This window comes from Carcharodon carcharias (assembly GCF_017639515.1).
Source record: "Carcharodon carcharias isolate sCarCar2 chromosome 27 unlocalized genomic scaffold, sCarCar2.pri SUPER_27_unloc_1, whole genome shotgun sequence".
NCBI lineage: Eukaryota > Metazoa > Chordata > Chondrichthyes > Lamniformes > Lamnidae > Carcharodon > Carcharodon carcharias.
Window position 1 is genome coordinate 9438396 of NW_024470624.1, and position 141294 is coordinate 9579689.

The following is a 141294-nucleotide window of genomic DNA, read 5'->3' on the forward strand; positions in this document are numbered from 1 at the left end:
CCCCCCACCCCCGCTCCCCACCCCCACCCCCACGTCTCAACCCAATTACCCCACCCGCCCTCCGGACTGCTCCACCCCCAATACCCCACCCCCCCAACTCCCCCACTAGCCCGCCCCACCACTCCCCCATTACCCCACTCCTCCATTACCCCACTCCCCCATTACCCCACTCCTCCATTACCTCACACCTCCATTACCCCACTCCCCCATTATCCCACTCCCCCATTACCCCACTCCCCCATTACCCCACACCCCCATTACCCCACTCCCCCAATACCCCACTCCCCCATTACTCCACTCCCCCATTACCCCACTCCCCCAATACCCCACTCCCCCATTACCCCACTCCCCCATTACCCCACTCCCCAATCCCCCTTTACCCCACTCCCCAATCCCCCATTACCCCACTCCCCCATTACCGCACTCTCCCACTCCCCCATTACCCCACTCCCCCATTACCCCACTCCCCAATCCCCCATTACCCCACTCCCCAATCCCCCATTACCCCACTCCCCCATTACCCCACTCCACACACCCCCATTACCTCACACCCCGATTACCCCACTCCCCCATTACCTCACACCCCACACCCATTACCCCACTCCCCAATTACACCACTCCCCCATTATCTCACACCCCACACCCCCATTACCCCACTCCCCACACCCCCGTTACCCCACGCCCACACCCCCATTAACCCATTCCCCACACCCCCATTACACCACTCCCCACACCCCCATTATCCCACTCTCCACACCCCCATTTCCACACTCCCCCATTACCCCACACCCTCACTACACCTCCCCACTCCCCCATTACCCCACTCCCTACTACCCCATTCCCCTCTCCCCATTACCCAATCCCCTCTCCATTACCCCACTGTCCCAAAACCCCACTACCCACTCCCACATTACCCCACACCCCCATTACCCAACTCTGCCATTACCCAACCCCATTACCCCACCCTACTATCCCTTTACCCGACTAACCACTCCCCCATTGCCCCACTCCCCACACCCCCATTAACCCACTTTCCCTTACCCCACTTCCCCTTCTGCCATTACCTAACCCCATTACCTCTCTCCCCCATTACCCAACTCCCCACTCCGCCATTACCCCACTCCTCACACCCCCATGGCCTCAATCCATTACCCCACTCCCCATTATCCCATTACCTCACTCCCCATATCTCCATTACCCTAGTCACCCATTACCCCACCCCATCACTCCCCAATTACCCCAATCCCCACCCTGCCATTACCCCACTCCACTACCCCTTTACCCGACTCCCTGCTACCCCATTACCTCATTCCCCACACCCGCATTACCCCACACCCCCACCCCAACACTCTATTACCCCACCATACCACTCCCCGTTACCCCAATCTCCATATCCCCATTACCCCACTTCTCACGCCCCCATTACCCCGCTCTCCACTCCCCCAATTACCCAATTCCCCACAACCCCATTATCCTACTCCCCCAATTCCCCACTCCACAATCCCCATTACCCCACATCCCACAACCCCACACCCTGCTACCCTCTTACCCCACCCCACTAACCCATTACCCAATGCCCACTTCCCCCATTACCCTGCACACATATTACTTCACTCCCCACTACTCTATTACTCCCCTTCCCGCTCCCCCATTACCCCAACCCTACTACCTCAACCCACCACACCCCCGATTTCCCCACACCCCACTACATGGACCCCATTGCCTCATACACGTGCCACCCCATCCTACGGACACAGTCTGCCAATATTTTGTGCTCTCCCAAGTAATGGAGTGGGAATATCCTGGCCATCTTGAGTTGTGCCCCTCACCAACTCGCACCACACCCCACCATCGAATTCCTGGTCTCCTTCACATCAGGAGTGTGAGTATTCCCCCCCACTTGCCTGGATGAGTGCAGCTCCCACAACACTCGAGAAGCTCGACACCACCCAGGACAAAGCAGCCCCCGCTCGATCGGCACCCCATCCACAAACATTCACTCCCCCCATCACCGACGCACAGTAGCAGCAGTGTGTGTACCATCTACAAGATGCACCGCAGCAACTCACCGAGGCTCCTTCGACAACACCTTCCAAACCCACGACCGCTACCGTCTAGAAGGACGAGGGCAGCAGACACATGGGGAACACCCCCACCTGGAAGTTCCCCTCCGAGACGCACTCACCATCCCGACTTGGGAACATATCGGCCGTTCCTTCACTGTCGCCGGCTCAAAATCCTGGGAACTCCCTCCCTAACAGCGCGGTGGGTGTACGTACAGGACTGCAGCGGCTCGAGAAGACGGAACACCGCCACCTTTTTAAGGGGCAACTAGGGATGGGCAATAAGCGCTGGGCCTCGCTCTTTTTACAGGAAGGATATATTTAGACGTCTAACCGAGACGGTGGGGGAAGGGTGCGAATGTCGTGGTTAAACATGGTGCCTGCCGGTTCTCTAACTCTCTCCTTTTCTTTACCCCCCAGTCCCCCCACCACCCTCCAACAGGCAGTGCGGCCATTCCACCGTCTGTCACCGTCTTCCCCCCCATCGCAGGACGAAATGTCCCGGTCCGGCGCGGCCACCCTGAGCTGCCTGGTGAGCGGTTTTAAGCCAGGCTTCGTGGACGTGCAGTGGAGCGCCGACGGAGCGACCGTCACCTAGGGGCCCAGTGGAGCTGGAGGCTGGCGGCACCCACCGCGTGGCCAGCTACCTGCAGCTGCCCGCCGGCGACTGGTGGGGGGGTTGGCAGTACGCCTGCCGGGTCCGGCAACCAGGCCTGGGCCCAGCCCATCGAGAGGAGCCTGAGCAGCGCAGCCTGCGACCCTTGACCCCCCTCCACTGCCCTCCACCGCCGAGGAACGCCTTCTAGAACATTCGCCGATCGACGCCGACAATCCCGGCCGACCCGGGAGGATTTGGGGGAGGGGAGGGGTGTGGCTGCCGATTTGACCTCCGACCCTTCTGGCCGGAGCGTGATGACCGACGGGCGATGGGTGTCCGAGGTTCCGCCTGCTTCGCTTCCCGCTTTGCCCCAGGAGCCGGTGACCCAGCTGCCCCACCACCCCCCCCCACCCCCATCGACCCCAGTTAATCTACCCAGGCACCCCCCTTCCCCTCCCCCAGGCCACGAGGCGAGGGACGAATCTCCACGGGAACTGGAGGGGAGGTTGGGGGGAGGCCATTCAGCCCCTCCGGATTGCTCTACACCCTCCCCCCCACAACGCTCAGCGAGATGACCACCGACCTGTTCATTCACCCCCCCCCCCCTTCTACCCGGGACCCGTCCATCTCGACTTGAACTTTAACAGTCGATCGAGCAGGTACTACCCTCTGCAGGAGAGATCCAACCTCCCTCCTGCCCTGTGTGTGTGATGGTTGGGGGGGGGGGGGAGTGTTTCTTAACTTCACCCCCTGAAGGGTCTCTGCTCTCATCAGGCCCCTCGGCCTGGCTTTCCCCTCACCCCCCACCCCCTGAGGAGAGGAAACGGTTTCCCTCACTCTCTCTCTCCGCTCCCCACCCCGAGGGTCCGGGTGTTACGGAAACGCCCCTGCGTATGAATATACTTAGCTTCTTAGCAAGCGTAATTGAGCCATGCTGTGAGCCCAACTGATAATTTTAAACTAATTGTTAATGCAATTCTTATCACACTCAGGATTGTTCAGCAAGTGCTGTCCAATCGCAGAATCACATCTAACGTTAGTCATTATGTTCTGAGTTTTGCAAGCATGGGCTGATTGAGTATAGTCAGTACTTTACCTGTTGTGAACAGCCGAAGGGACATGCTGTTTGATATTCATACACAGGGACTGCTCGCCCCCTCCAGGGCTGTCGACAGGTCATGTCCCGTTCTCTCTTCATTTGGCAGGGCTGCGTCTCGAGATCTCATTCCCCCTCCCCCACCCCCGCTGCTGAACGATATCTCGACGAGCTAACGCGTGCCGTCCTCGAAATCTCCGCAACCAACTCCCCCCTCGTTCCCCACCCCCCCCCACCCCCGCCACATCTTGGCTTCATCGCCTCACACAAGCCAATGATTTCCTCCTGAACCATGGTCCCTATTGTCGGCGAGCGTTTTGGAGTCAAAAAGTTCCTTGGGTGCGTGTCCTGCAATTACTGTCCTTGCGCGTGGGCCCTTTGTCTGCGTCGTTAATAAAGGCCGAGACTCCCAGCCTCTGACTCGACTCGTCTTTTTCTGGTGAACAACAGGAGCGGAACCTTCCGGAGCGCCGCGGCTAACTTGGGGGTTGTCAGGGGGCAGGGGGACAGATATAAGGTGGGGACAAGGCCTTGGACTTAGCGTCTCCACCATAGTCTTCCCCCGCTTGCAGCAGCTCAGCTTCAACGCCTGTTGGGGCAAGGAACCCTTTTGGGGCATTAGTGTGTACAGACCCGGTTCTGGGGCATTGCTGGCAATGTTGCCCCTTGAGAACGGGTGATGGTGGCGGTGGTGGCCAAGCCACCTTCATGCGTTGGGAACCGTTGGGAGAAGGTTCGCTCAGCCGATTCCCGGGATGAAGTGGGGGGGGGTTTGTCTCATGGGGAAAGGTTGAGCAGGTCGGGGCCGGTACTCATTGGGGTTTAGAAGAACGAGAGGGGATCTTATTGAGACAGATAAGATCCTGGGGGGGGCGGTGGGGGGCCACAGTTTAAAAATAAGGCGGGGAGGGGGTCTCCCATCGAAGAGGGAGACGAGGAGGAATTTCTTCTCTCGGTGGGGGGAGGGGGGGGGGGTCAGTCTGTGGGATTCTCTCCCCTCCCCAGACAGCGGCGGAGGCCGGGTCACTGAATATATCCGAGGCCGAGTTAGACAGAGATTCGATCGATGAGGGGAGTTGAGGGTTATGGGGGAGGGATGGAGGGGAAATGGGAGGGGAGGGTGATGGGGGAGGGAGGGGGGAGAGGGAAAGGGAGGGGAGGGTGATGGGGGAGGGAGGGAGGGTGATGGGGAGGGGAGGAGGGAATGGGAGGGGAGGGCGATGGGGCGGGAGGAGGGGGAGAGGGAGGGTGATGGGGGGAGGGGTGATGGGGGAGGGAGGAGGGGGAGAGGGAGGGTGATGGGCAGGGGAGGGGGAGGGTGATGGGGGAGGGAGGGGGAGAGGGAGGGTGATGGGGAGGGTGAGGGGAGGGTGATGGGAGGAAGGGGAGAGGGAGGATGATGGGGAGAGGAGGGGGAGGGTGATGGGGGAGGGAGGAGGAGAGGGAGGGTGATGGGGGGAGGGAGGGGGAGGGTGATGGGGGAGGGAGGGGGAGAGGGAGGGTGATGGGGAGGGTGAGGGGAGGGTGATGGGAGGAAGGGGAGAGGGAGGGTGATGGGCAGGGGAGGGGGAGGGTGATGGGGAGGGAGGGTGATGGGGGGAAGGGAGGAGGAGAGGGAGGGTGATGGGGGGAGGGAGGGGGAGGGTGATGGGGGAGGGAGGGGTAGATGGAGGGTGATGGGGTAGGGAGGGGGAGAGGGAGGGTGATGGGGGAGGGAGGGGGAGAGGGAGGGTGATGGGGAGGGTGATGGGGAGGGTGATGTTGGGAGGGAGGGGGAGAGGGAGGGTGATGGGGGAGGGAGGGGGAGAGGGAGGGTGATGGGGGAGGGAGGGGGAGAGGGAGGGTGATGTTGGGAGGGAGGGGGAGAGGGAGGGTGATGGGGAGGTAGGAGGGGGAGAGGGAGGGTGATGGGGGAGGAGGGAGGGTGATGAGAGTGGGAGGGTGATGGGGAGGGAGGAGGGGGAGAGGGAGGGTGATGGGGGAGGAGGGAGGGTGATGAGAGTGGGAGGGTGATGGGGAGGGAGGAGGGGGAGAGGGAGGGTGATGGGGGAGGGAGGAGGGGGAGAGGGAGGGTGATGGGGAGGGTGATGGGGAGGGAGGAGGGGGAGAGGGAGGGTGATGGGGAGGGAGGGTGATGGGGAGGGAGGAGGGGGAGAGGGAGGGTGATGGGGGAGGGAGGAGGGGGAGAGGGAGGGTGATGGGGAGGGTGATGGGGAGGGAGGAGGGGGAGAGGGAGGGTGATGGGGAGGGAGGGTGATGGGGGAGGGAGGGTGATGGGGGAGGGAGGGTGATGGGGAGGGAGGGGGAGAGGGAGGGTGATGGGGAGGGGGAGAGGGAGGGTGATGGGGAGGGAGGGGGAGAGGGAGGGTGATGGGGAGGGGGAGAGGGAGGGTAATGGGGAGGGGAGGGGGAGGGGGAGGGTGATGGGGGGAAGGGAGAGGGAGGGTGATGGGGAGGGAGGAGGGGGAGAGGGAGGGTGATGGGGGGAGGGAGGGTGATGGGGAGGGAGGAGGGGGAGAGGGAGGGTGATGGGGGGAGGGAGGGGGAGGGTGATGGGGGAGGGAGGGGGAGGGTGATGGGGGAGGGAGGAGGAGAGGGAGGGTGATGGGGAGGGAGGGTGATGGGGGAAGGGAGGGGGAGGGTGATGGGGAGGAAGGAGGGGGAGAGGGAGGGTGATGGGGAGGGGGAGATGGAGGGTGATGGGGGAGTGAGAGGGAGGGTGATGGGGGGAGGGAGGGGGAGATGGAGGGTGATGGGGTAGGGAGGGGGAGAGGGAGGGTGATGGGGTAGGGAGGGGGAGAGGGAGGGTGATGGGGTAGGGAGGGGGAGAGGGAGGGTGATGGGGGAGGGAGGGGGAGAGGGAGGGTGATAGGGGAGGGAGGGGGAGAGGGAGGGTGATGGGGTAGGGAGGGGGAGAGGGAGGGTGATGGGGAGGGAGGGGGAGGCTGATGGGGTGGAAGGAGGGGAGAGGGAGGGTGATGGGGGAGGGGGAGAGGGAGGGTGATGGGGAGGGGAGGGTGAGGGTGATGGGGGAGGGGGAGGGTGATGGGGAGGGGGAGAGGGAGGGTGATGGGGAGGGAGGAGGGGGAGAGGGAGGGTGATGGGGAGGGTAGGGGGAGGGTGATGGGGGAGGGGGAGGGTGATGGGGAGGGTGATGGGGAGGGAGAGGGAGAGGGAGGGTGATGGGGAGGGGGAGAGGGAGGGTGATGGGGAGGGAGGGGGAGGGTGATGTTGGGAGGGAGGGGGAGAGGGAGGGTGATGGGGAGGAGGGAGGGTGATGAGAGTGGGAGGGTGATGGGGAGGGAGGAGGGGGAGAGGGAGGGAGGAGGGGGAGAGGGAGGGTGATGGGGGAGGGTGACGGGGAGGAGGGAGGGTGATGGGGATGGAGGAGGGGGAGAGGGAGGGTGATGGGGAGGGAGGGTGATGGGGGAGGGAGGAGGGGGAGAGGGAGGGTGATGGGGAGGGAGGAGGGGTAGAGGGAGGGTGATGGGGGAGGGTGATGGGGAGGGAGGAGGGGGAGAGGGAGGGTGATGGGGAGGGAGGGTGATGGGGAGGGAGGAGGGGGAGAGGGAGGGTGATGGGGGAGGGTGATGGGGAGGGAGGAGGGGGAGAGGGAGGGTGATGGGGAGGGAGGGTGATGGGGAGGGAGGAGGGGGAGAGGGAGGGTGATGGGGAGGGAGGAGGGGGAGAGGGAGGGTGATGGGGAGGGAGGGTGATGGGGAGGGAGGAGGGAGGGTGATGGGGAGGGAGGAGGGGGAGAGGGAGGGTGATGGGGAGGGAGGAGGGGGAGAGGGAGGGTGATGGGGAGGGAGGGTGATGGGGAGGGAGGAGGGAGGGTGATGGGGAGGGAGGAGGGGGAGAGGGAGGGTGATGGGGAGGGAGGGTGATGGGGAGGGAGGAGGGAGGGTGATGGGGAGGGAGGAGGGGGAGAGGGAGGGTGATGGGGAGGGAGGAGGGGGAGAGGGAGGGTGATGGGGAGGGAGGAGGGGGAGAGGGTGGGTGATGGGGAGGGAGGGTGATGGGGAGGGAGGAGGGGGAGAGGGAGGGTGATGGGGGAGGGAGGAGGGGGAGAGGGAGGGTGATGGGGAGGGAGGAGGGGGAGAGGGTGGGTGATGGGGAGGGAGGGTGATGGGGAGGGAGGAGGGGGAGAGGGAGGGTGATGGGGAGGGAGGAGGGGGAGAAGGAGGGTGATGGGGAGGGAGGTGGGGGAGAGGGAGGGTGATGGGGAGGGAGGAGGGGGAGAGGGAGGGTGATGGGGAGGGAGGAGGGGGAGAAGGAGGGTGATGGGGAGGGAGGGTGATGGGGAGGGAGGAGGGAGGGTGATGGGGAGGGAGGAGGGGGAGAGGGAGGGTGATGGGGAGGGAGGAGGGGGAGAGGGAGGGTGATGGGGAGGGAGGAGGGGGAGAGGGAGGGTGATGGGGGAGGGACAGGCAGGAATGTGGAGATGAGGTCACAATCGGATCAGGCGGCGTCTTATCGAATGGGCGAGCAGGGCAGGCGCGAGGGGCCGAATGTCCCGCTCTCCTGCTCCTGATCTTATATGAGCGGCGCGCGGTGAGCGAGCAGGCAGGTCATTTCATTTCGGCGGTCGGCGTGCACGTGCGGCGAGGCGAAGTCATGCGCACGCACACACAGCGGCGCGCGGTGAGCGAGCAGGTCATTTCATTTCGGAGTGGTGAAGGGGAAGAGGTCGAGTGGGAGCAAGGAGGGGAGGAGCGATGTGGGGGAGGGGGCAGAAAGAGCGGAAGGGGAAGGGGACGGAGAGAGAGGAGGAAGAGGAATTGAGTGTGTGTATTCGGGGGTGTTAAAAATAAGGTATACCTTTACGTTAATATGTATTTCTGCATTTGTGGGTTGAAAGGATGAAGCTTTAAGTTTCCGCTAAGAGATGCCTGCATTTTAATGAGTTGTATTATCCTCGAAGCGGGGAGCTGTGTTCCCAAGGGGGGAGGTGGGGTTTGTGGTTTAGGGAAATTAAGACAAAAGTAGGAAAAACTGTGCTGCTGCCTAGCAACAGGAGTCCAGAGAGGAAAGCCGCACCCACACAGACCCATATGCAGAGAAACCGAAAGCAGTTTTAAGGTCAGTTGGTCAGTGGGTCCTAAAGTCCGAAAGGAGTTGCCAGCAGAAGCAGCCTAGGAGAGGGACAGAGAGCAAGTCCTGAACTAAAGTAGAAACCTTTCAAAGGATCATCTTCCGCCATTTCCGCCGATCCAGCATGATGCCTCCACCAAACACATCTTCCCTTAACCGTCCCCCCACCACCCCCCCCCCCCCCCCCCCCCCCCCCCCCCCCCCGCGGCATTCCACAGGGAACGTTCCCTCCGGGATACCCTGGTCCACTCCTCCGTCGCCCCATTACCTCAGCCCCCTCCCACGGCACCTTCCCATGCAACTGCAGAAGGTGCAACGCCTGCCCCTTCACTTCCCCCCTCCTCACCGTCCAAGGGCCCAAACACTCCTTTCAAGTGAAACAGCATTTCACTTGTACTTCCCTCAATTTAGTCTACTGCATTTGCTGCTCCCAATGCAGTTTCCTCTACATTGGAGAGACCAAACGCAGACCGGGTGACTGCTTTGCGGAACACCTTCGGTCTGTCCGCAAGCATGACCCAGACCTCCCTGTCGCTTGCCATTTCAACACCCCACGCTGCTCTCATGCCCACATGTCCATCCTTGGCTTGCTGCATTGTTCCAGTGAAGCTCAATGCAAAGTGGAAGAACAGCACCTCATCTTCCGACTAGGTACTTTACAGCCTTCCGGACTGAATATTGAGCTCAACAATTTTAGATCATGATCTCTCTCCTCCATCCCCACCCCCTTTTCCCAATAATTTATATAGATTTTTCTTTTCCCACCTATTTCCATTATTTTTAAATGTATTTCCATCCATTGTTTTATCTCTACCTTTTAGCCTATTTCGATTCCTTCACCCCACCCCCACTAGGACTATTTGTACCTTGCTCGTCCTGCTTTCTACCCTTAATTAGCACATTCCTTAGATAATATCATCACCTTCAACACCTCTTTGTCCTTTTGTCTGTGACCTCTTTTGGCTATCTCCACCTATCACTGACCCTCTATCCAGCTCTACCTGTCCCACCGCCCCCATATAAACCAGCTTATATTTCACCTCGCTTCTATTTTTACTTAGTTCTGTTGAAGAGTCATACGGACTCGAAACGTTAACTGTTCCTCTCCGCAGACGCTGCCGGACCTGCTGAGTTTTTCCAGGTATTTTTATTTTTGTTTTAAAGTAGAAACCAGCTGGACGAGAAGGGGTCCTGAGAGGGCCTTCCGGTCAAAGGGTACGAACAGGAATCGGCAAAAGGTCCCTGTTACGCCAAGCTAAGAGCAGGGAGCAGAGAAAGGCTCCCGACACAGCTCAATGGGAGAAAACTGCAGGGAGCAGGCTGAAAGCAAAACGGGCTTGCGAGAAGCCAGAAGATCCAAGGAGACAGCTGAAGGTCTGTAACTCTTTCCTGCGGGGCACGTGAAGCAGCGATGTCCTGTTGGCAAAACCGAGTCGGTGACAAGAGTGTGCGTGGAAAGATGCTTGAAGGCACGTGGCCATCCGGAAGAGTTCGAAACACTGGAGGTGGAACCTCGCGGGAAGTGTCCCGAGAGAAAGCATCGGGTTTGGGAGAAGATTCCAAATCGAGTTCTTGGAGAGTGGAGATTGGAAACCCTCATGTGAAAGATGGAGTTCAGTGAGACCGGTTAGCTCACGGTGTGACAAGCATCTGGGTGAAGTTGAGGAAAGATCCACGGTATCTGTCACTTGGTTTCAGAGTGTTGGTGTGTCCAACCACAGGTCGCCTATTGGTTTACATGGACTGTACAGTTACTGTAAACAGAGTATAAGATAGCTTTTGCAACTTGTGTCACCCTTACAAATCTGTATATGTCTGTAAAAGATTAGTTGTGGGTGGAGTGTTGTAATATAGTTCATCTTTTCTTGTTTAATAAATGTTTTACTCTTTTGTTGAAAGTTCATTAGCTGACTCTTGTGACTGTTCAGTAACCCCTCTCCCCATATCTAAACAAAAAATAAAAGTTAGGATCCTGTGATCTGGTTTGTCCAGTAATAACATCAGCTGGGATCACAACAGGGCAGAGAGAGAGAGAGAGAGAAAGGTGGGGAGGCAGGGTGGCAGAGAGAGAGAGAAAGGGGGGCAGAGAGAGAGAGAAGGGGGGGCAGAGAGAGAGAGAGAAGGGGGGCAGAGAGAGAGAGAAAGGGGGGCAGTGAGAGAGAGAAGAGGGCAAAGAGAGAGAAGGGGGGGCAGAGAAAGAGAAGGGGGGGCAGAGAAAGAGAAGGGGGCGCAGAGAAAGAGAAGGGGGCGCAGAGAAAGAGAAGGGGGCGCAGAGAAAGAGAAGGGGGCAGGGGGGCAGAGAGAGAGAGAGAAGGGGGGGCACAGAGAGAGAGAGAGAAGGGGGGGCAGAGAGAGAGAGAAGTGGGGGGCAGAGAGAGACAGAGTCTAAAACTCACTCCAGGGCCCCGAGGGTGAAAGATCAGCGATCTCCCACCTCAGCCAGTCCCCTCAGTAACCCCTCTACGAGCGTGGTAATCTCTCTTCTCTCTCTGTCCCTATCGTGTCAGTGGTCACGTGAGAATCTGGGGCAGGCAAATGGGTCGGCGGATGAAAAGAGCAGAAAGAGAGTCCTTTTTCTTGTTTAATATTCTTCAAATGTTTAATTAACCCAACAGTACTGATACAGTATGAAAGAAGTCTAGAAAACATACAGGCTGCATTCTACTGCCGGTCTAGAACGGCCCAGCACAGCCTCCTCATTAAACCCACGCCCCGCTTTCACAGCACAGGTTTCCCACCACCCCCACCCACCCCAACTACCACCATCACCAACCCCACCCACCCCACCCCCCCCTGCCCACCCCAACTACCACCACCACCACCCCCACCCCCCTCCTCCTCGCCTTCAAACAGGCCCAGGGGGTGAGGGGGAGGGGGGGGGGGCATTTTTGTGTTTCTCTTTTACTGGATAAAAAAAAACAATTCATTTTCGCGACAAAGCTTTCCTTTCTTAAACTTCTTTCGGGTGGCGTGGCAGCGATGGTGGGAAAGGTTGGGCCGGTGGGGGAGCGCGATGAGGCGCGGAGGAGGGGGGGAGGGGGACGGAGATCGGAAGGAGAGGGTCAGCGGAGGAGGGGGACCGGAAGGAGAGGGCTGGGGAGGAGGGAGAGGGCGGGGGGAGGAGGGGGATCAGAGGGAGAGGGTCAGGGGAGAAGGGGGACCGGAGGGAGAGGGCCGGGGTAGGAGGGAGAGGGCGGGGGGAGGAGGGGGACCAGAGGGAGGGGGACCGGAGGGAGGAGGGGGATCGGAGGCAGAGGGCCGGGGGAGGAGGGAGAGCGCCGGGGGAGGAGGGAGAGGCGGGGGAGGAGGGAGAGGGCAGGGGAGGAGGGGGATCGGAGGGAGAGGGTCAGGGGAGAAGGGGGACCGGAGGGAGAGGGCCGGGGTAGGAGGGAGAGGGCGGGGGGAGGAGGGGGACCAGAGGGAGGGGGACCGGAGGGAGGAGGGGGATCGGAGGCAGAGGGCCGGGGGAGGAGGGAGAGGGCCGGGGGAGGAGGGAGAGGCAGGGGGAGGAGGGAGAGGGCCGGGGGAAGAGGGAGAGGCAGGGGGAGGAGGGAGAGGGCCGGGGGAGGAGGGAGAGGCAGGGGGAGGAGGGAGAGGGCCGGAGGAGGAGGGAGAGGCAGGGGGAGGAGGGAGAGGGCAGGGGAGGAGGGGGATCGGAGGGAGAGGGTGGGGGAGGAGGGGAATCGGAGGGAGGGGGCAGGGGGAGGAGGGGGATCAGAAGGAGAGGGTGGGGGAGGAGGAGAATCGGAGGGAGGAGGGGGATCGGAGGGAGAGTGTGGGGGAGGAGGGGGATCGGAGGGTCGGGGGAGGAGGGAGAGTGTGAGGGAGGAGGGGGATCGGAGGGTCGGGGGAGGAGGGAGAGTGTGGGGGAGGAGGGGGATCGGAGGGTCGGGGGAGGAGGGAGAGTGTGAGGGAGGAGGGGGATCGGAGAGAGAGGGTGGGGGAGGAGGGGGATCGGAGGGTCGGGGGAGGAGGGAGAGTGTGAGGGAGGAGGGGGATCGGAGAGAGAGGGTGGGGGAGGAGGGGGATCGGAGGGTCGGGGGAGGAGGGAGAGTGTGAGGGAGGAGGGGGATCGGAGAGAGAGGGTGGGGGAGGAGGGGGATCGGAGGGTCGGGGGAGGAGGGAGAGTGTGGGGGAAGAGGGGGATCGGAGGGAGAGGGCGGGGGGAAGAGGGGGATCGGAGGGAGAGGGCGGGGGGAAGAGGGGGATCGGAAGGAGGAGGGGGATCGGAGGGAGGAGGGGGATCGGAGGGAGGAGGGGGATCGGAGGGAGAGGGTGGGGGGAGGCGGTAGCTAGAAGCCTGAGAACCCTAAGCCTAACTAAGCGAACCACAAGGAATAGATAGGACGGTGCCCTCTTCCTACAATCCCGCAAACCCCCCCCTGACCCTACCAACAATATCCCCCTCCCTACCCAGCAGCACCCCCCCCCCCCACCCCACCGGCAATATCCGCCTCCCCACCCAGCACCCCTCGCCCCCTCCACTAACATTAAAAGCCGCAACAACTCGGTCGAGGGCGAGCTGAGCGCGCCAAGCGCACAGGAAGCTGATCAAAACAATAAAAAAAAAAAATTCCACAAGAGCCAAAAGCGAGGCCTGGAGGGGCTTCCAGAGGGGTGGAGGGGAGCGGGGGGGAAGCGGGGGTCACGTCGCTTCGGCCTGGCCTGACCTCCCAGAATTAAAGCTATCCCGCGCGTTCCCGGTTTCTGTTTCCTGGGCGTTGAGGAGCGGGGCGAGGGGGCTGTCGCTGAGCACGGGGTGGGGGGTGGGGGGGGGGGGTGGTGGTGTGCAAAGAGACGAGAACCTTCCTCCTCGAAGATGCCTCACTTTTTTAAATTCAGAATAAAAATCCAGTTTGAAGCGGCCGCCGTTCGGGCCGAGCTCGAAGCGATAAAAACACCGGAACTGCCAGAACGGCGGGAAGGATGGTGGGAGGGGGTGGGGGGGAGAGGGGGGGGGGGGGGGGGGTAAGAGAGGAGGGCAGCGGGGAGAACGGAAAGGGGGGGGGGGGGGGAGGTTGTTAAGTGGCGTCAGCCGGCCCCGGCTCCTCTAATGGTTGTCCTGGCCGTTGGCGTCGTCCCCACCATCGTCCTCGCCCTCCTCTTCGTCCTTACGTCCTTTGCTGTCACGCAGCTGCGGGGCAGAGGGGAGGGAAGGTCAGTCAAAGGGGAGGCTCCCCCCACCTCCCCTCTCCCTCCCTCCCACTCACCTACCCACCGCCACGCCTACCCTCTCCCCCCACCTCCCCTCTCCCTCCCTCCCACCCACCGCCACCCCTATCCGCTCCCCCCACCTCCCCTCTCCTTCCCTCCCACCCACCGCCACCCCTATCCGCTCCCCCCCACCTCCCCTCTGCTTCCCACCCCACCCACCGCCACCCCTATCCGCTCCCCCCACCTCCCCTCTCCTTCCCTCCCACCCACCGCCACCCCTACTCACTCCCCCACCTCCCCTCTCCTTCCCTCCCACCCACCGCCACCCCTATCCGCCCCCCCACCTCCCCTCTCCTTCCCACCCACCCACCGCCACCCCTATCCGCTCCCCCCACCTCCCCTCTCCTTCCCTCCCACCCACCGCCACCCCTACTCACTCCCCCACCTCCCCTCTCCTTCCCTCCCACCCACCGCCACCCCTATCCGCTCCCCCCACCTCCCCTTACCCTCCCTCCCTCCCACCCACCGCCACCCCTACTCACTCCCCCACCTCCCCTCACCCACCCACCCACCGCCACCCCTACTCACTCCCCCACCTCCCCTCTCCTTCCCTCCCACCCACCGCCACCCCTATCCGCTCCCCCCACCTCCCCTCTCCCTCCCTCCCACCCACCGCCACCCCTACTCACTCCCCCACCTCCCCTCACCCACCCACCCACCGCCACCCCTACCCACTCCCCCCACCTCCCCTTACCCTCCCTCCCCCCCCCCTCTCCAAGGCGGCCCACTCACCCCCTTCCCCCACGCACACACCCACACTCCGCGGCCGAGGGCCAGGAATCTCCCCGCTGGGCCGAGAGGTTCAGGGCAGGCTCGCCCCCTCCCCCAAACACACACACACCCACCACTCCCCCCCCCCAAACCCACAGCCGAGGGCCAGGAATCTCCCCTCTGGGCAAGAGGCTCAGGGCAGGCTCGCCCCCCTCCCCCAAACACACACACACATTTCCCCCCCCAACACTCCACGGCCGAGGGCCAGGAATCTCCCCGCTAGGCCGAGAGGCTCAGGGCAGGCTCACCCCCTCCCCTACACCCCCAACCCCGCCACCCTACTCCACACTCCACGGCCGAGGGCCAGGAATCTCCCCACTGGGCGAGAGGCTCAGGGCAGGCTCGCCCCCTCCCCCAAACACACACACACACAACCCCCCACCCCACACTCCATGGCCGAGGGCCAGGAATCTTTCCGCTGGGTGAGAGATTCAGGGAAGGCTCGCACCCCCTTCCCCCAAACGCGCACACACACAATTCCCCCCCCAACATGCCACGTCCGGGGAATCCAGGCTCTGGTTCGTACCTGCTCCTCCTCTTCGTCTTCCAGGGGGTCGCCTTCCTCGCCGGTCCCCTCGCTCTCGGCCTTCTTGGAGTCGCTCCCCGCTTTGCTGCTGCTCCCCTCGTCCGTCTTCTCACTCTTCATCTCTGCCCAGGGGTTTAAAAAAGAAAAGCCATTTGAAATCAGCCCACAGCAGCCCTGGATGGGGGGTGGGGGGGGCGGGGTATGAGGGGTGCAGCAGAGCAGGTGGAGGTTGCGAGGTTGGGGGAGGGGGGGGTGGGGAGGAGGGATGAGGAAAGAGATGGAGGACTTGGGAAAACAGAAGAAGACCTCTGGTATATCGGAGGGGCTCCCCGGGTGGGAGGGAAGTGGGTAACCCGTGAGTCGGCGGGACAGGAGTGAGCGGAGGGGGGAATCCTGCACGCCTGGGATGGGGTGTGGGTCAGTCAATGTCTCACACATCCTGGAAGATAGAGGGATAGGGGGTGGGGTGTGGGGAGGGAATCCTCATATTGGACGAATGTGGGTGAGGGGCAGGGACAGGGGGGTGCTTAAGGGGGCTACGGGAGCGCCCTTGACACGTGTGCTGGAGCAGAGTGTTGTATCTGAGAGAGGCAGGCTCTCACACGGATAGGGATTGGGCGGAGAGTGTGAGCTGCCGGTTTGCTGGGAGAGACAGAGAGGATCGAGAATCTGACCTGCCAGGGTGTGCGGTCTGTGGACCAAGAGATCTGACGGGTGTGGGAGAGATAGAGAGAGACTGGCCTGTCATTGGGCATGCGGTGGAAGGAGAGAGATGATTGACAGTCTGACCTGTCTGGTTTGGCAGGGGAGAGGGGGCTAGTGGGGAGACAGTAAGAGAGAGAGAGAGAAAGAGAGAGCGCGAGGGCGGAGAGAGAGCGAGCGAGGGCGGAGAGAGAGAGAGCGAGGGCGGAGAGCGAGCGAGGGCGGAGAGAGAGAGAGCGAGGGCGGAGAGAGAGAGAGCAAGGGCAGAGAGAGCGAGGGCGGAGAGAGAGAGCGAGGGCGGAGAGAGAGAGCGAGGGCGGAGAGGGAGAGAGAGAGAGGGCGGAGAGAGAGCGAGGGCGGAGAGAGAGACAGCGAACGAGGGTGGAGAGAGACAGCAAGCGAGGGCGGAGAGAGAGAGCAAGTGAGGGCGGAGAGAGAGCGAGGGCAGAGAGAGAGAGTGAGGGCGGAGAGAGAGACAGCGAGCGAGGGTGGAGAGAGCGAGTGAGGGCGGAGAGAGAGCGAGCGAGGGCGGTGAGAGAGAGAGAGCGAGGGCGGAGAGAGAGCGAGGGCAGAGAGAGAGAGACAGCGAACGAGGGTGGAGAGAGAGACAGCAAGCGAGGGCGGAGAGAGAGAGCAAGCGAGGGCGGAGAGAGAGCGAGGGCAGAGAGAGAGAGTGAGGGCGGAGAGAGAGACAGCGAGCGAGGGTGGAGAGAGCGAGTGAGGGCGGAGAGAGAGCGAGCGAGGGCAGAGAGAGAGAGTGAGGGCGGAGAGAGAGACAGCGAGCGAGGGTGGAGAGAGAGAGCGAGGGCGGAGAGAGTGAGCGAGGGCGGAGAGAGAGCGAGCGAGGGCGGAAAGAGAGCGAGCGAGGGCGGAGAGAGAGCGAGCGAGGGCGGAGAGAGAGCGAGCGAGGGCGGAGAGAGAGAGAGCGTGAGCGGAGAGAGAGAGGGCGAGGGCGTAGAGAGAGAGCGAGGGCAGAAAGAGAGAGAGAGCGAGGGCGGAGAGAGAGAGCGAGGGCAGAGAGAGAGAGCGAGGGCGGAAAGAGAGAGAGAGCGAGGGTGGAGAGAGAGAGAGCGAGGGCATAGAGAGCGAGAGCGAGGGCGGAGAGAGAGAGAGCGAGGGCGGAGAGAGAGAGAGCGAGGGCGGAGAGAGAGAGAGCGAGGGCGGAGAGAGAGAGAGCGAGGGCGGAGAGAGAGAGAGCGAGGGCGGAGAGAGAGAGAGCGAGGGCGGAGAGAGAGAGAGCGAGGGCGGAGAGAGAGAGAGCGAGGGCGGAGAGAGAGAGAGCGAGGGCGGAGAGAGAGAGAGCGAGGGCGGAGAGAGAGAGAGAGCGAGGGCGGAGAGAGAGAGAGAGAGCGAGGGCGGAGAGACAGCGAAGGCGGAGAGAGCGAGGGCGGAGAGAGAGAGAGTGAGGGCGGAGAGAGAGAGCGAGGGCAGAGAGAGAGAGCGAGGGCGGAGAGAGAGCGAGGGCGGAGAGAGAGCGAGGGCGGAGAGAGAGAGAGCGAGGGCGGAGAGAGAGAGAGCGAGGGCGGAGAGAGAGAGAGCGAGGGCGGAGAGAGAGAGAGCGAGGGCGGAGAGAGAGAGAGCGAGGGCGGAGAGAGAGAGCGAGGGCGGAGAGAGAGAGTGAGGGCGGAGAGAGAGAGCGAGGGCGGAGAGAGAGAGAGCGAGGGCGGAGAGAGAGAGAGCGAGGGCGGAGAGAGAGAGAGCGAGGGCGGAGAGAGAGACCGAGGGCGGAGAGAGAGAGAGTGAGGGCAGAGAGAGAGAGAGACAGAGGGGCGGAGAGAGAGAGCGAGGGCGGAGAGAGAGCGAGCGAGGGCGGAGAGAGCGAGGGCAGAGAGCGAGCGAGGGCGGAGAGAGAGAGAGAGCAAGGACGGAGAGAGAGAGAGAGAGCAAAGACAGAGAGAGAGAGAGAGAGAGAGCGAGGGCGGAGAGAGAGAGAGCGAGGGCGGAGAGAGAGGGCGGAGAGAGAGCGAGGGCGGAGAGAGGGAGCGAGGGCGGAGAGAGAGAGCGAGGGAGGAGAGAGAGCGAGGGCGGAGAGAGAGAGAGCGAGGGCGGAGAGAGAGAGAGGGCGGAGAGAGAGAGTGAGGGCGGAGAGAGAGAGAGCGAGGGCGGAGAGAGAGAGAGCGAGCGAGGACAGAGGGAGAGAGCGAGGCTGAGAGAGAGCGAAGGTGGAGTGAGAGAGAGCGAGCAAGGGCAGACAAAGAGGGCAGAGAGAGAGAGAGGGCGGAGAGAGAGCGAGGGCAGAGAGAGAGAGCGAGGGCAGAGAGAGAGAGCGAGGGCAGAGAGAGAGAGAGCGAGGGCAGAGAGAGAGAGAGCGAGGGCGGAGAGAGAGAGAGCGAGGGCGGAGAGAGAGAGAGCGAGGGCGGAGAGAGAGAGAGCGAGGGCGGAGAGAGAGAGAGCGAGGGCGGAGAGAGAGAGCGAGGGCGGAGAGAGAGAGCAAGGACGGAGAGAGAGAGCAAGGACGGAGAGAGAGAGCAAGGACGGAGAGAGATCGAGGGCGGAGGGAGAGAGCGAGGGCGGAGAGAGAGAGAGCGAGGGCGGAGAGAGAGAGCGAGGGCGGAGGGAGAGAGCGAGGGCGGAGAGAGAGAGCGAGGGCGGAGAGAGCGAGCGAGGGCGGGGAGAGAGAGAGCGAGGGCAGAGAGAGAGAGAGCGAGGGCAGAGAGAGAGAGAGAGCGAGGGCAGAGAGAGAGAGAGAGCAAGGGCAGAGAGAGAGAGGGAGGGCGGAGAGAGTGACAGCGAGCGAGGGCGGAGAGAGCGAGCAAGGGCGGAGAAAGAGAGAGCGAGGGCGGAGAGAGAGAGAGCGAAGGCGGAGAGAGAGAGAGAGCGAGGGCGGAGAGAGGGAGCGTGAGGGCGCAGAGAGAGAGAGCGAGGGCGGAGAGAGGGAGCGCGAGGGCGCAGAGAGAGAGAGAGAGAGGGCGGAGAGAGAGCGAGGGCGGAGAGAGAGAGCGAGGGCGGAGAGAGAGAGCGAGCGAGGGCGGAGAAAGAGAGCGAGGGCGGAGAGAGAGAGCGAGGGCGGAGAGAGAGAGCGAGGGCGGAGAGAGAGAGCGAGGGCGGAGAGAGAGAGCGAGGGCGGAGAGAGAGAGCGAGGGCGGAGAGAGAGAGCGAGGGCGGAGAGAGAGAGAGAGCGAGCGAGGGCAGAGAGAGAGCGAGCGAGGGCGGAGAGAGAGAGCGAGCGAGGACGGAGAGAGAGCGAGGGCGGAGAGAGAGAGCGAGCGAGGGCGGAGAGAGAGAGCGAGCGAGGGCGGAGAGAGAGAGCGAGCGAGGGCGGAGAGAGAGAGCGAGGGCGGAGAGAGAGAGCAAGGGCGGAGAGAGCAAGGGCGGAGAGAGAGAGCAAGGGCGGAGAGAGAGAGCAAGGGCGGAGAGAGAGAGCAAGGGCGGAGAGAGAGAGCAAGGGCGGAGAGAGAGAGCAAGGGCGGAGAGAGAGAGAGCGAGGGCGAAGAGAGAGAGAGAGCGAGGTCGGAGAGAGAGAGAGATCGAGGGCGGAGAGAGAGCGAGGGCGGAGAGAGAGAGAGAGCAAGGGCGGAGAGTGAGAGCGAGCGAGGGCGGAGAGAGAGCGAGGGTGGCGAGAGAGGGCGGATAAAGAGAGAGAAGGCGCGGGGAGAGACCATGAGTGGACAGCAAGAGGAGAGGAGAGAGAGGAGAGAAACGAGACTATGACCTGTGAGAGAGAAGGAAGTTCAACTGTGCAGATTGGACTAAATTACCTGTCTGGTTTGATTGCTCCTTCTCAATTTTCTCCAGACTGTCCAGGAGGGAGTCCACTTTGCTCTTGATCAAGGTCAACTCCTTCTTTATGGTGGCCAGGTCATTGGCTTTCACTGTGAGCACAAAGAGAAAGGAGGATATTGTGAATAAGACACAGCCACAGATATTCCATTACAGCCAGCAATCAGCTTAATTTTATTTGATGGGGACCGTGTAGAGGGAGCTTTACTCTGTATCTAACCCTGTGCTGTACCTGTCCTGGGAGTGTTTGATGGGGACAGTGTAGAGGGAGCTTTACTCTGCATCTAACCCTGTGCTGTACCTGTCCTGGGAGTGTTTGATGGGGACAGTGTAGAGGGAGCTTTACTCTGTATCTAACCCCGTGCTGTACCTGTCCTGGGAGCGTTTGATGGGGACAGTATAGAGGGAGCTTTACTCTGTATCTAACCCCGTGCTGTACCTGTCCTGGGAGTGTTTGATGGGGACAGTGTAGAGGGAGCTTTACTCTGTATCTAACCCTGTGCTGTACCTGTCCTGGGAGCGTTTGATGGGGACAGTATAGAGGGAGCTTTACTCTGTATCTAACCCCGTGCTGTACCTGTCCTGGGAGTGTTTGATGGGGACAGTGTAGAGGGAGCTTTACTCTGTATCTAACCCGAACTGGAAGCCGTGCGGAGGTCTGGGAACGCTCGGACTCTCCGCGTACCGTCATGATGCGCGTACCTGGTTTCCCCGATGCCGCTGACTTCTGCCCAGACTTGGTGTTGAAGCTCCCTTTGCCTCTCCGTGGCACGGGCACTGTGACACGGGGGCGCTTGGCGATGGTCACAGGCCGGGGCAGAGGGGGCGGCACCCTGCTTGGGTAAGGGTACATCCTGCAACAGAAGAGCGGACGCCAAGTTAGTGCGGTTCTTGGGGGAACCCACTTGTGACACGACCTCCCCTCTCCTCCCCCTGACAACCCCCTCTCCTAGACCGCAATGGGTTTTTGTATTACAAAAAAGCGAAAGGTCAGTCTGCAAGTACAGCAAGTGATCAGGAAGGCAAACGGACTGTCGGCCTTTATTGGAAGAGGAGCTGGGAGAATATAAGTAGGGGAGTCTTGCCACAACAGGACACGGCGTTGGTGAGTCCGCAGCCGGAGTACTGCGTAGAGTTCTGGTCTCCTTACTTAAGGAGGGATGTTATCACGTTGGAAGCCATTGGGAGAAGATTCCCAGGACGAAGTGGCGGGGGGGGTTTGTCACATGGGGAAAGGTTGAGCAGGTTGGGGCCGGTACCCATTGGAGTTTAGAAGAACGAGAGGGGATCTTATTGAGACAGATAAGATCCTGTGGTGGGGGGGGAGAGGGGATTTGACAGGGTGGATGCTCAGAGGATTTTTCCCCCTCGTGGGAGGAAATCTAGAACGAGGGGTGGGGGGGCCACAGTTTAAAAATAAGGTTGGGGGGGGGTCTCTCATTGAAGAGGGAGACGAGGAGGAATTTCTTCTCTCAGAGGGGGGGGCGGTCAGTCTGTGGGACTCTCTCCTCACCCCACCAGAGAGCAGCGGAGGTCGGGTCACTGAATATATCCGAGGTTTGATCGACGAGGGGAGTTGAGGGTTATAGGAGAGAGGGAGTGGGGAGGTAGACAGGAAAGTAGAGTCGAGGCCACAATCAGATCAGCCACGATCTTACAGAATGGGGGGGGGGGGGGGTGGGGCGGAGAGCAGGCTCGAGGTGCCTCCCCCTGGGCTGATTTCTAAGGATCCGGAGGGTGGGATCCTGACACCACCAGTCGCGCCACCATCAGGGCAAGCCGCAAGCTCAGGGGCTGCTTGGCTCAGTCGGGCTCCCCTTCTCGAGTCACAAGGTTGCAGGTTTGAAACCAGAGTCCGGCATCCGTGCCTCAGAATCCAGGCCGGCAGCCGGCCTGTCGGAGGGGGAGGCCAAGCCGAGGTCACCCCCACCCCCCACCGTCTGCCCTCTCGGTCGGACGTGGACGGGCAGGAGGGGGAAGTGGCGAGCGGTTGGTGGGGGGTGGGGGGGGGGCAGGGGGAGAAAGAGGACTCAGGTTAACTGGGGCATCGGTCGGATTGGGGCCCAGCGTGATCCTGCTGTGCGCAGGCTGAACGCGGCCGCACCTGCCCTCACGAGGGGGCAGGCGCTGCCAGGGCGATCCCAGGGCAGTGAATTGGGTGATGCAGATGACCACGTCTCTCCATCCAAGCATCACAGACCCTTCCCAGACAGAGGCAGGGGCACTACCCTTGACCAACACAGGGCCTTTCCTCCCCAGCCACAGCTCGGGATCACAGAAACCCAACACTAGCCGGCCAACTGGAACAAAGACCTTCAACGGAGGCTGGTGCTCGTGGGACAGTTCGTCAAAACTTGGCCCCAATCGCACTCTCTCCATAGCCCTGTATCAATCCCAAACTAATCCCACTGCCCCTCCCTCTCCCCATAGCCCTGTATCAATCCCAAACTAACCCCACTGCCCCTCCCTCTCCCCATAGCCCTGTATCAATCCCAAACTAACCCCACTGCCCCGCTCTCTCCCCATAGCCCTGTATCAATCCCAAACTATTCCCAGTGCCCCGCTCTCTCCCCATAGCCCTGTATCAATCCCAAACTAATCCCACTGCCCCACGCTCTCCCCGTAGCCCTGTATCAATCCCAAACTAGTGGCTCACTCAGCCATTTCTGAGGGGACAGTTAAGAGTCAACCACATCGCTTTGTTGCTGGGGGGGGGTGGTGTCTGGATTCACGTGTAGGCCAGACCGGGTAAGGACGGCAGATTTTCCCTTTCCCTAAAAGGGGACACAAGTGAACCAGATGGGGTTTTTACAACAGTCGATGACGGTTGTCATGGTCACCGTGACCGAGACTCGCTTTGTCATTCCAGGTTTTATTCACTGAATATCAATTGCACCAGCTGCTGCTGGTGGGAGCTGAACCCGTGTCCCCCCCCACCCAGTGCGTTAACCTGGGGACTCTGGATCACCAAAATAAAGGCAAAATGCCGCGGATGCTGGAAACCTGAAACAAAGACAGAAAACGGCTGGAAAAACTCAGCAGGTCTGACAGCACCCGCGGAGGGAGAGAAGAACAAGAGTTCACCTTTCGAGACATAAGGAGCCTCCTTCAGAGCTCTGTGAGACATTACCAGTAAGGGCACCATCTCCCCGCAAAGTTACGATGCAACCAGCAGGCATTAGCAAATGGATGCTGCCCGTCTGGGCGATGACCGAGCTGGGGTACCGGCCAGTCCGGAATCTTACCTGGTTAGCGACGGAATCTCATATCCCTCCGACTGTCTGCTTGGGGGAGCACTGGGTAGAAAAACATAAGATGAAAACACACGTGCTTTATAACAGGCTCACACCCGCAGAGCTCCCGGCACTGACCTGCAGCTCGGTTCCTGTTGGCAGAAACCACGCAGGCCGGGCTCCTCAGCTGCACCCCCCCGCACCCCCCCCGCACACCGAGTATCAGCCTCCACACGGCACCTCACCCACCCCAACGCTGGCAAAGCATCTGGCCCCATACACGGCTCCATACCACCCCTACACCGTTCCTCACCCACCTCAACGCTTGCAGAGCATCTGGCCCCATATACGGCTCCTTACCACCCCTATACTGTTCCTCACCCATCCCAACGCTCGCAGAGCATCTGCCCCCATACACAGCTCCATACCACCCCTATACCCGTTCCTCACCCATCCCAAAGCTCGCAGAGCATCTGGCCCCATACACAGCTCCATACCACCCCTATACCGTTCCTCACCCACCCCAACACACGCAGAGCGTCTGCCCCCACACACGGTTCCATACCACCCCTATACCGTTCCTCACCCACCCCAACACACGCAGAGCGTCTGCCCCCACACACGGCTCCATACCACCCCTATACCGTTCCTCACCCATTCCAACGCACGCAGAGCGTCTGCCCCCATACATGGCTCCATACCACCCCTATACCGTTCCTCACCCACCCCAAAATACGCAGAGCGTCTGCCCCCACACACGGTTCCATACCACCCCTATACCGTTCCTCACCCATTCCAACGCACGCAGAGCGTCTGCCCCCACACACGGCTCCATACCACCCCTATACCGTTCCTCACCCATTCCAACGCACGCAGAGCGTCTGCCCCCATACATGGCTCCATACCACCCCTATACCGTTCCTCACCCACCCCAAAATACGCAGAGCGTCTGCCCCCACACACGGTTCCATACCACCCCTATACCGTTCCTCACCCACCCCAACACACGCAGAGCGTCTGCCCCCACACACGGCTCCATACCACCCCTATACCGTTCCTCACCCACCCCAAAATACGCAGAGCGTCTGCCCCCACACACGGTTCCATACCACCCCTATACCGTTCCTCACCCATTCCAACGCACGCAGAGCGTCTGCCCCCATACATGGCTCCATACCACCCCTATACCGTTCCTCACCCACCCCAAAATACGCAGAGCGTCTGCCCCCACACACGGTTCCATACCACCCCTATACCGTTCCTCACCCATTCCAACGCACGCAGAGCGTCTGCCCCCATACATGGCTCCATACCACCCCTATACCGTTCCTCACCCACCCCAACACACGCAGAGCGTCTGCCCCCAAACACGGCTCCATACCACCCCTATACCGTTCCTCACCCTCCCCATACACAGAGTGTCCACACCACCAAACCCCCACCCAGCTCCTCACCCCCACACGCAGGAGTGAGAGCAGCGAGCAAGGAGGAAAGAAAGGGGAGACCATCGGGGGTGGGGGTGGGATTAGGAACGGCAGTGGGGGTGCAGGGAGCAAAGGAGAGGTACAGCAGCCATGCGGAAACATGACTACGAGCACTTCTGCAGCGGGTCTCCTACCTGTCATAGAAATCGCTCCTGTAATAGTCATAGTCGAGGTCGGATGTGGACCTGCGAAGAGAACAGCAGGAGGCAGCAGTTAGCACTAGGATCTGTCAGTACGTCCAACCCCGCCTGGTCACAGAGACTGCCTCAGGCAGACTGGGAAGAGGAGAGAGGGGGATTGGGCAGGGAGGGGGGTAGGGGGCGGTGAGAGGGTGATCAGGCAGGGCGAACGGGGAGGGGGTGAGGGGGGGGAGAGAGAGGGCGAGGGAGGGAGAGAGAGAGAGGGCGAGGGAGGGAGAGAGGGCGAAGGAGGGAAAGAGAGAGGGTAAAGGAGGGAGACAGAGAGGGTAAAGGAGGGAGAGAGAGAGGGCTAGGGAGAGAGAGAGAGGGTAAAGGAGGGAGAGAGAGAGGGCGAGGGAGGGAGAGAGAGAGGGCGAGGGAGGGAGAGAGAGAGAGGGCGAAGGAGGGAGAGAGAGAGGGCGAAGGAGGGAGAGAGAGAGAGGGTGAAGGAGGGAGAGAGAGAGGGTAAAGGAGGGAGAGAGAGAGAGGGCGATGGAGGGAGAGAGGGCGAAGGAGGGAAAGAGAGAGGGTAAAGGAGGGAGACAGAGAGGGTAAAGGAGGGAGAGAGAGAGGGCTAGGGAGAGAGAGAGAGGGTAAAGGAGGGAGAGAGAGAGGGCGAGGGAGGGAGAGAAAGAGGGCGAGGGAGGGAGAGAGAGAGAGGGCGAAGGAGGGAGAGAGAGAGGGCGAAGGAGGGAGAGAGAGAGAGGGTGAAGGAGGGAGAGAGAGAGGGTGAAGGAGGGAGAGAGAGAGGGTAAAGGAGGGAGAGAGAGAGAGGGCGATGGAGGGAGAGAGAGAGGACGAGGGAGGGAGAGAGAGGGCGAAGGACGGAGAGAGAGGGCGAAGGACGGCGAGAGAGGGCGAAGGAGAGAGAGAGGGCGAAGGAGGGAGAGAGAGAGGGTGAAAGAGGGAGAGAGAGCGGGTGAAAGAGGGAGGGAGAGAGGGTGAGGGAGGGAGAGAGAGAGGGCGAGGGAGGGAGAGGGCGAGGGATGGAGAGAGAGAGAGAGGGCGAGGGAGGGAAAGAGAGAGGGCGAGGGAGGGAGAGAGGGTGAGGGAGGGAGAGAGGGCGAGGGAGGGAGAGAGAGAGGGCGAGGGAGGGAGAGAGGGAGGGCAGCAGAAGCTCCGAGGTTACAGGAGCAGTGTTTGTAGGCATGGGACTGATTCAACTTACAAGGGAGCAGGGGACTGACCGGTTTCCAAGTGACCGATGGTAAAAGCAGCACCGATCTCAGGGGGCAGTGGAGGGCTGGTGTTTGTAAGTTTATCCGTGTTGGGATAAAACATTGAAGGGAAATGTGAGCACTGACCTTTTACCCCACTGGGCTGGGGTCAGGCTGGCCGGGGGCTGAGGGCAGACAGGCCGAGGGGAAATGGCGGGGAGAGGGGTCTGGCCAAGGGGAGCTGGGAGACTGGCCGAGGGGAGATGTGGTGGGGGGAGGAGGGGGGACTGGCAATGGGGAGATTTGGGAGGCAGGAGGGGGAAAGAGACCGTGGTGGGGGGGTTGGGGGGAGAGAGACTGGCCGAGGGGTGATGGGGGGGGCGGGAGAGGGGACTGGCCATTGGGGAGATGGTGGGGGAGAGGGGACTGGCCATGGGGAGATGGGGGAGAGGGGCTCAGGGGAGAGGGGTCTGGCCGTGGGGAGGGCGGGGGCAAGGGGACTGGCTGAGGGGAGATGGGGGGGGGAGAGGGGACTGGCTGAGGAGAGATGGGGGGGGGCAGGGACTGGCCGTGGGGAGATGGGGGGAGAGTGGTCTGGCCGTGGGGAGGACATGGGAGAGGGGACTGGCTGAGGGGAGATGGCAAGGGGGGGGGGGGATAGAGAGAGAGAGAGAGAGAGGGGGGACTGGTCGAGGGGCCGAGTGGAGATGGGGTGGGGGGAGGAGGGGGACTGGCTATGGGGAGATTTGGGAGGGGGTGGGGTGAAAGAGGGAACTGGCCGTGGGGAGGGCGGGGGTGGTTCTGGAACTGCTGAGAATTTCATTGGCAGACGCAACAGGCTGGGTGGTCGGCCACCCAGGGCAGACCCCCAACCCGGGTTTCAGTGTCGGTCCGAGCTGCGAGCACACGTCGGCCAGGGACGATCCCGTCTGTCGTTGGTTCCTCACGGAGCGCACAGAGAGAGAGAGAGAGAGACAGGGGTGGGTTCGGGCGGAGGATGAAGGGAAGGATGTTTTCTCGAGTGCCGCTTCCATCTGACCCGCGGTGAACCGGGCCAAAGCCACAGGGGTGTGAACGGCGGGCGGTTAAGAGGGCACCATGAGGGGACTGGGGAGGGGAGGGTAAGCCGCTCCCAGCAACCCCCCCCCCCCCCCACCCCCCTCCACCCCCCCAATTCGAAGTAACTCACCCGTACATGTCGGAAGCCGATCTCTTCTGGCCGCTCTTTGGCCTGTTGGGTTTGGGCTCCCCGGCGAGGTTGATGTCTGGAACACAAAGAGGACAAGCGGAGGAGAGTCAGCGGCAGCCACTCGCCCGGAGGGGGAGGTATTTAACCGCCAGGAGGGGTAACCCGGCCGGAGGGTTGGGGGTGGGGGGTGGGGTGGGTGTGTGGCGGCGAAAGGGGGGCTCACGGACGCCCGAACCTGAATCACGCTCGAGACGCAGCCCCAGATCTTTGGGACAAGGCCGACACCCATCGGCCCCTGCCTCTAACACAAGCCTTGGCCTGTGTCAGCGTCTCTCTCCCACCCCTCGGTCTCACTCCATCAACCAACCGCCCCCCCCTTGCTACTGTACTCAAGTCCTCTCGCAATGAAGGCCAACGGGTCCTATTTGCCTTCTTAACTGTATGCAATGCTTGCTTTCAGTGACTGGTGTACAAGGACACCCAGGTCCCTTTGAACATTAACAATCTATCACCATTTAAATAATACTCTGCCATTCTGTTTTTCTTACCAAAGTGGGTAACTTCACACTTATCCACATTATGCTGCATCTGCCATGCATTTGCCCACTCATTCAACTTGCCTAAATCACCTTGAAGCCTCGTAACATCCTCCTCGCCGCTCACGTTCCCACCAAGTTTTGTGTCGTCAGCAAACTTGGAAATTTGCATTTGGTTCCCTCATCCAAACCATTGATATATATTGCCAATAGCTGGGGCCCAAAGCGCTGATCCCTGTGGTACCCCCACCAGTCATCGCCTGCCACTCCGAAAAAGAAACCCATTTATGCCTACTCTCCGCTCCCTGTCTGCTGTCCAATTCTCAATCCATGCCAACATATTACCCCCCCCGATCCCATCTGCTTTAATTTTGCACACGGACCTCTTTTGTGGGACTTTTTGTCAAAAGCTTTCTAAAATCTGCCGTCCTTACCCAGTCTGGCCTACACGCGACTCCAGACCACTCCACCACCCCCCAGAGATGTGCTTGACTCTTAACTTGCCCCCTCTGAAACAGCCGAGCGAGCCACTCAGTGCGAGGGCAATTAGGGATGGGCAACAAATGCTGGGGTCTTGCCAAAGATGCCCACAAAATAATAGTAAGCAACTCTTCCAACACCCCCCCCCACCCACCCACAACCCCATCCCCGGCCTGCAGCTCTTCTCCCTCATCCCCTCGCACCCCGAATTTTCACTATGGGGTCACACCAAATGTGAAGCATTAAGCAGGGTCGCAGTTTGGGGAAGTGCTGGGTTAAGGGACCTTGGCGTGTGTGTCCATAGATCTCTAAAGGCGGAGGGGCATGTTAGTGGGGGTGGTGAAAAAGGCATATGGGACACTTGCCTTTATCAATTGAGGCATAGATTACAAAAGTAAGGAGGTCATGTTGGAGTTGTACAGAACCTTGGTGAGGCCACAGCTGGAGCACTGTGTGCAGTTCTGGTCGCCACATTATAGGAAGGATGTGACTACACTGGACGGGGTGCAGAGGAGATTCACCAGGATGTTGCCTGGGATGAAACATTTAAGTCATGAAGAGAGGTTGGATAGACTTGGGTTGTTTTCATTGGAGCAGAGAAGACTGAGGGGCGACCTGATCGAGGTATACAAGATTATGAGGGGCATGGACAGGGTGGATAGGGAGCAGCTGTTCCCCTTAGTTGAAGGGTCAGTCACGAGGGGGACACAAGTTCAAGGTGAGGGGCAGGAGGTTTAGGGGGTGTTGTGACGAAAAGCTTTTTTACCCATAGGGTAGTGACAGTCTGGAATGCGCTGCCTGGGAGGGTGGTGACGTGGGTTGCCTCACATCCTTTAAAAAGTACCTGGATGAGCACTTGGCACGTCATAACATTCAAGGCTATGGGCCAAGTGCTGGTAAATGGGGTGAGGTAGGTAGGATCAGGTGTTTCTCACGTGTCGGTGCAGACTCGATAGGCCGAAGGGCCTCTTCTGCACCGCGTGATTCTGTCATTCAAACGACGGCCTCTCCAACAGTGCAATGCCCTCGAGCGCCGGCCCTGGGTGACCAGCCTCTGGAGTTCACTTGCACCCTCACTTGCTTTATGACAGTGGCAGGAGTGAGACTCCACTGAGCCATTGCTAGGTGGGGGCCCGGGGTGTTTGTGGGGGGGTGGGGGGGGGGGTGGGGGGGGGAGGTAAGGTTTGCGAAGGTGGGAGGTGCCTGACGCTTGAATCGTCCCGCAGGAGGCAACTGCCACGACCTGACAGCCGGTCAGCTCTGACCTCGTGTGCCTCCCCGTGCGGAGCCTGTGAGCCCCAGACAGCAGGAAGGGTGAGCAGGCAAGGGCGGGCAGTGTAGAGGGGGCTACAATCGACATACGATCCCTACATAGGGCCGCCGGTTAATAGCTGCGACTCGTATTTATTCTCTTTCTCTTTATGCTTCCCTGGGACGTGGGCGTCGCTGGCGAGGCCCCAGCGTTCGTAGCCCATTCCTAATTGCCCCCTGGATCTGAGTGGCTCGCTCGGCCATTTCAGAGGGGGGCAAGTTAAGAGTCAACCGCATCGCTGTGTGTGGATCTGGAGTCACGTGTAGGCCAGACCGGGTAAGGACGGCAGATTTCCCCTTCCCTAAAGGGGGAACATGAGTGAACGTAGAGCGCGCGTGCGCTATGAGGCCTGAACCGGGTGGGAGCTGAGGCCTGAGGGATGCAGAGCTCGGGGGGTACATGAGGGCCTCTAAACGCCAGGGTAAGAATTTTCCCATCGCAGCTCTGCCGGGTCACGGGCCAACCCTTTATCTTGCTCTTCCGTGGGGCGCGGACAGCATTTGTAGCCTGTCCCTAATTGCCCCCTGAACGCAGCGGGGCTCGCTCGGCCATTTCAGAGGGGGCAAGTTAAGAGTCAATCGCGTTGCTCTGGCGGGGCACAGTATGGAGTCACGTGTAGGCCAGGCCGGGGTAAGGACGGCAGATTTTCCCCCTTCCCTGAAGGGGGGGGGCGAAATGAGTGAACCAGATGGGGATTTTTTTTACAACCATCGATGACGGTTGTCACGGTTCCCGTGACTGAAACTGGCTTCATAATTCCAGACTTTACGAACTGAATTTAAATTCTCCCGGCTGCCTTGGGTGGGATTTGAACCCGTGCCCCAAGAGCAAGTTCAGGCACCCCTGCGTTAAACCACGGGCTTTGTCCGTCATGCCAGGCAGACATCAAAGACCCCGCAGACGCTACTGTAAAGGCGGAGGGCGGGGGCAATATTTATTCCTCCGCCGACAGCCCGAAAGCAGGGTTGTTCACACAGCATTGCCCCTTGAGGGATCTTGCTGTGCGCGCAATTTCCAGCACTGCAACGGGGACCGAACACCAAACGAACAAAATCACCAGTGTTATTGCTAATAACAAAAAAGAGACATGCTGTCAAAGCTTTCAGTCTTGCACTCATCAGGTCAAACACAAGAGTGCCAAATTTCAAAGGCAGCGGCAATTGATACCGCCATGAGAAGGAGGGTGCCGACTGGTCGCCAAGCCGGCCCCAATTGGTCGAGGCTTCGGCAACACGTCCCGTTCCTTTGGCAACGCTCGCAGAGAGCTCAATCCGCCGTGGACGCGCTTTGGCACGTCCCGAGGCGGCGACAGCCTTTGCGGAAACACAAGTTCGTTCTTTCCCCATCTCTCCCGTAAAACCCCCACGCCGCCCCCCCCCCCCCCCCCCCACCCCACCCCCCACCGAACCCCCTCGCTCACCCAGCGGCTGCCCGGCGATGATCCTGCCATCCTCCGCCGCCACAGCTGTCCGGGCGGTCCTCTCGTTGGCGTACTGGACGAAGGCGTAGCCCTTGTGCACCGAGCAGCCCACGATCTTGCCATACTTGGCAAAGAGGCCCTCCACGTCCGTCTTCTTGACCACGGCTGTGTTGAGGTTGCCGATGAAGACCCGGGAGTTCAGCGACCGCGGGTCGTTCTTGTTCGTCACGTTGCTGGCCATCAGTTTGGCGGCCATGAGGCTGTCATACCCCTGATGGTGGTGGGTGGGGGTGGGGGTGGGAGAAGGGGGAGCGGGCAGGTTTAGGGGAGTGGGGGTGGGTTGGGAAAGGGAGGGGGAGGGAGGGAGGGGGTTAAAAAAGCAAAAAGAAAATTGAGCACAGAAAATTAGCACCTACCACTCCACTAACCATAGCACTTTGTCCGTTCCTGCACCCAACACCACAACCCCAATTCACACTGCGTCGCGCCTCACGTTGGCAGCCGAACCTTCAGCCACCGAGGCTCGAGTTGTTCTCTCCTCAAACCTCTCCGCCTCTCTCCTCCTTTAGGACGCACCTTAAAACCTACCCTCTGCGATCAAGAGCCTGAGATGGCGGGGTCTTTGGTCACCAGACCCAATACCTCTGCACATGTCTCGGCGTTAACATTCCTGCCAGAAATCGCTCCCGCGAAGCTCCTTGGGTCCGTCTTACCACGTTAACACGCGCGTTGTCGTTTCCCCGCCCCTGCCAACCCATTCCCTGCACCGCGGGCCTGGACGTCTCCAGCGTAGACAAGGCCACGGCCCATTTGCAACAGAGAGCAAGTGGAGCCTTTCGGAGGCAATTTGGGTTTTTTTTTTTGGGGGGGGGGGTGAAGAAAAAGAGGGGTGAGGAGGTGGGGCCGGGCGGGTATCTAGCTCAGGTAGTCACCGGCCAAGTTCAGCTGCCACCCTGGAGATGGCTCTCCCACTCCCCGTTTCCTTTTCCCCTCTTATTTCCATTCTCCCTATGTAAACGCGTCACGCTGCAGCGACACGCCCCTGGCCAGTTTCAGAGCACAGGAGCTGACGACAAGAAGGGGGAAAAGAAACCAAGAGCTCGCTCATACACACGGGCTCCCGGCGACCACTCGAGGCAATACTCAAGTTCTGTCCTAGCGGACAAAGATTTGTCTTGTTTGAAGTGTGCTCTTGATGGAGGGAGGAAGGAACAACCGTAAAGGAGGATGTTCAACCCGATGATAGCGCTTTGCGATGGGAGGTGATTTTGTAAGTATTTTACTCTCCCCCCCCACCCCCACGAATACACCGATTCAGCGCTGCACTATAGGTTCCGAGGCCGCCCTCTGATCCTGCAACTGGGCACTGGGTCTTCGAATCAGGTCTGGCTGGCTAGCAGCTGTGGGCTAGAGTCGACCACGTGCACCGCATTCCAGTCCCATGTCCACTGTTCAGGCACAAGTGGGCCGAATGGCCTGGGTCCTCAGGCCAGCTGCCTCCAGCTAGGATGGGTTAACTCAGCGCAGAGGGACAGGATCTCGGGGCCTTTCCTGCACTGTGGAGCTCTTTACTACACTGATTGGGGGTGTCTCCTACCCAGAGCCAAGATATGAGGTTAGGGAGAGGGGGCGAGAGAGAGAGAGAGAAAGAGAGGGGGTGAGAGAGAGAGAGAGGGGGGGTGAGAGAGAGAGCGAGAGGGGGCGAGAGAGAGAGAGAGGGGGGGGTGAGAGAGAGGGGGCGAGAGAGAGAGAGAGAGAGAGAGAGAGAGAGAGAGAGAGAGGGCGAGAGTGAGAGAGAGAGGGGGCGAGAGAGAGAGAGAGAGAGAGAGGGGGGCAAGAGAGAGAGGGGGTGAGAGAGAGAGAGAGGGGGGGTGAGAGAGAGAGCGAGAGGGGGCGAGAGAGAGAGAGAGGGGGGGGTGAGAGAGAGGGGGCGAGAGAGAGAGAGAGAGAGAGAGAGAGAGAGAGAGAGAGAGAGAGGGCGAGAGTGAGAGAGAGAGGGGGCGAGAGAGAGAGAGAGAGAGAGAGGGGGGCGAGAGAGAGAGAGGGGGTGAGAGAGAGAGAGAGAGGGGGCGAGAGTGAGAGAGAGAGGGGGGGCGAGAGTGAGAGAGAGAGAGGGGGCGAGAGTGAAAGAGAGAGGGGGCGAGAGAGAGAGAGAGAGAGAGGGGGCGAGAGAGAGAGAGAGGGGGCAAGAGAGAGAGGGGGCGAGAGAGAGAGAGGGAGGCGAGAGAGAGAGAGAGGGGGGCGAGAAAGAGAGAGAGGGGCGAGAGAGAGAGAGGGGGGCGAGAGAGAGAGAGAGAGAGAGAGAGGGGGCGAGAGAGAGAGAGAGGGGGCGAGAGAGAGAGAGAGAGAGAGAGGAGGCGAGAGAGAGAGGGGGCGAGAGAGGGGGGGGGGCGAGAGAGAGAGGGGGGGCGAGAGAGAGAGAGAGAGAGAGGGGGGGCGAGAGAGAGGGGGCGAGAGGGGGGGGCGAGAGAGAGAGGGGGCGAGAGAGAGAGAGAGGGGGCGAGAGAGAGAGGGGCGCGAGAGAGAGAGGAGGCGAGAGAGAGAGAGGGGGGGCAAGAGAGAGAGAGAGCGGGCGAGAGAGAGAGAGGGAGCGAGAGAGAGGGGGGGGAGAGAGAGGGGGCGACAGAGCGAGGGAGTGAGAAAGAGAGAGAGGGCGAGAGAGCGAGAACAAGGGAGTAAGGGAGAGAGAAACAGAGAGAGAGTGAGAATGAGGGCGAGAGTGCGAGAAGGTGAGAGGTCGAGAGAAGGTGAGAGAACAAGAGAGTGAGAGTGCGGGCGAGATGGGGAGGGAGGGAGATTGACATTGGTGGTTTTTCCTGGCACAAGCCAAGATCGACACTTGGAACGAGGCAGGCAACAGCGGAGGAGCGAGGCAGGCAGCAGCGGAGGAGGAGGAGCGAGGCAGGCAGCAGCGGAGGAGGAGGAGCGAGGCAGGCAGCAGCGGAGGAGGAGGAGCGAGGCAGGCAGCAGCGGAGGAGGAGGAGCGAGGCAGGCAGCAGCGGAGGAGGAGGAGCGAGGCAGGCAGCAGCGGAGGAGGAGGAGCGAGGCAGGCAGCAGCGGAGGAGCGAGGCAGGCAGCAGCGGAGGAGCGAGGCAGGCAGCAGCGGAGGAGCGAGGCAGGCAGCAGCGGAGGAGCGAGGCAGGCGGCAGCGGAGGAGCGAGGCAGGCAGCAGCGGAGGAGCGAGGCAGGCAGCAGCGGAGGAGCGAGGCAGGCAGCAGCGGAGGAGGAGGAGCGAGGCAGGCAGCAGCAGAGGAGGAGGAGCGAGGCAGGCAGCAGCAGAGGAGGAGCGAGGCAGGCAGCAGCGGAGGAGGAGGAGCAAGGCAGGCAACAGCGGAGGAGGAGGAGGAACGAGGCAGGCAGCAGCAGAGGAGGAGCGAGGCAGGCAGCAGAGGAGGAGCGAGGCAGGCAGCAGAGGAGGAGGAGGAACGAGGCAGGCAGCAGCAGAGGAGGAACGAGGCAGGCAGCAGCGGAGGAGGAGGAACGAGGCAGGCAGCAGCAGAGGAGGAGCGAGGCAGGCAGCAGCGGAGGAGGAGGAACGAGGCAGGCAGCAGCGGAGGAGGAGGAACGAGGCAGGCAGCAGCAGAGGAGGAGCGAGGCAGGCAGCAGCGGAGGAGGAGGAACGAAGCAGGCAGCAGCAGAGGAGGAGCGAGGCAGGCAGCAGCGGAGGAGTGAGGCAGGCAGCAGCGGAGGAGGAGGAACAAGGCAGGCAGCAGCAGAGGAGGAGCGAGGCAGGCAGCAGCGGAGGAGGAGGAACGAGGCAGGCAGCAGCAGAGGAGGAGGAACGAGGCAGGCAGCAGCAGAGGAGCGAGGCAGGCAGCAGTGGAGGAGGAGGAACGAGGCAGGCAGCAGCAGAGGAGGAACGAGGCAGGCAGCAGCGGAGGAGGAGGAACGAGGCAGGCAGCAGCAGAGGAGGTGGAACGAGGCAGGCAGCAGCTGAGAAGCGAGGCAGGCAGCAGCAGCGGAGGAGCGAGGCAGGCAGCAGCGGAGGAGCGAGGCAGGCAGCAGCGGAGGAGGAGAGCGAGGCAGGCAGCAGCAGAGGAGGAAGAGCGAGGCAGGCAGCAGCAGAGGAGGAAGAGCGAGGCAGGCAGCAGCAGAGGAGGAGGAGCGAGGCAAGCAGCAGCGGAGGAGGAGGAGCGAGGCAGGCAGCAGCGGAGGAGGAGGAGCGAGGCAGGCAGCAGCAGAGGAGGAGGAACGAGGCAGGCAGCAGCGGAGGAGGAGGAACGAGGCAGGCAGCAGCGGAGGAGGAGGAGCGAGGCAGGCAGCAGCAGAGGAGGAGGAGCGAGGCAGGCAGCAGCGGAGGAGGAACGAGGCAGGCAGCAGCGGAGGAGGAATGAGGCAGGCAGCAGCGGAGGAGGAACGAGGCAGGCAGCAGCGGAGGAGGAACGAGGCAGGCAGCAGCGGAGGAGGAACGAGGCAGGCAGCAGCGGAGGAGGAGGAACGAGGCAGGCAGCAGCAGAGGAGGAGCGAGGCAGGCAGCAGCGGAGGAGGAGGAACAAGGCAGGCAGCAGCAGAGGAGGAGCGAGGCAGGCAGCAGCGGAGGAGGAGGAGCGAGGCAGGCAGCAGCGGAGGAGGAGGAACGAGGCAGGCAGCAGCAGAGGAGGAACGAGGCAGGCAGCAGCGGAGGAGGAGGAACGAGGCAGGCAGCAGCAGAGGAGCGAGGCAGGCAGCAGCAGCGGAGGAGCGAGGCAGGCAGCAGCAGCGGAGGAGGAGCGAGGCAGGCAGCAGCGGAGGAGGAGGAACGAGGCAGGCAGCAGCGGAGGAGGAGGAGCGAGGCAGGCAGCAGCGGAGGAGCGAGGCAGGCAGCAGCGGAGGAGGAACGAGGCAGGCAGCAGCGGAGGAGGAACGAGGCAGGCAGCAGCGGAGGAGGAACGAGGCAGGCAGCAGCGGAGGAGGAGGAACGAGGCAGGCAGCAGCGGAGGAGGAGGAACGAGGCAGGCAGCAGCGGAGGAGGAGCGAGGCAGGCAGCAGCGGAGGAGGAGGAACGAGGCAGGCAGGCAGCGGAGGAGAAGCGAGGCAGGCAGCAGCGGAGGAGGAACGAGGCAGGCAGCAGCGGAGGAGGAACGAGGCAGGCAGCAGCGGAGGAGAAGCGAGGCAGGCAGCAGCGGAGGAGGAGGAACGAGGCAGGCAGCAGCGGAGGAGGAACGAGGCAGGGAGCAGCGGAGGAGGAACGAGGCAGGGAGCAGCGGAGGAGGAACGAGGCAGGCAACAGCGGAGGAGGAACGAGGCAGGCAGCAGCGGAGGAGGAACGAGGCAGGCAGCAGCGGAGGAGGAGGAGCGAGGCAGGCAGGCAGCGGAGGAGAAGCGAGGCAGGCAGCAGCGGAGGAGAAGCGAGGCAGGCAGCAGCAGAGGAGGAGGAGCGAGGCAGGCAGGCAGCGGAGGAGAAGCGAGGCAGGCAGCAGCGGAGGAGGAGGAACGAGGCAGGCAGGCAGCGGAGGAGGAACGAGGCAGGCAGCAGCGGAGGAATGAGGTAGCAGCAGCGGAGGAGAAGCGAGGCAGGCAGCAGCGGAGGAACGAGGCAGGCAGCAGCGGAGGAGGAGGAGCGAGGCAGGCAGCAGCGGAGGAGGAGGAGCGAGGCAGGCAGGCAGCGGAGGAGAAGCGAGGCAGGCAGCAGCGGAGGAGGCAAACATTCGGGAACAGACACTTGCATCCCAAGCCCCCACTGCAACGATCCTCAGCACACCCCAGCTCACGCTACTTCAAACCCTCCCCCCCTCAACATCCCACCGTCAGTGCAGACCACCCTGCCCCTTCAAATCCTCTCTAGATTCCGCCCACCCCCCCGACCCCATCGCAATGAGTGCCCTCCTGCACAACGCCTCCAGCTTCACCCCTCTTCCCTCCTTCCGAGTCACCTGCGCCTGCCTCAAAAAAACCCGCTCTCCAGAAAGACATCCCTCCCTCTCCTCTCCTTCAAAACGCTCCCTGAAACCCACCACTGACTCAAAGCTTCGGGTCGCGGCTCCCACCCTGCCCTCCCCCTGGCAAATACCTCCTCTCAGGTTTCGCCCGGTCATGCTCCTGAGGGATAACTGGACTCCGACGGTAAAAAATGTCCAGGTTGCGACTATGCGAAGGAGGCATTTCCCTCAAGTTTACAAGGCTGAACGGTGGCTTGGCCAAAGTTTTCAATCTAATGTGGGGGGTGGGTTTGGGGTAGATAGGGAGCAACTATTTTTGTCAGCTGAGGGTCCTGGGACTGGTGGGGGGGGGGGGGCCAAAGCCTTAAATGAAAAAAAATTAGGACTAAGACACTCCAGAAAACACTGCAAAGCGAGGGACAGTTAACAAGCACAGGAGGAGGCCATTCAGGCTGTCATCTCCCTGCCAGCTCGCTGCAGGAGTAATTCACCTCACGTTGACCACCACACCCCCCCCCCCCACCCACCCCCGCCAATCTGCCCCGGAGCGCTCCCACGGGTCCCCCCGGCAGACCTTCCCCTCTTGGAGGTGCAACACGATCGCCTCTCCAGAAGCGAGAGGCAAGCCGGGAACTCGGGACTCCCTCTCGCAAGCAGTCGCGGCTGGCTTCAAAAATCCACAGTCGAGCAGCTGTGTTGGAGAAGGAGAGTGAGAGGGATAACGGGCAAACCCAAGCGGGGGCGGGGAGTTAGGTCACTGACCGGTCCACGATCGGCCGGAACGGACGCAGGGCCCCCACCCGTCTCGGTGTGACAGTGGGAGCCGCTCGCAGGACTCCCTTCTTTCCTGCCTCATCGCTCCTGCCTCAGTAGCACGCTGGAGGTCACCGTTCCAGACTTCCCTCTCACTCCGTCTGCGACAGTCTTCCCTCGCTGACACCAAAACCTCCCGCATAAAGTTGCAGGGTAGGAAGCAATAGATGGGGAAGGAGTGGGCAGCTGGGAGTGACAGCTGAGTGTGAAAGCACCAGTCGCTGAGCACTGTGTGTGAGAGCAGAGAGTGAAAGGCCAAGTTACTGAGCCCAGTGTGACAGTGTGAAAGGACCAGTTACTGAGCACTGTGTGACAGCAGAGTGTGAAAGGACCAGTTACTGAGTGCTACGTGACAGTGTGAAAGGAGCAGTTACTGAGTCCTGTGTGACAGTGTGAAAGGAGCAGTTACTGAGTCCTGTGTGACAGTGTGAAAGGAGCAGTTACTGAGTCCTGTGTGACAGCAGAGTGTGAAAGGAGCAGTTACTGAGCACTGTGTGACAGCAGAGTGTGAAAGGAGCAGTTACTGAGCACTGTGTGACAGTGTGAAAGGAGCAGTTACTGAGTCCTGTGTGACAGTGTGAAAGGAGCAGTTACTGAGCACTGTGTGACAGTGTGAAAGGACCAGTTACTGAGCAGTGTGTGACAGTGTGAAAGGAGCAGTTACTGAGCACTGTGTGACAGTGTGAAAGGAGCAGTTACTGAGCACTGTGTGACAGTGTGAAAGGAGCAGTTACTGAGTCCTGTGTGACAGTGTGAAAGGAGCAGTTACTGAGTCCTGTGTGAGAGCAGAGTGTGAAAGGTCCAGTTACTGAGCGCTGTGTGAGAGCAGAGTGTGAAAGGACCAGTTACTGAGCACTGTGTGACAGTGTGAAAGGAGCAGTTACTGAGCACTGTGTGACAGTGTGAAAGGAGCAGTTACTGAGTCCTGTGTGACAGTGTGAAAGGAGCAGTTACTGAGTCCTGTGTGAGAGCAGAGTGTGAAAGGTCCAGTTACTGAGCGCTGTGTGAGAGCAGAGTGTGAAAGGTCCAGTTACTGAGCGCTGTGTGAGAGCAGAGTGTGAAAGGACCAGTTACTGAGCACTGTGTGAGAGCAGAGTGTGAAAGGTCCAGTTACTGAGCGCTGTGTGAGAGCAGAGTGTGAAAGGTCCAGTTACTGAGCGCTGTGTGAGAGCAGAGTGTGAAAGGACCAGTTACTGAGCGCTGTGTGAGAGCAGAGTGTGAAAGGACCAGTTACTGAGCCCTGTGTGACAGTGTGAAAGGACCAGTTACTGAGCCCTGTGTGACAGGGTGTGAAAGGACCAGTTACTGAGTCCTGTGTGACAGCAGAGTGTGAAAGGACCAGTTACTGAGTCCTGTGTGACAGCAGAGAGTGAAAGGACCAGTTACTGAGTCCTGTGTGACAGCAGAGTGTGAAAGGCCCAGTTTATGAGCCCTGTGTGACAGCAGAGTGTGAAAGGCCCAGTTACTGAGCCCTGTGTGACAGTGTGAAAGGAGCAGTTACTGAGTCCTGTGTGACAGTGTGAAAGGACCAGTTACTGAGTCCTGTGTGACAGTGTGAAAGGACCAGTTACTGAGTCCTGTGTGACAGCAGAGTGTGAAAGGCCCAGTTAATGAGCCCTGTGTGACAGTGTGAAAGGCCAAGTTACTGAGACCTGTGTGACAGTGTGAAAGGCCCAGTTAATGATCTCTGTGTGACAGTGTGAAAGGCCCAGTTAATGATCTCTGTGTGACAGTGAGAAAGGACCAGTTACTGAGTCCTATGTGACTATGTGAAAGGACCACTTACTGAGTCCTGTGTGACAGCAGAGTGTGAAAGGACCAGTTACTCACCCTGTGTGACAGCAGAGAGTGAAAGGTCCAGTTACTGAGCGCTGTGTGAGAGCAGAGTGTGAAAGGACCAGTTACTGAGCGCTGTGTGAGAGCAGAGTGTGAAAGGTCCAGTTACTGAGCGCTGTGTGAGAGCAGAGTGTGAAAGGACCAGTTACTGAGCACTGTGTGAGAGCAGAGTGTGAAAGGTCCAGTTACTGAGTGCTGTGTGAGAGCAGAGTGTGAAAGGTCCAGTTACTGAGCGCTGTGTGAGAGCAGAGTGTGAAAGGTCCAGTTACTGAGCGCTGTGTGAGAGCAGAGTGTGAAAGGTCCAGTTACTGAGCGCTGTGTGAGAGCAGAATGTGAAAGGACCAGTTACTGAGCACTGTGTGAGAGCAGAGTGTGAAAGGTCCAGTTACTGAGCGCTGTGTGAGAGCAGAGTGTGAAAGGTCCAGTTACTGAGCGCTGTGTGAGAGCAGAGTGTGAAAGGACCAGTTACTGAGCGCTGTGTGAGAGCAGAGTGTGAAAGGACCAGTTACTGAGCCCTGTGTGACAGTGTGAAAGGACCAGTTACTGAGCCCTGTGTGACAGGGTGTGAAAGGACCAGTTACTGAGTCCTGTGTGACAGCAGAGTGTGAAAGGACCAGTTACTGAGTCCTGTGTGACAGCAGAGAGTGAAAGGACCAGTTACTGAGTCCTGTGTGACAGCAGAGTGTGAAAGGCCCAGTTTATGAGCCCTGTGTGACAGCAGAGTGTGAAAGGCCCAGTTACTGAGCCCTGTGTGACAGTGTGAAAGGAGCAGTTACTGAGTCCTGTGTGACAGTGTGAAAGGACCAGTTACTGAGTCCTGTGTGACAGTGTGAAAGGACCAGTTACTGAGTCCTGTGTGACAGCAGAGTGTGAAAGGCCCAGTTAATGAGCCCTGTGTGACAGTGTGAAAGGCCAAGTTACTGAGACCTGTGTGACAGTGTGAAAGGCCCAGTTAATGATCTCTGTGTGACAGTGTGAAAGGCCCAGTTAATGATCTCTGTGTGACAGTGAGAAAGGACCAGTTACTGAGTCCTATGTGACTGTGTGAAAGGACCAGTTACTGAGTCCTGTGTGACAGCAGAGTGTGAAAGGACCAGTTACTCACCCTGTGTGACAGCAGAGTGTGAAAGGACCAGTTACTCACCCTGTGTGACAGCAGAGAGTGAAAGGTCCAGTTACTGAGCGCTGTGTGAGAGCAGAGTGTGAAAGGACCAGTTACTGAGCACTGTGTGAGAGCAGAGTGTGAAAGGTCCAGTTACTGAGCGCTGTGTGAGAGCAGAGTGTGAAAGGACCAGTTACTGAGCACTGTGTGAGAGCAGAGTGTGAAAGGTCCAGTTACTGAGCGCTGTGTGAGAGCAGAGTGTGAAAGGTCCAGTTACTGAGCGCTGTGTGAGAGCAGAGTGTGAAAGGACCAGTTACTGAGCGCTGTGTGAGAGCAGAGTGTGAAAGGACCAGTTACTGAGCGCTGTGTGAGAGCAGAGTGTGAAAGGTCCAGTTACTGAGCGATGTGTGAGAGCAGAGTGTGAAAGGTCCAGTTACTGAGCGCTGTGTGACAGCAGAGTGTGAAAGGCCCAGTTACTGAGCGCTGTGTGAGAGCAGAGTGTGAAAGGACCAGTTACTGAGCGCTGTGTGAGAGCAGAGTGTGAAAGGTCCAGTTACTGAGCGCTGTGTGAGAGCAGAGTGTGAAAGGTCCAGTTACTGGGCGCTGTGTGAGAGCAGAGTGTGAAAGGACCATTTACTGAGCACTGTGTGAGAGCAGAGTGTGAAAGGAGCAGTTACTGAGTCTTGTGTGACAGCAGAGTGTGAAAGGCCCAGTTACTGAGCGCTGTGTGAGAGCAGAGTGTGAAAGGACCAGTTACTGAGCGCTGTGTGAGAGCAGAGTGTGAAAGGAGCAGTTACTGAGTCTTGTGTGACAGCAGAGTGTGAAAGGCCCAGTTACTGAGCGCTGTGTGAGAGCAGAGTGTGAAAGGACCAGTTACTGAGCGCTGTGTGAGAGCAGAGTGTGAAAGGTCCAGTTACTGAGCGCTGTGTAAGAGCAGAGTGTGAAAGGACCAGTTACTGAGCACTGTGTGAGAGCAGAGTGTGAAAGGTCCAGTTACTGAGCGCTGTGTGAGAGCAGAGTGTGAAAGGTCCTGTTACTGAGCGCTGTGTGAGAGCAGAGTGTGAAAGGACCAGTTACTGAGCGCTGTGTGAGAGCAGAGTGTGAAAGGACCAGTTACTGAGCCCTGTGTGACAGTGTGAAAGGACCAGTTACTGAGCCCTGTGTGACAGGGTGTGAAAGGACCAGTTACTGAGTCCTGTGTGACAGCAGAGTGTGAAAGGACCAGTTACTGAGTCCTGTGTGACAGCAGAGAGTGAAAGGACCAGTTACTGAGTCCTGTGTGACAGCAGAGTGTGAAAGGCCCAGTTCATGAGCCCTGTGTGACAGCAGAGTGTGAAAGGCCCAGTTAATGAGCCCTGTGTGACAGTGTGAAAGGAGCAGTTACTGAGTCCTGTGTGACAGTGTGAAAGGACCAGTTACTGAGTCCTGTGTGACAGCAGAGTGTGAAAGGCCCAGTTAATGAGCCCTGTGTGACAGTGTGAAAGGCCAAGTTACTGAGACCTGTGTGACAGTGTGAAAGGCCCAGTTAATGATCTCTGTGTGACAGTGTGAAAGGCCCAGTTAATGATCTCTGTGTGACAGTGAGAAAGGACCAGTTACTGAGTCCTATGTGACTGTGTGAAAGGACCAGTTACTGAGTCCTGTGTGACAGCAGAGTGTGAAAGGACCAGTTACTCACCCTGTGTGACAGCAGAGTGTGAAAGGACCAGTTACTCACCCTGTGTGACAGCAGAGAGTGAAAGGACCAGTTAACTGAGCCCTGAGTGACAGCAGAGTGTGAAAGGACCAGTTACTGAGCCCTGAGTGACAGCAGAGAGTGAAAGGACCAGTTACTGAGCCCTGTGTGATTGTGTGAAAGGACCAGTTACTGAGCCCTGAGTGACAGCAGAGAGTGAAAGGACCAGTTACTGAGCCCTGTGTGATTGTGTGAAAGGACCAGTTACTGAGCCCTGAGTGACAGCAGAGTGTGAAAGGCCCAGTTACTGAGCCCTGTGTGACAGTGTGAAAGGAGCAGTTACTGAGTCCTGTGTGACAGTGTGAAAGGAGCAGTTATTGAGTCCTGTGTGAGAGCAGAGTGTGAAAGGTCCAGTTACTGAGCGCTGTGTGAGAGCAGAGTGTGAAAGGTCCAGTTACTGAGCACTGTGTAACAGCAGAGTATGAAGGGACCAGTTACTGAGACCCGTGTGACAGCAGAGTGTGAAAGGACCAGGTACTGAGACCTGAGTGAGAGCAGAGTGTGAAAGGACCACTTACTGAGCCCTGTGTGACAGCAGAGTGTGATAGGACCACTTACTGAGCCCTGTGTGACAGCAGACTGTGAAACGACCAGTTACTGAGCCCTGTGTGAGAGCAAACTGTAAAAGGACCACTTACTGAGGCATTTGTGACAGCAGAGTGTGAAAGGAAAACTTACTGAGCCCTGTGTGACAGCACAGTGTGAAAGGGCTTGTTACTGAGCCCTGTGTGACAGCAGAGTGTGAAAGGGCTATTTAATGAGCACTGTGTGAGAGCAGAGTGTGAAAGGACCAGTTACTGAGCCCTGTGTGACAGCAGTGTGTGAAAGGACCAGTTACTGAGTCCTGTGTGACAGCAGAGAGTGAAAGGACCAGTTACTGAGCCCTGTGTGATTGTGTGAAAGGACCAGTTACTGAGCCCTGGGTGACAGCAGAGAGTGAAAGGACCAGTTACTGAGCCCTGTGTGATTGTGTGAAAGGACCAGTTACTGAGCCCTGAGTGACAGCAGAGTGTGAAAGGCCCAGTTACTGAGCCCTGTGTGACAGTGTGAAAGGAGCAGTTACTGAGTCCTGTGTGACAGTGTGAAAGGAGCAGTTACTGAGTCTTGTGTGACAGCAGAGTGTGAAAGGAGCAGTTACTGAGTCCTGTGTGACAGTGTGAAAGGACCAGTTACTGAGTCCTGTGTGACAGTGTGAAAGGAGCAGTTACTGAGTCTTGTGTGACAGCAGAGTGCGAAAGGTCCAGTTACTGAGCACTGTGTAACAGCAGAGTATGAAGGGACCAGTTACTGAGACCCGTGTGACAGCAGAGTGTGAAAGGACCAGGTACTGAGACCTGAGTGAGAGCAGAGTGTGAAAGGACCACTTACTGAGCCCTGTGTGACAGCAGAGTGTGATAGGACCACTTACTGAGCCCTGTGTGACAGCAGACTGTGAAACGACCAGTTACTGAGCCCTGTGTGAGAGCAAACTGTAAAAGGACCACTTACTGAGGCATTTGTGACAGCAGAGTGTGAAAGGAAAACTTACTGAGCCCTGTGTGACAGCACAGTGTGAAAGGGCTTGTTACTGAGCCCTGTGTGACAGCAGAGTGTGAAAGGGCTATTTAATGAGCACTGTGTGAGAGCAGAGTGTGAAAGGACCAGTTACTGAGCCCTGTGTGACAGCAGTGTGTGAAAGGACCAGTTACTGAGTCCTGTGTGACAGCAGAGAGTGAAAGGACCAGTTACTGAGTCCTGTGTGACAGCAGAGTGTGAAAGGACCAGTTACTGAGTCCTGTGTGACAGCAGAGAGTGAAAGGACCAGTTACTGAGTCCTGTGTGACAGCAGAGTGTGAAAGGCCCAGTTTATGAGCCCTGTGTGACAGCAGAGTGTGAAAGGCCCAGTTACTGAGCCCTGTGTGACAGTGTGAAAGGAGCAGTTACTGAGTCCTGTGTGACAGTGTGAAAGGACCAGTTACTGAGTCCTGTGTGACAGTGTGAAAGGACCAGTTACTGAGTCCTGTGTGACAGCAGAGTGTGAAAGGCCCAGTTAATGAGCCCTGTGCGACAGTGTGAAAGGCCAAGTTACTGAGACCTGTGTGACAGTGTGAAAGGCCCAGTTAATGATCTCTGTGTGACAGTGAGAAAGGACCAGTTACTGAGTCCTATGTGACTGTGTGAAAGGACCAGCTACTGAGTCCTGTGTGACAGCAGAGTGTGAAAGGACCAGTTACTCACCCTGTGTGACAGCAGAGTGTGAAAGGACCAGTTACTCACCCTGTGTGACAGCAGAGAGTGAAAGGACCAGTTAACTGAGCCCTGAGTGACAGCAGAGTGTGAAAGGACCAGTTACTGAGCCCTGAGTGACAGCAGAGAGTGAAAGGACCAGTTACTGAGCCCTGTGTGATTGTGTGAAAGGACCAGTTACTGAGCCCTGAGTGACAGCAGAGAGTGAAAGGACCAGTTACTGAGCCCTGAGTGACAGCAGAGTGTGAAAGGCCCAGTTACTGAGCCCTGTGTGACAGTGTGAAAGGAGCAGTTACTGAGTCCTGTGTGACAGTGTGAAAGGAGCAGTTACTGAGTCTTGTGTGACAGCAGAGTGTGAAAGGAGCAGTTACTGAGTCCTGTGTGACAGTGTGAAAGGACCAGTTACTGAGTCCTGTGTGACAGTGTGAAAGGAGCAGTTACTGAGTCTTGTGTGACAGCAGAGTGCGAAAGGTCCACTTACTGAGCACTGTGTAACAGCAGAGTATGAAGGGACCAGTTACTGAGACCCGTGTGACAGCAGAGTGTGAAAGGACCAGGTACTGAGACCTGAGTGAGAGCAGAGTGTGAAAGGACCACTTACTGAGCCCTGTGTGACAGCAGAGTGTGATAGGACCACTTACTGAGCCCTGTGTGACAGCAGACTGTGAAACGACCAGTTACTGAGCCCTGTGTGAGAGCAAACTGTAAAAGGACCACTTACTGAGGCATTTGTGACAGCAGAGTGTGAAAGGAAAACTTACTGAGCCCTGTGTGACAGCACAGTGTGAAAGGGCTTGTTACTGAGCCCTGTGTGACAGCAGAGTGTGAAAGGGCTATTTAATGAGCACTGTGTGAGAGCAGAGTGTGAAAGGACCAGTTACTGAGCCCTGTGTGACAGCAGTGTGTGAAAGGACAAGTTACTGAGCACTGTGTGACAGCAGAGTATGAAGGGACCAGTTACCGAGACCCGTGTGACAGCAGAGTGTGAAAAGACCAGTTACTGAGTCCTGTGTGAGAGCAGAGAGTGAAAAGGCTAGTTACTGAGCCCTGTGTGACTGCAGAGTGTGATAGGACCAGGTACTGAGTCCTGTGTGACAGCAGAGTGTGAAACAAACAATTACTGAGCCCTGTCTGACAATAGAGTGTGAAAGGGCTTGTTACTGAGCAATGTGTGACAGCAGAGTGAGAAAGAACCAGTTACTGAGCCCTCTGTAACAGCAAAGTGTGAAGGGACCAGTTACTGAGCTCTGTGTGACAGCACAGTGTGAAAGGCCCACTTGGTGAGACCTGTGTGACAGCAGAGTGTGAAAGGCCCAGTTAGTGAGACTTTGCGACAGCAGAGGGGGAAAGAAGCAGGTTCTGAGCCCTGTGTGACAGCAGAGCGTGAAAGAAAGAGTTACTAAGCCCTGTTTGACATCAGAGTGTGAAAGGACAAGTTACTGAGCAATGTGTGACAGCAGAACGTGAAAGAACCGGTTACTGAGACCTGTGTGACAGCAGAGTGTGAAAGGACCAGTTGCTGAGCCCTGTGTGACAGCAGAGTGTGAAAGGGCTAGTTCCTGAGCCCTGAGTGACGGCTCAGTGTGAAAGGCCCACTTGGTGAGCCCTGTGTGACCGCAGATTGTGAAAGGAACAGTTAGTGAGCCTTTGCGACAGCAGAGTGTGAAAGGACTAGTTGCTGAATCCTGTGTGACAGCAGAGTGTGAAAGGACCAGTAACTGAGCATTGGTTGACAGCAGAGTGTGAAACGACCAGTTACTGAGCCCTGAGTGAGAGCAGAGTGTGAAAGGACCACTTACTGAGGCCTGTGTGACGGCAGAGTGTGAAAGGACCAGTTTCTGAGCCCTGTGTGACAGCAGAGTGTGAAAGTACCAGTTACTGAGCCCTGTGTGACTGCAGAGTGTGAAAGGACCAGTTATTGAGCACTGTGTGAGAGCAGAGTACGAAAGGAGTACTGAGCTGTGTATGTAACAGGGTGTGAAAGGACCAGTTATTGAGCCATGCGTGACAGCAGAGTGTGAAAAGACCAGTTACTGAGCCATGCGTGACAGCAATGTTTAAAAGGACTAGTTTCTGACCTCTGTGCAAAGCAGAGTGCGAAACGACCAGTTAGCGAGCCCTGTATGACAGCAGAGTGTGGGAGGAGAAGTTACTGAGCCCTGATTGACAGCAGAATGTGAAAGGACTAATTATTGAGTCCTGTGTGACAGCAGTGTGTGAAAGGGCTAGATACTGAGCCCTGTGTGACAGTTGAGTGTGAAAGGGCAAGTTACTGAGCACTTTGTGACAGCAGAGTATGAAGGGACCAGTTACTGAGACCCGTGTGACAGCAGAGTGTGAAAGGACCAGTTACTGAGTCCTGCGTGAGAGCAAAGTGTGAAAGGACAACTTACTGAGCCCTGTGTGACAGCAGACTGTGAAACGACCAGTTACTGAGCCTTGTGTGAGAGCAGAGTGTGATAGGACCAGGTACTGAGCCCTGTGTGACAGCAGAATGTGAAACGACCAGTTAGTGAGCCCTGTGTGAGAGCAGAGTGTGATAGGACCAGGTACTGAGCCCTGTGTGACAGCAGAGTTTGAAAGGACCAGTTAATGAGCTCTGCGTGACAGGTTGTGAAAGGACCAGTTACTGAGGCCTGTGTGACAGCAGAGTGTAAAAGAACTTGTTTCTGGCCCAGTGTGACTGCAGTGTGTGAAAGGGCTAGATACTGAACCCAGTGTGACAGCTGAGTGTGAAAGGGCAAGTTACTGAGACCTGAGTGAGAGCAGAGTGTGAAAGGACCACTTACTGAGCCCTGTGTGACAGCAGAGTGTGAAAGGACCAGGTACTGAGACCTGAGTGAGAGCAGAGTGTGAAAGGACCAGTTACTGGGCCCTGTGTGACAGCAGAGTATGAAGGGACCAGTTACCGAGACCCGTGTGACAGCAAAGTCTGAAAGGGCTAGTTACTGAGCCCTGTGTGACAGCAGAGTATGAAGGAACCAGTTACTGAGACCCGTGTGACAGCAGACTGTGAAAGGATCAGTTACTGAGTCCTGCGTGAGAGCAGTGTGTGAAAGGACCACTTACTGAGCCCTGTGTGACAGCAGATTGTGAAACGACCAGTTACTGAGCCCCGTGTGAGAGCAGAGTGTGAAAGGACCACTTACTGAGCCCTGTGTGACAGCAGAGTGTGAAAGGACCACTTACTGAGCCCTGTGTGACAGCAGAGTGTGAAAGGACCAGTTACTGAGTCCTGTGTGAGAGCAGAGAGTGAAAGGACAAGTTACTGAGCTCTGTGTGACAGCAGAGTGTGAAAGGCCCACTTGGTGAGCCTTGTGTGACAGCAGAGTGTGAAAGCCCCAGTTACTGCGCCTTTGCGACAGCAGAGGAGGAAAGAAGCAGCTACTAGGCCCTGTGCGACAGCAGAGCGTGAAACAAACAATTACTGAGCCCTGTCTGACAATAGAGTGTGAAAGGACCAATTACTGAGCCCTGTGTGACAGCAGACTGTGAAAGGACCAGTTACTGAGCCGTGTGTGACTGCAGAGTGTGAAAGGACCAGTTATTGAGCGATGTGTGAGAGCAGGGTACGAAAGGAGTAGGTTCCGAGCTGTGTATGCAAGAGGGTGCGAAAGGACTTGTTACTGAGCCCTGTGTGACAGCAGAGTGTAAAAGGTCCAGATAGTGAGCCCTGTGTGACAGCAGAGTGTGAAAAGACCAGTTACTGAGGCCTGTGTGACAGCAGAGTGTGAAACGACCAGTTACTGAGGCCTGTGTGACAGCAGAGAGTAAAAGGTCCAGATAGTGAGCCCTGTGTGACAGCAGAGTGTGAAAGTGCTTGTTACTGAGCCCTGTGTGACAGCAGAGTATGAAGGGACCAGTTACTGAGACCCGTGTGACAGCAGACTGTGAAAGGACCAGTTACTGTGTCCTGCGTGAGAGCAGAGTGTGAAAGGACCACTTACTGAGCCCTGTGTGACAGCAGATTGTGAAACGACCAGTTACTGAGCCCCGTGTGAGAGCAGAGTGTGAAAGGACCACTTACTGAGCCCTGTGTGACAGCAGAGTGTGAAAGGACCAGTTACTGAGCCTGCGTGAGAGCAGAGTGTGAAAGGAACAGTTACTGAGCCCTGTGTGACAGCAGAGTATGAAAGGACCAGTTACTGAGCCCTGTGTGACAGCAGAGTGTGAAAGGACCAGTTACTGAGCCCTGTGTGATAGCAGAGCGCGAAACGACCAGTTACTGAGCCCTGTGTGACAGCAGAGTGTGAAAGTGCTTGTTACTGAGCCCTGTGTGACAGCAGAGTGTGAAAGGGTAAGTTACTGAGCAGAGATTGACAGCAGAGTATGAAGGGACCAGTTACTGAGACCCGTGTGACAGCAGACTGTGAAAGGACCAGTTACTGAGTCCTGCGAGAGAGCAGAATGTGAAAGGACCACTTACTGAGCCCTGCGTGACAGCAGATTGTGAAACGACCAGTTACTGAGCCCCGTGTGAGAGCAGAGCGTGAAAGGACCACTTATTGAGCCCTGTGTGACAGCAGAGTGTGAAAGGACCAGTTACTGAGCCCTTTGTGACAGCAGAGTGTGAAACGACTAGTTGTTGAGCACTGTGTGACAGCAGAGTGTGAAAGGGATATTAACTGAGCCCTGTGTGACAGCTCATTGTGAAAGGCCCACGTGGTGCGCCCTGTGTGACCGCAGAGTGTGAAAGACCAGTTACTGAGCCCTGTGTGACAGCAGAGTATGAAGGGACCAGTTACTGAGACCAGAATGACAGCAGAGTGTGAAAGGACCAGTTACTGAGTCCTGTGTGAGTGCAGAGTGTGAAAGGACCACTTACTGAGCGCTGTGTGACAGCAGAGTGTGAAAGGCCCAGTTAGTGAGCATTTGCGACAGCAGAGGGGGAAAGAAGCAGTTTCTGAGCCCTATGTGACAGCAGAGTGTGAAAGGACCACTTACTGAGCCCTGTGTGACAGCAGAGTGTGATAGGACCAGTTACTGAGCCCTGTGTGACAGCAGAGTGTGAAACGACCAGTTACTGAGCGCTGTGTGACAGCAGAGTGTGAAACGACCAGTTACTGAGCTCTGTGTGACAGCTCAGAGTGAAAGGCCCACTTGGTGAGTCCTGTGTGACCGCAGAGTGTGAAAGGGCCAGTTAGTGAGCCTTTGCGACAGCAGAGGGGGAAAGAAGCAGTTACTGAGCCCTGTGTGACAGCAGAGTGTGAAAGGACCAGTTACTGAGCCCTGTGCCACAGCAGAGTGTGAAACGACAAGTTATTGAGCCCTGTGTGACAGCAGAGGGTGAAAGGGCTAGATACTGAGCCCTGTGTGACAGCTGAGTGTGAAAGGGCAAGTTACTGAGCAGTGTTTGACAGCAGAGTATGAAGGGACCAGTTACAGAGACCCATGTGACAGCAGAGTGTGAAAGGACCAGTTACTGAGTGCTGCGTGAGAGCAGAGTGTGAAAGGACCACTTACTGAGCCCTGTGTGACAGCAGAGTGTGAAAGGACCAGTTACTGAGACTTTGCGACAGCAGAGGGGGAAAGAAGCAGGTTCTGAGCCCTGTGTGACAGCAGAGCGTGAAAGAAAGAGTTACTAAGCCCTGTTTGACATCAGAGTGTGAAAGGACAAGTTACTGAGCAATGTGTGACAGCAGAACGTGAAAGAACCGGTTACTGAGACCTGTGTGACAGCAGAGTGTGAAAGGACCAGTTGCTGAGCCCTGTGTGACAGCAGAGTGTGAAAGGGCTAGTTCCTGAGCCCTGAGTGACGGCTCAGTGTGAAAGGCCCACTTGGTGAGCCCTGTGTGACCGCAGATTGTGAAAGGAACAGTTAGTGAGCCTTTGCGACAGCAGAGTGTGAAAGGACTAGTTGCTGAATCCTGTGTGACAGCAGAGTGTGAAAGGACCAGTAACTGAGCATTGGTTGACAGCAGAGTGTGAAACGACCAGTTACTGAGCCCTGAGTGAGAGCAGAGTGTGAAAGGACCACTTACTGAGGCCTGTGTGACGGCAGAGTGTGAAAGGACCAGTTTCTGAGCCCTGTGTGACAGCAGAGTGTGAAAGTACCAGTTACTGAGCCCTGTGTGACTGCAGAGTGTGAAAGGACCAGTTATTGAGCACTGTGTGAGAGCAGAGTACGAAAGGAGTACTGAGCTGTGTATGTAACAGGGTGTGAAAGGACCAGTTATTGAGCCATGCGTGACAGCAGAGTGTGAAAAGACCAGTTACTGAGCCATGCGTGACAGCAATGTTTAAAAGGACTAGTTTCTGACCTCTGTGCAAAGCAGAGTGCGAAACGACCAGTTAGCGAGCCCTGTATGACAGCAGAGTGTGGGAGGAGAAGTTACTGAGCCCTGATTGACAGCAGAATGTGAAAGGACTAATTATTGAGTCCTGTGTGACAGCAGTGTGTGAAAGGGCTAGATACTGAGCCCTGTGTGACAGTTGAGTGTGAAAGGGCAAGTTACTGAGCACTTTGTGACAGCAGAGTATGAAGGGACCAGTTACTGAGACCCGTGTGACAGCAGAGTGTGAAAGGACCAGTTACTGAGTCCTGCGTGAGAGCAAAGTGTGAAAGGACAACTTACTGAGCCCTGTGTGACAGCAGACTGTGAAACGACCAGTTACTGAGCCTTGTGTGAGAGCAGAGTGTGATAGGACCAGGTACTGAGCCCTGTGTGACAGCAGAATGTGAAACGACCAGTTAGTGAGCCCTGTGTGAGAGCAGAGTGTGATAGGACCAGGTACTGAGCCCTGTGTGACAGCAGAGTTTGAAAGGACCAGTTAATGAGCTCTGCGTGACAGGTTGTGAAAGGACCAGTTACTGAGGCCTGTGTGACAGCAGAGTGTAAAAGAACTTGTTTCTGGCCCAGTGTGACAGCAGTGTGTGAAAGGGCTAGATACTGAACCCAGTGTGACAGCTGAGTGTGAAAGGGCAAGTTACTGAGACCTGAGTGAGAGCAGAGTGTGAAAGGACCACTTACTGAGCCCTGTGTGACAGCAGAGTGTGAAAGGACCAGGTACTGAGACCTGAGTGAGAGCAGAGTGTGAAAGGACCAGTTACTGGGCCCTGTGTGACAGCAGAGTATGAAGGGACCAGTTACTGAGACCCGTGTGACAGCAGACTGTGAAAGGATCAGTTACTGAGTCCTGCGTGAGAGCAGTGTGTGAAAGGACCACTTACTGAGCCCTGTGTGACAGCAGATTGTGAAACGACCAGTTACTGAGCCCCGTGTGAGAGCAGAGTGTGAAAGGACCACTTACTGAGCCCTGTGTGACAGCAGAGTGTGAAAGGACCACTTACTGAGCCCTGTGTGACAGCAGAGTGTGAAAGGACCAGTTACTGAGTCCTGTGTGAGAGCAGAGAGTGAAAGGACAAGTTACTGAGCTCTGTGTGACAGCAGAGTGTGAAAGGCCCACTTGGTGAGCCTTGTGTGACGGCAGAGTGTGAAAGCCCCAGTTACTGCGCCTTTGCGACAGCAGAGGAGGAAAGAAGCAGCTACTAGGCCCTGTGCGACAGCAGAGCGTGAAACAAACAATTACTGAGCCCTGTCTGACAATAGAGTGTGAAAGGACCAATTACTGAGCCCTGTGTGACAGCAGACTGTGAAAGGACCAGTTACTGAGCCGTGTGTGACTGCAGAGTGTGAAAGGACCAGTTATTGAGCGATGTGTGAGAGCAGGGTACGAAAGGAGTAGGTTCCGAGCTGTGTATGCAAGAGGGTGCGAAAGGACTTGTTACTGAGCCCTGTGTGACAGCAGAGTGTAAAAGGTCCAGATAGTGAGCCCTGTGTGACAGCAGAGTGTGAAAAGACCAGTTACTGAGGCCTGTGTGACAGCAGAGTGTGAAACGACCAGTTACTGAGGCCTGTGTGACAGCAGAGAGTAAAAGGTCCAGATAGTGAGCCCTGTGTGACAGCAGAGTGTGAAAGTGCTTGTTACTGAGCCCTGTGTGACAGCAGAGTATGAAGGGACCAGTTACTGAGACCCGTGTGACAGCAGACTGTGAAAGGACCAGTTACTGTGTCCTGCGTGAGAGCAGAGTGTGAAAGGACCACTTACTGAGCCCTGTGTGACAGCAGATTGTGAAACGACCAGTTACTGAGCCCCGTGTGAGAGCAGAGTGTGAAAGGACCACTTACTGAGCCCTGTGTGACAGCAGAGTGTGAAAGGACCAGTTACTGAGCCTGCGTGAGAGCAGAGTGTGAAAGGAACAGTTACTGAGCCCTGTGTGACAGCAGAGTATGAAAGGACCAGTTACTGAGCCCTGTGTGACAGCAGAGTGTGAAAGGACCAGTTACTGAGCCTTGTGTGATAGCAGAGCGCGAAACGACCAGTTACTGAGCCCTGTGTGACAGCAGAGTGTGAAAGTGCTTGTTACTGAGCCCTGTGTGACAGCAGAGTGTGAAAGGGTAAGTTACTGAGCAGAGATTGACAGCAGAGTATGAAGGGACCAGTTACTGAGACCCGTGTGACAGCAGACTGTGAAAGGACCAGTTACTGAGTCCTGCGAGAGAGCAGAATGTGAAAGGACCACTTACTGAGCCCTGCGTGACAGCAGATTGTGAAACGACCAGTTACTGAGCCCCGTGTGAGAGCAGAGCGTGAAAGGACCACTTATTGAGCCCTGTGTGACAGCAGAGTGTGAAAGGACCAGTTACTGAGCCCTTTGTGACAGCAGAGTGTGAAACGACTAGTTGTTGAGCACTGTGTGACAGCAGAGTGTGAAAGGGATATTAACTGAGCCCTGTGTGACAGCTCATTGTGAAAGGCCCACGTGGTGCGCCCTGTGTGACCGCAGAGTGTGAAAGACCAGTTACTGAGCCCTGTGTGACAGCAGAGTATGAAGGGACCAGTTACTGAGACCAGAATGACAGCAGAGTGTGAAAGGACCAGTTACTGAGTCCTGTGTGAGAGCAGAGTGTGAAAGGACCACTTACTGAGCGCTGTGTGACAGCAGAGTGTGAAAGGCCCAGTTAGTGAGCATTTGCGACAGCAGAGGGGGAAAGAAGCAGTTTCTGAGCCCTATGTGACAGCAGAGTGTGAAAGGACCACTTACTGAGCCCTGTGTGACAGCAGAGTGTGATAGGACCAGTTACTGAGCCCTGTGTGACAGCAGAGTGTGAAACGACCAGTTACTGAGCGCTGTGTGACAGCAGAGTGTGAAACGACCAGTTACTGAGCTCTGTGTGACAGCTCAGAGTGAAAGGCCCACTTGGTGAGTCCTGTGTGACCGCAGAGTGTGAAAGGGCCAGTTAGTGAGCCTTTGAGACAGCAGAGGGGGAAAGAAGCAGTTACTGAGCCCTGTGTGACAGCAGAGTGTGAAAGGACCAGTTACTGAGCCCTGTGCCACAGCAGAGTGTGAAACGACAAGTTATTGAGCCCTGTGTGACAGCAGAGGGTGAAAGGGCTAGATACTGAGCCCTGTGTGACAGCTGAGTGTGAAAGGGCAAGTTACTGAGCAGTGTTTGACAGCAGAGTATGAAGGGACCAGTTACAGAGACCCATGTGACAGCAGAGTGTGAAAGGACCAGGTACTGAGTGCTGCGTGAGAGCAGAGTGTGAAAGGACCACTTACTGAGCCCTGTGTGACAGCAGAGTGTGAAAGGACCAGTTACTGAGCCCTGTGTCACAGCAGAGGGTGAAACGACCAGTTATTGAGCCCTGTGTGACAGCAGAGTGTGAAAGGACCAGTTACTGAGCCCTGTGTCACAGCAGAGGGTGAAACGACCAGTTATTGAGCCCTGTGTGACAGCAGAGGGTGAAAGGGCTATTTACTGAGCCCTGTGTGACAGCAGAGCGTGAAAGGACCAGTTACTGAGCCCTGTGTGAGAGCAAAGTCTGAAAGGACCAGTTACTAATCCGTGTGACAGCAGAATGTGAAAGGACAAGTGACTGAGCCCGGTGTGACAGCAGAATGTGAAAGAATCAGTTACTGAGCCCTGTGTGACAGCAGAGTGTGAAAGAATCAGTTACTGAGCCCTGTGTGACAGCAGAGTGTGAAAGGACTAATTACTGAGTGCTGTGTGAGAGCAGAGTGTGAAAGGACTAGTTACTGAGTCGTGTCTGACAGCAGAGTTTGAAAGGACCAGTTACTGAGATCTGTATGACAGCAGAATGGGAAAGGACCAGTTACTGAGCACGGTGTGACAGGGTGTGAAAGCACCAGTAAGTGAGCCCTGTGTGACAGCAGAGTGTGAAAGTACCAGTTACTGAGCCCTGTGTGAGAGCAGAGTACGAAAGGAGTACTGAGCTGTGTATGTAATAGGGTGTGAAAGGGCAAGATACTGAGCACTGTGTGACAGCAGAGTGTGAAAGGACCACTTACTGAGCCCTGTGTGACAGCAGATTGTGAAACGACCAGTTACTGAGCCCCGTGTGAGAGCAGAGTGTGAAAAGAAAACTTACTGAGCCCTGTGTGACAGCAGAGTGTGTAAGGACCAGTTACTGAGCCCTGTGTGACAGCAGAGTGTGAAACGACTAGTTGCTGAGCACTGTGTGACAGCAGAGTGTGAAACAACTAGTTGCTGAGCACTGTGACAGCTCAGTGTGAAAGGCCCACTTGGTGAGTCCTGTGTGAAAGCAGAGTGTGAAAGGGCCAGTTAGTGAGCCTTTGCGACAGCAGAGGGGGAAAGAAGCAGTTACTGAGTCCTGCGTAAGAGCAGAGTGTGAAAGGACCACTTACTGAGCCCTGTGTGACAGCAGAGTGTGAAAGGACCAGTTACTGAGCCCTGTGTCACAGAGAGGGTGAAACGACCAGTTATTGAGCCCTGTGTGACAGCAGAGGGTGAAAGGGCTATTTACTGAGCCCTGTGTGACAGCAGAGCGTGAAAGGACCAGTTACTGAGCCCTGTGTGAAAGCAAAGTCTGAAAGGACCAGTTACTAATCCGTGTGACAGCAGAATGTGAAAGGACAAGTGACTGATCCCTGTGTGACAGCAGAATGTCAAAGAATCAGTTACTGAGCCCTGTGTGACAGCAGAGTGTGAAAGGACCAGTTACTGAGCCCTGTTTGACAGCAGAGTGTGAAAGGACCAGTTACTGAGCTCTGTGTGACAGCAGAGTGCGAAAGGGCTAGTTAGTGAGCCCTGTTTGACAGCTGAGTGCAAAACGACCAGTTAGTGACCCCTGTATGAGAGCAGAGTACGAAAGGGCCAGTTACTGAGCCCTGTGTGACAGCAGAGTGTGAAAGGACCACTTACTGAGCCCTGTGTGACAGCAGAGTGTGAAAGGACCACTTACTGAGCCCTGTGTGACAGCAGAGTGTGAAAGGACCAGTTATTGAGCCCTGTGTGACAGTAGACTGTGAAAGACCCACTTGGTGAGCTCTGTGTGACAGCAGAGCGTGAAAGGACCAATTACTGAGCCCTGTGTGACAGCAGAGTGTGAAAGGCCCAGTTACTGAGCCCTGTGGGGCCGCAGTGTGTGAAAGGTCTAGATACTGAGCCCAGTGTGACAGCAGAGTGTGAAAGGACCAGTTCCTAATCCGTGTGACAGCAGAGTGTGAAAGGACCAGTTACTGAGCCCTGTGTGACAGCAGACTGTGAAAGGCCCACTTGGTGAGCTCTGTAAGACAGCAGAGCGTGAATGGACCAGTTACTGAGCCCTGTGTGACAGCAGAGTGAGAAAGGGCTAGTTAGTGAGCCCTGTGTGACAGCAGAGTGCGAAACGAACAGTTAGTCACCCCTGTATGAGAGCAGAGTACGAAAGGGCCAGTTACTGAGCCCTGTGTGACAGCAGAGTGTGAAAGGACCACTTACTGAGCCCTGTGTGACAGCAGAGTGTGAAACGACCAGTTACTGAGCGCTGTGTGACAGCAGAGTGTGAAACGACCAGTTACTGAGCACTGTGTGACAGCTCAGTGTGAAAGGCCCACTTGGTGAGTCCTGTGTGAAAGCAGAGTGTGAAAGGGCCAGTTAGTGAGCCTTTGCGACAGCAGAGGGGGAAAGAAGCAGTTACTGAGCCCTGTGTGACAGCAGAGTGTGAAAGGACCAGTTACTGAGCCCTGTGCCACAGCAGAGTGTGAAACAACAAGTTATTGAGCCCTGTGTGACAGCAGAGTGTGAAAGGGCTAGATACTGAGCCCTGTGTGACAGCTGAGTGTGAAAGGGCAAGTTACTGAGCAGTGTTTGACAGCAGAGTATGAAGGGACCAGTTACAGAGACCCGTGTGACAGCAGAGTGTGAAAGGACCAGTTACTGAGTCCTGCGTGAGAGCAGAGTGTGAAAGGACCACTTACTGAGCCCTGTGTGACAGCAGAGTGTGAAAGGACCAGTTACTGAGCCCTGTGTCACAGCAGAGGGTGAAACGACCAGTTATTGAGCCCTGTGTGACAGCAGAGGGTGAAAGGGCTATTTACTGAGCCCTGTGTGACAGCAGAGCGTGAAAGGACCAGTTACTGAGCCCTGTGTGAAAGCAAAGTCTGAAAGGACCAGTTACTAATCCGTGTGACAGCAGAATGTGAAAGGACAAGTGACTGATCCCTGTGTGACAGCAGAATGTCAAAGAATCAGTTACTGAGCCCTGTGTGACAGCAGAGTGTGAAAGGACCAGTTACTGAGCCCTGTTTGACAGCAGAGTGTGAAAGGACCAGTTACTGAGCTCTGTGTGACAGCAGAGTGCGAAAGGGCTAGTTAGTGAGCCCTGTTTGACAGCTGAGTGCAAAACGACCAGTTAGTGACCCCTGTATGAGAGCAGAGTACGAAAGGGCCAGTTACTGAGCCCTGTGTGACAGCAGAGTGTGAAAGGACCACTTACTGAGCCCTGTGTGACAGCAGAGTGTGAAAGGACCACTTACTAAGCCCTGTGTGACAGCAGAGTGTGAAAGGACCAGTTATTGAGCCCTGTGTGACAGTAGACTGTGAAAGGCCCACTTGGTGAGCTCTGTGTGACAGCAGAGTTTGAAAGGGCAAGTTACTGAGCCCTGAGTGACAGCTGAGTGTGAAAGGGCAAGTTACTGAGCAGTGTTTGACAACAGAGTATGAAGGGACCAGTTACTAAGTCCTGTGTGACAGCAGAGTGTGAAAGGACCAGTTACTGAGCCCTGTGTGACAGCAGAGTGTGAAAGGACCAGTTACTGAGCCCTGTGTGACAGCAGAGTGTGAAAGGCCCACTTGGTGAGCTCTGTATGACAGCAGAGTGTGAAGGACCAGTTACTGAGCCCTGTGTGATAGCAGAGCATGAAACGACCAGTTACTGAGCCCTGTGTAACAGCAGAGTGTGAAAGTGCTTGTTACTGAGCCCTGTGTGACAGCAGAGTATGAAGGGACCAGTTACTGAGACCCGTGTGACAGCAGACTGTGAAAGGACCAGTTACTGAGTCCTGCGTGAGAGCAGAGTGTGAAAGGACCACTTATTGAGCCGTGTGACAGCAGAGTGTGAAACGACAAGTTGTTGAGCACTGCGTGACAGCAGAGTGTGAAAGGGATATTTACTGAGCCCTGTGTGACAACTCATTGTGAAAGGCCCACGTGGTGCGCCCTGTGTGACCGCAGAGTGTGAAAGACCAGTTACTGAGCCCTGTGTGATAGCAGAGTGCGAAACGACCAGTTAGTGACCCCTGTATGAGAGCAGAGTGTGAAAGGACCAGTTACTGAGCCCTGTGTGACAGCAGAGTATGAAGGCACCAGTTACTGGGACCAGAATGACAGCAGAGTGTGAAAGGACCAGTTACTGAGTCCTGCATGAGAGCAGAGTGTGAAAAGACCACTTACTGAGCCCTGTGTGACAGCAGAGTGTGAAAGGCCCAGTTAGTGAGCATTTGCGACAGCAGAGGGGGAAAGAAGCAGTTTCTGAGCCCTGTGTGACAGCAGAGTGTGAAAGGACCAGTTACTGAGCCCTGTGTGACAGCAGAGTGTGAAAGGACCAGTTACTGAGCCCTGTGTCACAGCAGAGTGTGAAAGGACCTCTTACTGAGCCCTGTGTGACAGCAGAGTGTGATAGGACCAGTTACTGAGCCCTGTGTGACAGCAGAGTGTGAAAGGACCAGTTATTGAGCCCTGTGTGAAAGCAAAGTCTGAAAGGACCAGTTACTAATCCGTGTGACAGCAGAATGTGAAAGGACAAGTGACTGATCCCTGTGTGACAGCAGAATGTCAAAGAATCAGTTACTGAGCCCTGTGTGACAGCAGAGCATGAAAGGACCAGTTACTAATCCGTGCGACAGCAGAGTGTGAAAGGACCAGTTACTGAGCCCTGTGTGACAGCAGAGTGTGAAAGGACCACTTAATGAGCCCTGTGTGACAGCAGAGTGTGAAAGGCCCAGTTAGTGAGCCCTGTGTGACAGCAGAGTGCGAAACGAACAGATAGTCACCCCTGTATGAGAGCAGAGTACGAAAGGGCCAGTTACTGAGCCCTGTGTGACAGCAGAGTGTGAAAGGACCACTTAATGAGCCCTGTGTGACAGCAGAGTGTGAAAGGACCACTTACTGAGCCTTGTGTGACAGCAGAGTGTGAAAGGCCCAGTTAGTGAGCCCTGTGTGATAGCAGAGTGCGAAACGAACAGATAGTCACCCCTGTATGAGAGCAGAGTACGAAAGGGCCAGTTACTGAGCCCTGTGTGACAGCAGAGTGTGAAAGGACCACTTACTGAGCGCTGTGTGACAGCAGAGTGTGAAACGACCAGTTACTGAGCACTGTGTGACAGCTCAGTGTGAAAGGCCCACTTGGTGAGTCCTGTGTGAAAGCAGAGTGTGAAAGGGCTAGTTAGTGAGCCTTTGCGACAGCAGAGGGGGAAAGAAGCAGTTACTGAGCCCTGTGTGACAGCAGAGTGTGAAAGGACCAGTTACTGAGCCCTGTGCCACAGCAGAGTGTGAAACGACAAGTTATTGAGCCCTGTGTGACAGCAGAGTGTGAAAGGGCTAGATACTGAGCCCTGTGTGACAGCTGAGTGTGAAAGGGCAAGTTACTGAGCAGTGTTTGACAGCAGAGTATGAAGGGACCAGTTACAGAGACCCGTGTGACAGCAGAGTGTGAAAGGACCAGTTACTGAGTCCTGCGTGAGAGCAGAGTGTGAAAGGACCACTTACTGAGCCCTGTGTGACAGCAGAGTGTGAAAGGACCAGTTACTGAGCCCTGTGTCACAGCAGAGGGTGAAACGACCAGTTATTGAGCCCTGTGTGACAGCAGAGGGTGAAAGGGCTATTTACTGAGCCCTGTGTGACAGCAGAGCGTGAAAGGACCAGTTACTGAGCCCTGTGTGAAAGCAAAGTCTGAAAGGACCAGTTACTAATCCGTGTGACAGCTGAATGTGAAAGGACCAGTTACTGAGCTCTGTGTGACAGCAGAGTGCGAAAGGGCTAGTTAGTGAGCCCTGTTTGACAGCAGAGTGCGAAACGACCAGTTAGTGACCCCTGTATGAGAGCAGAGTACGAAAGGGCCAGTTACTGAGCCCTGTGTGACAGCAGAGTGTGAAAGGACCACTTACTGAGCCCTGTGTGACAGCAGAGTGTGAAAGGACCACTTACTGAGCCCTGTGTGACAGCAGAGTGTGAAAGGACCAGTTATTGAGCCCTGTGTGACAGCAGAGTGTGAAAGGACCAGTTACTGAGCCCTGTGTGACAGCATAGTGTGAAGCGACCAGTTACTGAGCGCTGTGTGACAGCAGAGTGTGAAACGACTAGTTGCTGAGCACTGTGTGACAGCAGAGTGTGAAACGACTAGTTGCTGAGCACTGTGTGACAGCTCAGTGTGAAAGGCCCACTTGGTGAGTCCTGTGTGACCGCAGAGTGTGAAACGACTAGTTACTGAGCTCTGTGTGACAGCAGAGTGCGAAAGGGCTAGTTAGTGAGCCCTGTGTGACAGCAGAGTGCGAAATGACCAGTTAGTGACCCCTGTATGAGAGCAGAGTGCGAAAGGGCCAGTTACTGAGCCCTGTGTGACAGCAGAGTGTGAAAGGACCAGTTATTGAGCCCTGTGTGACAGCAGAGTGTGAAAGGGCAAGTTACTGAGCAGTGTTTGACAACAGAGTATGAAGGGACCAGTTACTGAGCCCAGCGTGACAGCAGAGTGTGAAAGGACCACTTACTGAGCCCTGTGTGACAGCAGATTGTGAAACGACCAGTTACTGAGCCCCGTGTGAGAGCAGAGTGTAAAAGGACCAGTTACTGAGCCCTGTGTGACAGCAGAGTGTGAAAGGACCAGTTACTGAGCCCTGTGTGACAGCTGAGTGTGAAAGGGCTATTTACTGAGCAGTGTTTGAAAGCAGAGTATGAAGGGACCAGTTACTGAGACCCGTGAGACAGCAGAGTGTGAAAGGACCAGTTAATGAGCCCTGTGTGACAGCACAGAGTGAAAGGCCCACTTGGTGAGCTCTGTATGACAGCAGAGTGTGAAAGGACCAGTTACTGAACCCTGTGTGACAGCAGAGTGTAAAAGACCAGTTACTGAGCCCTGCGTGACAGCAGAGTGTGAAAGTCCAGTTACTGAGCCGTGTGTGATAGCAGAGTGCGAAACGACCAGTTAGTGACCCCTGTATGAGAGCAGAGTGTGAAAGGACCAGTTACTGAGCCCTGTGTGACAGCAGAGTGTGAAAGGACTCGTTACTGAGCCCTGTGTGACAGCTCAGTGTGAAAGGGCTAGTTACTGAGCCCTGTGTGACCGCAGAGTGTGAAAGTCCCAGTTAGTGAGCCTTTGCGACAGCAGAGGGGGAAAGAAGCAGTTTCTGAGCCCTGTGTGACAGCAGTGCGTGAAAGGAACAGTTACTGAGCCATGTTTGACAGCAGGGTGTGAAAGGACAAGTGACTGCGCCCTGTGTGACAGCAGAATGTCAAAGAATCAGTTACTGAGCCCTGTGTGACAGCAGAGTGTGAAAGGACCAGTTACTGAGCTCTGTGTGACAGCAGAGTTCGAAAGGGCTAGTTAGTGAGCCCTGTGTGACAGCAGAGTGCGAAACGACCAGTTAGTGACCCCTGTATGACAGCAGAGTGCGAAAGGGCCAGTTACTGAGCCCTGTGTGACAGCAGAGTGTGAAAGGACCAGTTATTGAGCCCTGTGTGACAGAAGAGTGTGAAAGGGCAAGTTACTGAGCAGTGTTTGACAACAGAGTATGAAGGGACCAGTTACTGAGCCCAGCGTGACAGCAGAGTGTGAAAGGACCACTTACTGAGCCCTGTGTGACAGCAGATTGTGAAACGACCAGTTACTGAGCCCCGTGTGAGAGCAGAGTGTAAAAGGACCAGTTACTGAGCCCTGTGTGACAGCAGAGTGTGAAAGGACCAGTTACTGAGCCCTGTGTGACAGCTGAGTGTGAAAGGGCTATTTACTGAGCAGTGTTTGAAAGCAGAGTATGAAGGGACCAGTTACTGAGACCCGTGAGACAGCAGAGTGTGAAAGGACCAGTTAATGAGCCCTGAGTGAGAGCAGAGTGTGAAAGGACCACTTACTGAGGCCTGTGTGACGGCAGAGTGTGAAAGAACCAGTTACTGAGCCCTGTGTGACAGCAGAGTGTGAAAGGACCAGTTACTGAGCCCTGCGTGACAGCAGAGTGTGAAAGACCAGTTACTGAGCCGTGTGTGATAGCAGAGTGCGAAACAACCAGTTAGTGACCCCTGTATGAGAGCAGAGTGTGAAAGGACCAGTTACTGAGTCCTGCGTGAGAGCAGAGTGTGAAAGGACCACTTACTGAGCCCTGTGTAACAGCAGAGTGTGAAAGGGCTAGTTACTGAGCCCTGTGTGACCGCAGAGTGTGAAAGTCCCAGTTAGTGAGCCTTTGCGACAGCAGAGGGGAAAAGAAGCAGTTTCTGAGCCCTGTGTGACAGCAGTGCGTGAAAGGAACAGTTACTGAGCCCTGTTTGACAGCAGGGTGTGAAAGGACAAGTGACTGCGCCCTGTGTGACAGCAGAATGTGAAAGAACCAGTTACTGAGACCTGTGTGACAGGAAAGTGTGAAAGGACCAGTTACTGAGCCCTGTTTGACAGCCGAGTGTGAAAGGACCAGTTACTGAGCCCTGTGTGACAGCAGAGTGTGAAACGACCAGTTACTGAGCACTGAGTGACAGCAGAGTGCGAAAGGACCAGTTACTGAGCCCTGTGTGACAGCAGAGTGTGAAAGGACCAGTTACTGAGCCCTGTGTGACGGCAGAGTGTGAAACGACCAGTTATTGAGCCCTGTGTGACAGCAGAGGGTGAAAGGTCTATTTACTGAGCCCTGTGTGACAGCAGAGTGTGAAAGGACCAGTTACTGAGTCCTGCGTGAGAGCAGAGTGTGAAAGGACCACTTACTGAGCCCTGTTTGACAGCAGATTGTGAAACGACCAGTTACTGAGCCCCGTGTGAGAGCAGACTCTGAAAGGACCACTTACTGAGCCCTGTGTGACAGCAGAGCGTGAAAGGCCCAGTTAGTGAGCCTTTGCAACAGCAGAGGGGCAAAGAAGCAGTTTCTGGGCCATGTGTGACAGCAGAGTGTGAAAGGACCAGTTACTGAGCCCTGTGTGACAGCAGAGTGTGATAGGACCAGTTACTGAGCCCTGTGTGACCGCAGAGTGTGAAAGGCCCAGATAGTGAGCCTTTGCGACAGCAGAGGGGGAAAGAAACAGTTACTGAGTCCTGCGTGAGAGCAGAGTGTGAAAGGACCACTTACTGAGCCCTGTTTGACAGCAGATTGTGAAACGACCAGTTACTGAGCCCCGTGTGAGAGCAGACTCTGAAAGGACCACTTACTGAGCCCTGTGTGACAGCAGAGTGTGAAAGGCCCAGTTAGTGAGCCCTGTGTGACCGCAGAGTGTGAAAGGCCCAGTTAGTGAGCCTTTGCGACAGCAGAGGGGGAAAGGACCACTTACTGAGCCCTGTGTGACAGCAGAGTGTTAAAGGGCTTGTTACTGAGCACTGTGTGATAGCTGAGTGTGAAAGGGCAAGTTACTGAGCAGTGTTTGACAGCAGAGTATGAAGGGACCAGTTACTGAGACCCATCTGACAGCAGAGTGTGAAAGGACCAGTTACTGAGTCCTGCATGAGAGCAGAGTGTGTAAGGACCACTTACTGAGCCCTGTGTGACAGCAGAGTGTGAAAGGACCACTTACTGAGCCCTGTGTGACAGCAGAGTGTGAAAGGGCTAGTTACTGAGCCCTGTGTGACAGCAGAGTGTGAAACGACCAGTTACTGAGCCCTGTGTGACAGCTCAGTGTGAAAGGCCCACTTGGTGAGCCCTGTGTGACCGCAGAGTGTGAAAGGCCCAGTTAGTGAGCCTTTGCGACAGCAGAGGGGGAAAGAAGCAGTTTCTGAGCCCTGTGTGACAGCAATGCGTGAAAGGAACAGTTCCTGACCCCTGTTTGACAGCAGAGTGTGAAGGGACCAGTTACTGAGCCCTGTGTGACAGCAGAATGTGAAAGAATCAGTTACTGAGCCCTGTGTGACAGCAGAGTGTGAAAGGACCAGTTACTGGGCCCTGTTTGACAGCAGAGTGTGAAAGGACTAGTTACTGAGTCGTGTCTGACAGCAGAGTGTGAAAGGACCAGTTACTGAGCTCTGTATGACAGCAGAATGGGAAAGGACCAGTTACTGAGCACAGTGTGACAGGGTGTGAAAGCACCAGTAAGTGAGCCCTGTGTGACAGCAGAGTGTGAAAGGACCAGTTACTGAGCCCTGTGTGACTGCAGAGAGTGAAAGGACCAGTTATTGAGCGCTGTGTGAGAGCAGAGTACGAAAGGAGTACTGAGCTGTGTATGTAACAGGGTGTGAAAGGACCAGGTAGTGAGCTATGCGTGACAGCAGAATGGGAAAGGACCAATTACTGAGTCCTGTGTGACAGGGTGTGAAAGCACCAGGTAGTGAGCTATGCGTGACAGCAGAATGGGAAAGGACCAGTTACTGAGACCTGTGTGACAGCAGAGTGTGAAAGGACCAGTTACAGAGCCCTGTGTGAGAGCAGAGTGTGAAAGGCCCACTTGGTGAGCTCTGTATGACAGCAGAGTGTGAAAGGACCAGTAACTGAGCCCTGTGTGACAGCGGAGTGTGAAAGGACCAGTTATTGAGTCCTGTGTGACAGTAAAGTCTGAAAGGACCAGTTACTGATCCCTGAGTGACAGCAGAGTATGGAAGGACAGGTCACAGAGCCCAGCGTGACAACAGTGTGTGAAAGCACCACTACTTAGCCCTGTGTGACAGCAGAGAGTGAAAAGACCAGTTACTGAGCCCTGTGTGACAGCAGAGTGTAAAAGGACTAGTTACTGAGTCGTGTCTGACAGCAGAGTGTGAAAAGACCAGTTACTGAGCCATGCGTGACAGCAGTGTGTGAAAGGACAAGTTCCGGAGCCCGGTGTGACAGCACAATGTGAAACGCCCAGTTAGTGAGCCACGTGGGACAGCAGAGGGTGAAAGCACCAGTTAGTGAGCCCTGTGTGACAGCAGAGTGTGAAAGGACCAGTTAGTGAGCCCTGAGTGACTGCAGAATGTGAAAGGACCAGTTATTGAGCGCTGTGTGAGAGCAGAGTACGAAAGGAGTAGATTCTGAGCTGTGTATGTAACAGGATGTGAAAAGACCAGTTACTAAGTCCTGTGTGACAGCAGAGTGTGAAAGGGCTAGTTACTGAGCCCCGTGTGACAGCAGAGTGTGAAAGGACCAGTTACTGAGTCCTGTGTGAGAGCAGAGAGTGAAAGGGCCATTTACTGAGCCCTGTGTGATTGCAGAGTGTGAAAGGACCAGTTATTGAGCGCTGTGTGAGAGCAGAGTACGAAAGGAGTACTGAGCTGTGTATGTAACAGGGTGTGAAAGGACCAGTTACTGAGCTATGCGTGGCAGCAGAGTGTGAAAGCAACAGTTAGTGAGCCCTGTGTGACAGCAGAGTGTGAAAGGACCAGTTATTGAGCACTGTGTGTCAGCAGAGTACGAAAGGAGTAGATTCTGAGCTGTGTATGTAACAGGGTGTGAAAGGACCAGTTACTGAGCCCTTTGTGACAGAGGGTGAAAGGACCAGTTACGGAGTCGTGTGTGACAGCAGAGTGTGAAAGCCCCAGTTACTGAGCCTTTGCGACAGCAGAGGGGGAAAGAAGCAGAGAGTGAAAGGGCTTGTTTCTGAGCCCTGTGTGACAGCAGAGTGTGAAGGGACCAGTTACTGAGCCCTGTGTGTTAGCAGAGTGTGAATGGACCAGTTACTGAGCCCTGTGTGACAGCAGAGTGTGAAAAGACCAGGTATGGAGCTCTGCATGACAGAGAGTGAAAGGACCAGTTACTGAGTCCTGTGTGAGAGCAGAGAGTGAAAGGACCAGTTCCTGAGCCCTGTTTGACAGCAGAGTGTGAAAGGACCAGGTACTGAGTCCTGTGTGAGAGCAGAGAGTGAAATGACCAGTTACTGAGTCCTATGTGACAGCAGACTGTGAAAGGACCAGTTACTGAGCACTGTGTGACAGCAGACTGTGAAATGCCCAGTTAGTGAGCCCTGTGGGACAGTAGTGGGTGAAAGGACCAGTTACTGAGCCCTGTTTGACAGCAGAGTGTGAAAGGCCCACTTGGTGAGCCCTGTGTGACCGCAGAGTGTGAAAGCCGCAGTTACTGAGCCTTTGCGACAGCAGAGGGGGAAAAAAGCAGTTACTGAGCCCTGTGTGACAGCAGAGCGTGAAAGGACCTTTACTGAGTCCTGTGTCACAGCTGAGTTTCAAAGAACCAGTTACTGAGCCCTGTGTGACAGTAAAGTGTGAAGGGACCAGTTACTGAGCCCTGTGTGACAGGGTGTGAAAGGATCAGTTAGAGTCCTGTGTGACAGCAAAGTGTGAAGGGAACAGTTACTGAGCCTTTGCGACAGCAGAGGGGGAAAGAAGCAGAGCGTGAAAGGGCTTGTTTCTGAGCCCTGTGTGACAGCAGAGTGTGAAGGGACCAGTTACTGAGCCCTGTGTGTTAGCAGAGTGTGAATGGACCAGTTACTGAGTCCTGTGTGACAGCAAAGTGTGAAGGGACCCGTTACTGAGCCCTGTGTGTTAGCAGTGGGTGAAAGGACCACTTACTGAGCCCTGTGTGACAGCAGAGTGTGAAAGGACCAGTTGGTGAGCCCTGTGTGACAGGGTGTGAAAGGACCAGTTACTGAGCCCTGTGTGACAGCAAAGCGTGAAAGGACTAGTTAATGAGCCCTGTGTGACAGCAGAGTGTAAAAGGTGCAGATAGTGAGCCCTCTGTGACAGCAGAGTGTAAAAGGACTTGTTTCTGGCCCTGTGTGACAGCAGTGTGTGTGAAAGGGCTAGTTACTGAGCCCTGTGTGACAGCAGAGTGTGAAAGGACCAGTGACTGAGCCCGGTGTGACAGCAGTGTGTGAAAGGGCTAGTTACTAAGCCCTGCGTGACAGCAGTGTACAAAAGGACTAGTTTCTGACCCGTGTGTGACAGCAGAGTGCGAAAGGACCAGTTAGTGAGCCCTGTGTGACAGCAGAGTCTGAAAGGGCTTGTTACTGAGCCCTGTGTAACAGCAGAGTGTGAAAGGACTAGTTACTGAGCCCTGTGTGACAACAGAGTGTGAAAGGACCACTTACTGAGCCCTGTGTGACAGCAGAGTACACAACGACCAGTTACTGAGCTCTGTGTGACAGCAGAGTGTGAAGGGACCAGTTACTCACCCTGTGTGACAGGGTGCGAAAGAAACAGTTATTGAGCCCTGTATGACGGCGGAGTGTGATCGGACCAGTTACTGAGCCCTGTGTGACAGCAGAATGCGCAACGACCAGTTAGTGTGCCCTGTGTGACAGCAGAGTGTGAAAGGTCCAGTTAGAGAGCCCTGTGTGACAGGGTGTGAAAGGACCAGTTCCTGAGCCCTGTGGGTCAGCAGAATGTAAAAGGACTAGTTTCTGACCCCTGTGTGACAGCAGAATGTAAAAGGACTAGTTTCTGACTCCTGTGTGACAGCAGTGTGTGAAAGGGCTAGTTACTGAGCCCTGTGTGACAGCAGTGTGTGAAAGGGCCACTTACTGAGCCCTGTGTGACAGCAGAGTGTGAAACGACCAGTTAGTGAGCCCTGTGTGACAGCAGAGTGTGAAAGGGCTAGTTACTGAGCCCTGTGTGACAGCAGAGTGTGAAAGGGCTAGTTACTGAGCCCTGTGTGACAGCAGAGTGTTAAAGGCCCAGTTAGTGAGCCCTGTGGGACAGCAGAGGGGGAAAGAAGCAGTTACTGAGCCCTGTTTGACATCAGAGTGTGAAAGAACCAGTTACTGAGCGCTATGTGAGAGCAGAGTGTGAAGGGACCAGTTACTGAGCCCTGTGTGACAGGGTGTAAAAGAAACAGTTATTGAGCCCTGTGTGACAGCAGAGTGTGAAAGTTCCAGTTAGTGAGCCCTGTGTGACAGCAGAGTGTGAAAGGACTAGTTACTGAGCCCTGTGTGACAGCAGTGTGCGAACCAACCAGTTAGTGAGCCCTGTGTGAGAGCAGAGTGTGAAAGGACCAGTTACTGAGTCTTGTGTGACAGCAGAGAGTGAAAGGACCAGTTACTGAGCGCTGTGTGCGACTGGGTGTGAAAGGACCAGTTACTGAGTCCTGTGTGACAGCAGACTATGATAGGACCAGTTGCTGAGCCCTGAGTGCGACAGGCTGCGAAAGGACCAACTGCTGAGCCCTGAGTGCGACAGGCTGCGAAAGGACCAACTGCTGAGCCCTGTAGCAGCAATTTCAGCAGTCCCTTGATTCAATGCTTTACTCAGTGTCACCAACACCACCACATAGGCCGGATGGTGGGGCAGTGACTCGAGAAGCCTTTCCACCATCTGCTGCCTCCGGGGTGGGTGACTTGCCGAAGCCTGTGACGGGTGGGGTTTGGGAGGCGTGGGGTGGCGCGGTATCGGTGGTTAAGCAGTTTATTTATAGGTGTGGTCTCAGCGTACTTGCTCTGAATCTACGGTGAGAGTTGATCGCTCTCGCTACGGACAGACATTCACTCCACCACAATTCCCCACCACCAACCCCCACCCCACCCCGCACCACCCCCACCACCCCCCCCCCCCCCCCCCCCACACACACACACACACACACACACACACACACACACACACACACACACACACACACACACACACACACAAACTCCACAGCACCGCGGCTCTCCAAACCATTGCCCCTGGTTGACTTGAACCCTGCTGAGCGATATTAAACATGGCCACATCCACAAGGGCTTTGGTTGAAGGTTTAAGTGTGGTGGTAGTTTTGAAGGTTTCTCTGCCTCAGCCGACAGGGGAATTGACCGCCACCTTTCTCCGAGACAGAGCCCCGAGGTGCGGAGACCCGGCGTGGGCAGACCCCCGTCTCCAGTCAGCCTGTACCCTGGGCTTGCTAAACGACATGAATTGGCCCCCCACCCACCGCTTGTTCCCCGTCGCAGGACACCTGACCAGGCGCGCGTATGCTGGAAAGGCCCCCGCTTGCAAAGCACCTTTCGAACGCAGGCCGAGCGAGACCCCGCAGGGAGAGCGAGCAGCAAACCAAGCAAACCTGATGCCGAGCCGTGCGTTATGGCCAGGGACGAAACGCTTGGTCCGAGGGTTAGGTTTTCAGGAGCACCTCAGGAGGAGGAGGAGGAGGGAGGAGGAGGAGAGGTGGGGCGCAGGGGTTGAGGGAGGGAATTCCAGAGCTCGGGGAAGGCACGGCCGCCACTGGCGGAGCGATCGAATCGGGTGGGGGGTGGTGGGTGGTGAAGACGATGGCGGGATTTCGAAGCTAGGATGAGCATCTGGATGTGGAGCTGCCGCTTGACCAGGGAGCCGACATGGGTCAGTGAGGCCGCGGGGGACGACAGGCGAACAGGGTCTGGCTATGAATTAGGACACAGGGAGCAGGGGTTTGAGCGACCCTGAATTTACAAATCCATTTGACTCCCCCTCCCCACCACCCCACACAAGGTCTGACTGAACCACATCGGTCCCCGGTCCTGCAACGTCACAGCTTTTAAAATTCTCATCCTGGCAGTCGAATCCGTCCATGGCCTCGCCCCTCCCTCCCTATCTCCAGAATCTCCTCCAGCACCACTCCTCCCGCCAACCTCCGAGATCTCCGCACCGCCCCCTCCGATTCCGGCCTCTGGAGCGTCCCCGGTTTTAATCGTCGTCCCCTCCCACCCCCCCTCCACCCCACCCCGAGCTCCGGAATTCCCTCTCCCCCTTTGAGATGCGATTACAGAACTGACAGCCTTTGACCAGGCTCTTGGGTCCACCTGCCCTAACCCCCTCCTCCTCCTGTGGCTGAGCATCAAATCTAGTTTGGCTATTGCCGCCCCCCCCCCCCCCGGGAAATTTCACTCCTTCATGGGCACCGCGCGAGCGTGAGCTGCTTTGGAGCGGCGCTCGAGGGCATCGATGTTCAGGCACGCGGCGCTCCCCCGGGCGAACGCACCTCCCTCTCAAGCGACCCTGCCCCAACCCCGGAGCCCAGGAATGTCACTCCGGGGCCCAAAGAGGGTCCGCGCCCGATCGCAGCCCCCCCACCCCACCACTCTGAATTTCGTATCCCGCCTCACGGATTCCCTTGGTCGCGCCTTAAACGCATCGGTTCCTGCCAAAAGTCTGCGAGGGGTGCGGTCATCTCCGCGTCCCACCCCCGCATCCCCACCAGCAACCCCACCCTCCGTCAATCCGAACGCCGGCCACCTTATTATTCATTCCTTTTCCTAACGTTATGGTCCCCCCACACCTACCCCCCCTCCCCACACTCTCTGGCGAAGGCCAGGTTAATTGTTTAAAGCTCGTGCTATTGCGCTGCAAGGACCCTCCACAACCTCCCTATGTCCCGGTTAATATTTGATACCCTCGATCAGGACACTCCTTAATCCCCTCTGTTCAAGTTAATATTTTATACCCACGATCGGGACACACCTTCACCCCCTCTGTCCCGGTTAATATTTCATACCCTCGATCGGGACCCTCCACAAACACCCTCTGTCCTGGTTAATATTTTCTACCCTCGATCAGGACCCTCCTTAAACCCCCCTGTCCCTGTTAATATTTTATACCCTCGATCGGGTCCCTCCTTAACCCCCTCTGTCCCGGTTAATATTTTATACCCTCGATCAGGACCCTCCTTAACCCCCTCTGTCCCGGTTAATATTTTTTACCCTCGATCGGGACCATCCTCAACCCCATCGGTCCCAGTTAATATTTTATACCCTCGATCGGGACTCTCCTTAACCCCCTCTGTCCTGGTTAATATTTTACAACCTCGATCTGTACCCTCCTTAACACCCTCTGTCCCAGTTAATATTTTATACCCTCGATCGGGACCCTCCTTAACCCCCTCTGACCCGGTTAATATTTTATATCTTCGATCGGGACCCTCCACAAACACATTCTGTCCTGGTTAATATTTTATACCCTCGATCGGGACCCTCCTTAACACCCCCTGTCCCTGTTAATATTTTATACACTCGATCGGGTCCCTCCTTAACCCCCTCTGTCCCTGTTAATACTTTATACCCTCGATCTGGACCATCCTTAACTCCATCGGTCCCAGTTAATATTTTATACCCTCGATCGGGACCCTCCTTAACCCCCTCTGTCCTGGTTAATATTTTATACCCTCGATCAGGACCCTCCACAAACACCCACTGTCCCTGTTAATATTTTATACCCTCGATCGGGACCCCCCACAACCTCCCTCTGTCCCGGTTAATATCTTATACCCTCGATCGGGACCCTCCTTAACCCCTTCTGTCCCAGTTAATATTTTATACCCTCGATCGGGAACCTCCTTAACCCCCTCTGTCCAGGTCAATATTTTATACCCTCGATCGGGACCCTCCTTAACCCCCTCTGTCCCGCTTAATATTTTATAACCTTGATCTGTACCCTCCTTAACCCCTTCTGTCCCGGTTAATATTTTATACCCTCGATCGGGAACCTCCTTAACCCCATCTGTCCAGGTCAATATTTTATACCCTCGATCGTGACCCTCCTTAACCCCCTCTGTCCCGCTTAATATTTTATAACCTTGATCTGTACCCTCCTTAACCCCGTGTCCCAGTTAATATTTTATACCCTCGATCGGGACCCTCCTTAACCCCCTCTGTCCCGGTTAATATTTTATACCCTCGATCGGGATCCTCCTTAACCCCCTCTGACCCGGTTAATATTTTATATCTTCGATCGGGACCCTCCACAAACACCCTCTGTCCTGGTTAATATTTTATACCCTCGATCGGGACCCTCCTTAACACCCCCTGTCCCTGTTAATATTTTATACACTCGATCGGGTCCCTCCTTAACCCCCTCTGTCCCTGTTAATACTTTATACCCTCGATCTGGACCATCCTTAACTCCATCGGTCCCAGTTAATATTTTATACCCTCGATCGGGACCCTCCTTAACCCCCTCTGTCCTGGTTAATATTTTATACCCTCAATCTGTACCCTCGTTAACCCCCTGTGTCCCAGTTAATATTTTACAACCTCGATCTGTACCCTCCTTAACCCCCTCTGTCCCTGTTAATATTTTATACCCTCAATCGGGACATCCCTTAACGCCCTCTGTCCCGGTTAATATTTTATACCCTCGATCGGGACCCTCCTTAACCCCCTCTGTCCCAGTTAATATTTTACACCATCGATCGGGACCCTACGCAACCTCACTCTGTCCCAGTTAATATTTTATACCCTCGATCGGGACCCTCCTTAACCCCCTCTGTTCAAGTTAATATTTTACACCGATCAGGACCCTCCTTAACCCGTGTCCCAGTTAATATTTTATACCTTCAATCGGGACCCTCCTTAACCGCCGCTGTCCCAGTTCATACTTTATACTCTCCATTGGGACACTTCTTAAACCCCCCGTCCTGGTTTATATTTTATACCCTCGATCAGGACCCTCCTTAACCCCCTCTGTCCGGGTTAATATGTTATACCCTCGATCGGGACCCTCCTTAACCCCCTCTGTACCGGTTAATATTTTATACCCTCGATCGGGACCCTCCTTAACCCCCTCTGTCCCGGTTAATATTTTATACCCTTGATCAGGACCCTCCATAAAAACCCACTGTCCCTGTTAATATTTTATACCCTCGATCGGGACCCTCCACAACCTCCCTCTGTCCCGGTTAATATCTTATACCCTCGATCGGGACCCTCCTTAACCCCCTCTGTCCCGCTTAATATTTTATAACCTTGATCTGTACCCCCCTTAACCCCGTGTCCCAGTTAATATTTTATACCCTCGATCGGGACACTCCTGAACCCCCTCTGTTCCGGTTAATATTTTATACCCTCGATCGGGACCCTCCTTAACCCCCTCTGACCCGGTTAATATTTTATATCCTCGATCAGGACCCTCCACAAACACCCTCTGTCCTGGTTAATATTTTATACCCTCGATCGGGACCCTCCTTAACACCCCCTTTCCCTGTTAATATTTTATACACTCGCTCGGGTCCCTCCTTAACCCCCTCTGTCCCTGTTAATATTTTATACCCTCGATCTGGACCATCCTTAACCCCATCGGTCCTAGTTAATATTTTATACCCTCGATCGGGACCCTCCTTAACCCCCTCTGTCCTGGTTAATATTTTATACCCTCAATCTGTACCCTCCTTAACCCCCTGTGTCCCAGTTAATATTTTACAACCTCGATCTGTACCCTCCTTAACCCTCTCTGTCCCTGTTAATATTTTATACCCTCGATCGGGACATCCCTTAACCCCCTCTGTCCCGGTTAATATTTTATACCCTCGATCGGGACCCTCCTTAACCCCCCCTGTCCCGGTTAATATTTTATACCCTCGATCAGGACCCTCCACAAACACCCACTGTCCCTGTTAATATTTTATACCCTCGATCGGGACCCTCCTTAACCCCGTGTCCCAGTTAATATTTTATACCCTCGATCGGGACCCTCCTTAACCCCCTCTGTCCCGGTTAATATTTTATACCCTCGATCGGGACCCTCCTTAACCCCCTCTGTTCCAGTTAATATTTTATACACTTGATCGGGACCTTCCTTAAGCCCCTCTGTCCCGGTTAATATTTATACCCTCAATCGGGACCCTCCTTAACCCCCTCTGTTCCAGTTAATATTTTATACACTCGATCTGTACCCTCCTTAACCCCCTCTGTCCCGGTTAATATTTTATACCCTTAATCTGTACCCTCCTTAACCCCCTGTGTCCAAGTTAATATTTTACAACCTCGATCTGTACCCTCCTTAACACCCTCTGTCCCAGTTAATATTTTATACCCTCGATCGGGACCCTCCTTAACCCCCTCTGTCCCTGTTAATATTTTATACCCTCGATCGGGACACTCCTTAACCCCCTCTGTCCCGGTTTATATTTTATACCCTCGATCGGGACCCTCCTTAACCCCCTCTGTCCTGGTTAATATTTTATACCCTCAATCGGGACCCCCCTTAACCCCCTCTGTCCCTGTTAATATTTTATACCCTCGATCTGAACCCTCCTTAACCCTCTCTGTTCAAGTTAATATTTTACACCCTCGATCAGGACCCTCCTTAACCCCGTGTCCCAGTTAATATTTTATACCTTCAATCGGGACCCGCCTTAACCGCCGCTGTCCCAGTTCATACTTTATACTCTCCATTGGGACACTTCTTAACCCCCCCGTCCCGGTTTATATTTTACACCCTCGATCGGGACCCTCCACAAACTCACTCTGTCCCGGTTAATATTTTATACCCTCGATCGGGACCCTCCTTAACCCCCTATGTCCCTGTTAATATTTTACACCCTCGATCAGGACCGTCCTTAACCCCGTGTCCCAGTTAATATTTTATACCTTCAATCGGGACCCTCCTTAGCCCCCTCTGTCCCGGTTAATATTTTATACCCTCGATCGGGACCCTCCTGAACCCCCTCTGTTCCAGTTAATATTTTATACCCTCGATCGGGACCCTCCTTAACCCCCTCTATCCCGGTTAATATTTTATACCCTCGATCGGGACCCTCCTTAGCCCCCTCTGTCCCGGTTAATATTTTATACCCTCGATCGGGACCCTCCTTAACCCCCTATGTCCCTGTTAATATTTTACACCCTCGATCAGGACCGTCCTTAACCCCGTGTCCCAGTTAATATTTTATACCTTCAATCGGGACCCTCCTTAACCGCCGCTGTCCCAGTTCATACTTTATACTCTCCGTTGGGACACTTCTTAACGCCCTCTGTCCCGGTTTATATTTTATACCCTCGATCGGGACCCTCCTTAACCCCCTCTGTCCGGGTTAATATGTTATACCCTCGATCGGGACCATCCTTAACCCCCTCTGTCCTGGTTAATATTGTATACCCTCGATCTGAACCCTCCTTAACCCCCCCTGTTCAAGTTAATATTTTACACCCTCGATCAGGACCCTCCTTAACCCCCTGTGTCCCACTTAATATTTTATACCTTCAATCGGGACCCTCCTTAACCGCCGCTGTCCCAGTTAATATTTTATACCCTTGATCGGGACCCTCCTTAGCCCCCTCTGTCCCGGTTAATATTTTAAACCCTCGATCGGGACCCTCCTTAGCCCCCTCTGTCCCGGTTAATATTTTATACCCTCGATCGGGTCGTTCCTTAACCCCCTCTGTTCAAGTTAATATTTTACACCCTCGATCAGAACCCTCCTTAACCCCCTGTGTCCCAGTTAATATTTTATACCCTCGATCTGTACCCTGTTTAACCCCGTATCCCAGTTAATATTTTATACCCTCAATCGGGACCCTCCTTAACCCCGTGTCCCAGTTAATATTTTATACCCTCGATCGGGAACCTCCTTAACCCCCTCTGTCCAGGTCAATATTTTATAGCCTCGATCGGGACCCGCCTTAACCCCCTCTGTCCCGCTTAATATTTTATACCCTTGATCTGTACCCTCTTTAACTCCGTGTCCCAGTTAATATTTTATACCCTCGATCGGGACCCTCCTTAACCCCGTGTCCCAGTTAATATTTTATACCCTCGATCGGGACCCTCCTTAACCCCCTCTGTCCCGGTTAATATTTTATACCCTCGATCGGGACCCTCCTTAACCCCCTCTGTTCCAGTTAATATTTTATACACTCGATCTGTACCCTCCTTAACCCCCTCTGTCCCGGTTATTATTTTATACCCTCAATCTGTACCCTCCTTAACCCCCTGTGTCCAAGTTAATATTTTACAACCTCGATCTGTACCCTCCTTAACCCCGTGTCCCAGTTAATATTTTATACCCTCGATCGGGACACTCCTTAACCCCCTCTGTCCCGGTTTATATTTTATACCCTTGATCGGGACCCTCCTTAACCCCCTCTGTCCTGGTTAATATTTTATACCCTCAATCGGGACCCCCCTTAACCCCCTCTGTCCCTGTTAATATTTTATACCCTCGATCTGAACCCTCCTTAACCCTCTCTGTTCAAGTTAATATTTTACACCCTCGATCAGGACCCTCCTTAACCCCCTGTGTCCCAGTTAATATTTTATACCTTCAATCGGGACCCGCCTTAACCGCCGCTGTCCCAGTTCATACTTTATACTCTCCATTGGGACACTTCTTAACCCCCCCGTCCCGGTTTATATTTTATCCCTCGATCGGGACCCTCCACAACCTCACTCTGTCCCGGTTAATATTTTATACCCTCGATCGGGACCCTCCTTAACCCCCTATGTCCCTGTTAATATTTTACACCCTCGATCGGGACCCTCCTTAACCCCCTCTGTACCGGTTAATATTTTATACCCTCGATCAGGACCCTCCTTAGCCCCCTCTGTCCCGGTTAATATTTTATACCCTCGATCGGGACCCTCCTTAACCCCCTCTGTCCCGGTTAATATTTTATACCCTCGATCGGGACTCTCCTTAACCCCCTCTATCCCGGTTAATATTTTATACCCTCAATCGGGACCCTCCTTAGCCCCCTCTGTCCCGGTTAATTTGTTAAACCGTCAATCGGGACCCTCCTTAGCCCCCTCTGTCCCGGTTAATATTTTATACCCTCGATCGGGACGCTCCTTAACCCCCTCCGTTCAAGTTAATATTTTACACCCTCGATCAGAACTCTCCTTAACCCCGTGTCCCAGTTAATATTTTATACCCTCGATTTGTACCCTCCTTAACCCCGTGTCCCGGTTAATATTTTATACCCTCGATCGGGACCCTCCTTAACCCCCTCTGTCCGGGTTAATATGTTATACCCTCGATCGGGACCTTCCTTAACCCCCTCTGTACCGGTTAATATTTTATACCCTCGATCAGGACCCTCCTTAGCCCCCTCTGTCCCGGTTAATATTTATACCCTCGATCGGGACCCTCCTGAACCCCCTCTGTTCCAGTTAATATTTTATACCCTCGATCGGGACCCTCCTTAACCCCCTCTGTCCCGGTTAATATTTTATACCCTCGATCGGGACTCTCCTTAACCCCCTCTGTCCCGGTTAATATTTTAAACCGTCAATCGGGACCCTCCTTAGCCCCCTCTGTCCCGGTTAATATTTTATACCCTCGATCGGGACGCTCCTTAACCCCCTCTGTTCAAGCTAATATTTTACACCCTCGATCAGAACCCTCCTTAACCCCGTGTCCCAGTTAATATTTTATACCCTCGATCTGTACCCTCCTTAACCCCATGTCCCAGTTAATATTTTATACCCTCAATCGGGACCCTCCTTAACCCCCTGTGTCCCAGTTAATATTTTATACCCTCGATCGGGAACCTCCTTAACTCCCTCTGTCCAGGTCAGTATTTTATACCCTCGATGGGGACCCTCCTTAACCCCCTCTGTCCCGCTTAATATTTTATACCCTTGATCTGTACCCTCTTTAACTCCGTGTCCCAGTTAATATTTTATACCCTCGATCGGGACCCTCCTTAACCCCGTGTCCCAGTTAATATTTTATACCCTCGATCGGGACCCTCCTTAACCCCCTCTGTCCCAGTTAATATTTTATACCCTCGATCGGGACCCTCCTTAACCCCCTCTGTCCCGGTTAATATTTTACACCCTCGATCTGGACCCTCCTTAACCCCCTCTGTCCCGCTTAATATTTTATACTCTCGATTGAGACACTCTGTAACCCCCTCTGTCCCGGTTAATATTTTATACCCTCGATCGTGACCCTCCTTAACCCTCTCTGTCCCAGTTAATATATTATACACTTGATCGGGACCTTCCTTAAGCCCCTCTGTCCCGGTTAATATTTATACCCTCAATCGGGACCCTCCTTAACCCCCTCTGTTCCAGTTAATATTTTATACACTCGATCTGTACCCTCCTTAACCCCCTCTGTCCCGGTTAATATTTTATACCCTCAATCTGTACCCTCCTTAACCCCGTGTCCCAGTTAATATTTTACAACCTCGATCCGTACCCTCCTTAACCCCCTCTGTCCCGGTTAATATTTTATACCCTCGATCGGGACCCTCCTTAACACCCCCTGTCCCTGTTAATATTTTATACACTCGATCGGGTCCCTCCTTAACCCCCTTTGTCCCGGTTAATATTTTATACCCTCGATCGGGACCCTCCACAAACACCCTCTGTCCTGGTTAATATTTTATTCCCTCGATCAGGACCCTCCTTAACCCCGTGTCCCAGTTAATATTTTATACCTTCAATCGGGACCCTCCTTAACCGCCGCTGTCCCAGTTCATACTTTATACTCTCCATTGGGACACTTCTTAACCCCCTCTGTCCCGGTTTATATTTTATACCCTCGATCGGGACCCTCCTTAACCCCCTCTGTCCTGGTTAATATTTTATACCCTCAATCGGGACCCCCCTTAACCCCCTCTGTCCCTGTTAATATTTTATACCCTCGATCTGAACCCTCCTTAACCCCCTCTGTACCAGTTAATATTTTACACCCTCAATCAGGACCGTCCTTAACCCCGTGTCCCAGTTAATATTTTATACCTTCAATCGGGACCCTCCTTAACAGCCGCTGTCCCAGTTCATACTTTATACTCTCCATTGGGACCCTCCTTAGCCCCCTCTGTCCCGGTTAATATTTTATACCCTCGATCGGGACCCTCCTTAACCCCCTATGTCCCTGTTAATATTTTACACCCTCGATCAGGACCGTCCTTAACCCCGTGTCCCAGTTAATATTTTATACCTTCAATCGGGACCCTCCTTAACCGCCGCTGTCCCAGTTCATACTTTATACTCTCCGTTGGGACACTTCTTAACGCCCTCTGTCCCGGTTTATATTTTATACCCTCGATCGGGACCCTCCTTAACCCCCTCTGTCCGGGTTAATATGTTATACCCTCGATCGGGACCATCCTTAACCCCCTCTGTCCTGGTTAATATTGTATACCCTCGATCTGAACCCTCCTTAACCCCCCCTGTTCAAGTTAATATTTTACACCCTCGATCAGGACCCTCCTTAACCCCCTGTGTCCCACTTAATATTTTATACCTTCAATCGGGACCCTCCTTAACCGCCGCTGTCCCAGTTAATATTTTATACCCTTGATCGGGACCCTCCTTAGCCCCCTCTGTCCCGGTTAATATTTTAAACCCTCGATCGGGACCCTCCTTAGCCCCCTCTGTCCCGGTTAATATTTTATACCCTCGATCGGGTCGTTCCTTAACCCCCTCTGTTCAAGTTAATATTTTACACCCTCGATCAGAACCCTCCTTAACCCCCTGTGTCCCAGTTAATATTTTATACCCTCGATCTGTACCCTGTTTAACCCCGTATCCCAGTTAATATTTTATACCCTCAATCGGGACCCTCCTTAACCCCGTGTCCCAGTTAATATTTTATACCCTCGATCGGGAACCTCCTTAACCCCCTCTGTCCAGGTCAATATTTTATAGCCTCGATCGGGACCCGCCTTAACCCCCTCTGTCCCGCTTAATATTTTATACCCTTGATCTGTACCCTCTTTAACTCCGTGTCCCAGTTAATATTTTATACCCTCGATCGGGACCCTCCTTAACCCCGTGTCCCAGTTAATATTTTATACCCTCGATCGGGACCCTCCTTAACCCCCTCTGTCCCGGTTAATATTTTATACCCTCGATCGGGACCCTCCTTAACCCCCTCTGTTCCAGTTAATATTTTATACACTCGATCTGTACCCTCCTTAACCCCCTCTGTCCCGGTTATTATTTTATACCCTCAATCTGTACCCTCCTTAACCCCCTGTGTCCAAGTTAATATTTTACAACCTCGATCTGTACCCTCCTTAACCCCGTGTCCCAGTTAATATTTTATACCCTCGATCGGGACACTCCTTAACCCCCTCTGTCCCGGTTTATATTTTATACCCTTGATCGGGACCCTCCTTAACCCCCTCTGTCCTGGTTAATATTTTATACCCTCAATCGGGACCCCCCTTAACCCCCTCTGTCCCTGTTAATATTTTATACCCTCGATCTGAACCCTCCTTAACCCTCTCTGTTCAAGTTAATATTTTACACCCTCGATCAGGACCCTCCTTAACCCCCTGTGTCCCAGTTAATATTTTATACCTTCAATCGGGACCCGCCTTAACCGCCGCTGTCCCAGTTCATACTTTATACTCTCCATTGGGACACTTCTTAACCCCCCCGTCCCGGTTTATATTTTATCCCTCGATCGGGACCCTCCACAACCTCACTCTGTCCCGGTTAATATTTTATACCCTCGATCGGGACCCTCCTTAACCCCCTATGTCCCTGTTAATATTTTACACCCTCGATCGGGACCCTCCTTAACCCCCTCTGTACCGGTTAATATTTTATACCCTCGATCAGGACCCTCCTTAGCCCCCTCTGTCCCGGTTAATATTTTATACCCTCGATCGGGACCCTCCTTAACCCCCTCTGTCCCGGTTAATATTTTATACCCTCGATCGGGACTCTCCTTAACCCCCTCTATCCCGGTTAATATTTTATACCCTCAATCGGGACCCTCCTTAGCCCCCTCTGTCCCGGTTAATTTGTTAAACCGTCAATCGGGACCCTCCTTAGCCCCCTCTGTCCCGGTTAATATTTTATACCCTCGATCGGGACGCTCCTTAACCCCCTCCGTTCAAGTTAATATTTTACACCCTCGATCAGAACCCTCCTTAACCCCGTGTCCCAGTTAATATTTTATACCCTCGATCTGTACCCTCCTTAACCCCGTGTCCCGGTTAATATTTTATACCCTCGATCGGGACCCTCCTTAACCCCCTCTGTCCGGGTTAATATGTTATACCCTCGATCGGGACCTTCCTTAACCCCCTCTGTACCGGTTAATATTTTATACCCTCGATCAGGACCCTCCTTAGCCCCCTCTGTCCCGGTTAATATTTATACCCTCGATCGGGACCCTCCTGAACCCCCTCTGTTCCAGTTAATATTTTATACCCTCGATCGGGACCCTCCTTAACCCCCTCTGTCCCGGTTAATATTTTATACCCTCGATCGGGACTCTCCTTAACCCCCTCTGTCCCGGTTAATATTTTAAACCGTCAATCGGGACCCTCCTTAGCCCCCTCTGTCCCGGTTAATATTTTATACCCTCGATCGGGACGCTCCTTAACCCCCTCTGTTCAAGCTAATATTTTACACCCTCGATCAGAACCCTCCTTAACCCCGTGTCCCAGTTAATATTTTATACCCTCGATCTGTACCCTCCTTAACCCCGTGTCCCAGTTAATATTTTATACCCTCAATCGGGACCCTCCTTAACCCCCTGTGTCCCAGTTAATATTTTATACCCTCGATCGGGAACCTCCTTAACTCCCTCTGTCCAGGTCAGTATTTTATACCCTCGATGGGGACCCTCCTTAACCCCCTCTGTCCCGCTTAATATTTTATACCCTTGATCTGTACCCTCTTTAACTCCGTGTCCCAGTTAATATTTTATACCCTCGATCGGGACCCTCCTTAACCCCGTGTCCCAGTTAATATTTTATACCCTCGATCGGGACCCTCCTTAACCCCCTCTGTCCCAGTTAATATTTTATACCCTCGATCGGGACCCTCCTTAACCCCCTCTGTCCCGGTTAATATTTTACACCCTCGATCTGGACCCTCCTTAACCCCCTCTGTCCCGCTTAATATTTTATACTCTCGATTGAGACACTCTGTAACCCCCTCTGTCCCGGTTAATATTTTATACCCTCGATCGAGACCCTCCTTAACCCTCTCTGTCCCAGTTAATATATTATACACTTGATCGGGACCTTCCTTAAGCCCCTCTGTCCCGGTTAATATTTATACCCTCAATCGGGACCCTCCTTAACCCCCTCTGTTCCAGTTAATATTTTATACACTCGATCTGTACCCTCCTTAACCCCCTCTGTCCCGGTTAATATTTTATACCCTCAATCTGTACCCTCCTTAACCCCGTGTCCCAGTTAATATTTTACAACCTCGATCCGTACCCTCCTTAACCCCCTCTGTCCCGGTTAATATTTTATACCCTCGATCGGGACCCTCCTTAACACCCCCTGTCCCTGTTAATATTTTATACACTCGATCGGGTCCCTCCTTAACCCCCTTTGTCCCGGTTAATATTTTATACCCTCGATCGGGACCCTCCACAAACACCCTCTGTCCTGGTTAATATTTTATTCCCTCGATCAGGACCCTCCTTAACCCCGTGTCCCAGTTAATATTTTATACCTTCAATCGGGACCCTCCTTAACCGCCGCTGTCCCAGTTCATACTTTATACTCTCCATTGGGACACTTCTTAACCCCCTCTGTCCCGGTTTATATTTTATACCCTCGATCGGGACCCTCCTTAACCCCCTCTGTCCTGGTTAATATTTTATACCCTCAATCGGGACCCCCCTTAACCCCCTCTGTCCCTGTTAATATTTTATACCCTCGATCTGAACCCTCCTTAACCCCCTCTGTACCAGTTAATATTTTACACCCTCAATCAGGACCGTCCTTAACCCCGTGTCCCAGTTAATATTTTATACCTTCAATCGGGACCCTCCTTAACAGCCGCTGTCCCAGTTCATACTTTATACTCTCCATTGGGACACTTCTTAACCCCCTCTGTCCCGGTTTATATTTTATACCCTCGATCGGGACCCTCCTTAACCCCGTGTCCCAGCTAATATTTTATACCCTCGATCGGGACCCTCAACCTCCTCTGTCCAGGTCAATATTTTATACCCTCGATCGGGACCCTCCTTAACCCTCTCTGTCCCGCTTAATATTTTATACCCTCGGTCTGTACCCTCCTTAACCCCGTGTCCCAGTTAATATTTTATACCCTCGATCGGGACCCTCCTTAACCCCGTGTCCCAGTTCATACTTTATACTCTCGATTGGGACACTCCATAACCCCCTCTGTCCCGGTTAATATTTTATACCCTCGATCGAGACCCTCCTTAACCCTCTCTGTTCCAGTTAATATTTTATACACTTGATCGGGACCTTCCTTTAGCCCCTCTGTCCCGGTTAATATTTATACCCTCAATTGGGACCCTCCTTAACCCCATCTGTTCCAGTTAATATTTTATACACTCGATCTGTACCCTCCTTAACCCCCTCTGTCCAGGTTAATATTTATACCCTCAATCGGGACCCTCCTTAACCCCGTGTCCCAGTTAATATTTTATACCCTCGATCGGGACCCTCCTTAACCCCCTCTGTCCCGGTTAGTATTTTATACCCTCGATTGGGACACTCATTAACCCCCTCTGTCCCTGTTAATATTTATACCCTCAATCGGGATCCTCCTTAACCCCCTCTGTCTCAGTTAACATTTTATACCCTTGATCTGGTCACTGGATAAGCTCATCTGACCCATTTAACCTGTTATATCCTCAATCAGGTCCCTTGCTCTTCTCTCTCATTTAACACAGCCAGGCGCCAGGCTCTCTAAATGGATTACACAGACAATCCCCTGTACACTGTGGACCAGTCTTCAACGCAGCGCAATGAAGGATGGGGGTGTGGGGGTGGTGGGGGTTAGTGCCCCCTCGGGAACAGGTAGCACTGCCAGGAGCACTGTGCCTGAGGCGGTCAACCTGCTTCCAAAAGCGGACACCCACTTTGGACTCGGCTTTATTTGAATGCTTGTGGTATTAGGCTTTACGAAAGGAAACCCAGGTAACGATAGGGAGATACGAAGCAGAAATTGCTAGAGACACACACACACACACACACACACACACACACACACACACACACACACACACACACACACACACACACACACACACACACACACACACACACACACACACACACACACACACACACACACACACACACACACACACACACACACACACAGAGCAGAGAGGTCAGGAACTGGTGAAATGCAAAACAGTTTCAGATCTTTGGGCTGAGATCCTCCGCTGCTTCGGTTCTGATGAAGCACTGCATTCCCCTCCGGCTTTTTTAAGGATCCGTTCCCTGGGACCGAGGCGTGGGCCAGCAGGGACTGCGCACCCAACAGGTGCTGTACACCTGCCGGGCAGGGGGGGGAGGGGGGGGGAGCAGACCGACGGGGGCGGGACTTCTGATCAAGCGGCCCCGTTCATCAGGTCCCGAAGCCCTCATCAGCGTCGGCCCTGGCCGAACCAGGCAGCGATCTGGTCTCAGGATCCAGAAGGTGGTGGGTTCGAGCTCCACCAACACCACCACCCTCTCCCACAATCCAGAGACTCGAGTTCGCGAGCCATGCCAACGCTCCCGGTGCCGAATGGGGCGCCGTGCTATCGCCGGGCGCCGTCTTGTCAGACGAGGCTCCGTCCACACCCTCTGGCGGACGTGCAAAGCCCGCACCACAGCTATTTTGAAGGAGGGTGGGGGGGGTGTAAAGCGACCGGGGGCTGGGGTGGTGGTGGTGGGCAGGTGGGGGGGCAATCCTTATCGGTCTACCAAAAAGAAGAAAGACGACGATGATCCTGTCATTGTCTCAGTACCGTTTGCGGGATCTTACTGTGCGTTACATCGGCCGCCGCGTTTCTTACGTAAATAAAAACAAAAAAAAACAGCTTCACACTCTTCAAAAGGAAATAAAACGAAGGTGTCCATGGGTCACCAGTTGCACCGCGCTTCGGGGACGCTCCGAAGTGGTGCAGCCAGCTTTCCTCGGTGAGTCGGTTTGGTGTTGTGCTCCCCTCAGCCAGAAATGGATTTAAGGCCCCTTAATCCAAATCGGGGTGAGTGGGTGAAGGAGGAGGAAGAGGAGAAGGATGTGGGAACGGCCAGTCTGAGGGCTACGGCAAAGCGCTTGAAAGGGGGATTATAAGAGGTGAACAGCAAGGCCCCTCCGCTGCAAATCAATGTTTTGGTCAAGCGACGGCATGGTAGCCCTCCCCACCCCCCCAACACCACCACCTCAGCTCTCAGGTCCATTTCCCATTCTGCTCTCACTGTGCCCACACACACACACACCGGGCTGGTAGGCCAGCCAGCCGACAGTCCCCGATCGCAGCCACCTTCAGTGATTTCCCCCCCGGCGGCGCCGCCTCTGGAGGGCCGAACGCAGCGTCGGGACCGTCTCCGCCATCACCGCCCCTCAAGGCTCCGGTCAAGGACTGGTCATCCCGCTGCTCTGTAACCGCCCCCCCTCCCCAACGTTGACGGGTATCACCGGGGGGGGATAGGTGTAACCTCCCGCGGGGAGCTCCTGTTTCCAGAAGCGGAGAGGGGGCTGTGGTGGTGGGGGGGAGGCGGAAGGTGACTTGGTGGAATTGTTGAGGCGTCGATGGAGCTGTCGGACGAGAGGGAGGGTGGGCGTTCTCGGCCCAGACACGATGCACCGCACGCACAGCCGCTGCCCCCCGCCTCCCCCCCGCACCGTCACGTTTCAGTCTGCAGGCAGGCCGACACCAGATGATGCGGATGTTTGACGGCAGCGACGAGTACACTTGGTGAGGGGTTGGGAATTCAGGAGAAACCTCTTTAACTGGAAAAGTGGGGGGGGGGGGGGGAGCGAGAGAGAACGTGCGATTCACTGCCGCAGGGAACAGCTGAGGCGAATGGCGTCGAGTTGTTTAAGGTGGGGGGGGGAGGGTGCATAAACACACCAGGAGGAATCGGATGTAACGTTTCCAGTCGCTCCCCTTTATCTACCACGTCAATCACCCACCGCCTCAACGCATTCAACCCAGGTTCACTGACAAGACCACCTGAGAAATTAGAAGGCATCATAGAAAATGCAAATTATTTTATTCAATAGTATGCTCGATGCACGGTGAAGTCACGAGACGTGGAAACGGAAGATCCCACAAACGGCTGAAGAATTGCAATGACCACTTCGTCGTCTAAGTGCCGGCTAAAGGGTGGGTGGGTGTGTGTTTGGGGTGGGTGGGTGGAAGGGTCAAGGAGCTGGAAAGCCGAGATTTGACATCTCATAGGATACACTGCACTTCCAAATGCCCTCAGTACTCTTGGCGTAGACTGCAGGGGCACAAGACTGGGAAGGGACAGATACAAGATACGGGGAGGAGGAGAGAAGGGGAGGGGGGAGAGAAAGAGCGTGGTGGGGGGGGGGGGGGGGGGGGGGGGGAAGGGAGAGAGAGAGAGAGAGAGAGAGAGAGAGAGAGCGAGAGAGCGAGAGAGAGAGAGAGAGAGCGAGGGGGAGAGAGAGAGAGAGAGAAAGAGAGAGGGCGAGGGGGGAGAGAGAGAGAGGGCGAGGGGGGAGAGAGAGAGAGAGGGCGAGGGGGTAGAGAGAGAGAGGGCGAGGGGGTAGAGAGAGAGAGGGCGAGGGGGTAGAGAGAGAGAGGGCGAGGGCGGAGAGAGAGAGAGGGCGAGGGCGGAGAGAGAGAGAGGGCGAGGGGGGAGAGAGAGAGAGGGCGAGGGGGGAGAGAGAGAGAGGGCGAGGGGGAAAGAGAGAGAGAGAGAGAGGGCGGGGGGGGGGAGAGAGAGAGAGAGAGAGAGGGCGAGGGGGGGAGAGAGAGAGGGCGAGGGGGGGAGAGAGAGAGGGCGAGGGGGGGAGAGAGAGAGGGCGAGGGGGGGAGAGAGAGAGGGCGAGGGGGGGAGAGAGAGAGGGCGAGGGGGGGGAGAGAGAGAGGGCGAGGGGGGGAGAGAGAGAGGGCGAGGGGGGGGAGAGAGAGAGGGCGAGGGGGGGAGAGAGAGAGGGCGAGGGGGGGAGAGAGAGAGGGCGAGGGGGGGAGAGAGAGAGGGCGAGGGGGGGGAGAGAGAGAGGGCGAGGGGGGGAGAGAGAGAGGGCGAGGGGGGGAGAGAGAGAGGGCGAGGGGGGGAGAGAGAGAGGGCGAGGGGGTGAGAGAGAGAGGGCGAGGGGGGGAGAGAGAGAGGGCGAGGGGGTGAGAGAGAGAGGGCGAGGGGGTGAGAGAGAGAGGGCGAGGGGGTGAGAGAGAGAGGGCGAGGGGGTGAGAGAGAGAGGGCGAGGGGGGGAGAGAGAGAGGGCGAGGGGGGGAGAGAGAGAGGGCGAGGGGGGGAGAGAGAAACAGAGGGCGAGGGGGGGAGAGAGAAACAGAGGGCGAGGGGGGGAGAGAGAAACAGAGAGCAGGGGGGAGAGAGAAACAGAGAGCAGGGGGGAGAGAGAAACAGAGAGCAGGGGGGAGAGAGAAACAGAGAGCAGGGGGGAGAGAGAAACAGAGAGCAGGGGGGAGAGAGAAACAGAGAGCAGGGGGGGAGAGAGAAACAGAGAGCAGGGGGGAGAGAGAAACACAGAGCAGGGGGAGAGAGAAACAGAGAGCAGGGGGGAGAGAGAAACACAGAGCAGGGGGGAGAGAGAAACACAGAGCAGGGGGGAGAGAGAAACACAGAGCAGGGGGGAGAGAGAAACACAGAGCAGGGGGGAGAGAGAAACACAGAGCAGGGGGAGAGAGAAACACAGAGCAGGGGGGAGAGAGAAACACAGAGCAGGGGGGAGAGAGAAACACAGAGCAGGGGGAGAGAGAAACACAGAGCAGGGGCGGAGAGAGAAACACAGAGCAGGGGGGAGAGAGAAACACAGAGCAGGGCGGAGAGAGAAACACAGAGCAGGGCGGAGAGAGAAACACAGAGCAGGGCGGAGAGAGAAACACAGAGCAGGGCGGAGAGAGAAACACAGAGCAGGGCGGAGAGAGAAACACAGAGCAGGGCGGAGAGAGAAACACAGAGCAGGGCGGAGAGAGAAACACAGAGCAGGGCGGAGAGAGAAACACAGAGCAGGGCGGAGAGAGAAACACAGAGCAGGGCGGAGAGAGAAACACAGAGCAGGGCGGAGAGAGAAACACAGAGCAGGGCGGAGAGAGAAACACAGAGCAGGGCGGAGAGAGAAACACAGAGCAGGGCGGAGAGAGAAACACAGAGCAGGGCGGAGAGAGAAACACAGAGCAGGGCGGAGAGAGAAACACAGAGCAGGGCGGAGAGAGAAACACAGAGCAGGGCGGAGAGAGAAACACAGAGCAGGGCGGAGAGAGAAACACAGAGCAGGGCGGAGAGAGAAACACAGAGCAGGGCGGAGAGAGAAACACAGAGCAGGGCGGAGAGAGAAACACAGAGCAGGGCGGAGAGAGAAACACAGAGCAGGGCGGAGAGAGAAACACAGAGCAGGGCGGAGAGAGAAACACAGAGCAGGGCGGAGAGAGAAACACAGAGCAGGGCGGAGAGAGAAACACAGAGCAGGGCGGAGAGAGAAACACAGAGCAGGGCGGAGAGAGAAACACAGAGCAGGGCGGAGAGAGAAACACAGAGCAGGGCGGAGAGAGAAACACAGAGCAGGGCGGGAGAGAGAAACACAGAGCAGGGCGGAGAGAGAAACACAGAGCAGGGCGGAGAGAGAAACACAGAGCAGGGCGGAGAGAGAAACACAGAGCAGGGCGGAGAGAGAAACACAGAGCAGGGCGGAGAGAGAAACACAGAGCAGGGCGGAGAGAGAAACACAGAGCAGGGCGGAGAGAGAAACACAGAGCAGGGCGGAGAGAGAAACACAGAGCAGGGCGGAGAGAGAAACACAGAGCAGGGCGGAGAGAGAAACACAGAGCAGGGCGGAGAGAGAAACACAGAGCAGGGCGGAGAGAGAAACACAGAGCAGGGCGGAGAGAGAAACACAGAGCAGGGCGGAGAGAGAAACACAGAGCAGGGCGGAGAGAGAAACACAGAGCAGGGCGGAGAGAGAAACACAGAGCAGGGCGGAGAGAGAAACACAGAGCAGGGCGGAGAGAGAAACACAGAGCAGGGCGGAGAGAGAAACACAGAGCAGGGCGGAGAGAGAAACACAGAGCAGGGCGGAGAGAGAAACACAGAGCAGGGCGGAGAGAGAAACACAGAGCAGGGCGGAGAGAGAAACACAGAGCAGGGCGGAGAGAGAAACACAGAGCAGGGCGGAGAGAGAAACACAGAGCAGGGCGGAGAGAGAAACACAGAGCAGGGCGGAGAGAGAAACACAGAGCAGGGCGGAGAGAGAAACACAGAGCAGGGCGGAGAGAGAAACACAGAGCAGGGCGGAGAGAGAAACACAGAGCAGGGCGGAGAGAGAAACACAGAGCAGGGCGGAGAGAGAAACACAGAGCAGGGCGGAGAGAGAAACACAGAGCAGGGCGGAGAGAGAAACACAGAGCAGGGCGGAGAGAGAAACACAGAGCAGGGCGGAGAGAGAAACACAGAGCAGGGCGGAGAGAGAAACACAGAGCAGGGCGGAGAGAGAAACACAGAGCAGGGCGGAGAGAGAAACACAGAGCAGGGCGGAGAGAGAAACACAGAGCAGGGCGGAGAGAGAAACACAGAGCAGGGCGGAGAGAGAGAAACACAGAGCAGGGCGGAGAGAGAAAACACAGAGCAGGGGGAGAGAGAAACACAGAGCAGGGCGGAGAGAGAAACACAGAGCAGGGCGGAGAGAGAAACACAGAGCAGGGCGGAGAGAGAAACACAGAGCAGGGCGGAGAGAGAAACACAGAGCAGGGCGGAGAGAGAAACACAGAGCAGGGCGGAGAGAGAAACACAGAGCAGGGCGGAGAGAGAAACACAGAGCAGGGCGGAGAGAGAAACACAGAGCAGGGCGGAGAGAGAAACACAGAGCAGGGCGGAGAGAGAAACACAGAGCAGGGCGGAGAGAGAAACACAGAGCAGGGCGGAGAGAGAAACACAGAGCAGGGCGGAGAGAGAAACACAGAGCAGGGCGGAGAGAGAAACACAGAGCAGGGCGGAGAGAGAAACACAGAGCAGGGCGGAGAGAGAAACACAGAGCAGGGCGGAGAGAGAAACACAGAGCAGGGCGGAGAGAGAAACACAGAGCAGGGCGGAGAGAGAAACACAGAGCAGGGCGGAGAGAGAAACACAGAGCAGGGCGGAGAGAGAAACACAGAGCAGGGCGGAGAGAGAAACACAGAGCAGGGCGGAGAGAGAGAACACAGAGCAGGGCGGAGAGAGAAACACAGAGCAGGGCGGAGAGAGAAACACAGAGCAGGGCGGAGAGAGAAACACAGAGCAGGGCGGAGAGAGAAACACAGAGCAGGGCGGAGAGAGAAACAGAGAGCAGGGGGAGAGAGAAACAGAGAGCAGGGGGGAGAGAGAGACAGAGAGCAGGCGGGAGAGCGAAACAGAGAGCAGGGGGAGAGCGAAACACAGAGCAGGGCGGAGAGAGAAACAGAGAGCAGGGGGAGAGAGAAACAGAGAGCAGGGGGGAGAGAGAGACAGAGAGCAGGCGGGAGAGCGAAACAGAGAGCAGGGGGGAGAGCGAGACAGAGAGCAGGGGGAGAGCGAGACAGAGAGCAGGGGGAGAGCGAGACAGAGAGCAGGGGGAGAGCGAGACAGAGAGCAGGGGGGAGAGCGAGACAGAGAGCAGGGGGGAGAGCGAGACAGAGAGCAGGGGGGAGAGCGAGACAGAGAGCAGGGGGGAGAGCGAGACAGAGAGCAGGGGGGAGAGCGAGACAGAGAGCAGGGGGGAGAGCGAGACAGAGAGCAGGGGGGGAGAGCGAGACAGAGAGCAGGGGGGAGAGAGAGACAGAGAGCAGGCGGGAGAGCGAAACAGAGAGCAGGGGGGAGAGCGAGACAGAGAGCAGGGGGAGAGCGAGACAGAGAGCAGGGGGAGAGCGAGACAGAGAGCAGGGGGGAGAGCGAGACAGAGAGCAGGGGGGAGAGCGAGACAGAGAGCAGGGGGGGAGAGCGAGACAGAGAGCAGGGGGGAGAGCGAGACAGAGAGCAGGGGGGAGAGCGAGACAGAGAGCAGGGGAGAGCGAGACAGAGAGCAGGGGGGGAGAGCGAGACAGAGAGCAGGGGGGAGAGCGAGACAGAGAGCAGGGGGGAGAGCGAGACAGAGAGCAGGGGGGAGAGCGAGACAGAGCAGGGGGGAGAGCGAGACAGAGAGCAGGGGGAGAGCGAGACAGAGAGCAGGGGGGAGAGCGAGACAGAGAGCAGGGGGGAGAGCGAGACAGAGAGCAGGGGGGAGAGCGAGACAGAGAGCAGGGGGGAGAGCGAGACAGAGAGCAGGGGGGAGAGCGAGACAGAGAGCAGGGGGGAGAGCGAGACAGAGAGCAGGGGGGGAGAGCGAGACAGAGAGCAGGGGGGAGAGCGAGACAGAGAGCAGGGGGGAGAGCGAGACAGAGAGCAGGGGGGAGAGCGAGACAGAGAGCAGGGGGGAGAGCGAGACAGAGAGCAGGGGGGAGAGCGAGACAGAGAGCAGGGGGGAGAGCGAGACAGAGAGCAGGGGGGAGAGCGAGACAGAGAGCAGGGGGGGAGAGCGAGACAGAGAGCAGGGGGGGAGAGCGAGACAGAGAGCAGGGGGGAGAGCGAGACAGAGAGCAGGGGGGAGAGCGAGACAGAGAGCAGGGGGGAGAGCGAGACAGAGAGCAGGGGGGAGAGCGAGACAGAGAGCAGGGGGGGAGAGCGAGACAGAGAGCCAGGGGGGGAGAGCGAGCAGAGAGCAGGGGGGAGAGCGAGACAGAGAGCAGGGGGGAGAGCGAGACAGAGAGCAGGGGGGGGAGAGCGAGACAGAGAGCAGGGGGGAGAGCGAGACAGAGAGCAGGGGGGAGAGCGAGACAGAGAGCAGGGGGGAGAGCGAGACAGAGAGCAGGGGGGAGAGCGAGACAGAGAGCAGGGGGGAGAGCGAGACAGAGAGCAGGGGGGGAGAGCGAGACAGAGAGCAGGGGGGGAGAGCGAGACAGAGAGCAGGGGGGAGAGCGAGACAGAGAGCAGGGGGGAGAGCGAGACAGAGAGCAGGGGGGGGAGAGCGAGACAGAGAGCAGGGGTGAGAGCGAGACAGAGAGCAGGGGGGAGAGCGAGGACAGAGAGCAGGGGGGAGAGCGAGACAGAGAGCAGGGGGGAGAGCGAGACAGAGAGCAGGGAGAGAGCGAGACAGAGAGCAGGGGGGGAGAGCGAGACAGAGAGCAGGGGGAGAGAGCGAGACAGAGAGCAGGGGGGAGAGCGAGACAGAGAGCAGGGGGGAGAGCGAGACAGAGAGCAGGGGGGGAGAGCGAGACAGAGAGCAGGGGGGGAGAGCGAGACAGAGAGCAGGGGGGAGAGCGAGACAGAGAGCAGGGGGGAGAGCGAGACAGAGTTCAGGGGGAGAGCGAGACAGAGAGCAGGGGGGAGAGAGAGACAGAGAGCAGAGGGGAGAGAGAGACAGAGAGCAGGGGGGAGAGAGAGACAGAGAGCAGGGGGGAGAGAGAGACAGAGAGCAGGGGGGAGAGAGAGACAGAGAGCAGGGGGGAGAGAGAGACAGAGAGCAGGGGGGAGAGAGAGACAGAGAGCAGGGGGGAGAGAGAGACAGAGAGCAGGGGGGAGAGAGAGACAGAGAGCAGGGGGGGAGAGAGAGACAGAGAGCAGGGGGGAGAGAGAGACAGAGAGCAGGGGGGAGAGAGAGACAGAGAGCAGGGGGGAGAGAGAGACAGAGAGCAGGGGGGAGAGAGAGACAGAGAGCAGGGGGGAGAGAGAGACAGAGAGCTGGGGGGAGAGAGAGACAGAGAGCAGGGCGGAGAGAGAGACAGAGAGCAGGGGGGAGAGAGAGACAGAGAGCAGGGGGGAGAGAGAGACAGAGAGCAGGGGGGAGAGAGAGACAGAGAGCAGGGGGGAGAGAGAGACAGAGAGCAGGGGGGAGAGAGAGACAGAGAGCAGGGGGAGAGAGAGACAGAGAGCAGGGGGGAGAGAGAGACAGAGAGCAGGGGGGAGAGAGAGACAGAGAGCAGGGGGGAGAGAGAGACAGAGAGCAGGGGGGAGAGAGAGACAGAGAGCAGGGGGGAGAGAGAGAGACAGAGAGCAGGGGGGAGAGAGAGACAGAGAGCAGGGGGGAGAGAGAGACAGATAGCAGGGGGGAGAGAGAGACAGATAGCAGGGGGGAGAGAGAGACAGAGAGCAGGGGGGAGAGAGAGACAGAGAGCAGGGGGGAGAGAGAGACAGAGAGCAGGGGGGAGAGAGAGACAGAGAGCAGGGGGGAGAGAGAGACAGAGAGCAGGGGGGAGAGAGAGACAGAGAGCAGGGGGAGAGAGATAGAGAAGGGGAGAGAGGGAAAAGGGAAGAGAGAGAAAAGTGGGGCCAAAAAGGGAGGGAGAGAAAAGAGGGGTCGGAGAGAAAATGGGGGTCAAAAGTGGGAGGGAGAGAAAAGGTGGGGTCGAAGAGAGGGAGAGAAAAGGGGGGCAAAGAGGGAGGGAGAGAAAAGAGGGGGCTCAAAGAGCTAGGGAGAGAAAAGGGGGGGTCAAAATGCGAGAGAGTGAAAAGGGGGGGTCGAAGAGCGAGGGAGAGAAAAGGGGTGGGTCGAAGTGGGAGGGAGGGAGAAGGGGGGATCGGAAGAGGGAGGGAGAAGGGGGGATCGGAAGAGGGAGGGAGAAGGGGGGATCGGAAGAGGGAGGGAGAAGGGGGGATCGGAAGAGGGAGGGAGAAGGGGGGATCGGAAGAGGGAGGGAGAAGGGGGGATCGGAAGAGGGAGGGAGAAGGGGGATCGGAAGAGGGAGGGAGAAGGGGGATCGGAAGAGGGAGGGAGAAGGGGGGATCGGAAGAGGGAGGGAGAAGGGGGGATCGGAAGAGGGAGGGAGAAGGGGGGATCGGAAGAGGGAGGGAGAAGGGGGGATCGGAAAGAGGGAGGGAGAAGGGGGGATCGGAAGAGGGAGGGAGAAGGGGGGATCGGAAGAGGGAGGGAGAAGGGGGGATCGGAAGAGGGAGGGAGAAGGGGGGATCGGAAGAGGGAGGGAGAAGGGGGGATCGGAAGAGGGAGGGAGAAGGGGGGATCGGAAGAGGGAGGGAGAAGGGGGGATCGGAAGAGGGAGGGAGAAGGGGGGATCGGAAGAGGGAGGGAGAAGGGGGGATCGGAAGAGGGAGGGAGAAGGGGGATCGGAAGAGGGAGGGAGAAGGGGGGATCGGAAGAGGGAGGGAGAAGGGGGGATCGGAAGAGGGAGGGAGAAGGGGGGATCGGAAGAGGGAGGGAGAAGGGGGGATCGGAAGAGGGAGGGAGAAGGGGGGATCGGAAGAGGGAGGGAGAAGGGGGGATCGGAAGAGGGAGGGAGAAGGGGGGATCGGAAGAGGGAGGGAGAAGGGGGGATCGGAAGAGGGAGGGAGAAGGGGGGATCGGAAGAGGGAGGGAGAAGGGGGGATCGGAAGAGGGAGGGAGAAGGGGGGATCGGAAGAGGGAGGGAGAAGGGGGGATCGGAAGAGGGAGGGAGAAGGGGGGATCGGAAGAGGGAGGGAGAAGGGGGGATCGGAAGAGGGAGGGAGAAGGGGGGATCGGAAGAGGGAGGGAGAAGGGGGGATCGGAAGAGGGAGGGAGAAGGGGGGATCGGAAGAGGGAGGGAGAAGGGGGGATCGGAAGAGGGAGGGAGAAGGGGGGATCGGAAGAGGGAGGGAGAAGGGGGGATCGGAAGAGGGAGGGAGAAGGGGGGATCGGAAGAGGGAGGGAGAAGGGGGGATCGGAAGAGGGAGGGAGAAGGGGGGATCGGAAGAGGGAGGGAGAAGGGGGGATCGGAAGAGGGAGGGAGAAGGGGGGATCGGAAAGAGGGAGGAGAAGGGGGGATCGGAAGAGGGAGGGAGAAGGGGGGATCGGAAGAGGGAGGGAGAAGGGGGGATCGGAAGAGGGAGGGAGAAGGGGGGATCGGAAGAGGGAGGGAGAAGGGGGGATCGGAAGAGGGAGGGAGAAGGGGGGATCGGAAGAGGGAGGGAGAAGGGGGGATCGGAAGAGGAGGGAGAAGGGGGCATCGGAAGAGGGAGGGAGAAGGGGGGATCGGAAGAGGGAGGGAGAAGGGGGGTTCGGAAGAGGGAGGGAGAAGGGGGGTTCGGAAGAAGGAGATGCAGGGAAGAGAGAGAAGGGGAGAAGAAATTGAAGGGGAGAGACAGGGAACAGGGGCAGACAGCGAGAGGACGGATAGAGTGTTGGGGACAGAAAGAAGGGTGTGGGGCAAAGAGCCAGAGGGACGGGGCGCAGGGAGAGCCAGAGGGACGGGGCGCAGGGAGAGCCAGAGGGACGGGGCGCAGGGAGAGCCAGAGGGACGGGGCGCAGGGAGAGCCAGAGGGACGGGGCGCAGGGAGAGCCAGAGGGACGGGGCGCAGGGAGAGCCAGAGGGACGGGGCGCAGGGAGAGCCAGAGGGACGGGGCGCAGGGAGAGCCAGAGGGACGGGGCGCAGGGAGAGCCAGAGGGACGGGGCGCAGGGAGAGCCAGAGGGACGGGGCGCAGGGAGAGCCAGAGGGACGGGGCGCAGGGAGAGCCAGAGGGACGGGGCGCAGGGAGAGCCAGAGGGACGGGGCGCAGGGAGAGCCAGAGGGACGGGGCGCAGGGAGAGCCAGAGGGACGGGGCGCAGGGACAGCCAGAGGGACGGGGCGCAGGGACAGCCAGAGGGACGGGGCGCAGGGAGAGCCAGAGGGACGGGGCGCAGGGAGAGCCAGAGGGACGGGGCGCAGGGAGAGCCAGAGAGACGGGGTGCAGGGAGAGCCAGAGAGACGGGGCGCAGGGAGAGCCAGAGAGACGGGGCGCAGGGAGAGCCAGAGAGACGGGGCGCAGGGAGAGCCAGAGAGACGGGGCGCAGGGAGAGCCAGAGAGACGGGGCGCAGGGAGAGCCAGAGAGACGGGGCGCAGGGAGAGCCAGAGAGACGGGGCGCAGGGAGAGCCAGAGAGACGGGGCGCAGGGAGAGCCAGAGAGACGGGGCGCAGGGAGAGCCAGAGAGACGGGGCGCAGGGAGAGCCAGAGAGACGGGGCGCAGGGAGAGCCAGAGAGACGGGGCGCAGGGAGAGCCAGAGAGACGGGGCGCAGGGAGAGCCAGAGAGACGGGGCGCAGGGAGAGCCAGAGAGACGGGGCGCAGGGAGAGCCAGAGAGACGGGGCGCAGGGAGAGCCAGAGAGACGGGGCGCAGGAGAGCCAGAGAGACGGGGCGCAGGGAGAGCCAGAGAGACGGGGCGCAGGGAGAGCCAGAGAGACGGGGCGCAGGGAGAGCCAGAGAGACGGGGCGCAGGGAGAGCCAGAGAGACGGGGCGCAGGGAGAGCCAGGGAGACGGGGCGCAGGGAGAGCCAGAGAGACGGGGCGCAGGGAGAGCCAGAGAGACGGGGCGCAGGGAGAGCCAGAGAGACGGGGCGCAGGGAGAGCCAGAGAGACGGGGCGCAGGGAGAGCCAGAGAGACGGGGCGCAGGGAGAGCCAGAGAGACGGGGCGCAGGGAGAGCCAGAGAGACGGGGCGCAGGGAGAGCCAGAGAGACGGCGCGCAGGGAGAGCCAGAGAGACGGCGCGCAGGGAGAGCCAGAGAGACGGGGCGCAGGGAGAGCCAGAGAGACGGGGCGCAGGGAGAGCCAGAGAGACGGGGCGCAGGGAGAGCCAGAGAGACGGGGCGCAGGGAGAGCCAGAGAGACGGGGCTAAAAGAGAGCCAGAGAGACGGGGCTAAAAGAGAGCCAGAGAGACGGGGCTAAAAGAGAGCCAGAGAGACGGGGCTAAAAGAGAGCCAGAGAGACGGGGCTAAAAGAGAGCCAGCGAGACGGGGCTAAAAGAGAGCCAGCGAGACGGGGCTAAAAGAGAGCCAGCGAGACGGGGCTAAAAGAGAGCCAGCGAGACGGGGCTAAAAGAGAGCCAGCGAGACGGGGCTAAAAGAGAGCCAGCGAGACGGGGCTAAAAGAGAGCCAGCGAGACGGGGCTAAAAGAGAGCCAGCGAGACGGGGCTAAAAGAGAGCCAGCGAGACGGGGCTAAAAGAGAGCCAGCGAGACGGGGCTAAAAGAGAGCCAGCGAGACGGGGCTAAAAGAGAGCCAGCGAGACGGGGCTAAAAGAGAGCCAGCGAGACGGGGCTAAAAGAGAGCCAGCGAGACGGGGCTAAAAGAGAGCCAGCGAGACGGGGCTAAAAGAGAGCCTGCGGGACGGGGCTGAAAGATAGCCAGCGAGACGGGGCTAAAAGAGAGCCAGCGAGACGGGGCTAAAAGAGAGCCAGAGAGACGGGGCTAAAAGAGAGCCAGAGAGAAGGCGCTAAAAGAGAGCCAGAGAGAAGGCGCTAAAAGAGAGCCAGAGAGAAGGCGCTAAAAGAGAGCCAGAGGGAAGGCGCTAAAAGAGAGCCAGAGGGAAGGCGCTAAAAGAGAGCCAGAGGGAAGGCGCTAAAAGAGAGCCAGAGGGAAGGCGCTAAAAGAGAGCCAGAGGGAAGGCGCTAAAAGAGAGCCAGAGGGAAGGCGCTAAAAGAGAGCCAGAGGGAAGGCGCTAAAAGAGAGCCAGAGGGAAGGCGCTAGAGGAGAGCCAGAGGGAAGGCGCTAGAGGAGAGCCAGAGGGAAGGCGCTAGAGGAGAGCCAAAGGGAAGGCGCTAAAAGAGAGCCAGAGGGTAGAGGCTAAAAGAGAGCCATAGGGAATGGGCTAAAAGAGAGCCAGAGGGAAGGGGCAGAAAGAGAGCCAGAGAAAAGGGGCGGAAAGCGAGCCAGAGAAAAGGGGCGGAAAGCGAGCCAGAGAAAAGGGGCGGAAAGCGAGCCAGAGAAAAGGGGTGGAATGCGAGCCAGAGAAGCGGGGCGGAAAGAGAGCCAGAGAAAAGGGGCGGAATGCGAGCCAGAGAAACAGGGCGGAAAGAGAGCCAGAGAAAAGGGGTGGAATGCGAGCCAGAGAAACGGGGCGGAAAGACAGCCAGAGAGAAAGGGCAAGAAAGAGAAACCATATGGCCATAAGACATAGGAGCAGAAATTAGGCCATTCAGCCCATCGAGCCTGCGCCCCGATTCAAACATGGTTGATAAGTTTCTCAACCCCATTCTCCCACCCTCCCCCCAAAAACCTTTGATCACCTAACCAATCAAAAAGCTATCTATCTCGGTCTTAAATACACTCAATGACCTGGCCTCCACAGACTGCTGCGAAAATGAATTCCATACATTCACCACAGGGGCAGAAAGAGAGCCAGGGAGAAGGGGCGGGGGGCCAAGATTGCCGGGGGGAACAGAGCAAGAGGGTGGGGGTGGGGGAACAGCGAGAGGGTTGGAGGGGGGGGAACAGCGAGAGGGTTGGGGGGGGGGAACAGAGCGAGAGGGTTGGGGGGGGGGAACAGAGCGAGAGTGTGGGGGGGGGGAACAGAGCGAGAGTGTGGGGGGGGGGGAACAGAGCGAGAGTGTGGGGGGGGGGAACAGAGCGAGAGTGTGGGGGGGGGGAACAGAGCGAGAGGGTGGGGGGGGGGGAACAGAGCGAGAGGGTGGGGGGGGGGAACAGAGCAAGAGGGTGGTGGGGGGGGAACAGAGCGAGAGGGTGGGGGGGGGGAACAGAGCGAGAGGGTGGGGGGGGGAACAGAGCGAGAGGGTGGGGGGGGGGGAACAGAGCGAGAGGGTGGGGGGGGGGGAACAGAGCGAGAGGGTGGGGGGGGGGGAACAGAGCGAGAGGGTGGGGGGGGGGAACAGAGCGAGAGGGTGGGGGGGGGGAACAGAGCGAGAGGGTGGGGGGGGGGAACAGAGCGAGAGGGTGGGGGGGGGGAACAGAGCGAGAGGGTGGGGGGGGGAACAGAGCGAGAGGGTGGGGGGGAACAGAGCGAGAGGGTGGGGGGGAACAGAGCGAGAGGGTGGGGGGGAACAGAGCGAGAGGGTGGGGGGGAACAGAGCGAGAGGGTGGGGGGGGGAACAGAGCGAGAGGGTGGGGGGGAACAGAGCGAGAGGGTGGGGGGGAACAGAGCGAGAGGGTGGGGGGGAACAGAGCGAGAGGGTGGGGGGGAACAGAGCGAGAGGGTGGGGGGGAACAGAGCGAGAGGGTGGGGGGGAACAGAGCGAGAGGGTGGGGGGGAACAGAGCGAGAGGGTGGGGGGGAACAGAGCGAGAGGGTGGGGGGGAACAGAGCGAGAGGGTGGGGGGGAACAGAGCGAGAGGGTGGGGGGGAACAGAGCGAGAGGGTGGGGAGGAACAGAGCGAGAGGGTGGGGGGAACAGAGCGAGAGGGTGGGGGGGAACAGAGCGAGAGGGTGGGGGGGAACAGAGCGAGAGGGTGGGGGGGAACAGAGCGAGAGGGTGGGGGGGAACAGAGCGAGAGGGTGGGGGGGAACAGAGCGAGAGGGTGGGGGGGAACAGAGCGAGAGGGTGGGGGGGAACAGAGCGAGAGGGTGGGGGGGAACAGAGCGAGAGGGTGGGGGGGAACAGAGCGAGAGGGTGGGGGGGAACAGAGCGAGAGGGTGGGGGGGAACAGAGCGAGAGGGTGGGGGGGAACAGAGCGAGAGGGTGGGGGGGGAACAGAGCGAGAGGGTGGGGGGGAACAGAGCGAGAGGGTGGGGGGGAACAGAGCGAGAGGGTGGGGGGGAACAGAGCGAGAGGGTGGGGGGGAACAGAGCGAGAGGGTGGGGGGGAACAGAGCGAGAGGGTGGGGGGGAACAGAGCGAGAGGGTGGGGGGGAACAGAGCGAGAGGGTGGGGGGGAACAGAGCGAGAGGGTGGGGGGGAACAGAGCGAGAGGGTGGGGGGGAACAGAGCGAGAGGGTGGGGGGGAACAGAGCGAGAGGGTGGGGGGGAACAGAGCGAGAGGGTGGGGGGGAACAGAGCGAGAGGGTGGGGGGGGAACAGAGCGAGAGGGTGGGGGGGAACAGAGCGAGAGGGTGGGGGGGAACAGAGCGAGAGGGTGGGGGGGAACAGAGCGAGAGGGTGGGGGGGAACAGAGCGAGAGGGTGGGGGGGGAACAGAGCGAGAGGGTGGGGGGGAACAGAGCGAGAGGGTGGGGGGGAACAGAGCGAAAGGGTGGGGGGGAACAGAGCGAGAGGGTGGGGGGGAACAGAGCGAGAGGGTGGGGGGGAACAGAGCGAGAGGGTGGGGGGGAACAGAGCGAGAGGGTGGGGGGGAACAGAGCGAGAGGGTGGGGGGGAACAGAGCGAGAGGGTGGGGGGGAACAGAGCGAGAGGGTGGGGGGGAACAGAGCGAGAGGGTGGGGGGGAACAGAGCGAGAGGGTGGGGGGGAACAGAGCGAGAGGGTGGGGGGGAACAGAGCGAGAGGGTGGGGGGGGGAACAGAGCGAGAGGGTGGGGGGGAACAGAGCGAGAGGGTGGGGGGGAACAGAGCGAGAGGGTGGGGGGGAACAGAGCGAGAGGGTGGGGGGGAACAGAGCGAGAGGGTGGGGGGGAACAGAGCGAGAGGGTGGGGGGGAACAGAGCGAGAGGGTGGGGGGGAACAGAGCGAGAGGGTGGGGGGGAACAGAGCGAGAGGGTGGGGGGGGAACAGAGCGAGAGGGTGGGGGGGAAACAGAGCGAGAGGGCGGGGGGGAACAGAGCGAGAGGGTGGGGGGGAACAGAGCGAGAGGGTGGGGGGGGAACAGAGCGAGAGGGTGGGGGGGAACAGAGCGAGAGGGTGGGGGGGAACAGAGCGAGAGGGTGGGGGGGGAACAGAGCGAGAGGGTGGGGGGGAACAGAGCGAGAGGGTGGGGGGGAACAGAGCGAGAGGGTGGGGGGGGAACAGAGCGAGAGGGTGGGGGGGAACAGAGCGAGAGGGTGGGGGGGAACAGAGCGAGAGGGTGGGGGGGAACAGAGCGAGAGGGTGGGGGGGAACAGAGCGAGAGGGTGGGGGGGAACGGAGCGAGAGGGTGGGGGGGAACGGAGCGAGAGGGTGGGGGGGAACGGAACGAGAGGGTGGGGGGGAACAGAGCGAGAGGGTGTGGGGGGAGCAGAGCGAGAGGGTGGGGGGGAACAGAGCGAGAGGGTGGGGGGGAACAGAGCGAGAGAGGGGGGGAATAGAGCGAACGGCCAGAGACAGCAAAGTGGGGAGGAAAGGCCAGAGAGAGAAAGAGAAAGGAAAAGAGAAAAAGGTGAGGGAGAAGGTGTTGGGACAGAGTGATAGGGAAGGGAGGGGGGGGTAAACGGGCCGAGAAGTTGGGGGGCTGCGGCCGAAAAAGAGAGAGAGAGACAGGGGAAGGGGGGAGTGGGCAGAAGGGGCCGAGCGAGAGCGCGTGGTGTGGGAGAGAAGGGGCCGAAACGTAGGGGGAGAGAAAGCGCGAGCAATGGTCGAGCAAGAGAGAAGGGGGAGAGAAAGTGAATGGGGAGAAGGCGAGAGAGAGAAGGGGGGCACTGACAGAAGTTGTCAACTGAGCCAAGCCAACACTCAAAATGGCGGAGGCGCTTGGAATAAAGTGTCAGCTGAAGGGTTGATGTGACAGCCAGGCACGGGAACACTGTTGACTCCTAGCATTCTCTGCTTCGAAGGGCTTCTGGCTTGCTCCCCTTCCCAGCCCACGATGGAACCGCACGTGATCCGCCAGTGGGAAACGCTCGGCCCGCTGACCGGTAAGGATCGGAGCTGCCTGCATGAAAACCAGACCAACGCTCCCATGTGCGCAGGCCTTGGAAGGCTGGGTGGGTGGGGAGTAAGGGAGGGGAGGGGGATCCATCACCTCCCAACCATGAGGTTACTGTTCCTGCAGTATCCGCTCAAAATGGAACTCACTTGAATTTGCTGCTGCACCCCCACCCCCACCCCCCCCCCCGCCCCCCTCCCAGCTTCAACTTAATGACAAGACACCGAGGACCTAGCAGTGTGAAGGAGGGCGACTAACCTAGCAGTGGGTCTGTAGGGCCAGGTGGTGGTACAAACACACACACACACACACACACACACACACACACACACACACACACACAACACACGATTGCGCTGAGGGTGCACCGGTAGCAAACTGAGTCCATCCCTCCACACACCACCCGTAACCACTCCTCCTTCATCGCTCCGCCCCCACCGATGTTTGGGTGTATATGAAATGAGTCAGAGAGGGGCATGTGTCCGTGTGGGTGTGGGTGGGGTGGGGAGGAGGAAGCGATGAAAGGTTGTATTTGAAGGGCGGGGGGGGGGGGCAGGGAGAAATATACAAGTGTGAAAGACGAGAAACTCTGGTGATTGTTGTGCGACTACGAGTTAAAACGTTGCCCTGAAGCACTTTTAATTTCTCCCCTCTCCCCCTCCACCCCACCCCCCCCCCGCCCCGAGACTGAAGTGATCCGCTAAATAACCGCATGGCCAGGGTACAGCCGGAAAGGAAAAAATGTTCATCCCTCTGCTCAAACATACCAAGAGTCCAAAGGCTTTACAAAAATATAAAAAGGTACAGCCACTAGAAAAAACAACAACAACCAACTACCCCAAAAACCCAATAAAAAGGCACAGCTTAGCTCTAAAAATCGAACGGGGTTTGGCTGGCAAGGGGGGTGGGTGGGTGGGTGGCGGGGTACAAGAGGGAGCTGCATAAAAATATGTCTCGATATATATATACGTATATATATATATATATATATATACTCTCAATATTATCAATATAAAACGTTCAAAAACTTTAAAAATTGCACTTATACACTTAAAATTCAACAATTCGATGCAAGCTTGGAAAAATAAGAGAAAGGTAGGAGCAAGAATGATCCGATATAAAACTTTCAAAGATCATCTCTTATGATTTTTCTTTTTAAACAGTTTTGAGCACTAGCTTTAAAAAGGTGGGGAAGGGGAAAACACTGGAAAAAGAGAGAGAAGTTAAAAACCTTATATATTGTATATATATATGTATTTTTTTTAAAAAAAGCCACTTTGCTCAGATTTTTAAGTTAAAAGTTCAGACCCAAAAACGATGCCAAAGCTAGATGTACGGAAGTTTATATATATTTATATATATATATATATATATATATTATATATACGGGTGTGCGCTTTCGAGAGGTCTACTCGCGCACACTGCTAAAGCTACCAGATCAATTATTATTATTTTTTGTTAAAAATACAGAGTATATAGCTTTTTTTTAAAAAAGGGAAAAGTATTTTGCAACTCTTAAACACTTGTCAGCTTTAAAAAATGTTTTCTTTTTGAAAAAAAAACTTTGGTGCTTACTTCTGCATTCATGTTGATCTTATAGAGAGGCCCCAACCAACTGGTATTTTTTTAGGGAAAAAGTCCACAAAACTGCGAATATAAAAAAAGATTAAGAGTACAGAAGTTCAACAGAAGAAATTTTGAAGCGGAAAAAAAAAACCTTGACAACATTTCACGTTTGTTTAAAAAAAAACAGCCCGAAGATTGACTCTCTCTGTTTCGCTTTCGCTCGATAAAAAAAAAAGGGGGGAGGGCGCACATCGCTACACCACCACACACACCCCCCCCCCCGCCAGCTGCCCATCTCGAGTGCAGCAGCAGCCCTATATGTGCTGCTGAACCAGTGGGCAGGACGCGCCCTCACCCTCCAAAAGGTAGCCTCCAGGTCGGGGCTGCAGGTGGAAGTCACCCAAAACACATGCACTTGTATTGTTGTTGTGGGGGGTGCAGTTGTTGGTAGGGGGTGGGGAATCAATAAAGCCAATTTAGTTCATGATCGTCCGAGTGAGACGGTCAGGTTAAAATTTTGCCCCCAACCGTCCTAGGGCCTGTCCTGCGGGTCAAAGTCTCCGCCAGAGCAACGAGGGAGCCAAATGTTTGTTTGCTGTTCCCTTCCAAGTGAAGAATAAAAAAAATAATAAAGTCTTTTGCAGCCCGATCCCCCGTTTTCGTTTTTAAAGGACATTTAAAAACCACAGGTCCTCGGTGCTTCAAGTTGCAGGTGTAAAAGCCAACATTAGATGCGCACTTTCCGTTCAAAAGGGCAAAACTAATAAGTTTAAAAAAAAAACTTTTTTTTTGTTGTTTGGAAAGCACAAAGCATGAAAAGTCAACAATGTTTTCAAGACAGGAAACGTGTGGCGGGGGAGGGAGGGGAGAAATGGCCTCGGACGATTTTTTTTTGGGTTTAAAAAACGGAACACGCCAAAAAAAAGTTCACTTCCCCACAAAGCGGGAAAGGCTCAAGCAAAATGTATTCATTCCTGACTGTAACTGCTTTCCCCCCCACCCCCTCCTCAAAAAAAAAATTAACTCCTCCTGGTGGGGGTGGGAGGGGGAGAGGAGTCCGTTGTTTTTTTACAAATTCGCCCAGGTTACTTCAAGTCCAGGACTTGGGCGCAAGTGAAAAAATAAAAGTGGACATTTGAGCTACAAAATACTTCCATTTTCCTCTTTTCAAAATGCCACATACTCTCGTAAAACACACACAAAAAAAAAAACAGCCTCGTTCAAAAGGGTTTCAGAAGTCGAGAGAAGTTCAATTTTTCTCCCAAGTGGATTCTCTCTCTCCAGAACCTCCGAGCTTCTCCCACCAAGTGCACACTCGCAAAGGGTGCAAAAAGTGTTAAAAATCCCACCCTTAAAAAGCATTCAACGTTCCTCAGATGTAGAAAACGTGGAAAAAAGGGGGCAGCTGAACTCTTGATACCGTGCAAATTGCATAATCGACAGCAAAAATTTTTTAAAATGTTGTCGTCCTGTGCAAAATTCACGCTTCTTTTTTAAAAAGAAAAACTATCCTCGGTAAAGTGTAAAATGCAAAATATAGCCACCTAAAAAGCAAATTTTTCAATATTTAAAAAAAAGACCACAAATCTATTTCCCACCCCCCACCCCCCCCCCTCCAAAAAAAGGGGCAAAACATGGAAATCTTTCTCGCAAAAGGATAAAACCAGGAAGTTTCCCAAAAGTTTATTAAAAAAAAGACTGTCTTTAAAAATCGCTCTTTTTAAAAAAAGTCCACATCATACACTTTAAAAAAACAGTAATTGGCCCTAACCAGGGATGTATTTTGATGTAACGTGAACTTTTCAATTTGCAAATCGTAAATATATATAAATGCGCCACAGGTTTTGAATTTTTAATATTTTAACGTGTTTCCAAGACGCTATTTAAATCTATAATTATATTCAGTTTCAGTTTACACTCATTCACGAAAAAAACAATTATAATTTGTGTTTATAATTAATTCGAATGTGAGTAAGCCTAATGCTATTGTAGAAGGAATGAACAAAATTCAAATAAGACAACGCATATCCTTTGAATTAATTGGCATGTTTAATCCAACAAATTTTGAACGTACATAAATGGATCATTTAATATCAACTTTCAACATATTTAATATTAGTTTGAACTACAATAGCACACGTTTATGATTGAAGTATCAACCACGTTTCGAGGGCATTTAAATGACTTCCCTAAACCAACAGGTAAAGTCATAGCTACCCATTAAAATTGAATTTCCGATTAGGATTTACAAATAGGCTTATATTTGAACGTTGCAACTTCTACATGCAACCGATAAGTTTTTAATTTGATTTTACGTTCTGATGCTAAACACTGAATCAGAACGCAGCCAGTTCATAATCAAAGTTAATATCATTTGAATTTTAATCTATTTAATTTCTGAGACTTGAACTTCCATTTTTTCTTAAATTTATAACCAGATGTTGAAACTTAAGGTGATCAAAGTAACCAGATATTTACAATTACAAATACTTAAGGTCTTAATCGGCATTTATCAAAATGTATACTTAATTGAAATACAAATTGCAATTAGATTTAATTAGCATTTTAATCTAATAATTATTAGAATTTCTACAATTAGACATTATCAGATTTTTTTTTTAAATCGAACTTTAACAAGTTGACCAGAAATTATGTATAGCCAAAATCCTTAAGGATTTAAGTCGATAACCGTCACCGAGATTAAATTTTAACTGCAAAGTTAATCGGTTTTTAAGTCACAAGTAATTAAAGGAGCCTTTAGGTTTAAGTGTCACAATTTAGTAGCTAAATATTAAGGTAGAACATAATTACTCACTTATATAACCGGATATCATTTGGGTTATTTTACAAAATTTAAATTTTAACCAGAAAGTTGAGGTTTAGTAATGGTTCACTAAATATCGTAGAACGACCCTTTCAAAAGGAGGTTAGTATTTAGGTTTTATTGTTATAAATTACACATTTTAACTCGAAATAAAGGTTTGACAATGAGGATTCACTAAATATTAATTTAGTTACGCATCCACAACCAGGTTGTTTAAATTTTATTTTCCTAATCATATATTAAAAATCAGAAAACAAAGATGCTTCCGTTTTAGAACAAGGATTCACTAAATACACATTGACGCATCCGTTCATAACTGCAAGAGTTGGGTTTTTTCCAAAGTTAACAAATTTTAACTAGAATAAGCTTTAAGTTTGACGCTAAGGGCGAACTATCTGCACTAAACGTTCACTTACACGTTATACATCCATATTTTAGTTGGGATTCTCTTAAAATTACAAATTTTAACAAGTTTAGACTGAAGGGCTAAACATTCACTCCTACGTCTACAACCAGGTTAAGTACTTTGATTAGAATTTTAACCAAGAATTCACAATTGTTTTGCCTAAAGCCAGATTAGTGCTTAATTTTAAAAAAGACAAACAATCTGACTATTTTAAGAGATTTAATTAGATCCGAGCTGGATGTTTAAGAGCCACCACCAGAACAGAGCCAGATTTTAACAGCTAACACCAGAATTGAGCCAGATTTGAGGTATCAGAATTGGGATAGATTTTAACCGCTAATGCCAGAACTGAGCTAGATTTTAACAGTTAGCACCAGAACTGAGCTAGATTTTAACAGTTAGCACCAGAACTGAGCTAGATTTTTAGTTAATGCCAAAATTGAGCTAGATTTTAGCCAATGCCAAAATTGAGCTAGATTTTAGCCAATGCCAAAATTGAGCTAGATTTTAGCCAATGCCAAAATTGAGCTAGATTTTAGCCAATGCCAAAATTGAGCTAGATTTTAGCCAATGCCAAAATTGAGCTAGATTTTAGCCAATGCCAAAATTGAGCTAGATTTTAGCCAATGCCAAAATTGAGCTAGATTTTAGCCAATGCCAAAATTGAGCTAGATTTTAGCCAATGCCAAAATTGAGCTAGATTTTAGCCAATGCCAAAATTGAGCTAGATTTTAGCCAATGCCAAAATTGAGCTAGATTTTAGCCAATGCCAAAATTGAGCTAGATTTTAGCCAATGCCAAAATTGAGCTAGATTTTAGCCAATGCCAAAATTGAGCTAGATTTTAGCCAATGCCAAAATTGAGCTAGATTTTAGCCAATGCCAAAATTGAGCTAGATTTTAGCCAATGCCAAAATTGAGCTAGATTTTAGCCAATGCCAAAATTGAGCTAGATTTTAGCCAATGCCAAAATTGAGCTAGATTTTAGCCAATGCCAAAATTGAGCTAGATTTTAGCCAATGCCAAAATTGAGCTAGATTTTAGCCAATGCCAAAATTGAGCTAGATTTTAGCCAATGCCAAAATTGAGCTAGAATTTAGCCAATGCCAAAATTGAGCTAGATTTTAGCCAATGCCAAAATTGAGCTAGATTTTAGCCAATGCCAAACTTGAGCTAGATTTTAGCCAATGCCAAAATTGAGCTAGATTTTAACAGTTAACACCAGAACTGAGCTAGATTTTAGGTTGACACCGGAATTAAGCTAGATTTTTAGTTAACACCAGAATTGAGCTTAAATGTTAATAATTAATGCCAGAATTGAGCTAGATTTTAACAGTTAACGCCAAAATTGAGCTAGATTTCAGGTTAACACCAGAATTGAGCTAGATTTTAACAGTTCAAATCTAGCTTAATTCTGGCATTAACTGTTAAAATCTAGCTCATTTCTGGCATTAACTGTTAAAATCTAGCTCAATTTTGGCGTTAAGTTAAAGCCAGAATTGAGCTAGATTTTAACAGTTAGCGCCAGAATTGAGCTGGATTTTAAGTTAAAGCCAGAATTGAGCTGGATTTTAAATTAGCGCCAGAATTGAGCTAGATTTTAACAGTTAGCGCTGGAATTAACCTAGATTTAAAGTTAATGCCACAATTGAACTAGATTTTAAGCTGACTGCAGAACTGAGCTAGATTTTAACAGTTAGTGCCGGAATTGAGCTAGATTTTAACAGTTAGCACCAGAATTGAGCTAGATTTTAACAGTTAACGCCAGAATTGAGCTAGATTTTAACAGTTAACGCCAGAATTGAGCTAGATTTTAACAGTTAACGCCAGAATTGAGCTAGATTTTAACAGTTAACGCCAGAATTGAGCTAGATTTTAACAGTTAACGCCAGAATTGAGCTAGATTTTAACAGTTAACGCCAGAATTGAGCTAGATTTTAACAGTTAATGCCAGAATTGAGCTAGATTTTAAGTTGACGCCAGAATTGAGCTAGATTTTAACAGTTAATGCCAGAATTGAGCTAGATTTTAAGTTGACGCCAGAATTGAGCTAGATTTTAACAGTTAACGCCAGAATTGAGCTAGATTTTAAGTTAACTCCAGAATTGAGCTAGATTTTGTTAACGCCAGAATTGAGCTAGATTTTGTTAACGCCAGAATTGAGCTAGATTTTAAGTTGACGCCCGAATTGAGCTAGATTTTAACAGTTAACGCCAGAATTGAGCTAGATTTTAACAGTTAACGCCAGAATTGAGCTAGATTTTAAGTTAACGCCAGAATTGAGCTAGATTTTAAGTTAACGCCAGAATTGAGCTAGATTTTAAGTTAACGCCAGAATTGAGCTAGATTTTAAGTTAACGCCAGAATTGAGCTAGATTTTAAGTTAACGCCAGAATTGAGCTAGATTTTAAGTTAGCGCCAGAATTGAGCTAGATTTTAAGTTAACGCCAGAATTGAGCTAGATTTTAACAGTTAATGCCAGAATTGAGCTAGATTTTAAGTTAACGCCAGAATTGGGCTAGATTTTAACAGTTAACGCCAGAATTGAGCTAGATTTTAAGTTAACGCCAGAATTGAGCTAGATTTTAAGTTAACGCCAGAACTGAGCTAGATTTTAAGTTAACGCCAGAATTGAGCTAGATTTTAAGTTAACGCCAGAATTGAGCTAGATTTTAAGTTAACGCCAAAATTGAGGTAGATTTTAATAGTTAGCGCCAGAATTGAGCTAGATTTTAAATTAGCGCCAGAATTGAGCTAGATTTTAAATTAGCGTCAGAATTGAGCTAGATTTTAAGTTAACGCCAAAATTGAGCTAGATTTTAAGTTAACGCCAAAATTGAGCTAGATTTTAAGTTAGCGCCAGAATTGAGCTAGATTTTAAATTAGCGCCAGAATTGAGCTAGATTTTAAATTAGTGCTAGAATTGAGCTAGATTTTAACAGTTAGCGCTGTTATTAACCTAGATTTAAAGTTAACGCCACAATTGAACTAGATTTTAAGCTGACTGCAGAACTGAGCTAGATTTTAACAGTTAGTGCCGGAATTGAGCTAGATTTTAACAGTTAGCGCCAGAATTGAGCTAGATTTTAACAGTTAACGCCAGAATTGAGCTAGATTTTAACAGTTAACGCCAGAATTGAGCTAGATTTTAACAGTTAACGCCAGAATTGAGCTAGATTTTAAGTTAACGCCAGAATTAAGCTAGATTTTGTTAACGCCAGAATTAAGCTAGATTTTGTTAACGCCAGAATTGAGCTAGATTTTAAGTTGACGCCAGAATTGAGCTAGATTTTAACAGTTAACGCCAGAATTGAGCTAGATTTTAAGTTAACGCCAGAATTGAGCTAGATTTTGTTAACGCCAGAATTAAGCTAGATTTTGTTAATGCCAGAATTGAGCTAGATTTTAAGTTGACGCCAGAATTGAGCTAGATTTTAACAGTTAACGCCAGAATTGAGCTAGATTTTAAGTTAACGCCAGAATTGAGCTAGATTTTAAGTTAACGCCAGAATTGAGCTAGATTTTAACAGTTAGCGCCAGAATTGAGCTAGATTTTAAGTTAACGCCAAAATTGAGCTAGATTTTAACAGTTAGCGCCAGAATTGAGCTAGATTTTAACAGTTAGTGCTGGAATTAACCTAGATTTAAAGTTAACGCCACAATTGAGCTAGATTTTAAGCTGACCATAGAACTGAGCTAGATTTTAAGTTAGCACCAGAATTGAGCTAGATTTTAACAGTTTGCGTCAGAATTGATCTAGATTTTAAGTTAGTGCCAGAATTGAGCTAGATTTTAAGTTAGCGCCAGAATTGAGCTAGATTTTAAGCTGACCACAGAACTGAGCTAGATTTTTACAGTTAACGCCGGAATTGAGCTACCATCAGGACTGAGCTAGATATTTAAGAGCTGAACGCCAGAAGCGAGCTGGAAGTTAACGGCGATCGCCGGAACCGAGCCAGATTTCGTTTATACATAACATATAGAAAAGGACGGACGATTTAACGCCGCCATCCACCAAGGGGGCTTTAATTACGCGCGAGCAAGCAGCCGATGTCCACTGGCCTTTAGGTAATTTATATATATTTATCAATCGTCTGGGGTGGAGGAAACCCCAACCCCCAACACCCCCCCCCCCCCTTAAACCCCCTACAACCCACTCACTTTCCCCACCCCACAAAAAAGTGAAAAATCACCAACCCTTTCCTTTGCTGTTGACTTTCTTTCTCCCCCCTTAACCCTCACCCCTTACCCCCGCCAACTACCCCACTTTTTTTTTCTTTTTAAGACTTTGTACTCACCGAGAGGACAAAACCCCCGAGAGGGAGGAGGTGAAAGTGGAGGAGGAGGAGAGGCGGCTTTTTTGTGTGTGTGTGTGTGTGTGTATGTGTGTGTCTGTGTGTTTTACTCTAGATGTATGAATATTGTATAAGGAAGAGGAGGGGGGGAGAAAGAAAAAAAATAAAAATAAAAAGATTGGTGGTGGTGGGGGAGGGAGGGAAAAGGACACCGTGTGTCAGGGGCTTATGGAAGGAGGGAGGGAGTGAAGGAAGGAGGGAGGGAGGGAGTGTGGAGGGGAGAGGGAGGGAGTGTGGAGGGAGGGAAGGAGGGAGTGAATGTGGAGGGAAGGAAGGAGGGAGTGTGGAGGGAGTGAGTGTGGAGGGAAGGAGGGAGTGAGTGTGGTGTGGAGGGAGGGAAGGAGAGAGAGGTGGAGGGAAGGAGAGAGTGTGGAGGGAGGGAAGGAGGGAGTGTGTGGAGGGAAGGAAGGAGAGAGTGAGGTGGAGGGAAGGAGAGAGTGAGTGTGGAGGGAGGGAAGGAGAGAGTGAGTGTGGAGGGAGGGAAGGAGAGAGTGAGTGTGGAGGGAGGGAAGGAGAGAGAGAGTGTGGAGGGAGGGAAGGAGAGAGAGAGTGTGGAGGGAGGGAAGGAGAGAGTGTGTGTGGAGGGAAGGAGGTGTGGAGGGAGGGAAGGAGGGAGTGAGTGTGGAGGGAAGGAGGTGTGGAGGGAAGGGTTTGAGGAATATATTATAGGAATATAACGTGTGTGTGTGTGGACCCAGAGAGAGAGGAATAAGAGGGGGAGGAGGGAAGGGGTGAAGGTGATGGGAGATGGGAGATAGGAGATGGGGAGGGGGGGGGGGGGGGGGTTGGAATTAAAGAGGGGAAGAAGGTGAAGCTTCAAACTCTTCCAAAAAGCCCGGGCCTAAAATGGCGTCGGAGGCGGCGGCGGCGAGGGTTTGTTGGCCGGAGGGAGGGAGGGAGGGAGGAGGAGGGGGGGAGGGGAAATCCCACTCTTTAAACAAAAAATAGTGTCCGGTGCACAGAGAGAGAGAGAGAGAGAGAGACAAAGAGACAGAGAGAGAAAAAAAAAGGCGTATTAAATACAAAAGTTCGTTCGTCCGTCCGTCCGTGTGTGCGAGAAGGGAGGGAAAAAAAAGAGGGGAAGGGATGGGGGGGGAATTAAAAAGCGCTCCCACAGACACAACAATCAACAAAATGGCGGCCGCCGAGAGAGAGCGAGAGCCAGAGAGAGAGAGAGAGCGGGAGGCTGGGGTGGGTGGGTGGGTGGGTGGGGGGGGGGAGGAAGGGGCGGGGATTAGTAGGAGGACCCACCCACTATCCCCAATCGGGATTGGACGTCCGCTCTATGCCGCCGTTCCCGATTGGGCGAACCGGACGCCCGTCAGGTCGAGGGGTGACGTCCCCAACCCCCCCACAAATTCTCGCGCTCTGCACGTCACCCTCCTCCTCCTCATTGGTAGATTTGGCCGTCCGTCAGGCTGAGCGGTTACGCCCCCTCCCCCTTGCTCTCAAACACACACAAACATGTCATCCTCCTCCTCCTCCTATTGGCCGACTCGGCCGTCCGTCAGACTGCGCGGTTACGACTCACCCCCACCCCGGGCTGCTCGTTACCTCCTCCTCCTCCCCATTGGTCAACTCGGCCGTCCATCAGGTTGAGTAGTTACGCCCCCTCTCTCACTGGTAGCCTACTCCTCCTCCACCCCCCCCATTGGGCGACACAGGTGCCCGTCAAATTTGCGGTTAACACCCCCTCACTCTCACACACACACACACACACACACACAGACCCCTCCTCCCATTGGTCGGCTCATCCGTCCGTCAGGCTACGCTGTTCCCACCCCGTTCATCCCCATTGGCTCATTTAGCCGTCCTTCAGGTTCCGCGGTCCCGCCCCCATCGCCCCACCTTCCTAGCGTTGGTCGCCGGGTTCAGAGAATCCCACCAAACCCCCCACCCCAACCTTACAGCCAGCCCTGCTCCCATTGGTTCCCCCCGCTGTCCGTTAACAGCGGCAGGTAACACCCACCCACCCCCTTTTCTCCTTCTCCTCCTATTGGTGGACGGCGCCGCTCCCCTCCCCCAGCTCCGCGCGGGAGGTGATGCAACCCCCCCCCCCCCCCCCACAAAATCTGCCACCTCCTTGTTATTGGTCTTCTTCGCCGCCGCCAGTCACGTGTGGTAGTTTCTTCCCCCCACCACCCCCCCCTTCACCCCCCAACCCCGGCTCTCTCTTTTCTCCCCGCCCCCCAAACCGAAGCCCTTGACGGCCGTTTGCCCCAATCGGCTTCCTCCTTTTCCCGGCTCCGCCACGTCATTGGTCGGCGGCCAGTGCGAGGGGCGGGATCGGTTCCCATTTCCGCGCTGCAATTGGTCCCTCGCGCACGCACTTATATTAGGTTCGGGAGTTTGACTTCTGTTTTATTTTTTGTTGATTTCATGTTCAGTGCTGATCCCTGAAGAGGAAAAAAAATCCCCGACGTGAAAAAAAATAAATCGGCCGACGTTTACCCGCTTCCTTTTATTTTTTGAACCCGACGGCCTCGTCCTATTGGTTGAAAGATGGGGAAGTGGGGGGGGGTGGTTTATTATTTAAATATCAAGGGGCGATTGGTCAAGCCCGTTGTCAATCAGGGACGACACGGAGAACGGACGCTCCGCCCTCTCGCAACGTCACATGAGGAGGCGGTGGCAACGACGAAAATGATAATGATGATGATGATGATGATGATGATGATGCCATCTCCCGCATCCCGATTGGTCAATAGAACTGTCCATCTGCCCTGCCCCTCCCCCCACCACCTCCTCATTGTGTTTCCCCAACCCCATCTCCTTGCAGCTAAAGCCATGGGGTATATAATGGCTGCTGCCTCCATTTCCCATTGTAATCAGTGCCATGGGGAGAAGTTGTCTAGCTGCATTGCCGCGGCCTCCCAGGACGATGGGCCAAGCGCTGGAAAATGGGATTAGTGTAGTCAGAACCCCATCCACCGCTACTCTTCCCCCCATCTGGCTGAACTTGTCCTCACACTGAACAACTTCTCCTTAATAAAAACAGAATTACCTGGAAAAACCCAGCAGGTCTGGCAGCATCGGCGGAGAAGAAAAGAGTTGACGTTTCGAGTCCTCATGACCCTTCGACAGAACTTGAGTTCGAGTCCAGGAAAGAGCTGAAATATAAGCTGGTTTAAGGTGTGTGTGTGGGGGGCGGAGAGATAGAGAGACAGAGAGGTGGAGGGGGGTGGTGTGGTTGTAGCGACAAACAAGCAGTGATAGAAGCAGATCATCAAAAGACGTCAACAACAATAGTACAAAAGAACACATAGGTGTTAAAATTAAAGTTGGTGATATTATCTAAACGAATGTGCTAATTAAGAATGGATGGTAGGGCACTCAAGGTATAGCTCTAGTGGGGTTTTTTTTTATTTATATAATGGAAATAGGTGGGAAAAGGAAAATCTTTATAATTTATTGGGAAAAAAAAGGGAAGGGGGAAACAGAAAGGGGGTGGGGATGGGGGAGGGAGCTTACGACCTAAAGTTGTTGAATTCAATATTCAGTCCGGAAGGCTGTAAAGTCCCTAGTCGGAAGATGAGGTGTTGTTCCTCCAGTTTGCGTTGGGCTTCACTGGAACAATGCAGCAAGCCAAGGACAGACATGTGGGCAAGAGAGCAGGGTGGAGTGTTGAAATGGCAAGCGACAGGGAGGTTTGGGTCATTCTTGCGGACAGACCGCAGGTGTTCTGCAAAGCGGTCGCCCAGTTTACGTTTGGTCTCTCCAATGTAGAGGAGACCACATTGGGAGCAACGAATGCAGTAGACTAAGTTGGGGGAAATGCAAGTGAAATGCTGCTTCACTTGAAAGGAGTGTTTGGATCCTTGGACGGTGAGGAGAGAGGAAGTGAAGGGGCAGGTGTTGCATCTTTTGCGTGGGCATGGGGTGGTGCCATAGGAGGGGGTTGAGGAGTAGGGGGTGATGGAGGAGTGGACCAGGGTGTCCCGGAGGGAGCGATCCCTACGGAATGCCGATAAGGGGGGTGAAGGGAAGATGTGTTTGGTGGTGGCATCATGCTGGAGTTGGCGGAAATGGCGGAGGATGATCCTTTGAATGCGGAGGCTGGTGGGGTGATAAGTGAGGACAAGGGGGACCCTATCATGTTTCTGGGAGGGAGGAGAAGGCGTGAGGGCGGATGCGCGGGAGATGGGCCGGACACGGTTGAGGGCCCTGTCAACGACCGTGGGTGGAAAACCTCGGTTAAGGAAGAAGGAGGACATGTCAGAGGAACTGTTTTTGAATGTAGCATCATCGGAACAGATGCGACGGAGGCGAAGGAACTGAGAGAATGGGATGGAGTCCTTACAGGAAGCGGGGTGTGAGGAGCTGTAGTCGAGATAGCTGTGGGAGTCGGTGGGTTTGTAATGGATATTGGTGGACAGTCTATCACCAGAGATTGAGACAGAGAGGTCAAGGAAGGGAAGGGAAGTGTCAGAGATGGACCACGTGAAAATGATGGAGGGGTGGAGATTGGAAGCAAAATTAATAAATTTTTCCAAGTCCTGACGAGAGCATGAAGCGGCACCGAAGTAATCATCGATGTACCGGAGAAAGAGTTGTGGAAGGGGGCCGGAGTAGGACTGCAACAAGGAATGTTCCACATACCCCATAAAGAGACAGGCATAGCTGGGGCCCATGCAGGTACCCATAGCCACACCTTTTATTTGGAGGAAGTGAGAGGAGTTGAAGGAGAAGTTGTTCAGTGTGAGAACAAGTTCAGCCAGACGGAGGAGAGTAGTGGTGGATGGGGATTGTTCGGGCCTCTGTTCGAGGAAGAAGCTAAGGGCCCTCAGACCATCCTGGTGGGGGATGGAGGTGTAGAGGGATTGGACGTCCATGGTGAAGAGGAAGCGGTTGGGGCCAGGGAACTGGAAATCGTTGATGTGACGTAAGGTGTCAGAGGAATCACGGATGTAGGTGGGAAGGGACTGGACAAGGGGAGAGAGAAGGGAGTCAAGATAACGAGAAATGAGTTCTGTGGGGCAGGAACAAGCTGAGACGATCGGTCTACCGGGGCAGTTCTGTTTGTGGATTTTGGGTAGGAGATAGAAGCGGGCCGTCCGAGGTTGGGAGACTATCAGGTTGGAAGCTGTGGGAGGGAGATCCCCAGAGGAGATGAGGTCAGTGACAGTCCTGGAAACAATGGCTTGATGTTCAGTGGTGGGGTCATGGTCCAGGGAGAGGTAGGAGGAAGTGTCTGCGAGTTGACGCTCAGCCTCCGCGAGGTAGAGGTCAGTGCGCCAGACAACAACAGCACCACCCTTGTCAGCGGGTTTGATGACAGTGTCAGGGTTGGACCTGAGAGAATGGAGTGCAGTAAGTTCAGAGAGAGACAGGTTAGAATGGGTGAGAGGAGCAGAGAAATTGAGACGACTAATGTCGCGCCGACAGTTCTCAATGAAAAGATCAAGAGAAGGTAAGAATCCAGAGGGAGGGGTCCAGGTGGAGGGAGAATATTGGAGATGGGTAAAAGGATCCGTTGAACTGGGAGAGGACTCCTGCCCAAAGAAGTGAGCCCGGAGACGAAGACGGCGGAAGAAGAGTTCAGCATCATGCCGAGCCCGAAATTCATTGAGGTGAGGGCGTAAGGGTATGAAACTAAGTCCTTTGCTGAGCACTGAACGTTCAGCATCGGAGAGGGGAAGGTCAGGGGGTATAGTGAATACACGGCTGGGGTTGGGATTGGAAGAAGGGGTGGGGACGGAGGAACAGGCAGGGGTGGAGGGTCCTAGATGGCTGTTGGTGTCAATGAGTTGTTGCAGCTTGCGTTCCTTAGCACTTGAGAGAAAGAGAAAAAGTTTCTTGTTGAGGCGTCGGATGAGCCGAAGGATAAAATGAAACTGGGGGCACGCGCAGCTTTGAAAAAGGGTACGGCGGTGCTGCTGGAGGGAGAGGTCGAGTGTGTTCATATGGCGGCGCATGGCACTGAGTGTGGATTTCAGAATGTGACGGGAACAGCAGTCCGAGAAACGTTTTATGTCCCGGAGATACCTGTAATCCTGGGTGGGTTCGAAACATGAGGGGTGGAATTTCAGTTGAAATCCACGTGGGGTAAGTCGGAGACGGAGACAGTCACTGAGAAAGGAGATATGGCTGTGAAAGCGGGTTTTAGTAAACACCTTGTCAAACACTAGGAGGGAAATGGAAAGCAAGGAAGGTGAGCAAGACAACAGAGAGATACGGAAATCTTGTCGCAGAGAGGAACAGAACTTCTTCAAGGAGGTAGGCATTTCTTGAAGAGCAGTGGCAGTCAATTAAACACAGAGATAAAAACAAAAAAACTGCGGATGCTGAAAATCCAAAACAAAAACAGAATTACCTGGAAAAACTCAGCAGGTCTGGCAGCATCGGCGGAGAAGAAAAGAGTTGACGTTTCGAGTCCTCATGACCCTTCGACAGAACTTGCGTTCGAGTCCAAGAAAGAGTTGAAATATAAGCTGGTTTAAGGTGTGTGTGTGGGGGGGCGGAGAGATAGAGAGACAAAGAGGTGGAGCGGGGGGGCGGGGGGTGTGGTTGTAGGGACAAACAAGCAGTGATGGAAGCAGCTCATCAAAAGATGTCAACGACAATAGTACAATAGAACACATAGGTGTTAAAATTAAAGTTGGTGATATTATCTAAACGAATGTGCTAATTAAGAATGGATGGTAGGGCACTCAAGGTATAGCTCTAGTGGGGTTTTTTTTTATTTATATAATGGAAATAGGTGGGAAAAGGAAAATCTTTATAATTTATTGGGAAAAAAAAAGGGAAGGGGGGAAACAGAAAGGGGGTGGGGATGGGGGAGGGAGCTTACGACCTAAAGTTGTTGAATTCAATATTCAGTCCGGAAGGCTGTAAAGTCCCTAGTCGGAAGATGAGGTGTTGTTCCTCCAGTTTGCGTTGGGCTTCACTGGAACAATGCAGCAAGCCAAGGACAGACATGTGGGCAAGAGAGCAGGGTGGAGTGTTGAAATGGCAAGCGACAGGGAGGTTTGGGTCATTCTTGCGGACAGACCGCAGGTGTTCTGCAAAGCGGTCGCCCAGTTTACGTTTGGTCTCTCCAATGTAGAAGAGACCACATTGGGAGCAACGAATGCAGTAGACTAAGTTGGGGGAAATGCAAGTGAAATGCTGCTTCACTTGAAAGGAGTGTTTGGATCCTTGGACGGTGAGGAGAGAACTTCTCCTTAAACTCCTCTCACTCCCTTCAAGTAAAGGGTGTGGCTATGGGTACCCGCATGGGCCCCAGCCATGCCTGTCTCTTTATAGGGTATGTGGAACATTCCATGTTCCAGAATTACCTGGAAAAATTCAGCAAGTCTGGCAGCATCGGCGGAGAAGAAAAGAGTTGACGTTTCAAGTCCTCATGACCCTTCGACAGAACTTGAGTTCGAGTCCAAGAAAGAGTTGAAATATAAGCTGGTTTAAGGTCTGTGTGTGGGGGGGCGGAGAGATAGAGAGAGAGAGAGGTGGGGGGGGGGGTGGTTGTAGGGACAAACAGGCAGTGATAGAAGCAGATCATCAAAAGATGTCAACAACAATAGTACAATAGAACACATAGGTGTTAAAGTTAAAGTTGGTGATATTATCTAAACGGATGTGCTAATTAAGAATGGATGGTAGGGCACTCAAGGTATAGCTCTAGTGGGGGTGGGGAGAGCATAAAAGATGTAAAAAAAAATAAATAAATATATTTTTTTTTCTTTTTCTCTTTTTATAATGGAAATAGGTGGGAAAAGGAAAATCTATATAATTTATTGGAAAAAAAAGAAAAGGAAGGGGGAAACAGAAAGGTGGTGGGGATGGGGGAGGGAGCTCACGACCTAAAGTTGTTGAATTCAATATTCAGTCCGGATGACTGTAAAGTGCCTAGTCGGAAGATGAGGTGTTGTTCCTCCAGTTTGCGTTGGGCTTCACTGGAACAATGCAGCAAGCCAAGGACAGACATGTGGGCAAGAGAGCAGGGTGGAGTGTTAAAATGGCAAGCGACAGGGAGGTTTGGATCATTCTTGCGGACAGACCGCAGGTGTTCTGCAAAGCGGTCACCCAGTTTACGTTTGGTCTCTCCAATGTAGAGGAGACCACATTGGGAGCAACGAATGCAGTAGACTAAGTTGGGGGAAATGCAAGTGAAATGCTGCTTCACTTGAAAGGAGTGTTTGGGTCCTTGGACGGTGAGGAGAGAGGAAGTGAAGGGGCAGGTATTGCATCTTTTGCGTGGGCATGGGGTGGTGCCATAGGAGGGGGTTGAGGAGTAGGGGGTGATGGAGGAGTGGACCAGGGTGTCCCGGAGGGAGCGATCCCTACGGAATGCCGATAGGGGGGGGTGAAGGGAAGATATGTTTGGTGGTGGCATCATGCTGGAGTTGGCGGAAATGGCGGAGGATGATCCTTTGAATGCGGAGGCTGGTGGGGTGATAAGTGAGGACAAGGGGGACCCTATCATGTTTCTGGGAGGGAGGAGAAGGCGTGAGGGCGGATGCGCAGGAGATGGGCCGGACAGGGTTGAGGGCCCTGTCAATGACCGTGGGTGGAAAACCTCGGTTAAGGAAGAAGGAGGACATGTCAGAGGAACTGTTTTTGAAGGTAGCATCATCGGAACAGATGCGACGGAGGCGAAGGAACTGAGAGAATGGGATGGAGTCCTTACAGGAAGCAGGGTGTGAGGAGCTGTAGTCAAGATAGCTGTGGGAGTCGGTGGGTTTGTAATGGATATTGGTGGACAGTCTATCACCAGAGATTGAGACAGAGAGGTCAAGGAAGGGAAGGGAAGTGTCAGAGATGGACCACGTGAAAATGATGGAGGGGTGGAGATTGGAAGCAAAATTAATAAATTTTTCCAAGTCCCGACGAGAACATGAAACGGCACCGAAGTAATCATCGATGTACCGGAGAAAGAGTTGTGGAAGGGGGCCGGAGTAGGACTGGAACAAGGAATGTTCCACATACCCCATAGAGACAGGCATAGCTGGGGCCCATGCGGGTACCCATAGCCACACCTTTTATTTGGAGGAAGTGAGAGGAGTTGAAGGAGAAATTGTTGTTCTACGCCGATGCTGCCAGACCTGCTGAGTTTTTCCAGGTAATTCTGTTTTTGTTTTTGTTTTGGATTTCCAGCATCTGCAGTTTTTTTGTTTTTATCTCTGTGTTTAATTGACTGCCACTGCTCTTCAAGAAATGCCTACCTCCTTGAAGAAGTTCTGTTTGTCTCTGCGACAAGATTTCCGTATCTCTCTTTTGCCCTGCTCACCTTCCTTGCTTTCCATTTCCCTCCTGGTGTTTGACAAGGTGTTTACTAAAACCCGCTTTCACAGCCACATCTCCTTTCTCAGTGACTGTCTCCATCTCCGACTTACCCCACGTGGTTTTCAACTGAAATTCCACCCCTCATGTTTCGAACCCACCCAGGATTACAGGTATCTCCGGGACATAAAACGTTTCTCGGACTGCTGTTCCCGTCACATTCTGAAATCCACACTCAGTGCCATGCGCCACCATATGAACACACTCGACCTCTCCCTCCAGCAGCACCGCCGGACCCTTTTTCAAAGCTGCGCGTGCCCCCAGTTTCATTTTATCCTTCGGCTCATCCGACGCCTCAACAAGAAACTTTTTCTCTTTCTCTCAAGTGCTAAGGAACGCAAGCTCCAACAACTCATCGACACCAACACCCATCTAGGACCCTCCACCCCGGCCTGTCCCTCCGTCCCCACCCCATCTTCCAATCCCAACCCCAGCCGTGTATTCACTATACCCCCTGACCTTCCCCTCTCCGATGCTGAACGTTCAGTGCTCAGCAAAGGACTTAGTTTCATACCCTTACGCCCTCACCTCAATGAATTTCGGGCTCGGCATGATGCTGAACTCTTCCGCCGTCTTCGTCTCCGGGCTCACTTCTTTGGGCAGGAGTCCTCTCCCAGTTCAACGGATCCTTTTACCCATCTCCAATATTCTCCCTCCACCTGGACCCCTCCCTCTGGATTCTTACCTTCTCTTAATCTTTTCATTGAGAACTGTCGGCGCGACATTAGTCGTCTCAATTTCTCTGCTCCTCTCACCCATTCTAACCTGTCCCTCTCTGAACTTACTGCACTCCATTCTCTCAGGTCCAACCCTGACATTGTCATCAAACCTGCTGACAAGGGTGGTGATGTTGTTGTCTGGCGCACTGACCTCTACCTCGCGGAGGCTGAGCGTCAACTCGCAGACACTTCCTCCTACCTCTCCCTGGACCATGACCCCACCAATGAACATCAAGCCATTGTTTCCAGGACTGTCAATGACCTCATCTCCTCTGGGGATCTCCCTCCCACAGCTTCCAACCTGATAGTCGCCCAACCTCGGACGGCCCGCTTCTATCTCCTACCCAAAATCCACAAACAGAACTGCCCCGGTAGACCGATCGTCTCAGCTTGCTCCTGCCCCACAGAACTCATTTCTCGTTATCTTGACTCCCTTCTCTCTCCCCTTGTCCAGTCCCTTCACACCTACATCCGTGATTCCTCTGACACCTTACGTCACATCAACAATTTCCAGTTCCCTGGCCCCAACCGCTTCCTCTTCACCATGGACGTCCAATCCCTCTACACCTCCATCCCCCACCAGGATGGTCTGAGGGCCCTTAGCTTCTTCCTCGAAAAGAGGCCCGAACAATCCCCATCCACCATTACTCTCCTCCGTCTGGCTGAACTTGTTCTCACACTGAACAATTTCTCCTTCAACTCCTCTCACTTCCTCCAAATAAAAGGTGTGGCTATGGGTACCCGCATGGGCCCCAGCTATGCCTGTCTCTATGGGGTATGTGGAACATTCCTTGTTCCAGTCCTACTCCTGCCCCCTTCCACAACTCTTTCTCCGGTACATCGATGATTACTTCGGTGCCGTTTCATGTTCTCGTCGGGACTTGGAAAAATTTATTAATTTTGCTTCCAATCTCCACCCCTCCATCATTTTCACGTGGTCCATCTCTGACACTTCCCTTCCCTTCCTTGACCTCTCTGTCTCAATCTCTGGTGATAGACTGTCCACCAATATCCATTACAAACCCACCGACTCCCACAGCTATCTTGACTACAGCTCCTCACACCCTGCTACCTGTAAGGACTCCATCCCATTCTCTCAGTTCCTTCGCCTCCGTCGCATCTGTTCTGATGATGCTACCTTCAAAAACAGTTCCTCTGACATGTCCTCCTTCTTCCTTAACCGAGGTTTTCCACCCACGGTCGTTGACAGGGCCCTCAAACGTGTCCGGCCCATCTCCCGCGCATCCGCCCTCACGCCTTCTCCTCCCTCCCAGAAACATGATAAGGTCCCCCTTGTCCTCACTTATCACCCCACCAGCCTCCGCATTCAAAGGATCATCCTCCGCCATTTCCGCCAACTCCAGCATGATGCCACCACCAAACACATCTTCCCTTCACCCCCCCTATCGGCATTCCGTAGGGATCGCTCCCTCCGGGACACCCTGGTCCACTCCTCCATCACCCCCTACTTCTCAACCCCCTCCTATGGCACCACCCCATGCCCACGCAAAAGATGCAATACCTGCCCCTTCACTTCCTCTCTCCTCACCGTCCAAGGACCCAAACACTCCTTTCAAGTGAAGCAGCATTTCACTTGCATTTCCCCCAACTTAGTCTACTGCATTCGTTGCTCCCAATGTGGTCTCCTCTACATTGGAGAGACCAAACGTAAACTGGGCGACCGCTTTGCAGAACACCTGCGGTCTGTCCGCAAGAATGACCCAAACCTCCCTGTCGCTTGCCATTTTAACACTCCACCCTGCTCTCTTGCCCACATGTCTGTCCTTGGCTTGCTGCATTGTTCCAGTGAAGCCCAACGCAAACTGGAGGAACAACACCTCATCTTCCGACTAGGCACTTTACAGCCATCCGGACTGAATATTGAATTCAACAACTTTAGGTCGTGAGCTCCCTCCCCCATCCCCACTCCCTTTCTGTTTCCCCCTTCCTTTTCTTTTTTTTCCAATAAATTATATAGATTTTCCTTTTCCCACCTATTTCCATTATAAAAAGAGAAAAAGAAAAAAAAATATTTATATATATTTTTTTACATCTTTTATGCTCTCCCCACCCCCACTATAGCTATACCTTGAGTGCCCTACCATCCATTCTTAATTAGCACATTCGTTTAGATAATATCACCAACTTTAACTTTAACACCTATGTGTTCTTTTGTACTATTGTTGTTGACATCTTTTGATGATCTGCTTCTATCACTGCCTGTTTGTCCCTACAACCACACCCCCCCTCCACCTCTCTCTCTCTCTATCTCTCTGCCCCCCACACACACACCTTAAACCAGCTTATATTTCAACTCTTTCTTGGACTCGAACTCAAGTTCTGTCGAAGGGTCATGAGGACTCGAAACGTCAACTTTTCTTCTCCGCCGATGCTGCCAGACCTGCTGAGTTTTTCCAGGTAATTCTGTTTTTGTTTTTGTTTTGGATTTCCAGCATCCGCAGTTTTTTTGTTTTTATTCCTTGTTCCAGTCCTACTCTGGCCCCCTCCCACAAATTTTTCTCCGGTACATCGATGATTACTTCGGTGCTGCTTCATGCTCTCATCGGGACTTGGAAAAATTTATCAATTTTGTTTCCAATTTCCAACCCTCTGTCATTTTCACGTGGTCCATCTCTGACACTTCCCTTCCCTTCCTTGACCTCTCTGTCTCAATCTCTGGTGATAGACTGTCCACCAATATCCATTACAAGCCTACCGACTCCCACAGCGACCTCGACTACAGCTCCTCACACCCCGCTTCCTGTAAGGACTCCATCCCATTCTCTCAGTTCCTTCGCTTCTGTCGCATCTGTTCTGATGATGCCACTTTCCAAAACAGTTCCTCTGACATGTCTTCCTTCTTCCTTAACCGAGGTTTTCCACCCACAGTGGTTGATAGGGCCCTCAACCGTGTCCGGCCCATCTCCCGCGCATCCACCCTCACACATTCCTCTCCCTCCCAGATCCATGATAGTGTCCCCCTTGTCCTCATTTATCACCCCACCAGCCTCCGCATTCAAAGGATCATCCTCTGCCATTTCCGCCAACTCCAGCATGATGCCTCCACCAAACACATCTTCCCTTCACCGCCCCCGTTGGCATTCCACAGGGATCGTTCCCTCCGGGACACCCTGGTCCACTCCTTCATCACCCCCTTCACCTCAACCCCCTCCCACGGCACCTTCCCATGCAACCGCAGAAGCTGCAACACCTACCCCTTTACTTCCCCCCTCCTCACCATCCAAGGGCCCAAACACTCCTTTCAAGTGAAGCAGCTCTTCATTTGCACTTCCCTCAATTTAGTCTACTGCATTCGTTGCTCCCAATGCGGTCTCCTCTACATTGGAGAGACCAAACGTAGACTGGGTGATCACTTTGCGGAACACCTTCGGTCTGTCCGCAAGCATGACCCAGACCTCCCTGTCGCTTGCCATTTCAACACACCACCCTGATCTCAAGCCCACATGTCCGTCCTTAGCCTGCTGCATTGTTCCAGTGAAGCTCAACACAAACTGGAGGAACAGCACCTCATCTTCCGACTAGGCACTTTACAGCCTTCCGGACTGAATATTGAATTCAACAACTTTAGATCATGAACTCTCTCCTCCATCCCCGCACCCTTTCTGATCTCCCCTTTCCCAACAATTTATAATTTAAAAAAAATATATTTTTCTTTTCCCACCTATTTTTAAATTTATTTCGATCTATTGTTTCATCTCCACCTTTTAGCCCATTTCAAACCCTTACCCCCACCCCACCCCCACTAGGGCCATCTGCCACTAGCTTGTCCTGCTTGCTACCCTTAATGTCCCCACTAGCACATTCCTTAGCTAATATCACCACCGTCAACACCGCTTTGTCCTTTTGTCTATGACATCTTTGGCAATCTCTCCTTTACCTCCACCTATCACTGACAGTCTATCCAGCTCTACCTGTCCCACCCCCTCCACCAGCTTATATTTCACCTCATTTCTCTATTTCCTTAGTTCTGATGAAGAGTCACATAGACTCGAAACGTTAACTGTGTTCTTCTCCGCAGATGCTGTCAGACCTGCTGAGTCTTTCCAGCTATTTTCGTTTTTGTAGTCAGATATTTGTTGACCAGGCGCGGCGAGGATGGGCTGAATGGCCTCCTTCTGTGCTGTAGACGTCTACGAGTGGCACAGCGGTAAAGTCTCTGGGCTAGTATTCTGAGGACCCCAGGCTCAGGGGACACGGGAAGCTGGTGGAATTCACAGCCCGTCGATAAACCTGGAATCAGAAAGCTCGTCCAAGAAATGGGGACCGCGTTCACCATTATCGGCCTGTCCTGCCCTGCCCTACCCGCTCTGGGACTCAGAGCCCCTCCTGCCCTGCCCGCTCTGGGACTCAGAGCCCCTCCTGCCCTGCCTGCTCTGGGACTCAGAGCCCCTCTTGCCCTGCCCGCTCTGGGACTCAGAGCCCCTCCTGCCCTGCCCGCTCTGGGACTCAGAGCCCCTCCTGCCCTGCCCGCTCTGGGACTCAGAGCTCCCTCTGCCCTGCCTGCTCTGGGACTCAGAGCCCCTCCTGCCCTGCCCACTCTGGGATTCAGAGCCCCTCCTGCCCTGCCCACTCTCGGACTTAGAGCTCCTCCTGCCCTGCCCTGCCCACTCTCGGACTCAGAGCTCCTCCTGCCCTGCCCTGCCCACTCTCGGACTCAGAGCTCCTCCTGCCCTGCCCTGCCCACTCTCGGACTCTGAACTCCTCCTGCCCTGCCCTGACTGCTCTCGGACTCTGAGCTCCTCTGCCCACTCTCGGACGCTGAACTCCTCCTGCCCTGCCCTGACTGCTCTCGGACTCCGAGCTCCTTCCGCCCGCTCTCAGGACTCAGAGATCCTCCTGCCCTGTCAAATGCCCTGCAAGATTATTCCACCCTTCTGCTCAGGCTCTCAGTTACTTCAGAGTCTGCACTGCAGCACTCGACATCTTCCGAGCCTGGCACCACAGCTCTCAGTTCGGAGCTCCACCAGCTTTGGTATATAGACTGCCAGCAACACAAACACAGTCACGCAAAACTAATACTAATATACATGAACTGCGGAGACACTTACTCATGTACAAGCACACAGATGGTGGCATCATAGTCATGTCACCGGACTGTTAACTCAGAAGCCCAATCCCAGAGCTAAATTCAATCAATTCATAAAATCTGGAATTATGAAGCCAGTTTCAGTCACGGGGACAGTGACAACCGTCATCGATTGTCATAAAAAACCCCATCTGGTTCATGAATATCCCCTTTAGGGAAGGGTAAGTCTGCCGTCCTTACCTGGTCTGGCCTATATGTTAGACCCCCACAGTGATGTGGTTGACTCGTAACTTGCCCCCCTCCGAAATGGACAAGCAAGACACTCAGTTCAAGGGGCAAATAGGGATGGGCAACAAAGGCTGGGGCCTCGCCAGCGACGCCCACGTCCCGTGAAAGAATAAAAAACTCAAACAGATGCACACATGCACGCACACACGTGTACCCACACACGCACACAGATAGACACGTACACACGCACATGCACAGGTGCATATGCACATGCACAGATACACACGTGACACGTGTAGACACACAGATAGATGCGCGTACACACACGCACAGGCGCATGCACGCATACACGTGTACCCACAATACACATGCACACACGCAGATACACATGTGCACACACGTAGACAGACACACATACACATAGACGCATGCGCATACACACACAGGCACATGCACACATACACAGACAGACAGACACACGCACAGACACGTACACGCACACATGCAAAGATACAGACGCGCATACATGCAGACAGACACACGTGCACACACAGACGCACGCACATACACATAAACACCCGCGCGCGCGCACACAGACGGACAAGCGCACACAGACATGTGCGCACACAGATGCACGCACACACACGCACTCACACACACAGACATGTGTACCCAAACACATGCGCACACAGGCACACATATACACGCACGCGCGTTCACACACACACACACTTATCTTTCCAGATGGGGTAAAGAAGCCGACACACAGCAGTGACACAGACACCTTGGTACAGAGGAAGGCCCCACAAAATTCCGTGAGGCACTTTATCAAAAGAAAGCAGTCACTTGCACAGCACATTGTCCGTACGGTACTATAACTGGCGGGTGTGTGTGGGGGGGGGATGTGGGTGGGGTGAGGAGGAGGAGCGGGGGCCCCATCTCTTTAGGCATCCCTCTGCTCAAACGTCAGCATCACGCCGTCGGGCATGACGTCGCTTCGTGACTGCGGGTCCGCGCTGTCCTCTTCCTCCGAGTCAGAATCTGGAAGGCAGAAGCAGAGCACAAAGGCTGGAGAAGTGATGAGGAAGGACCTTTGCTTACCTCCGTACAACTGGGCAGCCAGTTAAAAGGGTTGGGGGGCGGCGGGGGGGGGGGGGGGGGGGGGGGGGGGGGGGGTGGGTGGGGGGTTGGGGGGGGTGGGGTGGTGGGTGCCAAGGTGGGGGAGGTGTGCGTCGCAGCAGTGGTGGAGGGGGTGGGGTTCAGATTCGGATTGGATTGCCCGATGTGAAGGCTGAGCTGAGCTGGAGTCCCCGTCCACCCACACCCCCCACCCCCTTCCCCCTCTCCCGCCGCCCCTCTGCCTGGGGTGACATGTCAATGTCCGGGCCCACTGACCATGCCCCCACCCACCCCCCGCCAGTGCGTGGCGGTAAGGGACCCAGTTTCCACACCCCGGCCCCGAGTGTCCCTGTTCGTTTGCGATGGTGGCTGATGCGAGTGTGGGCAGGGGGAGGTGGGACACGATGGGGAGGGAGGCAAGTCGTTGTGGGGGGGGGGTGGGAGGAAGAAGCCCAGGTAAAACCCTGGACGTGCTCGGCCGGTCAGGCAGCAGACGCGGAGAGAGAGAGGGAGTGAGCCGGCGTTTCAGGTGGGTCGCCTCACACCCAGGCTGGGAAAGGTCGGAGATGTTACCGGTTTTAAGCACAGAGTCGGGGAAAGGGGAGGTTGCTGACCACCTCCCCGCAGAAACCCCCCCAACCCCGAGCCCACCGCCCACTGCCCACCAACCCCCCAGCTCAATGCCCACCAACCCCCCCCGAGCCCAACGCTCACTACCCACCAACCCCCACCAACCCTCTGCCCACCAACCCCCTAGCCCAACGCCCACTGCCCACCAACCCCCCAGCTCAATGCCCACCAACGCCCCCCAAGCCCACTGCCCACCAACCCCCAACAACCCACTGCCCACCAACCCCCCCAACCCACTGCCCACAAACCCCCCCCAGCCCAACGCCCACCGACCCCCCCCAACCCACTGCCCACCAACCACCCCCAACCCACTGCCCAACAACACCCCCCAGCCCAATGCCCACCGACCCCCCCAACCCAATGCCCACCAACCCCCCCAACCCAATGCCCACCAACCCCCCAACCCACTGCCCACCAACCCCCCCAGCCCAACGCCCACCAACCCCCGCCGAGCCCACCACCCACTGCCCACCAACCACCCCCAACCCAATGCCCACCAACACCCCCAGCCCAACGCCCTCCGACCCCCCCAACCCACTGCCCACCGACCCCCCCAACCCAATGCCCACCAACCACCCCCCAGCCCAATGCCCACTGACCCCCCAGCCCAACGTCCAGCGACCCCCCCCAGCCCAACCCCCACCGACCACCCCCCCAGCCCAACCCCCAGCAACACCCCCAGCCCAACCCCCCAGCCCAATGCTCAACAACCCCCCCAGACCAATGCCCACCAACCCCCCCCAGTCCAACGCCCACCAACCCTCCCAGACCAATGCCCACCAACCCCCCCCAGTCCAATGCCCACAAACCCCCAATCCCGCTGCCCACTAACAACCCCCCAGCCCAACGCCCACCGACACCCCCAGCCCTCTGCCCACCAACCCCCCAACCCTCTGCCCACCAAACCCCCAGCCCAACGCCCACCGAACCCCCCAGCCCAACGCCCACCGCCCCCCCCAGCCCAACGCCCACCGACCGTCCCCCCCAGCCCAACGCCCACCGACCCCCCAAGCCCAATGCCCACCAACCCCCCAACCCTCTGCCCACCAACCCCTCAACCCTCTGCCCACCAAACCCCATCCTGCTGCCCACCAACACCTCCCCCCCCCGCCCCCGCCCAATGCCTACCAACCCTGGGGAATCAGGGGACCGGGTGTTTCCTGGGTTTCCCATCCACACCGCAAGTCGACGACGTCCGAGGCGTTCTGCTCCCACGGACAGGACAGAGGGGAGCGCTCCGTCTGCTCTCAGCCCTCAGTCTGAGAGAGGGTGAAGGCACGGTCAGGTCAAAGTTCCCGTGCCTGATCGCTGCCCAGTAACCGCGGCTGCGTAAGGGGTTGAGGCTTGGCCAGCTCAGTTGGGACGTTCCCCCCTCCACGGTCGAATAGTCGGGCCACATCCAGCACGCGCCATCGCACGGGTGAAAAACTGGCCCCACGGGTGAGTGATGGGGGGTGGGGGGGGGGGGGGCGGGTAGCCGGGGGCGGGGGGTGGGGTGGGGGCTGCGGAAGCGGGGCCAGTCAGGCCTCAGGTCATTCCACCGGAGGGAACAGCCCATTCCCGATGTGAAAGGCTGATCCTAAACCCGCTGTGAGTTCCAGACTGAGGATGCAGTGAAACTCCATCATATAGATGGTGACGGTGGAGGATGAATCAAACCAATGACACTTTCTCCACAAAACTGGGCAGCACGGGGTTAGATACAGAGTAAAGCTCCCTCTACACTGTCCCCATCAAACACTCCAAGGGCAGGTACAGCATGGGGTTAGATACAGAGTAAAGCTCCCTCTACAATGTCCCCATCAAACACTCCCAGGACAGGTACAGCACGGGGTTCGGTACAGAGTAAAGCTCCCTCTACAATGTCCCCATCAAACACTCCCAGGACAGGTACAGCACGGGGTTAGATACAGAGTAAAGCTCCCTCTACACTGTCCCCATCAAACACTCCCAGGACAGGTACAGCACGGGGTTAGATACAGAGTAAATCTCCCTCTATACCGTCCCCATCAAACACTCCCAGGACAGGTACAGCACGGGGTAAGATACAGAGTAAAGCTCCCTCTACACTGTCCCCATCAAACACTCACAGGACAGGTACCGTACGGGGTTAGATACAGAGTAAAGGACACTTCTATCCTGTGAGGAATAACAGATACCAGGGAGTGAGTTACAGACTGGAATCTAATCGAGGGGTTCGGGTGGTTTATATATAGAATAACAGATACCCGGGAGTGAGTTACAGACTGGAATCTAATCGAGGGGTTCGGATGGTTTATATATAGAATAACAGATACCCGGGAGTGAGTTACAGACTGGAATCTAATCGAGGGGTTCGGGTGGTTTATATGTAGAATAACAGATACCCGGGAGTGAGTTACAGTCAGGAATCTAATCGAGGGGTTCGGGTGGTTTATATATAGAATAACAGATAACCGTGAGGGAGTTACAGACTGGAATCTAATCGAGGGGTTCGGGTGGTTTATATATAGAATAACAGATACCTGGGAGTGTGTTACAGGCTGGAATCTAATCGTGGGGTTCGGGTGGTTTATATATAGAATAACAGATACCTGGGAGTGAGTTACAGACTGGAATCTAATCGAGGGGTTCGGATGTTTTATATATAGAATAACAGATACCCGGGAGTGAGTTACAGTCAGGAATCTAATCGAGGGGTTCGGGTGGTTTATATGTAGAATAACAGATACCCGGGAGTGAGTTACAGTCAGGAATCTAATCGAGGGGTTCGGGTGGTTTATATATAGAATAACAGATAACCGTGAGGGAGTTACAGACTGGAATCTAATCGAGGGGTTCGGGTGGTTTATATATAGAATAACAGATACCTGGGAGTGTGTTACAGGCTGGAATCTAATCGTGGGGTTCGGGTGGTTTATATATAGAATAACAGATACCTGGGAGTGAGTTACAGACTGGAATCTAATCGAGGGGTTCGGATGTTTTATATATAGAATAACAGATACCCGGGAGTGAGTTACAGTCAGGAATCTAATCGAGGGGTTCGGGTGGTTTATATATAGAATAACAGATACCCGGGAGTGAGTTACAGTCAGGAATCTAATCGAGGGGTTCGGGTGGTTTATATATAGAATAACAGATAACCATGAGGGAGTTACAGACTGGAATCTAATCGAGGGGTTCGGGTGGTTTATATGTAGAATAACAGATCCCCGGGAGTGTGTTACAGGCTGGAATCTAATCGAGGGGTTCGGGTGGTTTATATATAGAATAACAGATACCCGGGAGTGAGTTACAGACTGGAATCTAATCGAGGGGTTCGGGTGGTTTATATATAGAATAACAAATACCCAGGAGTGAGTTACAGGCTGGAATCTAATGGAGGGGTTCGGGTGGTTTATATGTAGAATAACAGATACCCGGGAGTGAGTTACAGTCAGGAATCTAATCGAGGGGTTCGGGTGGTTTATATATAGAATAACAGATAACCGTGAGTGAGTTACAGACTGGAATCTAATCAAGGGGTTCGGGTGGTTTATATATAGAATAACAGGTACCGGGAGTGAGTTACAGACTGGAATCTAATCGAGAGGTTCGGGTGGTTTATATTTAGAATAACAGTTACCCGGGAGTGAGTTACAGTCTGGAATCTAATCGAGGGGATCGGTGGTTTATATATAGAATAACAGATACCTGGGAGTGAGTTACAGACTGGAATCTAATCGAGGGGTTCAGGTCGTTTATATATAGAATAACAGATACCCGGGAGTGAGTTACAGGCTGGAATCTAATGGAGGGGTTCGGGTGGTTTATATGTAGAATAACAGATACCCGGGAGTGAGTTACAGTCAGGAATCTAATCGAGGGGTTCGGGTGGTTTATATATAGAATAACAGATGCCCGGGAGTGAGTTACAGGCTGGAATCTAATCGAGGGGTTCGGGTGGTTTATATATAGAATAACAGATACCCGGGTGTGAGTTACAGACTGGAATCTAATCGAGGGGTTCGGGTAGGTTATATAGAGAATAACAGATGCCTGGAAGTGAGTTACAGACTGGAATCTAATCGATGCATTACTCACTTCTCTGCTTGTGCACTGTAGACTACTGGAGTTAAACGGCCATTGTTGCATTGGACTTTGTGAAGGGTTTTTGTGCCACTCTCCAAGTGGTCTACGATTTGTGTACCCCGGAGGGGTGGGGGGGGTGGGGAGTCTCAAATTTCTCCGCTCTCCCACCATCTGGTTTAGAAGGCGCTCTCCGGGTTCCAAGTGGGGAGCCTCACCTTAAACCCCGTCCCGCCACCGCTTTGCCCCAGTTGGCCTGACGGGCCTACCTCCCCCCCCCACCCCCGCCTTTGCCACGTTTGGATCAGCCCGAGCGTAGGGCTCCTCATTCCCACTCACTCTATGCTCGAGCCGGTCGGTGTTGCTCTCACTGGGCCTACCCTACGAGGGTCTAAAATTCTCAACACAAAAACAGAATTACCTGGAAAAACTCAGCAGGTCGGGCAGCATCGGCGGAGAAGAAAAGCTTTGACGTTTCGAGTCCTCATGACCCTTCCACAGAACGGATTAGAAGCCCCCCCCCCCCCCCCCCCGCCCCACCACCGCTGGCTGCCCTGGCTGCCCCGGGGCTCTGGAGAGAGGCAGGAAGGGAGAGAGGGGGAGGGCGAAAGATGAACGAAAGGGGACAAGGGCGCACTATGCCGCCGGGCACTTGCGCCTGGCCTGAGGGGAGCGAGACCTACTTTGAGCGTCACTGCCGTCAGCTCCAGGCTGTGAGTCTGCCGCGCTGAACTGGGAGGAAAGAACAGGCCGTTAGCTTCAGACATTGTCACGCTGCTTCCGTGCTTACAGCCAGCGCGTTCGCCACAGCTCACCCTACAGTGCACTTGCTTTGCTCTGTGCCTGATAAATTGCCCCTTAACTCCATGTGCATGTGATATTTGCCCCCTTTTACCCAGTGTGTGTGATAATTGCCCCTTTTACCCCATGTGTGTGATAATTGCCCCCTTACTCTGTGTGGGATAATTGCCCCCTTTACCTTGAGTGTGTAGTAATTACCCTTTTTACCCTGTGTGTGGTAATTGTCCCCTTTACCCCATGTGTGTGATTATTTCCCCTTTATCCCATGTGTGTGATTATTGCCCCTTTACCCCATGTGTGTGGTAATTGTCCCCTTTACCCCATGTGTGTGATTATTTCCCCTTTATCCCATGTGTGTGATTATTGCCCCTTTATCCCATGTGTGTGGTTATTGCCCCTTTACCCCATGTGTGTGATTATTGCCCCTTTATCCCATGTGTGTGATTATTGCCCCTTTACCCCATGTGTGTGATTATTGCCCCTTTATCCCATGTGTGTGATTATTACCCCTTTACCCATTTGTGTAATTATTGCCCCTTTACCCCATGTGTGTGATTATTTCCCCTTTATCCCATGTGTGTGATTATTGCCCCTTTACCCTATGTGTGTGATTATTTCCCCTTTATCCCATGTGTGTGATTATTGCCCCTTTACCCCATGTGTGTGATTATCGCCTCTTTACCCCATGTGTGTGATTATCGCCCCTTTACTCCATGTGTGTGATTATTGCCCCTTTACTCCACGTGTGTGATTATTGCCCCTTTACTCCATGTGTGTGATTATTGCCCCTTTACCCCATGTGTGTGATTATTGCCCCTTTACCCCATGTGTGTGATTATTGCCCCTTTACTCCATGTGTGTGATTATTGCCCCTTTACTCCATGTGTGTGATTATTGCCCCTTTACCCCATGTGTGTGATTATTGCCCCTTTACCCTGTGTGTGATAATTGCCCCTTTGCCCCATGTGAGGGGGAGTAGAGATCATAACGTGGTAGAATTTCAAATTCAGTTTGAGGGCTAGCAACTCGGGTCTCAAACCAGTGTCCTCAACTTAAGTAAGGGCAATTACAGAGCTATGAAGAGAGAGTTGTCTAAAGCGGGCTGGAAAATTGGACTAAGTGGTTGAGCAATGGCAGACATTTAAGCAGATATTTCATAACGCTCAGTAAAAATTTATCCCAGTCAAAAAGAAGGGCTCAATGAGAAGGATGAACCACCCATGGTTAACAAAGGTGATCAAGGAGAATATCCAATCAAAAACTAAGGCTGCGAAAACTAGTGATAGGCCAGAGGAGTGGGAATTTTTTTAAGAATCAGCAGCGGATGACTAAAAAGCTAATGAGAGAGAAAATTGGTTATGGAAGTAAATTGGCAAGAAATATGAAAACAAACAGCAAGAACTTCTACAGGCATATAAAAAGGAAGAGAGTAGCTAAAGTGAGCGTGTGACCTTTGGAGGATGCAACTGGAGAATTGATAACAAGGAACAGGGAAGTGGCAGATAATTTAGACCATTATAATTTAAATCAATAGGTGGGAAGGCATGTTGTGATGAGGACATAAAGAATTTGCAAGGGGATATAGACAGGTTGAGTGGGTGGGCAACAACTTGGTAGATGGAGTTTAATGTAGGAAAATGTGAGGTCATGCACTTTGCTGAGAAGAATTAAAAGGCAGGCTATTATTTAAATGGAGAGAGACTCCAAAAAAAGTGCAGCGCAGAGGGATCTGGGTGTCCTTGTGCATGAAACACAAAAAGTTAGCATGCAGGTGCAGTGAGTAATTGAGAAGGTAAGTGGAATTTTGGCCTGTGTTGCTAGGGGGTTGGAGTTTTAAAGTAGGGAATTCTTGTTACAACTGTACAGGGTGTTGGTGAGGCCGCACCCTGGAGTACTGTGTACAGTTTTGGTCCCCGTATTTAAGAAAGGATATGCTGGCATTGGAAGCAGTTCAAAAGAGATTCATTAGGCTGATTCCTGGGGTGAAGGGGTTGACTTATCAGGAATGGCTAAACAGGTTAGACCTTTATTCATTAGATTTTAGAAGGATGAGGGTGATCTTATTGAAACGTACAAGATTCTGAGGGGGCTTGACAGGGTAGACGTTGAGAAGATGTTTCTACTAGTGGGGGAATCTCGAACTAGGGGACATAGATACAGAATAAGGGGACACTCATTTAAAACTGAGATGCAAAGGGATTTCTTCTCTCAGAGGGTAGTGAATATCTGGAATTCTCTACCTCAGTTGTAGAGGCTGGATCACTGAAAGTATTTAAAGAGGGGGTAGATAGATCTGTGAAATATGGGGGAATTGAGGGCTATGAGGAGCTGGCACCAAAGAGGAGTTGAGGCCTGGGGCAGGTCAGCCATGATCTTTTTGAATGGCGGGGCAGGCTTGAGGGGCCGAATGGCCTACTCCTGGTCCTATTTCTTATGTTCTTAAGTGTGTGATAATTGCCTCCTTTAATCTGTGTGTGGGATTATTGCCCCATTTATCCTATGTGTGATTATTGCCCCCTTTACCCCACGTGTGTGTGATAGTTGCCCCCTTTAACCCGTGTGTGATAGTTGCCATCTTTACCCCGTGTGTGATAGTTGCCCCCTTTACTCCCGTTGTGTGTGCGATAGTTACCCCCTTTACCCCGATGTGTGTGATAGTTGCTCCCTTTACCCCAATGTGTGTGTGATAGTTGCCCCCTTTACCCCAACGTGTGTGTGATAGTTGCCCCCTTTACCCCAATGTGTGTGTGTGTGTGATAGTTGCCCCCTTTACTCCCAATGTGCGTGTGATAGTTGCTCCCTTTACCCCGATGTGTGTGATAGTTGCCCCTTTACCCCCGATGTGTGTGCGTGATAGTTGCCCCCTTTACCCCGATGTGTGTGTGTGATAGTTGCCCCCTTTACCCCCGATGTGTGTGTGTGTGATAGTTGCCCCCTTTACCCCGATATGTGTGTGTGTGATAGTTGCCCCCTTTACCCCGATATGTGTGTGTGTGACAGTTGCCCCCTTTACCCCGATGTGTGTGTGTGATAGTTGCCCCCTTTACCCCCGATGTGTGTGTGTGATAGTTGCCCCCTTTACCCCGATGTGTGTGTGTGGTAGTTGCCCCCTTTACCCCCGATGTGTGTGTGTGTGTGATAGTTGCCCCTTTTACCCCCGATGTGTGTGTGTGTGATAGTTGCCTCCTTTACCCCGATATGTGTGTGTGTGATAGTTGCCCCCTTTACCCCGATATGTGTGTGTGTGATAGTTGCCCCCTTTACCCCGATGTGTGTGCGTGTGTGTGATAGTTGCTCCCTTTACCCCCGATGTGTGTGTGTGTGATAGTTGCCCCCTTTACCCTGACGTGTGTGTGTGATAGTTGCCCCTTTTACCACAATGTGTGCGTGTGATAGTTGCCCCCTTTACCCCGATGTGTGTGTGTGATAGTTGCCCCCTTTATTCCCGATGTGTGTGTGTGTGATAGTCGCCCCCTTTACCCCCGATGTGTGTGTGTGTGTGATAGTTGCCCCCTTTACTACCGATGTGTGTGTGTGATAGTTGCCCCTTTTACCCTGATGTGTGTGCGATAGTTACACCCTTTACCCCCGATGTGTGTGTGTGATAATTGCCCCCTTTACCCCGATGTGTGTGTGTGATAGTTACCCCCTTTGCCCCCGATATGTGTGTGTGTGATAGTTGCCCCCTTTACCCCCCGATGTGTGCGATGGTTGCCCCCTTCACCTGGTAGGTGGCTGTGCTCCCGCTCAGCAGCTGCATGAGCTCGGTGAATCGCTGTTCGTAGAGGTGGAGCAGGACTGCCATGTAGAGACTGGAGCTGCTCATCTGCTGCTCAACCTGCACCCGGGGAAAGCGGAGGAGAAATGGATGAGTCCAGAGTGACTAACTGTCCCCGAGTCTGACCGGACACACCCTGGAAGTAGGCCTTTGGGCCCTGCATCTCCACGGCAGTGCTGCGGGAGAGTGCAGGGGTCTGCCTGCCGCTGCCGCTGCCTTTGCCTGTTGTCCCACGGTCGGACACTGGGGGTAGCGGGAAGCTGCAGAGTGGGATGGCCAGTCAGGGCTTGGGGGGGGGGGGGGACACAAGCCGTCGGGGTGGGTGAGGGGGCTGATGGTGTGCCAGCGTGGTTCACTCCAAATTCGTGCCCCCCCGACATAGCCATCCTCGCTCCCCACCCCTCCAAAGTTACGCCTCCCCCTCCCCCTGTCGGTCTTTACACTTTCCCCCCTCCCCCTCTCCCCCTCCCCCTCCCCCTGTTGGTCTGTACACTTTCCCCCCTCACCTGCCCCTCCCCCTCCCCTGTAACTGCGGGACCCCTCCACACGTTCTCTCCCCCTCCCCCCTGTAACTGCGGGACCCCTCCACACGTTCTCTCCCCCTCCCCCCTGTAACTGCGGGACCCCCCCACACGCTCTCTCCCCCTCACCCCTCCTACCTGCGAGACCCCCACACACTCTCTCCCCCTCCCCCCGTACCTGTGAGACACCCCCACATGCTCTCTCGCCCTCCCCCTCCATACCTGCGAGACCCCCACACACTCTCAACCCTTCCCCCCTTACCTGCGAGACCCCCCACACGCTCTCTCCCCCACACCCCCCCTACCTGCTAGACCCCCACACGCTCTCACCCCTTCCCCCTTTACCTGCGAGACCCCCCACACGCTCTCTACTGCTCCCCCCGTACCTGCGAGACCCCCCACACTCTCTCCCCCTCCACCCGTACCTGCGAGACGCCCCACACGCCCTCTCCCCCTCCCCCCTACCTGCGAGACCCCCCCACATGCACTCTCCCGCTGCCCCTCCGTACCTGTGAGACCCCCCACATGCTCTCTCGCCCTCCCCCTCCGTACCTGCGAGACCCCCCACTCGATCTCTTCCCCTCCCCCCGTACCTGCAAGACCCCCCCACATGCTCTCTCCCCCACCCCCTCCGTACCTGCGAGACCCCCCACATGCTCTCTCCCCCTCCCCACCGTACCTGCGAGACCCCCCACATGCTCTCTCCCCCTACCCCCACCTGCGAGACCACCCACACACTCTCTCCCCCTCACCCTGTACCTGCGAGACCCTCCACACGGTCTCTCCCTCTCCCCCGCTATATCTGCGAGACCGCCCAGCACGCTCTCTCCCCCTCCCCCGTACCTGCGAGATCCCCCCACACGCTCTCTACCCCTTTCCCCGTACCTGCGAGACCCCCCAGACGCTCTCCCCCTCCCCCTCTGTACGTGCGAGACCCCCAACAAGCTCTCTCCCCCTCCCCCCTTACCTGCGAGACCCCCCAACAAGCTCTCTCCCCCTCCCTTCGTACCTGCAAGACACCCCACACGATCTCTCCCCCTCCCCCTGTACCTGTGAGACCCCCCGCACGCTCTCTCCCCCTCCCCCCGAACCTACACAAACCCCCACATGCTCTCTACCCCACCCTCGTACCTGCGAGACCCCCCCACATGCTATCTCCCCCTCCCCTCGTACCCGCGAGACCCCCCACACGCTCTCTCCCCCACCCTCGTACCCGTGAGACCCCCCCACATGCTCTCTCCCCCTCCCCCCGTACCTGCGAGACCCCCCACACGCTCTCTCCCCATCCCCCCCGTACCTGCGAGAGCCCCCCACATGCTCTCTCCCCCTCACCCCGTAGCTGCGAGACCCACCACACTCACTTTCATCCTCCCCCCCGTACCAGCGAGACCCCTGACACGCTCTCTCCCCCTCTCCCCCGTATCCCCAACACGCTCTCTCTCCCTCCCCCCGTACTTACAAGACCTCCCACATGCTCTCTCCCCTCCCCTCCATACCTGCGAGACACCCCACATGCTCTCTCCCCTCCCGCCATATCTGCAAGACCCCCCACATGTTCTCTCCACTCCCCCCGTATCTGCGAGACTCCCCACACGCTATCTCCCCTCCACTCTGTACCTGTGAGACACCCCCCACTCCCCCACTCTCTCTCCCCCTCCCCCTGTACCTGCGGGACCCTCCACACGCTGTCTCCCCCTCCTCCCGTACCTGCAAGACCCTCCCACACATTCTCTCCCCCTCCCCCTGTAGCTGCGAGAACCCCCAGACACTCTCTACCCCTCCCCCAATACCTGTGAGACCCCCCAATGCTCTCTCCCCCTCCCGCAGTACCCGCGAGACCCCCCACACGCTCTCTCCATCTCCCCCTCCCCCCAGTACCTGCGAGACCCCCCCACATGCTCGCTCCCCCTCCCCCCGTACCTGTGAGATTCCCCACACGCTCTCTCCACCTCTCCCTCCCCCCCCCGTCCCTGCGAGACACCCCACATGCTCTCTCCCCCTCCCCCCGTACCTGTGAGAACCCCCACACGATCTCTCCCCCTCCCCCCTGTGGCTGCGAGAACCCCCACATGCTCTCACCCCCTCACCCCGTACCTGTGAGACCCCCCACACGCTATCTCCCCATTCCCACTGTACCTGCAAAACCCCCCCACACGCTCTCTCCCCCTCCCCCCATTACCTGCGAGACCCCCCCCACAAGCTCTCTCCCCCTCACCCCGTAATTGCGAGACCCCCCACACTCTCTGTCACCCTCCCCCCCGTACCTGCGAGACCCCCCACACGATCTCTTCCCCTCCCCCGTACCGAGACCTCCGACACGCTCTCTCCCCCCTCCCCTGTATCCCCAACACGCTCTCTCTCCCTTCCCCACGTACCTCTGAGACCCCCCACACGCTCTCTCCCCCGCCCTCTGTAACTGTGAGACCCCCCACACGCTGTCTCCCCCCCCACCGTGCCTGCGAGACCCCCGACACGCTCTCTCCCCTGCCCTCTGTAACTGCTAGACCCCCCCAATGCTCTCTCCCCTTCCCCCGTACCTGCGAGACCCCCCACATACTCTCTCCCCCTCCCCCCGTACCTGCGAGACCCTCCACACGCTCTCTCTCCCCCTCCCTCCGTACCTGCCAGACCCCCCACACGTTCTCTCCCCCTCCCCCTGTACCTGCGAGACACCCCCCACACTCTCTCCCCCTCCCTCCGTACCTGTGAGACCTCCTACACGCTCTCTCCCCCTCCCCCTGTACCTGCGAGATCCTCCACACACTCTCGCCCCCTCCCCGCCGTACCTGCGAGACCCCCCACACGCTCTCTCTCCCCCTCCCCCCATACCTGCGAGACCACGCCCCCCACGCTCTCTCCGCCTCCCCCCGTACCTGCGAGACCCCCCCACATGCTCTCTCCCCCTCCCCCCTTATCTTCCAGAACCCCCATACGCTCTCTCCCCCTCCCCCCATACCTGCTAGACCCCCCCAATGCTCTCTCCCCCTCCCCCCGTACCTGCTAGACCCCCCCCAACACTCTCTCCCCCTCCCCCCATACCTGCGAGACCTTCCACACGCTCTCTCTCCGCCTCCCCCCCATACCTGCTAGACCCCCCCAATGCTCTCCCCCCTCCCCCCCGTACCCGTGAGACCCCCCACACGCTCTCTCCCCCTCCCCCCGTGCCTGTGAGGCCGCCCCCCCCACGCTCTCTCCCCCTCCCCCCGTACTTGCGAAACCCCCCATACGCTCTCTCCCCCTCCCCCGCCCCGTACCTGTGAGACCCCCCCTCCCCCCCCACCCGCCCCCGTACCTGCGAGGCCGCCCGCTTGCGGTGAAACTCGTGGACGTCGAAGTTATCGAAATCCAGCTTGAGGGTCTGTTTGCAGAGCTCGCAGGTGGTGACAGTGGCCAGATCGGCACCTGTGCCGGAAGGGAAGAAATAGGGAGGGTTCATGATTCCCAGGCATTGCACACTCACTGCAAGGGGGAGGGTGGGGGGGGGGGGGGGGCGCGGGTGGTAAACTGAGGTGGAGGGGGAGGGGTGTGGGCGGTAGCAGCGGCAAGGACGGAAATGGAGGACGGTGGGGGTGGTGGGTGAGGAGGGAGACGGGGCCTGAGAGCGGGATGTGACTCCAACCAGCCGGAGAGCTCTCCTGCTTGTTCCCAATGACCTCAGTTTGTCCTGATCCCCCACTCGGTCACATGCGGCCTTGATGTGAAGGGCGGCCTCTCTCTCTCCCTCTCCCTCTCCCTCCTCAGACCCACTGCACCCCAGCAACAGAGGAATGTGTTAGGGGAAAATTAAAAACGCTAATAGAGGACACTGTAAGAACTTACTGAAGAACGCTTCAAATCTCCAAGCAGCCATGGATGCTAAATCTATTGACAGCTGAGGGTAAGCAGATGGACATTGCACTCAAAGGGGCTGGGAGTTTTGTGTGAATTACTAATGAGCTAATGTCCACTCACAGGCAGAACCATCCAAGTGGCGAAGCCTTGAGAGCTGGACTGAAGATAAAACATAACATAAAGTTAGTTTAGGTAGACTCCTCTCTCAGATAGGGACGGGGCAGATGGTTTAACTTAGATATGGGAGGACATACAAAGACAGGAGAGGACTTTTGATGAAACACAGACAGCCCTGAGTTGTGAGAACCAAGGTCTTTCTGTACGTGTTTTAATTTTGATTGGATAATATAATTATGTATACGCCCTTTAGAATAATTGGTTCGCAAAATCACATGTTTATGTACTCAATAGGATAGTTTTAACATGGTACCTGTGTGTAGGTTACCGATTGGATGTATTCAAATGTACTCCAATGTATTGTGATAAGGAAAAGTACAAAAGTAATGAAATGTATTCAGTCTGGGAGCTGGGTCTTCATTCTCAGGAATGAAAGCAGCTCCCTTGCATATGCTGGAATAAAACCGGTTAAAGGCAGCCTGAGTCTCTCTGGTCGCTATGTGGTCGGGGAATGTCGTTTCTCCTCTTCAACTGGCCTATGTGGTAGTTGCAGGATGGGAGGGAATACCCTCCTCAAATTGAAGAAGGCTTGAGGCAGGGCAGCAGGAGCAGCCACAGGAGAAATACCGGTCAGGAACAACCACTGGGAAATCCCACAGCAGGGCAGCCGCTCTCACCTCCCCCTCGGGAGCTCAGCTCTTTCGTCCGTGTTCGGACCAAGGCTGCGGTGAGGTCAGGAGCTGAGTGCCCCTGGGGGAACCCAAACTGAACGTCGGCGAGCAGGTTATTGCTGAGCTGCAAGTGCTGCTGAGCATGGTTGACAACACATTGCTTTCCTTCACTGGCTTGATTCCAGAGATGCGGGGCCTGTCTTATGAGGGGGAGATTGAGCAGTTTAGGCCCATACACGCTGGAGTTTAGAAGGATGAGGGGAGATCGAACTGAGGCGTACAAGATGCTAAAAGGGGGACGGACAAAGTAGACGTGGAGCGGACGTTCCCCCTTGTGGGGCATTCCAGAATGAGAGGCCATATTTTGAGGCTAAGGGGCGGTCGATTTAAATCAGAGATGAGGAGGGAATTACTTTTCTCAAAGGGTGGCGAATCTGTGGAATTTGCTACCTCGGAGCGCAGTGGATGCCGGGACGCGGAATAAATTTGAGGAGGAGGTAGACAGGTTTTTAATTAGTTAACGGGTTGAAAGGTTACGGTGGGGGGGGGGGGGCGGGAAATCGGAGTTGAGGCCGAAATGGGATCAATCAGCCACGATCGTAATGAATGGCGGGGGGCAGGCTCGAGGGGCTGAGTGGCCTCCTC

At 55.0% G+C, this 141294-nt stretch overlaps 1 protein-coding gene across 1 annotated transcript; it reads right to left on the reverse strand.

Moving 5' to 3' along the window:
* Window positions 1–13842: 13842 nt before the first annotated feature.
* On the reverse strand, window positions 13843–110154 carry LOC121273748 (heterogeneous nuclear ribonucleoprotein C-like). Its single transcript, XM_041180910.1, has 10 exons — window positions 109802–110154; window positions 102284–102355; window positions 30775–31045; window positions 27027–27102; window positions 24636–24686; window positions 23030–23080; window positions 20487–20638; window positions 19763–19876; window positions 15363–15484; window positions 13843–13985 (listed from the first exon to the last, which is right to left on the reverse strand). Exons 2-10 carry the CDS (start codon window positions 102293–102295, stop codon window positions 13902–13904), a joined length of 933 nt encoding a protein of 310 aa, XP_041036844.1. The 5' UTR covers window positions 102296–102355; window positions 109802–110154; the 3' UTR covers window positions 13843–13901.
* Window positions 110155–141294: the final 31140 nt, after the last annotated feature.

Bases quoted from the DNA above. Each gene is read 5' to 3' on its own strand.
- LOC121273748 (XM_041180910.1), bottom strand. The intron at 24,687-27,026 runs GTGAGTTACTTC...TTCTCTTCGCAG, and splicing joins TCGGCTTCCGACATGTACGG to GTCCACATCCGACCTCGACT. The intron at 19,877-20,486 runs GTACGCGCATCA...TTGTGCTCACAG, and splicing joins AGCGGCATCGGGGAAACCAG to TGAAAGCCAATGACCTGGCC.